Below are 137,709 nucleotides of genomic sequence, written 5' to 3' on the forward strand. Positions count from 1 at the left end.
GGCTGACAGACATATGATAAAGCTGGGTAGGAGATAGCTGGCTGACAGACATATAATAAAGCTGGGTAGGAGATAGCTGGTTGACAGAAGTGGCTGATAGACATATGATAAAGCTGGGTAGGAGATAGCTGGCTGACAGACGTGGCTGACAGACATCTGATAAAGGTGGGTAGGAGATAGCTGGCTGACAGACATATAATAAAGCTGGGTAGGAGATAGCTGGCTGACAGACATATGATAAAGCTGGGTAGGAGATAGCTGGCTGACAGACATATGATAAAGCTTGGTAGGAGAAAGCTGGCTGCCAGACATATAATAAAGCTTGGTAGGAGATAGCTGGCTGCCAGACATATAATAAAGCTGGGTAGGAGATAGCTGGCTGCCAGACATATAATAAAGCTTGGTAGGAGGTAACTGGTTGACAGACATATGATAAAGCTGGGTAGGAGATAGCTTGCTGATAGACATATGATAAAGCTGGGTAGGAGATAGCTGGCTAATAAACATATGTTAAAGGTGGGTAGGAGATAACTGGCTGACAGACATATAATAAAGCTGGGTAGAAGATAGCTGACTGACAGACATATGATAAAGCTGGGTAGGAGATAGCTGGCTGACAGACATGTGATAAAGGTGGGTAGGAGATAGCTGGCTGACAGACATATGATAAAGCTGGGTAGGAGATAGCTGGTTGACAAACAAGTGATAAAGCTGGGTAGGAGCTAGCTGGCTGACAGACATATGTTAAAGGTGGGTAGGAGATAGCTGGCTGACAGACATATGATAAAGCTGGGTAGGAGATAGCTGGTTGACAAACAAGTGATAAAGCTGGGTAGGAGATAGCTGGCTGACAGACATGTGAAAAAGCTGGGTAGGAGATAGCTGGCTGATAAACATATGATAAAGCTGGGTAGGAGATAGCTGGTTGACAGACATATGATAAACCTTGGAAGGAGATAGCTGGCTGACAGACATATGATAAACCTTGGAAGGAGATAGCTGGCTGACAGACATATGATAAAGGTGGGTAGGAGATAGCTGGCTGACAGACATATGATAAAGGTGGGTAGGAGATAGCTGGCTGACAGACATATGATAAAGCTGGGTAGGAGATAGCTGGCTGACAGACATATGATAAACCTTGAAGGAGATAGCTGGCTGACAGACATATGGTGAGGTGTTAGTAGTTTATACTCCGGGTACCGGCGTGAGCACATTGAAGGGTCCCAGAGTGACAGTTCAACCACCGCACACCTATCCTGGGCGGTGAACCAGTACTAGGTGCCTTCACTTCTGCAAGGAACTGACAACTTCTGTACATGCCAGGGACAGTGGTACAGTGCGAATGGTCGTAGAAAGGATTTCATAACCAATCACAACAGAACTGACCTGGTCCGCCCGGGAAATCGAACCCGGGTTGTCCGATTAACAGTCCGACGCTCTACCGACTGAGCTAACCGGGCGGACTGACAGACATATGATAAAGGTGGGTAGGAGATAGCTGGCTGACAGACATATGATAAAGCTGGGTAGGAGATAGATGGCTGACAGACAAGTGATCAAGCTGGGTAGGAGATAGCTTGCTTGACAGACAAGTGATCAAGCTGGGTAGGCGATAGCTGGTTGACAGACATATGATAAAGCTGGGTGGGAGGTAGCTGGCTGACAGACATATGATAAAGGTGGGTAGGAGATAGCTGGCTGACAGACATATGATAAAGCTAGGTAGGCGAAAGCTGGCTGCCAAACAAGTGATCAAGTTAAGTAGGAGGCAGCTGGCTGATAGACAAGTGAATTTAAACAAGCAGAAATAATTATTTCCAACCAAGTCATTTTTGGTTTAAGATCTTTTTTGGCTGGTTCTAGTTCAAATGATGAATCTTTATATAATACCTGTCTTCCAAGAATATTGCATTACAATAATGAAAAAGGTCTTGAAGCAAAGCTTTATTTTTCATGGATTTAAAGTAATACAAGTTGGTCATAATTGCAAATTACTATAAACATGATACAACAACATGATTAGTAAGATAATAGATAACAAGAGATGTTTGTCAAACATTATGCCCCCACCCTGATAGCCATGTTGTCAGGATTAATTGGACAATTGAATGAAATATGCATGGACCGAAATGACAGCTGATTTGTCATTGACATTAGATGCCTTTGAGGCAGTTTTAAGATTATAACTATTCAAAGTGTGAGGATATTAGGTACAGTTTTTAATCATGTTCAGATGATGACTGATATTTGCAGATAACTATGTATCCTCTTCGCAGCAGGGAATAAGTAAATATGACGAAATTTTAATGATGAATATGAGTTATGACCATGACCTTTGACCTCAAAATCCATAGGAGTCATCAATTGGTCACCCAAAACTTAAATATCAAGTTTCAGGGTAATGGGTGCAGGGCTTGTCAAGTTATCACACAGACAAGCTTTTTGTGTTCAAGGTCACTGTGACCTTTGACCCAATGACCCCTAAAATCAAAAGGGGTCATCTCCATGTCAGGCCCAACCCCCAGGTCAAGTTTGAGGGCTATGGGTGCAGGCATTGTCGAATTATCAGTCAAGGAATAATTTCGCATTCAAGGTCACTGTGACCTTGACCTTTGACCCAATAACCTTTGATCAATCATCTACTGGTCAGGCCCAGCCTCCATGTCAAGTTTGATGACCATTGGTCTAGGCATTGTTGAGTTATCACTCGGACAAGCTTTAAAATCCTTTTACCATTAAACGTCATTGTGACCTTGACCTTTGACCCGATTACATCTATAATCAATAGGGTTCATCTACTGGTCATGCCCAACCTTCATGTTAAGTTTGGTGACCATACGTCCAGGGATTGTTAAGTTATCACTTGGACAAGCTTTGGTCTACCGACCGACCGACAAACATGTGCAAAGCAATATACCCCTCTTCTTTGAAGGTGGGCATAATAACCTTCTTTTCATGACTGAACAGTTATTCATTACAACTGGAGGATTAATGTCTTGGAATAATAACAGCACTGGTATCTGTGGAGGTCAGAATCATTTAAACAAGAGCATCACCAAGTAGATGACAACATTTAGTGTATAACAATTTTAAAAGCAGAAGTTATGTGAATGAAAATCCCTTTCTATAAATGTTCAGACTTAGAGAATAGACTTAAAAAACAAACATTTATGCTTTTTTCTCAACTCTGTAAATGTGTAGCTTATTTGCTAGTAGCACTTTTTCCTGCTATTTTATACTTACAAATATTGACTATCATGATAACTGTGTGATTATCTGTCCACTTGCTATTATATGTGTTCTGAGAAATGATTATTTTTTCAAAATAAATACTGGTTAAACCAAATGTTCAGTTTGCCATGGTAAAATGAAAGTTTGTGTTTTAAATGTCTTAACAGATTTTAATGTTATGGCCATGGTAAAAGTTTTTGCACCGTGACATTTTTTCTTAAAAAGTACATGAGCTTAACACAAACACAGAAAAACTTTCAATTCAACAATGTTCAGGGAACTGGCAGAAGTCCAAAATGTAACCAACAAATCATCGAACATTTATGCCACTATTTGTGTCTCATATCACAATTAAAGTTGCTCAACAAAACAACACAAAATGTTATCACAGTTCACACTCGTATCTCAGGAACTTCTTGATTTTGTTTGGTAAAGGCAGACTGTTTATGTGATTCTTTCTTATACGCTGGAGAATCAGGTCTCTGCACGCGTTCTGTAATGAGGACACTGAAAAAACAAGCCACCTGATCAGTCATTGTGATGTTTTGCAAATAAATAACCTACTTTAAAACATTTATTCTTAACCTTCATGTACAGATTGAAAAGGTCAAATAAAAATAACGCTGAGGTTACTGTTACATGATGATAAAAACAGGCTAGGTATGGAAAACACCATACTTATGAATATTATTTTTAGGTGTTTAGTAAGTATATCGTTGTATTGTTTACATACATACGGATACTGATATAAATGATGGGAAGAATGTAACACAAGATCACCTTGAATAAAAGATAGTGCCATATGGTTTATTTTTCCAATATTATTTAATAATTATTCATCAAAAAAATATCATAAGGTTTGGGACTAAAAAATAAAATTGGCAAGGTAACTGTTAACTGGAACTTTACTTGGCCTAGAAATGAATAACAAAATATTTATGGTAGCAGCCTAGGCAGTCATCAAAATATATTTTTCCAACACAGGGTAACAGATAAATGCAATAAAAACTTTTTGAAGGCCAACAAGCATTAAAATAAAGAATATTTTATTTTTGATTATAAAATAAAGATCTATTTCCAATTTCTGCATGTACCTCCATAAAGCTGGATGATTCTAACTTGTTTGGTGGTGCCATATACATCAACAACAGCATGGAGGGGTCCGGCCTGGTAAGGAATATTCTTCACATTTGGGCCCTGATCCTCCCCATTGATTATAAAGTGCATCTCAGCAAAATTGTCTACAATTTGATACATGATTCCTATACGACTGCCAATGTCCGTTGGAAGAATGGGCTCCTGGTCTCGTTTAAAATGATGTGAACAAATACCACTACAGTTATTCAGTCTATTCAAGGGCAACAGAAGGCTTCGGTTGAAAGATCCCTGTGGTGTATGAATTATTTCGGAATCGCCTAACACAGAGTGATATGGTTCTGATGTGCCCTGTTCATCATTTTCTGTGTAAGTTCTATTGTATGATTTTGTTATTGCTGAAATCCAAGATCTACCCATGTTTGCTAAATCAGGTAATGCATATTGTGGTAAGTCAAATTTGTTGCTCGGATTAAACTGAGTCAATCCTATTCTTAAATGACCACTCCAACCTCTCTCATTTTTCTCAATCTCGACCAAGAACACTTCCCCAGGTTTCAGGGGTTTTTCACTGAATGTCAAGGCATGAGCAAAGCTGGTTGTTCTACAGGCAACTTGGTCTTCACTTTCCAGAGTGATGTTTAAGCCATGATACGGATGGAATCGTGTCACTGGCATTGGACCTACTCTACTAGGTCTCAAGTCTGTTTCATCTGTCATTTATGTTGCTGGCATGTGTCATGGTAATCCTGAAAACAAAAAACTTTCCATTTAGATACAGCATAAACATAATAAGCAAATGGATGTCAATGTTTGCTAAAGGCAATAAAACTAGATGAAACAAGAGCACCACAAGCACATACCAATGCTTGTCCATTTTCTTTTGTCTAGAAGATAGCAACATGTGTATTATGTTTCATGTAAATATCTTGTGCAATTAAATGTCAACAGATTTTTTTTGTTACAGACAAGCTAACAAAGCCCTGTCATTTCATGTATATAGAATTGTGATAGTATTGGGAGTTATTTGCAATGGTAATAGTATTCACTATTGAGATGACGGATAGCCAGATTACTATATATATATATATATATATATACTCAGAAAAGTACTTTTAGAAATAAGATCATGTATTTGTTTATTTGAAATTTCATCTCCCTGTTCAGTATTAGCACAAGCCCACAAAACCATCACTGGTAGAAAGCATCCCTGTGTTCTGACTTTTAAACAGCACGTCTTGTTAAAAATGTTGGTTCTCAAGCACTATTGTATCTATAAGGGCTTGTTCACCCAAAAGTCCACTTTCTAGTACTTTGACATCATTTTATAATGCTCAAGATAAGAGGCTTAGGAGCTCCTCCCTCTTAGCTTGGGAAAAAAACATGATCAGTGATCGCTATATAAAATTCAAATTTAGAGCAAGCTTGGGAAGCATTTTTATTTTTACCAGCGAAGGTCTTGTTCTAGTTATGACAATGTGTGAGTCAATATAGCTGCAATCAAAATGCCTAATTGTAATAACAAACCAACAAAAATCTTTGAACAAATATTGCATGTTTTAACGAAAAGTTTGTTAAGGTCAATTTAAGGAAATATAATAACCACAGGACATTTACAGGTGATTTTTGTATGTTGTTGATTTTAATATCATTCTACTTGTAGAATACCTGTAGAATCTCTTCTAGGTTTCTATAGTAAAGACACCCAAGTCCTTTTAAAACCTCTCTTTCTGTAAAAAAAGGTACAGCAGAAATTTCTCTTGCAGTTGTGTTTTGTTTAAGAAATATGATAAAGTGATACATGCTGTTTGGTCATGTTACATCGTCTCTTAACAGCACATATTTTAGTCTACCAAGTCATATTGTCTTCTGTGCATGGAGATTGAACGAGATCTTGAAGGTTTTTTTTATATCTTTGTCCTGAACAAAATAAGTGATTCTACACCTTAGGAGTCTCAAGCTGGAGGTTGTACCGGTAATATACTTAAGGAAACTTTTTGTCAAACTAAAATAATCACGAGATATGAACAGTATAGTGACTGCATTGTTTTGTATGTAAAAAAAGGATTTACTTTGCTTGCAAAAAGACCTTGTAATGTTAATTATATATGTACAGGGCTCTCACTAGGGTGAAAATTTTGGGAGAAGTGACTTCTCCCTCAAGTCAAATTAAAGACTATTGGGAGTAGTGATACTTATCGTAACACCTGATACAAATACTATGCCATACCACACACCTCAGATAAAATTAACATTCAAATTGATTGCTTTTACTATATGAAATGTTCTTAAAAGAATGCATCATTATTGGCTCAGCAAAAGTGTCTTTGTCTATGTCACATAGTTTATCTCTAAATAGCATTTAAAATGAAACAAAAACCAACACAGCTATGCATTTGAAACAATAAGAATGACCTCGTAAATGAACTGTCAAAATACATGAAGTGCAGGGGGCGAATCTTATTTTGATACGCAGGGTTCCCACATTTTTCTGCAAGTAAAATTCCAGACTTTTTCAAGTTTTTTTTTTTACAAATTCCAGACTTTCTCTCAACCTTTTTTCACAGTTATTACAACATAACATTACAGTGAAATATTGTTAACATTTTAACATGCAAAAAATAAATTTATTGGCCATTTTTAACATTTAATAAACAACTTGTTAAACTAGAGATTGCTTTTTTGAAAAAGCGCTTGTCTCCCCTATTGTGTGGTCGTAGCTGAGAAAAAATAAATGATGGACATGAAATTTGTAACTTTGGACTGGAGACAAACCAACAGTGAAGTTTGGTTTATTCGATTATATTAAATAGTGAAGAGAAGAAAGTGTTGTTGATTAATCATGGAAAATGTAAACGAAGTTTGCATTGTATGAAGTTCCTGGGCGCAAGCGTTATTCAATTTTTGATCGGAAACCATTTTTCAGCTCACAGTCATCGTGACCATGACCTTTTACCTACTGATCACAACATCAATAGGGATCATCTACATAACCAACTTGCATACCAAGTATTAAGTTCTTGGGTGCAAGTGTTCTTTAGTTACTGAGCGGTAACCATTTCTTCAACTCAAGGTCATGGCAACCTTGACCTTTGACCTACTGATCTCAAAATCAATAGGGGTCATCTACTAGTCATGACCGACTAGCGTACCAAGAATGAAGTTCCTGGGTACAAGCGTTCTTAAGTTATTGAGCAGAAACCATTTTTAAGCTTAAGGTCACTGCCAACATAACATTTTTTACCTGAAGGTAACCTTGACCTTTGACCTTTTGATCTCAAAATCAATAGGAGTCATCTAATAGTCATGAACAACTAGCATACCAAGTATGAAGTTCCTGGACCCAAAGGATCTTTAGTTATTGAGTGGAAACCGTTTCTTCACCTCAAGGTCACGTTGACCCTGATCTTTGACCTAGTGACCCCAAATTCAATAGGGGTCATCTACTAGTCATGACCAACTAGCATACCAAGTATGAAGTTCCTGGGTCTAAGAGTTCTATAGTTATTGGGCGGAAACGAAGTGTGACGTACTGACTGACTGACTGACAGACTGATGGACTGACTGACGGACAGGGCAAAAACAATATGTCTCCCCATGAATGGGGGAGACATAAAGATATTACACGCAAATGATTTTTACATGGAAGGTCACCACGACCTTGACTATTGACCTTGTTACCCCCAAAACAATTGGGATCATCTAGACATCATGACCAACCTCACTTCAAAGTTTGGTGAACCTAGATCAAAGCATTCTCCTGATATTGCACGGAAATATTTTTTTACATTAGAGGTCACAGCGACGTTGACCTTTGACCTTGTGACCCCCCAAAATATAGGAGTTTTCTAAACCTCATGATCAACCTCCCTACCAAGTTTGGTGAACCTAGGTCAAACCATTCTCAAGATATTAAGCGGAAATGTTTTTTACATTGGGGGTCGCCGCGACCTTGACCTTTGACCTAGTGACCCCAAAACAATAGGGATCTTCTACACCTCATGACCAACCTCCCTACCAAGTTTGGTGAACCTAGGTCAAACCGTTCTCAAGATTTTGAGCAGAAATGTTTGTTATATTGGGGGTCGCCGCGACCTTGACCTTTGACCTAGTGACCCCAAAAACAATAGGGATCCTCTACACCTCACGACCAACCTCCCTACCAAGTTTGGTGAACCTAGGTCAAACCGTTCTCAAGATTTTGAGCAGAAATGTTTTTTATATTGGGGGTCGCCGCAACCTTGACCTTTGACCTAGTGACCCCAAAAACAATAGGGATCCTCTACACCTCACGACCAACCTCCCTACCAAGTTTGGTGATCCTAGGTCATGCGGTTTTCCAGTTATCGATCGGAAACGAAGTGTGACGTACGGACGGACTGACGGACTGACGGACTACCGGACTGACGGACAGGGCAAAAACAATATGTCTCCCCCAGAGAGGGGGAGACATAATAACATCAAATGTCATTTTCAAAGGGTTTTTTATTCTCAAAAACAAAACCTTTCACTTTCTGAACTTCTTAGACATGTATTGAACAACATGATTAACCTTTAGCATGCTGAATACTATTGGCCTCTGTGAACAGTGTAGACACTGATCAGCTGGCATGATCAGGGTCTAGGCTATTTGCTACTTGGAAACTTAAAGGCTTACCTACTATCTGTGCATAGAACAGTGTGGACCCTGATCAGCCAGCATGGTTTGGTGCCGGCTGATCTCCGTATACAGAATACCAATTTTCATAATTAGTAGATAAATGCATGCCTAAGGTAAATATAATCAAATATCACATTAAAAAAGTTTTACTCTCTGAACAAAAACTTACTTTCTCAACATTTTTTAAAGCTGCACTCTCATAGATATACTTTTTAACAACTTATTTTATTTTTTGTCTAAGATAGAGAAACTTTTGACGTAAATATCTGCAAACCAACGATTAAAGATTGCCGACAAAAGATCAGATCCCTGATTTTCATATTTCCGTTCGAAAATTTATGTTTATATGGTTGACTAACGGTTAAAGAAATTTTTTAACTTAAATATAAATATCTGCGATCCATTTTTTTGTCAGCAGTCTTATATAATTGGTTTTCATGGATTTTCGCCAAAATTGACTCGTTCCGTTCTAAGTCAAAAGTAAAAAAGTTGTCAAATTGTTCAATCCGTGAGAGGGAAGCTTTAAACATTTATTGAACTTGAACTCATAACATCCAGTGTCATTTTAAAAGGGTTAAACTCTCTTTAAAAAAATCTACTTGCATCAGTGAGCATGCAATACAGCTATATCTGAACATCAATCTTCATTAATCCATGTTCTTTGCTTCAACTATGGGTGAAAATGCAAAATAAGTGACTTTTTTGCACAAGTTTAAAACTATTATGATGTCTACTGGCCAAAGAACTGTGGTCTTCTCAATGTCTATAAATTTGAGCAAGATCAGTCTAATAGATTCACACTTGAATAGCAAATATTTGTCAGGCTGTGTAGCACTTCGCAGACTAGTGAGATCATTGCAATTAGCATTCATGTATGTTATTGACAGCGTATGTAAAGTTTATTTTAATGAACTTTGGCCAATTTCACGTTTAAAATATCTTTCGATGAATGCAAAGATCGCTAATATACATGATCAATAGCATACTGTGGACTTAAAAGATCGTTGTAGATAGCACCCACGATACTTTCTGACAGCTTATAATAAAGAGAATCCCGACGAACTGCGGCCAATTTTTCGTTTAAAATAACTTTTAAATGCAGACGGCAGTGCAGACACAGCTACTAATCATGATCAATAAATGCTTACATGTGGTAACGATACCTTCTTAGTCTCGATCATTCAGCCGCTCTGATCAGTCTATTCAATACAGAATAGTGTCAGATGCAAGCGTCTAGATGATAGAGACTACTTACTTTTACTAGTTTTGTACCCAAAACGGTTCGAACTTTAGTACTTTTCCCGGCTTTTTCCCGATTTTAACCTATTATCGGAAATTTCAAGGCATTTTCACGACCGGGAACAGACTTTATGATATTCCTGACTTTATCCCGTTTTCCCGGTAGCGTGGGAACCCTGGATACGATCAGAATTGGGTACGAATGTCACATTCAGCTCTGCTGTGATTTACTTGTCTTTGGTTGAATAATTTTCAATATGCTGACATTTTAGAAGCAAACGACATTTAAAATCACTGTCCATGATGTAAAAATTACAAATACATGATAGAAGGTTGAGAAATAAACTCGGAAAATTGTTCTGACAAAATTGTGATCTCGCCATATTTCTGACATTGTAAACATGAGGAAAATACCGTAAGTAATAATAATAAGTAAACTCTACATAAAGCAACAAAAATAATTTGTAATTGCAAAACAGTTTTTATCATGAACATTTCACTAAAACCATCAAATATTTGTTAAAATGTCATGTTATTGATTTTCTTGGCGCAACCTTGCCAATATGGCGTTGACCGTCTGCATCAAAAGCAACAATGTTTAAAATGTCTTGCCTTGTTTGTGCAATACATATATCAATTATATATTAACTTGATTAATGCCTGACAAGATTTTAGATAATTATGTTGCTTTTTCTACTTATATAATTTCATAAGGGTCTTCTCAATGCACATTCCGATTGGCAATAGCTCGCCTACAGGCGATATTTCGGTAATTGGATGACACACAGCCAAATTATCGGATTAGGAGATTATCAATTATGAATTACTAATTGTGATGTTTTGACTGATGGGACAATGGCCAAATACTCGCTGATCGACAGATTTACAAGGTGCTAAAATTGTTGTTCATGAAGATAACTGGATTTCTTTACTGAATGATAAAACTAACGCTAAACATATATAAATCAGGTTATTTTAATCTCGCTATTGGAACCAGTGAAATATTGACCCATCAATTGAATCATGAGGTGAAAATTGTGGTCTTAGCTTGAAATGACTGATATCTTTGTCTTTTGAACACAGTGCATGACGAAAAGTGTATTATAGCTGTTTGAGCAAAGTTTCATTACCTAAGTGTTTAATGTAGTAGGGTGTTCGGTTTTTTAGTATGGATACTGAAAATCTGCTCCAACTACAAAATACTCCAAAGTACTTCCGCTTCCGGAAATTCATTTTTGAGTAAAATGTTTCGATTGGACGATTGAGTTTGTAACGGCCAATGGTCATGTGTCTTAGGCAGCATACAGCGGTAAACTCGAAAATGGGTCGACGTTATATTCCATACACGCTCACAGTCTGACCATTGGAATCTATACACCCTTAAATTTTTCCGTAAAGTAAACCATGAAACTGTTGACTGCGACCATTTCAACTAGTTTTATTTCCGGATAGCCCTTTAAGCTCCCGTTTTTGTATAATAGCTATTTTAAGGATTATAACTTGGACTTCCAATAAGTCGACATGGATAAACAGCCTCAAGTCAACTTTGTAATTTCTCCGTCACCATGATGTGTCGCTGTGGTACGAAAGGATTGGGATCAAGTATGCTAACAGTAAAAGATATATGATTTTATTTTGACGTTTGAAATATCAAAGACGAATATTTGAATGTTATTTTATGTATGTTTGGTTCATAATGGTACTTTGTCAAGTGTTTGTGGTTATAATTGACTGATTCATAACATTCTTAATGCATTGTCAGATTCTAGTTGAGAGAATTGCTCCCATTTGTTTAAATTTTATTTTCATCAATTGTGGCAATGAAAGCAGATCTATCAGATATCATGCACAGTAAAGATTTTCCTTTTCTTTTTGTAATATATCTTGAAGAATATCAAAGACTGTGGGAACTGAAGGTTTTATACCAAGACTTACAGTCATAGTTGATAATGACAAAGTTATCAAGTATTGCATTATTCAAATATAATTTCAGGTTATGCAGATTGTTGAGAGCAATATGATGAGGGAAGGCAGGAAAGAGTCTTATTGTACGGTAATGTTAACAAGAAATGTTTAAAACACCTTCTTTTTTAATCATGATTTCCAATATGATATCATGTGTATTGTGATCCTAGAATTGGACTTTTTTCTTTATTGGATTTTTAGGAATATTTAACTGCTTCAGACTTTGAAATAATATCATGACAGTAAAGCAAACCACAAAGTATGTTTTAATATATTTTGCCTAATACTACCGTACAGGCAATCCATATAGCATACTTTTGTTGTAAAAAAACTTCTTAATATTTGCACAATAGGTTTTAAGACTTTGATTTTTGAAGGTGATCAACAAAAGAAAGATTTTTCATAGAATTTTCTTTTATATTATGATTTAATTGCAGTATGTACTCATGGAAAAATGGTGTTCGAGAGGTGGCGAATAAGGATTTGCATGCAGCATTGAAGAACGATAATATGTATGTTGTATTTGTTTTCTTCTAAATATGTGAATACTGTGTTAAACTTTAAATCTTGCCATGAAATAAGTATCATGTATTCCAATTTCAATTTGCCAGTATTACTATATCATAATCCTAAAAGATCCTCTACAACTAAACTTTATGCGAAAATGTTTTTTATACATTTGAAATTCTTGTAATTTCCTCCTAACAGCATTTATTTCTGTATTGCATATGAACTGACCAATGCCCAAGATTGCCAAAAAAATTGCTAACTGCTGATCTTTGATAAATGGGGATGCTTTTAATCTATATCTTTATTATTTATTTTTTCAGGCAAAGAATAGAAAGAAAGGTTCTCTTAACATAGAAAGTAAAGAAATAATGAAGTTCACACTACAGTTGACAATCTGGATGTGTTTCCTTTGTTATTTGAACATGATTTATTTTAACTTACATAACAAGTATGCACTACAATAATGAATATCCATATTAATAGTAATGATATTCCATTAAACATGGATATGGAAAAAATATTCTTTGACAGTGCAAGATAAGATAAATCCAGACATAGTCAGAGTCTTCAGTTAACTTGGATGTGTTCCATTTGTTTCATCCACATACTTGAATTTTTTCTTGTAACTACCTGTATTTTTATGAGGTTAAGTGGCGAGTAATCAACCTTTATCATAACATTTTCTTATTTGGGGATAGTATGTATTTATGTTGACACTGTGTGTACCTTCATTCTCTTCATTTTTCTGTATGAAACAAGACCGAATGTGTCATTTTAGTTTTACCATTTTAAACTGTATTTATTATACTCTTCATTGAATACCTATTCGTATATTATCAAACATTTTAACAAATTTAAATGTGTTGTTATTTTGATTATATTGTGTTGGTGTCATAGGGTACATGTACATGTCCATTCCTAGCCTTCAAGATAAAACAGATATATTTTTTGTTGTAAAATGTGTTCTTTATGCATATACATATAGAGTGGCTACAGAGAACTCAACATTTTTCTTACAAAATATCTAAGGGTTTCCCTGCATGTGATTGCTACATTCAGTGTACCTCATGTTATATAACACATTGTATATGATCAATAAAACAGATTAAGAACCAAAGCTGTTGCTAAATACTTTTTAAAAGCTGTATATGTACAAGACAATACTGAGACTGTATAGACACCAATGTTTGTCCTAACTTGAAGATGTATAGATTCCAATGATTGCCTTGAGTTGAGGCTGTATAGATTCCAATGTTTGTCTTAAGCAGAGGCTGTATAGATTATAATGTTTGTCTTCAGTTGAGGCTGTATAGATTCCAATGTATGTCTTCAGTTGAGGCTGTATAGATTCTAATGTTTGTCTAAAGTTGAGGCTGTATAGATTCCAATGTTTATCTTAAGGTGAGGCTGTATAGATTCCAATGTTTGTCTTAAGTTGAGGCTGTATAGATTCTAATGTTTGTCTTCAGTTGAGGCTGTATAGATTCCAATGTATGTCTTCAGTTGAGGCTGTATAGATTCTAATGTTTGTCTTCAGTTGAGGCTGTATAGATTCCAATGTTTATCTAAAGGTGAGACTGTATAGATTCCAATGTTTGTCTTAAGCTGAGGCTGTATAGATTCTAATGTTTGTCTAAAGTTGAGGCGGTATAGATTCCAATGTTTATCTTAAGATGAGGCTGTATAGATTCCAATGTTTGTCTTAAGCTGAGGCTGTATAGATTCCAATGTATGTCTTCAGTTGAGGCTGTATAGATTCGAATGTTTGTCTTCAGTTGAGGCTGTATAGATTCCAATGTTTATCTTAAGGTGAGGCTGTATAGATTCCAATATTTGTCTTCAGTTGAGGCTGTATAGATTCTAATGTTTGTCTTCAGTTGAGGCTGTATAGATTCTAATGTTTGTCTTCAGTTGAGGCTGTATAGATTCCAATGTATGTCTTCAGTTGAGGCTGTATAGATTCCAATGTTTGTCTTAAGCTGAGGCTGTATAGATTATAATGTTTGTCTTCAGTTGAGGCTGTATAGATTCCAATGTTTGCTTTCAGTTAAGTCAAGTCAAGTCAAGTCAATATTTATTTATTGTCGGGTACTATCATCAACAGTTTAACATAAGCTATGAATAGCTTTTGACCGACATAATAAAAAAAGCATAAATACGTTTAATATATCACACACATCATAAATAATTCTTATAATAAATTAATTACTAATATATCACACACATCAGGGATAATAATAATATATAATATTCAGTACAGCATGTACACTTGAAACAAATAAATAATTCTTATAATAAAATCACAAAAACATATTTGGCAGTTGATAGACGTTAGGCTGTATATAAAACGTAGGTAAATTAGCATAATTTAAAGCATAAGTTAATCGAAAATACTAATCACAAGGTAATACGACAATGCATTTAGCATGGGAAATAAAACAAAAGAAGTCACAATTAATTAACATTATTTAAATCAAAGACACATTGAAAGAGACCAGCTGCCTAGGCAGTCTAAGCTCGCTAGGTCCCATCCAACATATCTTTGATTAAGACATTTTACAGCATGATATATGACAGCATTCTTATATGCAAAATGAGCATTTGCAGTTATCTCCGCTCCATGCCCGGACTAAACTCTTGAAATGATTAAAATTAGTTTCTTCCCTGAAATGTTGCGGAAGGGAGTTCCAGAGTTTAGGGGCACCGGAGCTGAAAGAATTGCACCCATATGTTGTAGTTCTTACAATTGGGATATCAGCCATCATCTTAAATCTAAAGTTAAAGGAATGTTCTTTTATAACCACTAAGTCATGTAGATACATTGGACCCTGCTTGTGGATAATTTTATGGGTTTTTATAGCAATGGACCTTAACCTTCTAAGCTTATGAGTTGGCAACATTGATTTAGATAAAAGTTTTGGGTAATCAGATGTGTAATCATTGTATATAAATCTGAGGGCTCGTTCTTGTACTTTTTCAAGCTTCTTAGTATACAAAAATGCCAAGTAATTGGACAGAAATTGAAACTTGATAGGATAAATGAGTAATATATGTTTAACTTTCCTAGTTTACAAAGGTTATGACCTATTCGCTTTAAAACATTAAGCTGTCTTGAGGCTTTCTTGCAAATGCTTGAAATATGGACATCAAATTTAAGTTTGAAGTCTATTGTGACACCCAAGAGTTTGACACTGTCTTCACATTTTATAGTTGTCTCATTCAAGTTAAAGGTTATATTTTGGTCCTTAGTTTTTTGTCCTATTGCAATGGCTTGAAATTTTTCGGGGTTGGCTTTCATATGATTATCTGAGAACCATTGTATTAATATATTACTATCAGACTCCAAAGTTTTGACAACGTTGTCTATTTTTTTGTCGCTATATGATAGAGTATTATCATCAGCATAATTATACAGATTGCTTCTATGTATAAAGTTGAAAATATCGTTGATAAATATATTAAAAAGCACAGGACCTAAAATAGATCCTTGCGGTACTCATTTAAAGATATGTTTCAGTGGGCTTATTTCTGTACCAAGTTTCAAACATTGTTTGCGATTGCTTAAGTAATCAGAAATGAGTTCTAGTGCACTATCAGTGACACCATAAATACCAAGTTTCATCAGTAATAAGTTATGAGGCAGACAATCGAAAGCCTTAGAAAGGTCCATCAGAATCGCTGCCACATACTTGTTATCATCAAGAGCCTTCTTCCAGTCTTCAGTAATTTTTAGGAGGGCACTCTGACAGCCATATCCCGGTCTAAAGGCAGAAAGTGAACTATTAAAATGTAGGTCAAAGAACTCCGTTAGCTGAGTGTTTATGGCTCTTTCAAATAGTTTTGACATTATCGGGAGTATACTCACTGGCCTGTAATTGTCTTTGTCTAATGTGCTGTTCTTTTTGTGGATAGGAGTCACCTGGGCCAATTTTAGAGTCTCTGGGAAGACTGAAGACGAAAAACTCATGTTAACCATATCTGTAATTGATTGAGTAATTGTATCTCTGGAGTATTTAAGTAGTTTGGCAGGAATGCCATCATGGCCGGTTGCCTTTTTGGCAGATAGTTTGTCTATTTGTTTGCTAATAAAAGAAGTATCTACGGGTTTAAAGCTGAGTTTCTCGTTACATTTCAGATTTGATGATATTGAAGTTAAGCTTGGGTGTATAGATTCCAATGTTTATCTTAAGTTGAGGCTGTATAGATTCTAATGTTTGCTTTCAGTTAAGGCTGTATAGATTCTAATGTTTGCTTTCAGTTAAGGCTGTATAGATTCTAATGTTTATCTTAAGTTGAGGCTGTATAGATTCTTATGTTTGTCTTAAGCTGAGGCTGTATAGATTCTAATGTTTGTCTTCAGTTGAGGCTGTATAACGTTCAATGTTTGTCCAAATTTTAGGCTTATTGAATCCAAGATCTCTCAAATTTGAAGCTGTTTAGATTCCAATATCTGTCTTAATATAAAGCTGTATACAGTCCAATGTTAGTGCTACATTGGAGTTGAAAAGACTCCGGTGTCCTACGGTGTAGCTGTATAGATTCCAATGTCGATCGAACTTGGGAACAGTGAGCTATAATTTCCTTGCAAAGTATTTATTTTATTTAAAATTGTCATCTTTTGTCTTAATTATTATCTGAAATCTCAAAAAATGTGGATAAAGAAATTTTCATATATTTTACGACATTTCAATGGGGGTGTATAGATTCCAGTGGTCAGACCGTGAGCGTGTATAGAATATAACGTCAACCTCGAAAATGGCCGACAAACGTCAGGAAATTTGACTTGTATTGTTTTCTTGTTATTTGTGTACAAAGCAAAACTATGTTTGTTTCCAAGAGTATTCAGTCCACCCATAAAGACCTCATTCATGACTTATCATACGATTTTCATGGGACTAGAATGGCCACATGCTCCAGTGATCAAACAGTGAAGGTATTTTTTCACCAGTAGGATGGACAAGGGTACATATAGCTAAAGAACTTCAGCGAACACGTTATATATTACCTTTTTGGACGTGTTCGCTGAAGAGAATGCCGTATCCAAACCCTACCAGAATTCGTGACATTTTTATGTCACGCTGATATTTCACTTGTATGCATTGTACAGACAAAATAACTGTATCCTCAGGTAAATGAAGTAAAATGTAGTTCACAAACACATTTTCAAAACCAAAAAACGCTTTAAAGATAGTTGATTTAGCATTTTAATAAATCCTATTACAAGCATTCCTTAAATCTAGGTCATAGTTGTGTTCAAATTTAATCACGTGACACCAAGATTTTCAGAAAATACGATTACGATACGATTATTAGATTGTACAACTTTTTAGTAGAGAATTTGCTCTGAACTCCAGGTTCCAAATTTTCACAGTTTGAGATATCCAATATATTTTCAAGGTATCGGTCATATGACTGCTTAATTTGAATCTTTATAGTACATTTCAATTTCTTAAACTGTTTCCATATTTGGTGGTTTGTTTTATTTTGTTTGACTTTTTGATATAGTTTGTCCCGTTTACGCAATAGCTTTCTAATGGATTTATTAATCCAAGGAAGTGATCTTTTAGGTCGTATATGCTTGATAGGGATATAGGTTGCTATCCCTGTAGATATTGCACTTTTGAACCTCTGCCAAAGCTCCTCAACAGATATTTGTTCATGATTATGAAGGATGTCAACTTTAACTGTAGAGAAATATTTCCTGAATTCAGGCCAGTTAGCTTTGCTGTAAACGCTACATACTCTAGGTTTTTGTTTAAGAGAAGTCGGACGTGCACTAATGCTAGCAGAAACAATATCATGATCTGAGATTCCAGATATAATGTTTACTGATTGTACTAAGGTCGGATTGGAGAGTAGTAAGAGATCTAGGATATTTCCTTCTCGTGTGTACTCATTAACCATTTGTGTTAGATTAAAATCACTTAAAATGTCAAGGAACTTGTCATATACAGCATGGTTGAAGCCTTGCAGGTGCCCTTCATGTATATATCTTTATGTTTTGACAGAATGAAATGAAAAAAAGCAGTCAAACTCATAATTATAAGTTGGATATTTATTTTTTTGTGTACGGAACTAATACAAAATAACATTATCTGGTAATATTTCTTGTTTTTATGATATTTTATAGACTCTATATGCTTTAACCCGGAATCCTGATCGGAACAACTACCCACTTTTGATACTAAACAATTTGTACGTGAAGGATTTGCCATATCAAAAATCTAAAAAAAATCCGCCAACGTACAATTATTTGGACTAGAGCGTATGTACGTACATACTGGTTGAGAAGCAGTTTCCGACGGCAAGCAGTTTCCGACAAATCGCTTTTTCGCGTACTTTCTTTAGATCTTCATAAAGAAGGTACTGTAATTCAACAATGTGGTAACTAGGTAATCAAAAGTTGAAATTCTTACCGAGACACGTAAGTAACTTTTATTATTATTTAATGTTTAATGTTTATTTATCATTTTGTACACAAACTTGCACGTGGGGGATCGGCACGCGCCGCGTAATGCGCATGCGTGTGAACCTAATTTGCATATCTATGAATAGCTACAAGGTTTTCCTTAATTGACTTACACAAACGATGATCATTGTGTATATATTTGTGAACACTGGTGTCATGCTTGTTTTGAACACATACATTCACTTAAATGTATACAAACAAAAGTTTATATCAGAAATGAATCAAAATATCATTGATATTCAGTGTCTGCCTGATTTAGAGTATGAATTGACTGTCGTATATTTTAAGGTTTAAATTTTTCGTAAATCCTGAAAAATTAAATAATATTTCTCTTATTAAAGTCTTATATTTAGTACATCAAATAAACGGATAATAAAAACACACAATAGGCACATAAATCCGCCCCGCATTCGATTTGTCGGAAACTGCTTCTCATCACAAGCTAATCAGAACAGTGTAAGTACCCTCTTTGCGCCCCTATTAGATACACTATGTGTGACGTCACACATGAGAAAAATATATCGACAATAGCAGCTTGAGCTGTAGTTATCTAAAATGTGAACAATTTTAGTAGGTATTTAAACACGTATAAATAATTCAATAAAAACGTATAAAAACTGTCGGAAACTGCTTCTCAACCAGTACTATCTGAAAGGGTACGGGGATTCCGGTAGTTTTCATGTCAGTATAAAACGACTATAATGAGTATAAGTCTGTATTTAAGGAATATGGATAAGGATTCCGGTAGTTTACCGCTGATTATTTTATGACCAAACTACCCGAATCCCCCGTGAATTACTAAAATAACTAAATTTCAATACTGTTTCAAGTATGTTAATGCTTGGGCCTAAAAAAAAAAATGTTTGGTTAGGGTTACATCCTTTTCAAAAATAGGTAGGGTAGGTAGGCTTTTTTTTATTTTTTTTATAAGGCTTTATATAAGAATATCATTTTCATCATTGGAGAATGGTGTTAAAGTTATCTTCTGTATAAGCATTTAAGGTTTAAACTACATATTGAAAAGCAATTTAAAAAAAACAAAAACAAAAACATTTTTTTTTTTTTTTTTTTTTAAGTTTTTCATTTTTTTTTTTCAAACTGACTATAAAAATGGTAGGGTCGGCGCCTATTCCGTAGGTAGGGTCGGGTAACCCGAACCAAATGTTTTTTTTTTTAGGCCTTGAATATAGAATGAAGTAAGAGTTTTAATCTGAAAGTGACAAGGATTCTGGTAGTTTACCGCTGATTATGTTATGACCAAACTACCGGAATCCCCTGTGAATTACTAAAATAACTAAATTTCAATACTCTTTCAAGTATTTTAATGCTTGAATATAGAATGAAGTAAGAGTTTTAATCTAAAAGTGACAAGGATTCCGGTAGAATTCTGGACGCGGGCGTACAAGAAGTGTACCTCTGTGGTATCACAGAACGCGGCACCTTCCCGAGGAGCGTGGACTTAACCCACCGGAGTTTCAACGCCCAGAGGAAAAAGATCAACGAAATCTTTAGTGAAAGCGGCAGCTATTTGTGTATGAAAAATATAAGATTTCTTAAACATTATTTAAAAGATTTAGTTCATCTTGATGAGACAGGGTTGCAAAAAACTATTTTTCCTCATTCGTGTTGTTATGTTTTGAAATAAATGTTACTTGTTCTTATTGTTTACGAGAAATAAATTTTCATTTATAACGGTGAATTTGTTTTCCCCATTCAACATGAATAACAGCATAAAGGATCAAGAAACAGATTGTGTCTGACATCCATCTATGTATTATTGGTACTCTATTGTCACATGTTAGCGGTCTTCCCTTCCAGCTACAGTAACATCATTCAGATTGAAAAAAGAAATATATAGATAGAACACGACACAAATATACAACAAAATATCACTTTCAAAAACGTAATTGAAATACTCCTATATTATTCTACGTTAAATCTGAAAAAGAAAACAGTATTGAAATTTAGTCATTCTGTCTCACAGGGGATTCCGGTAGCTTGGTCAAATCGTTAAAATCGGCATTCCGACCAGCAAAGTACCGGAATCCTTGTCACTTTCTGTATATGGAAATATGATTATAAAGGTATACCTCTTAGTACATAACATATATTAAAGCCTAAAAACACCCCAAACAACATTTAAGTATAGTTTAATTATTATTTCTCAGGGGATTCCGGTAGCTTGGTCAAATCATTAAAATCGGCATTCCGACCTGCAAACTATCGGAATCCTTGTCACTTTCTGTATATGGAAATATGATTATAAAGGTATACCTCTTAGTACATTACATATATTAAAGCTTAAAAACATCCCAAACAACATTTACGTATAGTTTAATTAGATTTTGGAACCAAAAACATTTAAGTAAAGTTTAATTATTATTTCTCAGGGGATTCCGGTAGCTTGGTCAAATCGTTAAAATCGGCAATCCGACCAGCAAAGTACCGGAATCCTTGTCACTTTCTGTATATGGAAATATGATTATAAAGGTATACCTCTTAGTACATAACATATATTAAAGCTTAAGAACACCCCAAACAACATTTAAGTATAGTTTAATCATTATTTCTCAGGGGATTCCGGTAGCTTGGTCAAATCATTAAAATCGGCATTCCGACCTGCAAACTATCGGAATCCTTGTCACTTTCTGTATATGGAAATATGATTATAAAGGTATACCTCTTAGTACATTACATATATTAAAGCTTAAAAACATCCCGAAACAACATTTAAGTATAATTCAATTAGATTATGGTAGATTCCGGTGGATTCCGGTAATAAGGGGATTCCGGTAATTCTATGGACCGGATGGACAACTGATTAGGTTTACAGTCATTTCGTACCCTCCGATTTTGGTCATTTCGTAACCGACCTAGTCATTTATATTTTAGTTTTTTTTTCATATAAAATACAATAATGAATACTAACAGAAATAATTGTTCAATTAATTAACTTGTAAATAAAATTATCAAAGAACTTAATTATATGTACTTATTAGCCATACTTTCAGTGCCGTTAATTCCTATTACTTAAAGCTGGTTTGAGAAAAATGCATAAAACATCAATTTTTGAACTTAAACATAAAAATCTGTGATCTAATTTTTAGTCAGCATTCTTATATAACTGGTTTCAATGCATTTTTGCAAACATTGGTTTGTTCCAAGAAAAAAATAAAAAAGTTGTCAAAATGTTCAATCTGTGAGAGTGCAGCTTTAAGACATATGACATTCTATTAATACTTGTAACACCTTCCTTGAATTGCAATTAATTGCTTCAATTAAGATGGTTTGTTTCAAACTGTAAAAAATAACCACATCCTCATTTTTTCCTTAAAATTCATTCATTCATTAAATATTTCGACAGTGCACAGCTATGCTTCTTTAATTACATGCAAGTTTAATTATTGTTTTAAACCGTCTCCGTGGCCTGTGGTTAAGCATCCGCCTACGGAGCGGGAGCTCGTGGTTTCGATTCCTGGCCGTGTCATACCAAAAGACGTTAAAAATTGGTACAAGTAGCTCCCTTGCCTGGCGCTCGGCATTTAAAGGGTAGTGCTTGGAAAAGTGGTGTACTCAGTACTGGTTTAACCCAGGAAAGTTGTACCCCGTGTATCGGTGCTTTACACCGAGCACGTAAAAGAACCAAGGGGTCTCTTCGAAAAAGAGCTAGGGTATCGCACCCGGACTTCCTTGTATCCCACCACTGTCTCTTCTACGTGCTGTCCTTTCAGCAAAAACAAAGGACCCCGTTGGAAATAAGTGCTTGCACTTTCACGGGTTTTCCTTGACTGCAAGGTCTAAAGAAATACATACATACATACAACCAGTATCAGTTAAACATGTAAAACAACATTAATTCAGAAACACTGTCACTTACCGTCGAATTGGTACTGTAAATGACTGGTTATTAGACGATAGGGGTTATAAGACACAGGCCAAAAAATTCATGAAAAACTTGAGAAAAAACTATTTCTCAATGTTATGAGTTAAAGGACACATTGAAACAATATTAAAATTGATAACCTGTCGAGAATGAAGTTTTGTAAAGCAAAAACCTAATATAGTACGTGTTTGTTCTCAAAATGTCAACACCTACTGGAAAGTATAAAGCACGTGAAAAAGTGTGAAAAAGCAAGACTATTATGGCAACAGTTAGTACTATTGGTAGGTTAAACTGCTTAAAGGCAGTGCAATTTTTTCACACCATATCATACCACCGACAAAAAATATTTCGATGGTGCACAGCTATGCTTCTTTAATTACATGCATGTTTAATTATTGTTTTATATATAGAATAATACTGAATAATTTTATTGTACAATGAAAATTTTAGATGAGAATAAACGTTGCATGTGCAAAAAGGGTACCGTTTCAGTTGATCTCGCAAAGAGGGTACCGAAATGGATACGCACCGTGATATAGGTTGATGTCCAGTTTTGATCCAGTTTTAATGCATTATTTTTATTTAACTCATTGGACCAGTATCTTAAAGGAATGTAAACTAACTGTTTTCTATTTATATTCAATCAACTTCTGTTTACCTTTTTGACCTTTTTTAACCTCTAATTGGTTAAAAAAAAATGCATTTTTCGAAATAACAAACATGCCACAAAACCAAAAGTAGTCTAAATTTAGCACGCAATACATCACTACATGATTTGCATATCATGTGACTTTCACACTGCCAAAAATACTTTATTGCTTTATATTCTAATAATTTCTATTCATCAAATAAGAAGTAATGGTTTAAATCTTTTTTGAAACAAAATGTTCATACTTACTGAGCTACAGTGTCACTTGCATAAAATATTTAAATTGGAAGCAACATTATATTATTTTTAGCTCTACTGGCCGAGCTTATGCGATGGTAATGTGTACGTCGTATGTGCGTCTGCACGTGTGTCTGTAAACAATTGCTTGTGAACACGATACAGTCTTCAGTTTTGATTGTATCTCGATGAAACTTGTACAGTATTTAGATATTCATTAGAGCTTGGTTCCTTTCGAAAACCATGCATGCCTAGATTATGGGCCTTGAAAGTTTAAAAAAAAAGTTATTTTGAGCTAAGTCTACTTGAGCGAAGTTTATTTTTAGCCATGTTTACATGTACAGTCAAGTCTAGGATTAAAGGGAGACAACTTGGTTTTTGGTTCAGCAGTTTATTTTGAAAATTACTCTACCGTTCTTGTTGAAAGGCCAAAGGCCATTTTTAGCACTATTGGCCAAAAACCAGAAGTGTCTTTCGTTCGCGAAACCATCTTAACACAATTGCTTGTGAATGTTTGTTCAAATTATGCCCCTGGGGTCATACAAACCCTCTGCAAAACAAGCAACTTTTTAGCGAGGAAAGCGGGTTATGTACACGGCTGAAGTCCGCGATGAATTTGTAACACTCTTGGAGTTACTGAGGAAAGTGGTAGTTCCGCGAAGAGTGTACTGTAAGTATGAATGAATAGATCTCTATAATTCTTTTAGCTTAAAGTTACTTTCATTCGTATATAATAGAGTTGTTTTTTTACATAAAAGTCATATAAAATTCATATAAATGCTACTTAAATAAGTCTATATCCACTTATGCATTGTATTTCATAACTTAAAAAATATATATTGGTTACGAGGGTTAGGTTGGTCACGAAATGATAATCTAAAGGTTAGGAAATGACCAAAAATAAGAGGGTACAAAATAACTAGGGTACGAAATGACTAGTTCCCTCTGATTTTTATCCATCTTGGAAAGGCAATGGTGATATAGTGTTAAGGTAGGAGGGTGGGTGTGTGTGTGTGCGTGAGTGCATGCATCTGTTGGCATTATTTGTCAGGATTGATGGAGGGATCAAAACAAGGCACAAACCCATGTGAGTCCACTAAAAGGACATCAAGAGTCTTTTCCTACATTGATGTTTTTTCTAGGGCTCATCCGACTAGGTGACTCAAGCGGATATGTCGCCTTGTCTGCGGCGACTTCACTATTTTCAATGATCAATGTGAAGTCAGTTAGCCGAAATTATGATGTTTAAATAGCGATAAGCTCTGCAATTCAGAGCCGCAAGCTGTGTGCTGAATGTTTGTTTATTCATTTAAAGAATATAAACACATGTCAAAGTTAATTAATGTCAGAAGTGACAAGTGATTATCTATCAGGTTTTCACCAGTAAACGGTGTCAATTAGCAGCAGTCAAACTCAACGACGTGAAAAATACAGCACTTTATGTAAATTACTTTATGTAAACCTTCGGCAGTTTTCGCTTACTTAACGTTGTCAGTGAACAGTACAGTCCGGTCCTATTATATATCTTTCTATTGCTTTGCCATTTTTTTAAAAGAACAATTATAGGAATATTGGAGATAGAAACATAAATGTTTTTGTTTACCTCGAGACCTTGAAAGTGAATCTGGAAATAGAAAAGAGAAAAATGTCATTGCACATTCATTGGTGCAAATTGGATTGTGACAAGGATGCATTGGATAACAGAATAGTACATGCAGAATTCTTGTTTAACTTAACATTCATTAAATAAATATGTTAGGATGATTTTTTGTGATATTTTCAGTCAGAGTAAAATTTAAGCCTAGGATGAAACTTGTTTTTTATAAAGATGCAAGTGTGAAGGATCTTTGGACATCTCATTTTTAATTGCAAAAGGTAATAGAAATAAATTTATTGTCCTGTTTAGTGTTTAGGAAACACTTTTTTCCCTAAAGAATGTATGCGTCTTATCCATGTTATTAGGCTTATGCCATTTATCTTATAAGTTGATTTGCGGCCAAATTTGGCTCTTCAGAGAAATAAATGGGGGGAAAGAGTTTGTTTACTAAACTTCAATGGGAGTTAATCCCCATAGCTTTGAATTGGTTATATCGGCAGTGGAAATTCGGGATATAGTGAGTAAAAAGAATATGTTGATTTATTAATTTTCACGTTTTTTGGGCTGCATCCGATCTACGGGTGTGTCCTATACACGGACATTTACGATTTGTAATTTTATGTGACGGAAGTCATGTTCCACTTACATCTGAAATTTGTTTCAACCTTTCAACCTATTGAAAATTGAGGATGTTGTAGACTTACAGTTACAAATCACCATTTGTTTCAAGGCCATAGGTACACTTCCAACCAAGCATTTTTTGCAAAAAAACGTTGCCTTAAGCGGGAGAGATTGTGTCACTGCGGTAAATTGGGGGATATATTCAGTGAGAGCCAATGTAATGAGGTCATTACAATGTAGTTGAGTTGTAACTTTTTACGTCTGGTGAAATGAATGATAAGCAGCGAAACATTGTAACCAATCTACACACAGGAATTCCGTCTGCATTCAAAATGTTGATGCAATGAAAGCTGACAGCATTTGGTTTTATAGAAAACAAATCCAAATCATCAAGTTATCCGCAAAATGAACTTGTGCAAACTTCAGGCGATGAAACAACAAATGTGCAAAGATTAAGAAAAAGTATCCCAAAATATTTCAGAATAAGTGGTTTGCCGAATTTTCGTGGCTTATATTTGAAAAAAAGTCTAATGCATTGTATGACATGCTTAAAACAGAATACTAAAAGTACAGCAAATGTTTAAATTATAAAATATTTTTTTATTTCCCCCAAAATTGCATTTTACCCCCAATTTTTGGGTAAGTTGACCATTGAAAAAAATAGTAAGTGGGAACTCTGAATGTGCTGGAACGCTTATCACTGCATACAACTTCTGCGACATCAAGGTATTTTAACAGATGCCGAGGTACATAAAAGAAGATTGTAAATTGTACTGTGCTCACTGAATGGCTTTCAACCGATTGTGAGGGTATACAATCTCATCCCCCACACTTGAAAACAGGTTATTGTACGTTTTTGTAAGTGTCAAAATTAATAAAACAAAATTGAATTTAGTTTTCATTTAAAAAGTTATTGTTGCCCAAAGTGTTTAAGATGATTTGTTATGTATGTTTCTATTCAAAGATTTTTGGAAAATCATGATTGAAAGTGACTGGGGTCAAACCAGCATTCAAAGTTCACAGCGCATGGTTGAAGACCTTCTAGCCTCTTTTTTTGTGGGAAAACTCCCCAACACGTCCCTAGCTTTTTCCACCAATAATAAATATCATGGAATTATATGCTACATTGTATTCAATATATTAATCATTCACATTCACACAAGTTTAAGGAAAACTTTCACATTTGCAAAGCGTTATTTTCAGGGATCAAAGTATGTTTTAAGTAAAAGCCAAGTTATTTGTAGATAACGGGTCAAGTTTGTACACAATTAATAAAACTGACTAGAATTATAATTATAAGACAGGAACAAAGAAATAGCTACCATATTTACCGTTAATTAACACTACACAACGCCGGGTAAAGCGTTGATTTGATGAGGGCAAATTATAAAAATGAATGCAGCGTGTGATATGCTTATATCGCGGGGTATAGTATAAAATAGATTAAAAAGATAATGTCTGCGGTTAGGAAAAATTGTGGCGATTAGTAAAACCGGCAAAAATGTCCGGTTGGTAGTGTACACTTCTGAGCATTTGGATGTGTATTGCTCCATGAGGGGTGGTAGGGGGAAGGTCTGGATGCATGCTACCAAAGATTGCTACTGATAAAAAATGTAAATGTGACCTAAAGACTACTAATTTAGCTTTAAACAGCTGGTTGAAGGCCCTGATAATGTGTTAAATATAAAGTATTATTTTGGGTGTGCTTTTTTAAACATTTTATACAAAGCTTTCAAGGAGAATTGGAATGAGGAGAAAAAATGCACAAGACTGCCTAGTTTCATGAAAATAACTTGATCTGAAATTTAAAAAAAAATAAAATGAAAAACATGTTTGGCAACTCACAAATAATTGGAAAGGTTTTGTAAGGGCAAAAGCTCATAAAAACTATCAAAAGTTGTCAAAAATGCCAACTCTTTTTATGCCATTTTTTTCCAACGAAAATCACTGACTATAAAGTGGCGAAAACTAGGCGGGGGGCTTACATTTCTATTTTTTTTAATTGTGATTAATTCTTTCATGTTCATCCACTTATATATGACAATGTATTCTGTAGAAACTAAAACAATACTTTTTAGCTCGACTATTCAAAGAATAGGTGGGCTATACTACTCGCCCCATCGTCGGCGTTGGTGTCCGGTTAAAGTTTTAGGGCAAGTTGGGATTTTCACTTATAAGTCCAATACCCTACATTCAATTGACTTAATACTTCACACAGTTGTTCAGGGCCATCACATGATGAGGTTAGATAACTCCATATTATTCTTTACACAGATTATGGCCCCTGATTGACTATGGAACTAATGGGTTAAAGTTTTAGGGCAAGTTGGAATATTTATTAATAACTTCTATATCCTTTGTTCAATTAACTTAATACTTCAAACAGTTGTTCAGGACCATCCCACAATGAGGTTACATAACTCCATACCCATAATACAAGTTATGGCCCCTGTTTGACTTAGGTTAAAGTTTTAGGGCAAGTAAATGTTAAGGGCAAGTTGGGATTTTACTTTTATACTGTTCATTAAATGCACTTAATAAATTCAAAATTATTTACGACCATCTTACAACAAGAAACATAACTCCGTTTTAAGCCTAAATACAAGTTATCGCCCTTGATTTTTTTTTTTTTTTTCCTTTGAAAGGCATATTTGTATATTCTTAACCATATTTTCATAATGGGAAATCAAGTTATTTGAATGACTTGCGTCATTGTTTGGGGGGGTTGGTGGGAGGGCAGCATCAAAGTCACCTTATGTATCAAATAATTTTAGTTAGGTTTGACATAAAGAGACCAAACTTGGTATTATTACATCGTTATTGTATTCTAAGTCAAAGCGGTGTAGTCGAGCGCGCTGTCTTACGACGGCTCTTGTTTTTATAAATTATCAAAAATTATTTTTAAATAACGTCTTAGCACTAATGATTTGAACTACAAATGGTCTCAATATGTTTGATAAACACAGTTTTAACTAATTTTAAATTTGCCAACTATCATAGGCATTTTGTGTCTACATGTATGGATTGACATTAGGACATTTAAAGATGAGATAAAAACCTGAGATTCGAACTCACAACTCTTATAACCAATGATTAGAAATCCAGAGCGCTACTGCCACAGCCATGATACCTTGTGGATAATAGGTTTAACTTTACCATTTATTCACAGCTCCATGTGTGAAATCGGATTGCCCCTTGATTATTTAGATATTTTAAACAAATCCAAGCTGTTTTGAAAGGTCTTGCACTGTCCTGTTTAATGAATAAAGCTATTTCAAATGACATTCATAAATAAGCTATGTTTTACTTTAAAAAATGGTCCGGGGTTGCTACTAGTTGTATGGTCCTTGCTAAAACCCTGCCCAAACTCTATGTTTATACTACAATGTACTATAGCTAATGGTAAAATTAAAATGGTTATAATCACGGTGATGATGCAAAGCGAATTCTTTCCATCCACATTCTTTATTTGCGGGTTCTCTCCGGCACGATACGGATTCTATCCGTAGTGTTTAACTTAAAAACTTGAATGCCAAAATATAAATTGGTGAATATAACAGCAAGATCTGTAATTATGTTTGTGATTTGATACCTAAAGAATAACTTCATCAACTATAGACAAACACAAAAATGAAAGCACGATATCTTTTTATTCATTTAAACGAATGAAAATAAAACATTGATCATGATTCTGACAGCAAATGGCATGCAAAAGAAACCTTAATATATTTACTTACTATCAGCCATTTACATCCTGATAATTACGTTTATCTTTTCAAAGAAGGTATCAAAGAAGGTATTTAATTTCCTGCTTTTGTATATAGTCTTTGGGGAAAAACAGTGGAAATAAAGTCCCCACTTGTCGGTTCAGCGAAGCTCTGGATTCTATCTTTTATGAGTAGTTACCGGTATATAGAAATTTGAGCACCGGCTATATTTTGTCACTCGCACCAGATTCTATATAAGATTTGATATGCTGTTTTTTGTTTGTTTGTTTTCATTATATCTTGTATCATTTTAACTTCTTCTTCGAAGTCTAGAAAGAAAAATAACAAAATTGACATCATGAAGTCAATTTTTTATATACATTATTTTTTATTATGATTCTCATAAATCCCTTTAACTGCTTAACTGACCAAATGCATGATGCTGACACAATTTTAGGGTCAGTGCAAACTTTTAACGGTACTAAGGTCTGCAAACCGAAAAACATTTTTTTCATGCCTTAAGCAAAATAATAAATTCTTATATGTTTAAACATCGGCGGCGAAAATGACCCATTGTATGAGCAAACGCAGGTATCATTATTGCTTAAGGCACTCCCAATCATTCTAATTACATAAACAACAACATATACTATGACTTGTTACTCTTGAGATACGGGATTAGATCGTCTTTTATGAATAAATATGAAGCAAAAACCAAATTCCCTAATTCACATATGAGAGTTATAAAGTCATGTGAATTATTTGCATATACAATTTAAAGTAAACTACAAGAAAGACCATTGATGCAAAGCATCATAGGGCGCTGTTTAATAGTTTATGCATTTGTTATATGTTGAAAAACAAGGAATAGTCAAGGTCAACAAGCATATTATGGTGCATCGAACCGCATCCATGAAATTTTATTTCAATACCATAAGTAGTTTTAAAGTAATGCTCTGGTCAAGAAAAGCGGCAAAGGGCAATAATTATGTAATTAGCTGAAATACAGCTATTTTTATTGTGCACTGCACTTCCTCTCATTGTGCTTTACCATTGAATGATGTTTAATGAAATTCCAAGAAGTTCACTTACTGTCAAGTTTTGTCTTAACAGAACTGAGTAAGAGTGCATCTTTAAAAATAGTGTGTGTGTTTTTTTCACTTATATGAAATATGTTATAATTCAATTTGACAAATGAGACAAATTTTTTAAGTAAGGAAACAGAAGTAGTAATTGTACATCATACAAAACAACAACAAAATTGACAAAGCTCAATATAACAGGAAATCTTTATAAAAACAAAAATCCTTAAAGGCCATAATTATTTAAACTTAATTAATGAAAGTGTAAGATTTATGAAGTTCCTGTGAAAACATCTTATCACATGACTTACTTGACCAATCGTTTTGTGCGCACTGTGTAGTGTTCTAAAAATAAAACAACTCGGGGGCAATCGTAATGAAATTTTACTTATGTCACCTTTAACACATTAACAAATAAAGTAAGGTGAACATTTTGTACCGATATCTAGTAAATTAAAGAAAACAGCTTACCTCATGGTATATCAATTCAGTAAACATAACAAAACAAAATAAAACATAATTATTCCCATTCACATAATTACCGGTCCACACATTTTACATTTCCGGCAATTGATTACAGGTAACCAATCGGAAAACGCAAACGAATCGGGAACAGTTATTAAACTTATTTGTCGTTCTTCCGAAATCGTGTTTTGAAGATAAATTGAAGACAATCTATTCAACCATAAATTTTAACACCCATGCAATCGCCATCCATTTGCATTTTTTAATCATGATAAAATAACAATAAAACCAACCTGTCAATCAAATTAAAAACCGCTCCTACCACTAACTAAAATAAATTCCCATTCCATAATAGGCACGCACTTCAGTGCGGCGCCAATGATAACTTAATGCTTTTTTGCTGTTGCCTGAAAACAAATGAATAGTTTTTGTTTGGTTTTGATTGTTGCAACAAGGCCGTTATTTTTGGAGCATAGATGCTAAATAAGTCCTGAATAAAAACAAATTGTTTAAATTTTAAGTTTTAATTACTATCCATTTAGTCATTAATTGGTTTTATTACGTGAATCTAGAAGCTCACGTATGCGGATGTGCACTGGCAAATATAAAGGCATTCATGAGGCATGGACAAATTCTATATTGCAATACTCTTGACCAAAGAATTGTTTCTGTGTAAAAGGTGACCTGATATACCTAGCATCCCTAATCCGAAACAAGGAGTGTCTTTTAGTATATGATAAATGCATTGCAAACCTTATATTTGACCTTAGTGTCACGACCCTTCTTTTATTTTTGAGACAATAGATTACAGATTTTTTCTTTTTTGGCCTACTCTAGGCCCAACCGTTTATTCAGTCGAGCATACCAGAGTGATATCCCTTACTATTACTAAATACACACAATATCCTCTAGCATTGAATAGATAGACTCCAAAATAATAACATGTAACATGCCAGTAGAATCTGGTGACCACAAAAGCTAGATTCCGTTGCAGTGTTAAAACAAAAGAAAGTTCTGAAAACATGATTAAACAATGAATTTAGTTTGAAGCATGGTTTTTAAGATAAAACTGCTATGAATTTATATAATATGTTAAAATAAGTGATATTTCAAAAATAAAAACAAAAAACACCGTTTAAACAAAAAACACCGTTTCTGCTCGTCGCCTACGTTTTTCATGTGAAATTTCTTCATTTTTTGGTTAATTCGACACAATCGTCATACGAAATCCCGTAAATACAAATAGATATACATTTACTAATAATATGGTAATTCTTTAAAATAAAGATATTTTTCTTATCCCCAAAAGATAACAGTAAAGAATAGCCGGATAGAACAAGTAAATGAAAAATGTGGACGGAAAGAATCCGCTATGCATCATCACCGTGATAATTATTTTTTAATCCTATTCACAGTTTAGGAAAGTTGAGCAATCAGCCATTTATATCTTTTGAAGTACATAGACAATAACCCTCAGTTCTGATTTATACAAATGTATGTGTGTAGAATTTCTTTTCTGTTTAGATAATTCCTGATTTTATTTCACAGATCTGGGATCAAGGCAGCGACGGAGAGTGGACTAACTCTGCTAGCTGGAAGGTATATAATTTTAACTATTGTACCGTAAATGACTGGGTATAAGACGATAGGGGGTATTAGACGCAGGGAAAAAAAAACTGTGAAAAATCAGAGAAAAAAACTTTTAATCTATGTTTTTGGTTAAAAGACGCATAGAAAAAATGTCAAAATCGTCCGGCATTTTCAGCCACCATGTTTGTTGACAGTGACAAAAAAAATTTTTTTTCGTGAAAATGGCGATGGTTATCTTTATAAAACCATATAACCATACTGTCGAGAATGAAAAGTTATGTTATGCAAAAAATATTTTGACAGTGCCCAACTTTGCTTTTTTGTATGTAAGTTTGATTATTAAACTTATTGTTTAATTCAATTTATTATTCAAAATAATATTGAATACCGTAATTCACAAGAGTTCGGACACCATAAATTAATTATTTTTTTCACTCTCCGAATACATAGAAAATTATCATTTTTACATTTTATTTACATGTTTGTTTAACCTGCCTTTTTTCTTCATGTTTGCTTTTTACCACTTATTAATTTATCCGTAGTAATCAATGGTCATAAACTTATTTATTACGCCTTTAAGTGTAAATCCTTCATGAAGTTCATTAAAACACCATTTTATACACGCACTGAACTGAATAAACACATTCTATCGGCTTCAGGAATGACGTCACCATTATGTCATATGTACTTCCGTTGTGTGGAAAATTCTCAATAAAAAAAAATGTTCTTATGATTGATAGACATGTTTTCACATGCTCAATACACTGTAAATCAAAACTATCATTATTCCTGAAACTTTTATACCTTAAGTATCTATTCTTGCTTGATTTATCATTTAGAGTAGAGATTGAAGCATATAAACCGCTGCCCTATAGTTGAAAGGTCATTTTGGAAGAACTGTCATGGCGGACGGTGCAATTTTTAGAGTTTGTTTTTCAAGTGGAGTGATTTTTCTTAGGAATAACTTGACCCCCCTTTTTTATTGGCTTAAAATGTAATTTAAAGCTTGTACTTTAAGAATATATGTGGTTATCATAGCCTGCATTTGCTTGAAATGCCTTTAAATGTTGTCTAAAACTTATAATTTTACATTGAATTATATAGGGAAAAACAATGGTGGTGTGTAACCTAAAAGGGACCGAACTGCTTTGTTTAGAAAGTGTTATTTTTGGTCAAAATTGTATTGTATTTCACTATTTCTGGCAAATTTTCACAATTAAATGCATTTATCTTGTCCGGTTGATCAAAATATGCTATTTCCTGGTTTTCACAACTTTCGCCTATTTTTTTTTTGAAAAAATGAGTCGTCTGCAATCTTATGAGCACTGGAAATGTCCAAATTTGGTGAAAATTTGACTGCGAGAACTTGAAATGTGTGCAAAGATGTGAAGAACTGCCCCATTTGATGCTTAGAATGCCATTTGAGTCAAGGTTCAGTTGAAAAACCTCAAAGAATGGCATTTTGGGCCAAAACGCCTTAGAAAATACAGACGCACAGGCACTTGGGTGACAGGCAGTGAAACTGGAAAACCTGACACAGACTATCAGATTGAGCTAGCTTTGGGTGTATTTATGTATGAAGGACTAATCAAAAGTGTTTTTCATAAAAAATGCAGGGACAGGTTTAGTTATAGGAATGACGTCACCATTACGTCATATGTACTTACGTTGTGTGGAAAATTCTCAATAAAAAAAAAATGTTCTTATGCTTGATAGACATGTTTTCACATGCTAAATACACTGTAAATCAAAACTATCATTATTCCTGAACCTTTTTACCTTAAGTATCTATTCTTGCTTGATTTATCATTTAGAGTAGAGATTGAAGCATAAACCGCTGCCCTATAGTTGAAAGGTCATTTTGGAAGAACTGTCATGGCGGACAGTGCAATTTTTAGAGTTTGTTTTTCAAGTGGAGTGATTTTTCTTAGGAATAACTTGACCCCCCTTTTTTATTGGCTTAAAATGTAATTTAAAGCTTGTACTTTAAGAATATATGTGGTTATCATAGCCTGCATTCGCTCGAAATGCCTTTAAATGTTGTCTAAAAATTATAATTTTACATTGAATTATACAGGGAAAAACAATGGTGGTGTGTAACCTTCAGATCAAAGAGTCACACTGTGTGACGTCACATAACTTACAGTTATACCCACGAGGATCTCGTGGAGAGCATGGACATTGCTATGCAGGATTAATGTATAACTGTACGATTATTGCTTCATATAGTCTATAAGTGTTGTACAAGTTTGAAACCTTATTGGCAGATCGTTTTACAAACATGCCATGTCGATGTTTTCTTAATCCCTTGAATGCCCTTGTTTGTTTAATCCTCAAATAAATATATCACACTTCCTTTTCAACAGGCAATAAATCGTTTAGGATGGGTAGTAACTAATTAAATTGTCACAGTGGTGTATACGGTTGGGTGATCTAGCCAGGCATTGTAAAGATAAAAATCAATAATCTTCGTCTGTGAAACTTGGTAACTATGAAAGTTATGATTGATGTCCTTTGGGTGTCCGAAAATTAGGTACGCAAAATAAATTATTTTGGGAAATAATTATGGGTGTCCAAATATTTAGAGTGTCCGAACTCTTAGGTGAATTACGGTAACTTTAATCGAAAAATATTTTTGTTGAAATTATAAACGTCTTACGATATACCGTATCCTGATCTTCAACTGCCGTTTTAACCCGTATATACTCGATCAATATGACGCGAGTAACATCCCTTTCTACATAAATCTAAACAAACTCTCGGCTTGAAATTGACCTCAGAAAAAAAGTTCAAAAAATTGTTACTGAGTATTATACGCAGGCATTTTTTTGCATCAAAATCTGAGGGAAAAAAGTGCGTCTAATACCCAGTCATTTACGGTAGATTGTTTTACTTCTCTATTGTTTACTATTGCTGATACTTGCAAATCATCCAGGTCACAATTTGAAACCTTGTGAAATATTAAAGGGACTGTACACCAGATTTGCATCAAAAATAGTTTTTATCAGTAACGAATCTCAGGACAATTTTTATTAAAAATTTTTACTCTTTGATATCATAATTGTAAAAAAAAAAATGTAAAAAAGATTGAGTTGTAGACCGGGTTTGAACCGGTGTCACCAAAATTACAGTCCAGTGTTGTATCCACTGTGCTACGAAGACTCACTCTTGACAGTTGGAATATTTAAGGTATATACCTAACTTGTAAATATCACATGATGACATCGACCAGCCAATCACGCATAAGGAATGAATTCTACTAGGTAGACATACCTAGTAATCTTTTGAATGGAAAAATACGAAAAAACTGCGAAAAATAAATTAATTGTAAACTACCGGTATGTGGTGCTTCAGTTAGTATCAATGCATTGTACACATCGATACCAAGTTTATGTCAGTTTTCGACAATTTTCTCTTTTTTTTGCTTTTTCATCACATGGAGTACAGCCCCTTTAATATTGACTCATTTATGGTGCTCAGTTCATAAAAAAATAGCCTGTCAAATTACAATATAATAATCATATACTACAAAATGAAATCATCAGTTAGTGATGAATTGATCTGGTTGGTAGCTATGTATGACCAACAACTTAAAAGAAATCAAAGATTAGTGATTTTGTGACAATAATGCCACCTGATGGGGCTCAACATTGTGGTTTTGAGGCTGACAATTATACTACTCTAACTCTGTGGTGAGTTGAGCAAACATTAACCCCCATCTTTAGGTTACACCCATTCCATGAGGGCACTCTTGCTCTTTCATTGTTTTTTTCATAGTACTTTTTAAGATGTTCACCCTTCATTTTTCAGACACACAGTGGTTCTGTGTGGCGGGTGACCTGGGCCCACCCGGAGTACGGGCAAGTGGTTGCAACATGTTCATTCGACCGTACAGCCGCTGTGTGGGAGGAGATGGTGGGAGAAAACGTTGTGGAGGGCGAACACAGATCCTGGATCAAGAGGGCAAGTCTGGTTGACAGCAGAACTGCAGTTACTGATGTGAAGTTTGCGCCAAAACATTTAGGCTTGCAATTGGTATGGTTTTAATATCATTGTGGTGGTACGTAGATTTTAACCATGCTTTAAGTAAGCACAATCTTAACAGTGAAATAATTCTATTTTTTGCAGGGTTTAATTTTCCAGATTATTAATTTTGATCTTTTTTGTGCAGTTTTTAAAATATTATTTTTAGCTCACCAGGCCTCAAGGTGAGCTATTGTGATCTGTCTTTGACCGTCGTCCCTTGATCAGTCAGTCCGTCCGTCCGTCAACAATTGCTTAAAAAAACATCTCCTGAAACTACCTGGCAAAATTCAATGAAACTTCACAGGAAGCTTCCTTTGTTGTCCCTCTACAAAAATACAACAACGGGTCACGATTGATAAACAACAACAACAAAATGGTCGACTTCCTGTTTGCTTTCAAAAGCATCTCCTCTGAAACTACCGGTCCAAATTCAATGAAACTTTGCAGGAAGCTTCCTTTGGTGTCCCTCTACAAAAATACAACAACGGGTCATGATTGATAAACAACAACAACAACAAAATGGCCCACTTCCTGTTTTGCTTTCAAAAGCATCTCCTCTGAAACTACTTGTCCAAATTCAATGAAAATTTGCAGGATGCTTCCTTGGGTGACCCTCTACAAAAATACAACAAGGGGTCACTATTGATCAACAACAAAAGCAACAACAACAAAAAGGCTTACTTCCTGTTTTGCTTTAAAAAGAAACATCTCCTCTGAAACTACCGCTCCAATTTCAATGAAACTTTACAGGAAGCTTCCTTGGGTGACCCTCTACAAAAATACAACAAGGGGTCACGATTGATCAACAACAACAACAACAAAATGGCCAACTGTTTGCTTTAAAAAACCCTCTCTTCTAAAACTACCAGTCCAAATTCAATGAAACATGGGTGCGTCCTTATGTAACCTTCTACAAAAATACAACAAGGGGTCGCGATTGATCAACAACAACAACAATCTAGCCAACTTCCTGTTTTGCTTAAAAAACATCCCCTCTGAAACTACCCGGCGAAATTCACTGAAACTTTACAGGGAGCTTCATTGCATGACCCTCTACAAATATAAAACAAGGCATCATCATCAGTAAAGATATGTTTAAATTGCAACATTTTTATTAATGCTTTATCACAGAGTTGTGGCCCTTCGCTTTGGTGCCATCATGGCCCTCTTGTTTAAACATGTCATACTTTTCTCTAAATGTTGAATTTCAAACCACACTTTTCCATCACATGCTTATCAGTGTAATTAGCAAAGCGATCATGGCTGGTTTTGTGTATGTTGTTTCAAATGAACTCATGTAGACTGATCAGACGATGCAATCGTTCAATAAACAAACAAGAAACTCAATTCATTGTCAGTACAATTGCAAAACCCCTGTTAGTTGTTAAGATAATACATGCTCTGTTATCTATTTTGAGGCAAACTGGCAAATCTACATCGAAATCCTTAGATTTTTATGACAATTGTTCACTAAAAAGAATCTATTACAAATGTATACATGAAAGATGTGCTTGTGGTAAGTTTACTTTTTAGTGCTGATTCTGAAACTTAAAATTGCCCTCTTTTCCATAGGCCACCTGTTCAGCAGATGGTATAGTGCGTGTTTACGAGGCACCGGACGTGATGAACCTCAGTCAGTGGTCACTCCAACATGAGATCCCGTGTAAACTAAGATGTAGCTGCCTCTCTTGGAACACATCAAGGTAAGCCATGCTCATTTGTATATAGTTATTGCTATTTGCAATTTATCATGAAATAGTGTCCAAGTTCCAGTTTTCTTTTGCTATGCTGATAATGTGCATAATTTTGTCCTTTTTTTGGAAATTAGGGAACCAACATGTACGTTTTTACTTTTAAATTAGGTGGTGATTTTTTCTGTGAATGGTGGATAAACTTTGGGTAAAAAAATAACTATTATGAATGCACTAGTTAGGGGTTATAATTGAATGCACAGGTTAGGGGTTATTACTGTATGACAGTAATGTGTCTAACATGTCAAATGTTGCTCTTTAGTTGTTTCATTGTAAATCTTGACCAGTGTAATGATACTGGTATTACCTTATATCTTAACAGACGCCACCCTCAAATGTTAGCAGTGGGAAGCGATGATCCCAACCCATCAGCTGGAGGAAAAGTACAGATTTATGAGTACAATGATGCCACTAGGTATAATTCTTGAGCCCTAGAAAATTGTATGTGTATTTCGTGTACAAACTCTGCAAAATTATCGTTTTATATACAAAGTGTTACTGGCATCCATCAGTTGTGATTAAAAAGTGAAATTTTTATGTTGGATAACATGAAAATATTTTTATTATTACCTAACCCATGGCTGCTTGAAAAAAAAACTAGCATTTTGAAGAAATAAAAAGAATATTTAAACAAGACCCCAATGCGGCAATGCCGCATTAAAGCCGGATTTTTAGCTCACCTGTCACATAGTGACAAGGTGAGCTTTTGTGATCACATTTTGTCCGGCGTCCGTCCGTCCGTAAACTTTTACTTTAAACGACATCTCCTCATAAACCAATTTCATCCAAACTTCACAGGAATGTTCCTTGGGTGGTCCCATTTGAAAATTGTTCAAAGAATTGAATTGCATGCAGAACTCTGATTGCCATGGCAATGGAAAGGAAAAACTTTAAAAATTTTCTTCTCCCAAACCACAAGGCTTAGGCCGTTGATATGTGGTAGGTAGGATCACCAAATGGTCCTCTACCAAGATTGTTCAAATTATGGCCCTTGGGTCAAAATTGGCCCCGCCCCGGGGGGTCATGGGTTTTCTCTATATGTTTATAGTGAAAACTTAAAAAATCTTCTCCTCTGAACTTACTTGGCCTAGAGCTTAGATATTTGTCATGATTCATTGTCTAGTGGACCTCTACAAAGATTGTTCAAATTATGGCCCTGGGGTCAAAATTGGCCCCGCCCCGGGGGGTCATGGGTATGCTCTATATGTTTATAGTTAAAACTTCAAAAATCTTCTCCTCTGAACTTACTTGGACTAGAGCTTAGATATTTGGCATGATTCATCGTCAAGTGGACCTCTACAAAGATTGTTCAAATTATGGCCTTGGGGTCAAAATTGGTCCCGCCCCGGGGGGTCATGGGTTTTCTCTATATGTTTGTAGTGAAAACTTCAAAAATCTTCTCCTTTGAACTTACTTGGACTAGAGCTTAGATATTTGGCATGATTCATCGTCTAGTGGACCTCTACAAAGATTGTTCAAATTATGGCCTTGGGGTCAAAATTGGCCCCGCCCCGGGGGGTCATGGGTATACTTGATATGTTTATAGTTAAAACTTCAAAAATCTTCTCCTCTGAATTTACTTGGACTAGAGCATAGATATTTGGCATGATTCATCGTCTAGTGGACCTCTACAAAGATTGTTCAAATTATGGCCTTGGGGTCAAAATTGGCCCCGCCCCGGGGGGTCATGGGTATGCTCTATATGTTTATATTAAAAAAAATCAAAAATCTCCTCTGAACTTACGTTGCTTAGAGCTTAGATATTTGGCATGATTCATCGTCTAGTGGACCTCTACAAAGTTTGTTCAAATTATGGCCCTGGGGTCAAAATTGGCCCCGCCCCGGGGGTCATGGGTATGCTCTATATGTTTATAGTTAAAACTTCAAAAATCTTCTCCTCTGAACTTACTTGGACTAGAGCTTAGATATTTGGCATGATTCATCGTCTAGTGGACCTCTACAAAGATTGTTCAAATTATGGCCTTGGGGTCAAAATTGGCCCCGCCCCGGGGGGTCATGGGTTTTCTCTATATGTTTGTAGTGAAAACTTCAAAAATCTTCTCCTTTGAACTTACTTGGACTAGAGCTTAGATATTTGGCATGATTCATCGTCTAGTGGACCTCTACAAAGATTGTTCAAATTATGGCCTTGGGGTCAAAATTGGCCCCGCCCCGGGGGGTCATGGGTATACTTGATATGTTTATAGTTAAAACTTCAAAAATCTTCTCCTCTTAACTTACTTGGACTAGAGCTTAGATATTTGGCATGATTCATCGTCTAGTGGACCTCTACAAAGATTGTTCAAATTATGGCCTTGGGGTCAAAATTGGCCCCGCCCCGGGGGGTTAGGGTATTCTCTATATGTTTATAGTGAAAACTTCAAAAATCTTCTCCTTTGAACTTACTTGGACTAGAGCTTAGATATTTGGCATGATTCATCGTCAAGTGGACCTCTACAAAGATTGTTCAAATTATGGCCTTGGGGTCAAAATTGGCCCCGCCCCGGGGGGTCATGGGTATACTTGATATGTTTATAGTTAAAACTTCAAAAATCTTCTCCTCTTAACTTACTTGGACTAGAGCTTAGATATTTGGCATGATTCATCGTCTAGTGGACCTCTGCAAAGATTGTTCAAATTATGGCCCTGTGGTCAAAATTGGCCCCGCCCCTGGGTGGTCATGGGTTTTCTCTATATGTTTATATTAAAAAAAATCAAAAATCTCCTCTGAACTTACGTTGCTTAGAGCTTAGATATTTGGCTTGATTCATCGTCTAGTGGACCTCTACAAAGATTGTTCAAATTATGGCCTTGGGGTCAAAATTGGCCCCGCCCAGGGAGGTTAGGGTATTCTCTATATGTTTATAGTTAAAACTTCAAAAATCATCTCCTCGGAACTTACGTGGCTTAGAGCTTAGGTATTTGGCATGATTCATCGTCTAGTGGACCTCTACAAAGTTTGTTCAAATTATGGCCCTGGGGTCAAAATTGGCCACACCCTGGGGCTGATGGGTTTTCTCTATATGTGTTATAGTGAAAACTTAAAAAATCTTCTCCGAACTCACAAAGACAAGTAACATCTTAATTTAAACTGGATAACATATTTAGTACACATACCAATTTTCAATATGGGCCACATACAACAATTAATAACAAATATACACATAAAGATACACACGTAAAATCAAGTAGTGACAAGAGCTTAGATATTTGGCATGATATATCATCTAGTTGACTTGTACCAATCTTTGGCCCTGGGGTCAAAAAATGGCCCCACCAGGGCGGTCATGGGTTTCCTTATATATGTATATGATGAAAACTTATAAAATCTTCTTCTCCGAAACCAAAAGGCGAAGGCCTTAGATATTTGGTATGAAGCATTGTTTATCGGACCACTATTAAGATTGTTCAAACTTTAGCCCTGGGGTCAAAATTGGCCACGCCCCGTGTTCATAGGCTTAGGTTTTCAATATTTTTATATAGTCTTATATAATAAAACTTTAAAAATCCTCTCCAAAATATAAGACCTAGAGCTTTCATATTTGGTATATGGTGTTACCTAGTGGACCTACACCAAAGGTATTCAAATTATTGTCCCGGGGTCAAATTGGCCTTGCTCAGGGGTCATTTGTTTTTACATTGTCTTGTCACTTAAACATCTTTTCCTCTGAAAGTAAAGGTCAGAATGACTCCATACTTGATATGTAGCATCCTTACATGGTCCTCTCTCAACTTTGTTCAAATGGTTTTGTTTGGCCCCTTTTAGGGGTCACCAGAGCAACAAATAGAAAAACCTTTAAACAACTTGATCTTATTAACTGCTTGATGGATCTTCAAGTCTGAAGCATCCTAGCATGGACCTCTGTCAGGTCTTTACAAATAATTTTGTTTGGCCCCTTTTAAGGGCCACCAGAGCTAAAATTAGTTAAAAAAAAAAACTTAACATTTTCTTCGCATGAACCCCTTGATAGATCTTCAGCAAATTTGGTTTGAAGTGTCCTTGCATGGACTTCTCTTAAATTTGTTCACATAATTTTGTTTGGCCCGGTTGCCATGGCAACCTAAAGGAAAATGTCAACAATTGGTTATAATCATCTTCTTCTCCTAAACCGCTTTGACAATTTTGATGAAACTTCATAGGAATGATCCTTGGTTGGTGCTTTTTCAAAATTGTTCAAAGAAATTAATTCCATGTAGAACTCTGGTTGACATGGCAACCTAAAGGAAAAGTGTCAACAATTGGTTACAATCATCTTCTTCTCCTAAACCGCTTGGACAATTTTGATGAAACTTCATAGGAATGATCCTTGGTTGGTGCTTTTTCAAAATTGTTCAAAAAAATTAATTCCGGTTGCCATGGCAACCTGAAGGAAAATATAGGCTGTCGTGTCCGCGCTGTGACTTACTCTTATATGGACAGATTTTAAAATGACTTGCCATATGTTTTCGACATACCAAGACAACGTGTCGTGTGCAAGACCCATGTCCCTACCTCTAAGGTGAAAGATACACTAAGTGTTTATTCACAATGGAATGCTGAATATGAGGACATAAAGAGTGTTGGCTGTCATTTAGTATGATTGTTTTTTTTTCTATGCTCAGAGGCAATTTAATATAACTTGCTATATGTATTTGAGACATAAAGGCAAGATCAACTTTTTATGTACTTGTTCATAGATCAATGTCACATTGGGGGGCATTTGTCACATACTTTGACAGCTCTTGTTCAATATTCTTTGAGAAACAAGCTATATTAATAACAAAGGTTAAACTCTTTTACTCAGGTGAGCGATTTAGGGCCATCATGGCCCTCTTGTTTAATTGACCATGCAATTTTGCAAACCTAGGATTTGAGCTAGTGACCATGTATTTTTAACTAAAAAGACCTATATTTATACTTATCAGAGAAATCTTTCATACATATAACCGGATCAACAGAAACTATTCCATTTTGTGTGAGGAAAAATGAACATTTTATCAAAACATCAGCTTTTCCAATAAGATCTGTCCCAGAGACCTAGTTTTTGACCCTAGTTGACACATTTTATCATCTAAGATTTCATTTTTTTATGACATCGGGAAAATATTTCCTAAGATTTGACCTAGTGACCTAGTTTTTTTATCTGGGTGACCCATATTCACAAATGTTTAAGACAACATGTAGACAAATATTCTGACCAAGTTTCATAAAGATTTGACAAAAATTAATGAATTATTATAACTGTGAAATTCTTTCTCCTAAGATTTGACCTTGTGACCTAGATTTTGACCAGGGATGACCCATATTAAAGAACTTAAGATATTATGCAGACAAATATTCTGACCAAGTTTCATTAAGATTTGACAAAAATTGTTGAATTTTTGACGTGGAAAGATTTTCCTAAGATTTGACCTAGTGACCTAGAATTTGACCCGGGATGACCGATAAAAAAAATAAGCAAGATATTATGCAGACAAATATTCTGATCAAGTTTCATCAAGATATGAAAAAAAATGTTGAATTTATGATGTGGAAATATTTTTGATTTGACCTAGTGACCTAGATTATGACCCGGGTTGACCCATATTGAAAAATATGCAAGATATAATGCAGACAAGCATTCTGACCATGTTTCATCAAGATTTGATAAAAATTGTTGAATTTATTACCGTGAAATATTTCTTCTAAAGATTTGACCTAGTGACCTAGTTTTTGACCCAAGATGACCCATATTCATATATATTCAAGATAACATGCGGACAAATAGTCTGACCAAGTTTGATAACCATTGGATAAAAACTCTTGATTTTATTACATAAAGAATAATTTTTAACGGCCGTCTTCAAAACGTTTTTGCCATTCTATAACCTGTAATTTTTCGCTGAAAAATCTGGCTAATAAAACAGTTAAAGTAAATTGAAAGATAAAAACATGGTTAGACATACTGAAAGAAATCCATGACATTGAATGACTTCTTTTATGTAAACAGGAAATGGAATAAAGTGGAAACAATCGCCATGGTAACTGATCCCGTCCATGATGTAGCATTCTCTCCAAACCTCGGTAGATCTTACCACCTTCTTGCCATAGCCACAAAAACACTGAAAATTATCTCGATAGAACCCCTCAGGTAAGTTGGTTTTAATATACAGTAATGTTGACTTGTAAATGATAATATATTTTAGATTTTGTGTACATGCTATTCTAAAGAGAACAAAATCAGTAGCCATAGATTGTTCAAGAATTGTGCCATATTAACAAAGCAACTAAATACACTGTTTCTTGAAATATATACGAGGGCAGTTCATAAAGATCATTGACATGAGCAAATTCATTCCATCAATTGTTTATTTAAACAATATAACATATACATGTCATTCAATATATTGTAAAGATGTATTGAAAATTTCAATCCAAAATGTTGATTGGAAGCCTTTCTAATGTGTAGTTTTTAACAACCACCCCTTTTGGCTCAGAGCACATTGACACATCATGGAGTCATGAAGTTAAAAAATGCATTCTATTTCAAAGACTGTAATCTTCCCATAATTTTGCTATTCTTTATCTTATTGTGAGTTTTCTTAATCATCTCATATTTTGAAACTATTAAGAGCAGTTAATAATAATTTATTCTCAGTTTTCCAGCTAGTCTGTCTTTAAATGGCGCTCCGACCCAGCCCAATTTCATATTGCCTGCCCCCTTAAAACTGGGAAGTGCCTTTTTCATAATTGATCAATTAATGCCTTTTATCCAGAGGTGCCCTTTTTATTATCAAAATCATCACCAATTATGCTTAGCTGTCTTTGCTTTTTCTTCATTTTAGATACTTTTTAGGAAATGTGACATTGCACAAAAGGAGACTCCATATATGTACACTTTTGTTCAGTGGTTAACACGAGTTTCTGAATTCCATAAAATTATTACAATGTTAATTATTACATTCAAATTTTGCACAATGTTTCAAGAGGTATTCAGGTTATTTATTATCAATTTTATCATAATTTGCATTTCATATGAATTTTGTATCATGCATACTTTTTATTTTATGTATTGTATTCAAGTACCCCGGTACTTTATGACCCAAATCATTTTCAAAGTGCTATATGTTCCATACCCTTGGTTTCATGAGCAACGTTTTTAGAATATGTATGGTCACATCTGCACAACTTGCTTCTTAAATGAACCGAAATAGGTAACTCTTTGAAATTTCCGCAAAACACCCTGAGCGAGGGTTGAGATGAACCTATCTTACATGAGCGGCTGTGGTAGATGCTTTTTCTCCCACCTCAGTTAAACAAAATTTAGTAACAATGTATTTTTTGCTGGAACTCTTGTGCGCCGTGAAAATAAATGCGTATGGATATGTGATAGTTTGTGGTTGTCATGGATATGCGTGCAGTGATTTAGGTTATGTTAATAGTCAAATTGGTCTTTGAATAGTCTATATTTCCTGCTGGATTATAATTTTGCTAACTTGAAAAATTAAATTCAAAGTGAGTGAGTCTTTTAAAGAGAAACATGATTTTTTTGGCTTAAATCAATTAGATTTGAACTGAATTTTAAGGAAATGTATGGTTGTCTTATTCTTGAAACTTGAGAAATGGCATTTCTTCCAATCTGAAGTTTGCCTATTTACATTTAAATATGTGTAAGGAAGTTAAAGTGACACTCTTATTTTAAATTAATACATGTATAACAAACATCAATTTCGACTGACAAAGCTTTAACTTCTTTATGAAAAATATTAATTATTGATAACAAGAATGTAACTGTGTATTTAATAGCAGAAAGTGCAAAAATATTAAATGATTGGTGGATGTTAAAAGATCAACTGTGGTCTACGATAGTCTCATAAGGTAGAAATACAGTGTTTATTTCAAATTAAACTCAAAATCCTTCATTGTTTTCGATATTTATTCATCCTTTTTTATGCCCCCGAAGGTGGGCATATTAAAATCGCACCGTCCGTCCGTCCGTCCGACTCAATAACTCAGAATATTATGGACAGATTTTAAAATAACTTGCCACATGTGTTCGGCATACCAAGACGACGTGTTGCGTGCAAGAACCGTGTCCCTACCTCTATGGTCAAGGTCACACTTAGGTGTTTATTGACAATGGAATGCTGCGTATAAGGACATAGAGTATAGGTTGTCGTGTCCGGGCTGTAACTTTCCCTTGTATGGACAGATTTTAAAATAACTTGCCACATGTGTTCGGCATACCAAGACGACACGTCGCGTGCAAGACCTGTGTCCCTACCTCTTAGGTCAAGGTCACACTTAGTGTTTATTCACAATGGCATGCTGCATATAAGGACATAGAGAATAGGTTGTCGTGTCCGGGCTGTAACTTTCCCTTGTATGGACAGATTTTAAAATAACTTGCCACATGTGTTTGACATACCAAGACAACGTGTCGCGTGCAAGAACCGTGTCCCTACCTATAAGGTCAAGGTCACACTTAGGTGTTTATTCACAATGGAGTGCTGCATATAAGGATACAGAGTATTGGTTGTTATGTCCGGGCTGTAACTTTTTCTTGTATGGACAGATTTTAAAATTACTTGCCACATGTGTTCGACATACCAAGACGACATGTCACGTGCAAGACCCATGTCCCTACCTCTAAGGTGAAAGATACACTTTGTGTTTATTCACAATGGAATGCTGAATATAAGGACATAAGAATGTAGGTTGTCAAGTATGGGTGGTATTTTTCAGAGGCATTGAAAATAACTTGCCATATGTATTTATTTGATCTTTTCATGTACTGACCTTGTTCATAGGTCAATGTCACATTCGGGGGCATTCATCACATACTGTGACAGCTCTTGTTGGAATATTAAAACAAAATTATTTATTGTGGTAAATCTAATCTGGGATAAAGAGTGCATCTTCAATTAGTAGTCTGTAACCAGAACACTTTCATGAACAAAAACTAGAACTGAGTATATTGATACCTGTTTTTAAATTGTAAACATTTTAGGCATGCACTTGAGAGCTATTTGCAAGCATTGAGCTGATTGTTCAGAACTTCGTTAAAGTTAACATCATAGTTGTTAAATTTAAAACTTTTACTGCTCGGGAAGTGTAATGGAAACACTTGTGATCTTCTGTATTTCTAACAAGATTTGAGACAACTGTTTCCTCTGTACTTGTTTATATTTAAATGCAGTTGCACATTATCAAATATTTCACATTTGAAAGATAACGATGATGTGGTTTATAATGTTGCGAACTTTATCAAAGTTCTGACCAATCAGCCCAAAATATCTTAAAGGGTTTTAATGATAATGAGATTATCAGTATCATTTTCAGGAGAGATGCCACTCTTAGTGGGCAGACCGGTTTAACAAAGTTTGAACTACGACAAATTGGCGACTTCAACCAGCACGATTCACAGGTGGCCTATCATATACTCTCAAACTCTCAAACAGGGCTTCTAAAAGTTTGAAACCTCAATCGGCCTGCGGGAGCGCATCGAACCAGCAACCCGCCGCCGCCCCCTCCCCCGAAAAGCCAACTACAAAAAAATCACTCACACTAAAATACTAACAATTCGGATACACATAATTATTTTCAAAATTTTATTTTTGTGTATCTTATTTTCGTACACCGAGGTTCATTCACAAATGTAGTGAAATCAAACATTTTGGCCATGATTTAAAGGTTCTCACACGACTACTATTGATTATAATTAATAGATGCAAACATGGTAAGCACGGTAGTTGGTTAACCAGGCTAGATTGAAATGGGATCATACGGTATTCGACTGACCAGTTTAAATACAATACATTGCCACATGCCTTTAATCTCTACAAAGCTGGTGCTCTGATGTCACAAAGTGTACCTTTTGATCTGCAGCCAACACATTTCAATACATGTGCGAGTAAGTTAAACTTCTGCAGGTGTTTGTTTGGATTGTAGTTGATGGGACTTACATTAGGCGAAATAAATTACCATTGATAATTGTGGATAAATTAATGTAACGATTAATGAAATGTGCATTGAAACCTGCCATTTAGCCAGTATATATGCAAAGCTTTATCGTAAGAAAAAAAGTAAGTTTTATTTTGGACATGGAAAAAATAACACGGCAAACAATATACCAAAAATTTGCATTATGTAGTCAGCAGAATTTGTCTCCTGTGATCTACACTGTGTTTGGACAGATTACAAGCGTCTGCCAATTAGAAGATATCTGCCAAAAGGTATTGAGTGTTCATTGTAACGGAACAAAGCAGGTTGCGTCAATTTGATGGTTGTGATCTTATCACTTTTATTGGGGTGTATATGACATAACCAGGTTTGTGTTTTACAATTTTTACTGACTTAGCCATTTTTGATCGAAAATGAACAAATTTCAGACCAATTATTTAACCATTTTTGGTTCCTGAAATCTGTCTGGCGTTGTCAAAATCAGTCCAGACCAGCAAATTGTCAGTTTTTAGAAGCCCTGCTTTTAAGATATTATGCATTCATTTAATAAATAAGTAGACAAAATCTTAAAAAACTTGTTAAAAATGGTCAAAGATAATGAATCATCAATATTTGACATACTGCAAATGTACATGAAGCATATACATTGCATGTTGCAATTTGAATAGTGGTATCTTCATGAATCACTATGTGCATTTTTTACATTGAAATTTGCTATAAAAGTCCATATGTGAAAGTTGGGTTCACACTTCACATTATATTGAATAACAGGAGTACCATATTTGTTAAGCATCTTCTTTGCTGATATTATCATGTTTCTTGTCTTGACTATCATCTACATGTACTACAATGATCTTTCCTTGCTTCAGGTGTGGAGAGTATGTTGGAATGTTCTTGGCACAGTGCTCGTCTCATCTGGTGATGACAGCTGTGTTCGCATGTGGAAAGGTATGATTGTTATACACAATCTAGGACAATCATGGGCATTTTTTTATATTTTTTTTCGTATGAGGGGTTTTAGTCTTTATATAGACTTTGCTGAAATACTGTAAAACACGTTGTTAATGCATTAATTACCTAATCAATGTAAACTCAAAACAGTACTTGGATTAGATACTTGATACTTGATAGGGTCAACTATATTTTTACAATGAGCTTTACACTGTGGCTTTGTGTGTTAGAATTAGAGTTTAAATCTGGAATTTTGAAAAGCCTTTTTAAAGTGGTGTCTGCTTTGTATTCAAAATGAATATTCCATATAGATATTTCACATCTATAGGAATGACTCAAAAATTATGAAGAAATTTCATTATTCTTAGGAAATTATCTTGGCAACTGGAAGTGCATAGCAACAATGAAGGGTGATGGTACGAGATTAGACAGTCAGGTCCCCATGGCAACCAGAGAACAGCCAAACATACAGCCTGTCAGGTGAGGTGGTTTCATGGTCATGTTAGTATTCACCATGAACAACAACAAATAACTACACAATAGATGTTATTGTCCTGAATTCAAAAGTTAAGGGTTTTCCAACTGTTAAGTCTGTTTTACAATAAATGGAAAATGCAAAGTTGAAACCCTTAAATACTTACACTTACTGCAAAAATATCAAAATTTGATAGTTGCTGTTCAAAAGTGTTTCATATGATAATAAATTGTCATAGCGACTATAAACTATAACCAATATGTAATTTTATCAATTCAGAAAAAAATGAAAATAATTGATCGTACTGTATGTTTTGATATGAGTCAAGAAAAAAAGGAAATTCTATATGTATACAGATATCTGTTTATATCTTCTAAGCGTTTTATGCTATTTTGTGAACAATAAATATATTTCATTTTAGTAATTCTTTAATGATATAAATGAATAGAATCTATTTTAGTGTGATTATAGTGGTTGTGAATTAATTCTTGTGACTAGTTTATCTGCCTGCATAATTAGGATCAAAATATTTTTTTGACATCTAAACACAATTATAGTGCATTGAGATAATTGCATTCATAACATGTCTTTGATACATATTTTCTATAGGCGAGATATGTATTTTTAAACATGGTATGTGTTGCTTTTAATGTGTATGTAGTGTTTATTTCGTAAACTTAAGCAAACATCTACATCTTCTGCTTTCAAATGGTACCTTTTTCTGTTATCTTAAATACGTGTAAACGTCACAAATGGCAATAAATAAATAAAAAATTTCCCTCAACTTCTCATTTTCAATGTTGGCTCAAGATCAATTCAAACCAATTTGTAGCAAAATAATAAAAATGATGGCACTACGATAATTTCAGTTTTCGACTAAAATCAACTAAGATCTTTCTACCTTGAGGGGGTTGATTGCTCAAGAGAGGTCTTTGAATTATTTCCTGGTGCAATTTTATTTTGAGACAAAGTATCTTATACATATTCGAGGGGTGATCCAGAATTACGTGGACTTCTTACATATCTTTTAAATTTTTCGTCTAAATCATTTAAAAATTCAAGAATATCTTATTTAAAGTGTTTTGCATAGATGAAAAAATACCGCTTTAAAAATAACAGAAACGCATGGTCGGCGCACGGTCTAAAATTTACGTTTACAAACTTATTATGTATCTATCTCAACATGATTTTCTTCCACGTTTGTCTACGAAATTCCGCCAAATTACGTCACATATTACGCTGACGTCATACTGTTCAAATTTCTGACGTCATTTCCATTCAAAAGTCGTTATTTTCTGATTCAATTACAAGCACAGTCTGGGATACAATATGGTGTCATCGGACTTTGTAGAAGCACGAGAGGTGATAAAGTTTTGTGTTGGATTGGGAAAAACACCAACACAGACTATGAAAATGATGGCCGAGGCGAAAATGAAACAACCTGTGTGCTGTTCATCAGTCTTTAACTGGCATCAATGCTATGGGGAAGGGCGAGATTCCTTAGACGACAATAAGGGAAGAGGACGGAAGAAGACGAGGGGTACGACGTTAGTGATGTCGGTGCAGAACGTCATCGAAGGAGATCGCCGCTTGACCGTTCACGAAGTAGCAAGTGCTGTTGGGGCGGGGTACGGAAGTGTGCAAAGGATTTTACCGGACGATTTAGGCATGAGAAAAGTTTGTGCAAGATGGGTCCCTTGATCGTTACGTGAGGACGAGAGAGAAAAATGTGTGCGTGACTCAAAAACATTTCTGAGAAGATATGCACGAAAAGGTGAACCGGATCATTACTACCGATGAAACCTGGCTATGGTTTTACGATCCGGACACTAAGCAACAATCCTCTGTTTGGAAGAGAGCCTCTTCACCACCTCCAGAAAAGGCCAGAGTAAACATGCCTGGAGAATGCCACAGCACACACTGCTGCATCAACCCGGCTTGTGCTCAGTCTGTAAGACTGGGAGACCATCGCGCATCCGCCATACTCTCCAGATCTTGTGCCAATGGATTTTGCAGTATTTCCAGAAATCAAGAGGCAGCTTAGAGGAAATCGTTTTCATTCACTCCACGAGCTGCAAGTTAATGTGCATAATGCAATATCCACGTTTTCTAAAGAGTGGTATTCAAATGTTTATACGCAGTGGATAACGCGCCATGGAAAGTCACAGTGTTGGTGGGAATTACTTTGAAAAAATGTGACGCTTTATGAGCGCAATGTCATTGACGTTATTGGACTGCGCCGGTTGGGTTCAACAATATGTCGTTAATGTATTGTTATTCTGACAGTGAAAACTATATGTATTGCTCTTAAATTTTCAGGAAGCATACCGGATATGTTATATGTATTGTGTGTGAAGTTTCTATATTCTATGTGCAATTGAACTATTTAAAAAAGTCCACGTAATTCTGGATCAACCCTTGTATGTAGCTACATTTTAGCTCATCTGGTTTTCGAAGAAAAATGTTGAGGTATTGGCATAGCTTTAGTGATGAAGACAGCAGCTGTGGCTGCGGCATAGTGCGAAAATGTTTTGGCCAAAAACCTTTCAGCGATATTTGCTGCAACATTGTTTGATTTTCTTGGCTGATATAGTATTATACAAACAGCCCTTTTCTAAAACATGACTCTTTGACATTTATTTCATTTATCGAATAGTACTTTTTATAAAAAAAGGAGAAGGTATTGAACTGGATTTAATTTGAAGTTTATTTAAAAAAAATATTCTTTTTGCTTAAATACTTAGCTGCTTAAATAATTACATGATTGAGGCAGTTGTTCTGAAACTCTAACTTTACATTTTTGACAATCAGTATAACTGTGATCGTACGAACAGACGGTCATTTAAGAACTGGCAATCAGTCGAGGTCAAGGCTTAGTCACGACCATTATTCCTTCTAATTTCATACTAAAATATACTGACATTGGATCGAAACCTAAATAAGTCTAGAAGTCGAGCACCATTGCCGGTCCCCAATTTCCTCGAGGTCATAATTTCACACATTTTCCCGAAAGTGTATTCGAAAAACAGTTGCAAACTCATATATTGATATTATGATTCAACAGTTCAGTGAGACACAGACAAGATGCTCCAATTATCCATCCTCGATTTTATGAAACTTAAAGTTAACTAATGCCATAAATTTGCACTCCTATTCCAACTTTGCTTGTTTAGAAAATGTGCTTTTTGTAAAAATTCACTATTTATTGGTTTTTAGCTCTACTGGCCAAAGGCCAGAAGAGCTTATGCGATGGTAATGTGTACGTAGTATGTGCATCCGTACGTCCGTGCGGTCGTGGGTCTGTAAACAATTGCTTGTGAACACGATACAGTCTTCAGTTTTGATTGTATCTCGATGAAACTTGTACAGTATCTAGATATCCATTAGAGCTCGGTTCCTTTCGAAAACCAGCAAGATCCGCCCATGAATGCCTAGATTATGGGCCATGAAAGTTTTAAAGAAATGCTTTCTATTTTTAGCCAGGTCTGCATGAGCGAATTCTATTTTTAGCCAAGTTTACATGTACATGTAAATTCAAGTTAAGGGAGACAATTTGCAAGACTAGGATTTTGAGAGACAATTTGCTTTAAATTGCTTCTGCAGTTGATTTTGTGAATTACTCTGCCTTGTTCTTGTTGAAAGCCCAAAGGCCATTTTTTAGCTTTAAGTTCTGTAGTTTGCGCATTCATCTTAACAAAATTGGTTGTGAATGTTTAAGTTATGCACCTGGTGTCATTACTGGCCACACCCAGGGTTCACAGGTTTGGTAAACATAAATCTGGAAAGGTTTGAAAATCTTTTTGTGTGTTCGTGCATCCATCTCAGCACAACTGATTGTGAATGTTTGTTCAAATTGATCAATGTTGTCCTAGGATGCCCTTGACTTTGACCTTTTGACCAACTTTTTTTAACTTTTAAAACCACAGAAATTTGTACTATGAGTACAGTTTTGAAAGCATTTTTTTTTTTGTCGGATGACTTACTTTGCACATATTAAAATAGTTCATGCAGCTAATCTGCTTACAATACTTTCTGGGCTCAGATGTTGAACGTGCTACGTTTTCAGGTAACCCAAACACAAAACATAAACTATATGTCGGTTGCCTTTTACCCATACATACATGCTCTGGATTGATATGACCACAAAAGCCATGCCAGTAGAGCATAGGCCCTTTTGGGCCTCTTGTGTTGTTTACACTTTCACATTTAGTATACGAGAGCCTTTGAACATATGAACGATTTCAACTACGAAATACATAACCGGTGCTGAAGTAAGCAATTGGTATAAAGATTTCAGAGTGAAAATACATTGTAAGACTTTTCATCTCGGACTAAAATGGAAACTTGGGTTGTTTGAAACATCAGATCATTCGAGGTTTTAGCTTGGGCCCTAGCGTCAGGAGAGATTGTAGTTTCACTGTAATCTACATAAAAAATGAAATTATTGCGGAAACTTATGACAGTTCATATCATTACACACATATGATTATGCCTTTGCAAAGTCCATCTTTTAAATGGAAAAAGTGCTTTATCATACAGTTTTTAGACTAACATTAATAACATAATTATATATGTATGACTATATGCCACAGTGTTTGTTATCTTGTATTGAATACATGTATGTAATTGTATGACTATATTCAGGAGACGGAGTGACTTGGCATTGTACACAGAAATGTAAGATAGAAGATTAGACAGCATGAATGCAGTGACTAATAGTATACATGTTCCTAATGAATGTCAAATTTGCTTACCAGCATTATGCTTCCTGTACAAAACAATCATGTTGGTTAACTTTTACTTTAATAGTGGGCTGATTTCCTGCATGTTGCACATCAGAGTTAAATGAATTATTTTGATTAGATAAAAGAAAAAATCATCATCAAAAACTGCAATTACCATACACACATTGTAGTATGATTTGAAATAAAGTTACGATTTAACAATGTTCTGTAGGTGCTTGTTTAGTGACCTGTAATTTAACATCTGCACACATAAGTTTCTATGTTTAACTTGTTTTAAATCCACAGAAAACCATCATTTAAACAAGAACCTCAAAAATGTGACTATGTGCCTATTGTTCAGAAAGTGGCTGGAAGATAGAATTGGAACAAAAATTAATGCAACATAATGTCATTATGAACGTATTATTGATAATATAATTTTGGTTACATTACTATAATAATATGCTAAAATGTAACAGACTGTATAGCTCTGTCTGGACACAACTGAACCCCGTCGCTATAAAAGGTAGCTTTATTTAGAGACAGTGTAAGCGCCGCTATATTATATACATATCAAATACCTGGTTACATAAACATGCATAACATATAAATACTTCAATGATTTTTTACAATAATAGCTTCTGAGAGGAAATCTTTTTTTTTCTTCTTAATAATATACTTCTGGATAATCTCGCACCAATCACATTTGGAATCGCAATTTCAACAGTTGAAGGTAAATTTTGCATTGTCATTCTTCTTGGATAGTAATTAGTATCACGGACCTATAAACTGTTTAAAGGTCCATGTTAGTATTAATGATTGAAAGGTAAATCTATACCCATGCGTCAGATTCTTTTCATGTTATAGTTCTTTTGATAAATGAAAACGTTGCTATAAATCTGACCTGATCTGCAGGCTCAACTTTCACCGGTGGGTCTACGGAGCCTTTCTTCCACCTGGTCAGTTATGACTTCTAACCACTCATTACCAAATCTGTATTTGGCACACAGTTCTTTGTTTGTGAAAGTTTTATATACAAAATTTGGCAGGTAAACATGTTTTCTCTGATGTTAACATTCAGAGCACCAATAATTGGGGCCATTTTGTTTGTTTACCATGCTAAATTTGATATTAGGGCAAGAGGTAATTTAAATTTGTCGTTAGTTTAACGGAAATGTTGATAATCACTATTGCTAAAAACTGCTGAACAACAGAAAAAAAATGTAGCGAAGATGTTAACGATTTCTATCAGTATATGGCTAAATTTTCATCGTTTAGCAACTTTCTGAACAATTGGCCCCATTTCCTCAAAATATGACTTTTTAGAGCAGACACACAACATGTCAAGTATGGAAATGCAAACTTTATATTTCTATCAATCAATGCTCAGATGTGTGCTAATATGTGTAGTACTGCACCATTTGATGCCTTAATTGCTATTTATGTCCAAGGTTGAGCAGAAAAACTGGCAAAATGCCACTATATATTTATTTATTGCAAACTTTTTTATTTACGATATATATATATTATACTATTACACTATAGGTTGAAGCATTTTTTTTTAAGGCATTATCATGTTTAACTCATTTGACTTTTATGATTAAAACAAAAAAAAGGATATGATTCTTGTACATCTCAAAAGATATTAATCTTTATAAATACTAAGCCACTAATTTTTCATTTGAAAATGCGCCAAAATTCGCTATTATTTTTTTTCTGCCTTTAACAAAAAATGACAGTCAACGAGTGTGCCATTATTATGATATATCTTGTATATTCATCATGTAAATTATCAAAATGTAAATTATCATAATTTCATCAGGCATCGGAATAAATAAATGAATAAAGCATACATGTATTTTTATTTGATAATTGTGCCCTAAGTAATGAAGTAAATTCATAACAAGACGCAAAAAGGTAAGAGTGGTGTAGTGGCTTGATGTCTGTATGTCACGCAAAAGATCATAGGTCTGAGTAAGGCCTGTAAAAAGGACACCAGTACTTGTTTGTAACCAGAAAACAGCATTTAGATCGATTTAAATCAGGTTTTATTTGTTTTCACAATCAAGCATAAGTAAGTATAAACTTGAGCGAACATATTTTCTTTAATGAGGCATCATCTCTATGTATCTCATATGGTGCTTGATTTTAGTGGTCACAAGATGTGCTTTTGTTTTTGCATCAAGTTGTTTTCATTTGCTTTGTGTCACATAGCAATTAGACTTTACTTTTTATGTATAAAAGCAACATATTTGCTGTGACACATTACATGCATACATTCCCTTGTACTTATGTAAAATTCTTGTTTAGAAAACAATGTTTTGACATATAATTCAAACTATATGTATTGCTCGAGTTTGATCCATGCATTCCAGTTTATTGAAAAGCATTCCAGTTTATTGAAAACGGACATATATGTGCATGATAAACTGTCTCATAATTTTCCCTCCTGTATCGTAATGTTTGCTTAACCGTTACTGCTCTGTATCTTATTGATTAGCTATTTGCACTTTTAAAGGGGCACAATATAGGTTGATGCAAAACTTTTTATTTTTTTAAATAGATTATTATATGTATGTTTATCTCATTTGATTGTTATGATCAAAACAAAAATATTTTAACGCTTTTTTAACTGGGGAATTTGTGGCCACGCATATATTACTTCATTAAAGCTTATATTTTCTGTACACAAATCAATGAGTTAAACATTAAAATGCATTAATTAAAAAAAATAAAAATGCATCAACCTATATTGTGATTAAAAGATCAGGTCGTTGATTGGGTAAGGAGGGCTTTTAAGTGGTACTCTCACGCTGGGCTCTGCCTACCCAACACACCCCTGTATGCAATGGTTTGTTAACATGTTGCACATTTCTATTTTTCAGGCCCCCACAAACAGGCAACATGAATATCCGGCGCAGTGATGGCTGGCCAACTTTCAACACAAAGAAAGACCAAAGCAAAGTCATTTTATGATAGAAATACATTTGAAACAGTCTTGCAACTGAAATGATCCATGTTCATTGGACTTGAATATTGGTCATTTTTAATAAGTCTTATTACCTGCTTTAGTAAAAATATGAGCATTTGTAGGATTTGTTTGTAGTTGCACAACTCTGGACTTGTACTTGCTATTTACCACAGCACTAATGTACGCCATATAAGAAGTTACAAAGTTTTGAGTACTATGAACTGAATTTAGCCAAAAAAATGCCAATAAATTACTTTTCTACTGACCTATAATATATTGACGTGTCAACTACAATGTTTAAGGTATTGCTTTGTTGATAGGAACTATTGTCTCTGTTAGGAGCGGACGTGTTTTACTGGAAGTGACATTATACACCAATGATTCATTTTACGGCACATACAAGAACCATAACTCTATTCCAGGTAATGTCAGAGCTATTGCCCTTTGTCACTTTTCTCATCTGGAGCATAACTTGAAACCTGCTGGATGAAATTCAATTAAAATTCATACAGTGGTAAAGCACATTGAGGGGAAGTGCAGCATACACAAACTTAAATTTATTCCATCTTATTACAGAGTTAGTACCCATTGTTATGTTTTCTAGCTGGAGTATAACTTGAAAACTTCTGAATGGAAACTAATACAATTTCATACAATGCTTTTAATTAAACTAGTCGTTTTCTCTACAACAAATGCCCTTGATAACAGATTTCACCAATAAAAATCATTGTCCTATAGATTCGCAGGACCATACATCTAGAGCCCAGAAAATTAATTTCTTTTGCTTAATTAAGATTTAGGTAAATGTTTTTTCTCCATTCAAAGCACTAAAATCCTATGACTCTTACCATAGAAACTATTTAGAAGACCTAACAACAATCCAAAAGATTTATATGAAAAGTATATCTGATAATGATAACATGTGCTACATACCTGAAGGTATTGTGAATAGTTGTTCATATTCATTGTTTTGAATATTTCTTAAGCTGTAAATCATGTCCTCAATGGAAATTCATTTTGTTTCATATTTGATGTATTGCATTCTTTCCATTGTATAGGTGTATTATAAATAATATGACTTAGTATAAAACATGCATTTATTTTGTGTCCAAAATTACTTTGACAAATAAAAAGGGCATATGAATGATGTTGCAATGCCCCTCACTGAAAATTGAAGTTCTTCATTTAATCTCGTCACCCTTGCAAATTGAAGACCATATCTCTTTTGTTCTGGGATTTCAGCTCTCATGCCTCAAGATATTACCATTACTAATAACAGTAAGGACACATTGAGGTGAACTGTCATATACAATAAAAGAACCATCACTTGAAGGTCAATGTCAACATTCTTATCTAAACTTTATTTTTGCTATTCTCGGAATTGCAATAATTTGACACAAACGGTAACCACATGCTAATAAGTGGACAAGACGCATAAGACCCTGTCTTTTATGCAAGATAAGTTCCTTGTCTGAAAACTAAAATCACTCGACACTAATTTTGAATTATTAAATTTATTAACTATGTGGATGTTAACAATATTCACAACCTTCAGAGGAAGTTTCATGTAAGCACCCATGTATGGTGTTGGCTTCATAAAACAAGAGGCCCACTATGCTCTACTGGCTGGGTTTGTGTGGTCAACATCACTGTTTTCGAAAAGAACCAACCTCTTATGGATATCTAAATACTGTACAATTTCATCGAGATACAATTAAAACTGAAGCCTGTATCATGTTCGCAAGCATTTTTTACACAATAGCATTTTTGTATACTATCAAGGCCCATAATGAAAACATTTTAAGGCCCATAATCTAGGCATGCATGGGCAGATCTAGCTGGTTTTCGAAAGGAACCAAGCTCTAATGGATATCCAAATACTGTACAAGTTTCATCGAGATACAATCAAAACTGAAGACTGTATTGTGTTAACAAGCAATTGTTTACACAATAGCATTTTTTTATACTATCAAGGCCCATAATCTAGGCATTCATAGGCAGATCTGGCTGGTTTTTGAAAGGAACCGAGCTCTAATGGATATGTAGATCCTGTACAAGTTTCATCGAGATGCAATCAAAACTGAAGGCTGTATCGTGTTTACAAGAAATTGTTTACAGACGCTTGGACGCACATACTACGTACACATTACCATCGCATTAGCCAGTAGAGCTAAAAACTAAAACACCAGACATGTACCAGTACAATTAATTATACACCCCAGCACTTCCTCTGCTCAGAATAATATTTGTCTCTTGTCTAACACTGACATTTCTAACAAAAAATGATTTGAAAATGGTTTCTACTTTTGTCTTTTTGAAATGGTTTCTTCTTTTGTTTGGCATAAAAGAAAACAATCAAGAAAGGTATCAGCATTTATTGCAATTAGAGAATGTGACCAAAGTTTGGTCCAGCCTTTTTAGAGTGTTGAGTCCATACATCAGGCTGATCTCTGGCTTAGCCATATACAGATTGTTTACATTTTTCAGAAAATTATCGTACAGTAGATTATCACAATGATATAATTTTCATTATTTAACACAAAGTTCTGAACATTACTTTCATTTAAAAACTCTATATAAGCAAAACAATTTTAAACAGATTTGCATCTTCATGTACATTGTGTTTGTCCAAATGTTTAAGATTGAAATAAAGAATAACAATACACTGTAGTCTAAAAGGACTATTTAAGGATGCCTATGATTTTGATCCATCTCTGGTCCTTCACAGACCGATGGTGTAGGACCTGCCCTTGGGGTTGTGTATTGGCATGGGGTAAGGTTTACGCACGCTCCACTCATACCAGACATTTTTTTCACTTACTCGCCGCCAAAAATCCACCTCCACCTTGTCTCCAACTTTCAAGTACATCGGGGTCTGTTAAGTAAATGCAGGGCTAGAATGTTATGTGGAACATATAAAAATGTGTCAACATTCTTATCTAAATTCACTTTTATATCATAAATAACTGCTATCATGAAATAATATCATTATTTATTTTCTATATACAACTAGCATAATAACATTTGATGTAATGTTATAAATGAACATGATGTAAACTTTGCGCATAAGGTAACGACCCTACGGTTTTGTGCTCAGTAAATCATCGAACTCATCGCCAATGCTGGTTTTTATCAATTTAAGAAAACTGTTTACTGTAATGAATGGCCACTCACAGTCTTCCCGAAATTAACATTTTGCCTGTCCACCGGACAGGCACGTTGGAAGTTTTAGCCGGTCCGAGAAAATATTTGCAAGTCAAACAAACATGTCATTAAAAAGTATACAAAATGAATAAAAAATGAATATCAACTGGTTTTTATGCTTTCCTGATTTAATTGTCAAAAAAACATATACACACTACATGGACATGTCGTTTAGTAAAAATAAAAAGTCTTGCAAAAAAAAAATTCAACATTGTCAGCATTTAGGTGTTTTCCAGTAACTCCACCAACTGCACATTTCGGGAAGACTGCACTCGTGTAAATCCTGTATCTCTATGTAATGACATCTTAATTTAAATCTTGTGAATTTTATGTACCGGTAGTACAAATTGCAATAGCTTTGCTGTTGAGGATCTGAATGTGCTAATGGAGAAACACAAAAGCCCTCTTAAAATGATCTATCATTGCACAACCATCCATACCTTAATAGGGAACAGGATGGGGAACCAGCTAAACATGCCAGGCGAGTGGGTCTCTGGAACTATACCTGAAACCAAATTACATATCACTGTAACATGCATGTAGTGATGTACTGAGAGCTTCATAGTTGTCATAGTAAATAGGATGGTATGAGGAGTTTCATAACAGTAAAATACATGAACTGAGGAGTTTCATAACATAGTAAAATACATAAACTGAGGAGTTTCATAACAGTAAAATACATGAACTGAGGAGTTTCATATCATAGTAAAATACATGAACTGAAGAGTTTCATATCATAGTAAAATACATGAACTGAGGAGTTTCATATCATAGTAAAATACATGAACTGAGGAGTTTCATAACATAGTAAAATACATGAACTGAGGAGTTATGGATAGTAAAATACATGAACTGAGGAGTTTCATAACAGTAAAATACATGAACTGAGGAGTTTCATAACATAGTAAAATACATGAACTGAGGAGTTTCATAACAGTAAAATACATGAACTGAGGAGTTTCATAACATAGTAAAATACATGAACTGAGGAGTTTCATAACAGTAAAATACATGAACTGAGGAGTTTCATAACAGTAAAATACATGAACTGAGGAGTTTCTTATCATAGTAAATACGTGGACTGAGGAGTTTCATTTCAGAGTAAAATACATGAACTGAGGAGTTTCATATCAGAGTAAAATACATGAACTGAGGAGTTTCATAACATAGTAAAATACATGAACTGAGGAGTTTCATCTCAAGAATAAAATACATGAACTGAGGAGTTTCATTTCAGAGTAAAATACATGAGCTGAGGAGTTTCATATCATAGTAAAATACATAATATGAGGAGTTTCATATCATAGTAAAATACATGATATGAGGAGTTTCATATCAGAGTAAAATACATGAACTGAGGAGTTTCATATCATAGTAAAATACATGAACTGAGGATTTTCATAACATGGTAAAACACATGGACTGAGGAGTTTCATATCATAGTAAAATACATGAACTGAGGAGTTTCATAACATGGTAAAATACATGAACTGAGGAGTTTCATAACATGGTAAAATACATGAACTGAGGAGTTTCATAACATGGTAAAATACATGAACTGAGGAGTTTCATATCATAGTAAAATACATGAACTGAGGAGTTTCATAACATGGTAAAATACATGAACTGAGGAGTTTCATATCATAGTAAAATACATGGACTGAGGAGTTTCATATCATAGTAAAATACATGAACTGAGGAGTTTCATAACATGGTAAAATACATGGACTGAGGAGTTTCATATCATAGTAAAATACATAATATGAGGAGTTTCATATCATAGTAAAATACATGATATGAGGAGTTTCATATCATAGTAAAATATATAGACTGAATGTTTTAAATCCCATATCAGAGTAAAATACATGAACTGAGAGGTTTCACTTCAGAATAAAATACATGATCTGAGGAGTTCTATATCATAGTAAAATACAAGAACTGCAGACATCGCGAAAACTGTCGGTCCGACGGTCCTGACCGGTAAATTTTGACTCGGTCCGACTAAATTTGTGATGGGGTCTGACTGACAGTTTTCACGGCCAGATGTAAAAATAATGATGATTTAATCTTTATCAATTATCAAACACTGCTCAAAGTAAGAATAATTCATTTTGTTTAACAGAAAATCGTGTTTTTATCAATAATATTGACAAATAAACATTTGTTTACAAATCTGATGTCGTTTTTGGTAGTGTAAATGTCGGAATGCTTACTGCACTTAGTCAAACACCATGCAGCATTTGCCTCCCTTTGCAATACATTACCAAATAATGTTTACTACTGTTTATAAATTGTGGATATTTTAAAACGTTAAAATGATTTTCTTTTGTCATGAACATTGGAATATTTTAAATGATAGTTTCAGATGTTCCAAACAATATTCTTATCCTTTGGAACATGTTATTCTATTACAAAACCGGTACCAGTACGGTCCGAAAAATACACATTGCCAACAATCAACCATTCAGAATTTGCATTACAATTAAGTGCGAGTGTCAAAAAATGGCTACCTTAAAACTTTTTATTCCGAGGCAAAACCTGGCAAATGAAGCTCTGTGAACTGTTATTTGTGTTCAAGTTGAACTGGTTAATATCTTAGTACGTTTTTATTTATTGTAAATGTAAATTAAGCAACTAAGGCTTTGAAAAAGCAAGTTTTCAAACAAAAATTGTCGGACCGGCAATTTTTCTTTCGGACCAACAAAATATCAGGTCCAAATGATCGAGACTTTTTCTGAACTTTTCTGTCTGGAACTGAGGAATTTCATATCATGGAAAAATACATGAACTGAGAAGTTTCACATCTGTACTATTTATACCATGACAACCTGTTTAAATTAATAAAAACATTCAGGCATTAAGAAAAGATTAAACAAAAGTATAAACAAAAGTATAACTCACTGAGGTAAACATCGCCGAAAAGTCTAGCATCGAAGTATCCAGCAAACCCGTGTAGTATGGCTGTATTCTCAATGTTAAACTCAAGACTCAGGAAACGACTGTTGTCTATCACCTCATCTGAAACAGTGAAAATAAAGGTTATATTTATATTGCCTCACTGATGAAAAAGAAGCATTAGCTATGAAAAGCTTTTATAGCCCTCATGTATATGGTTTAAAAAATGCCTTATACATTACAAGATACTAATTACTTTGCTAATTTTAACAAAATATTGTGCTGTCAATGTTAAGATGGCTCAGTAAGCTGATGGTACTAGACAGGTTATAACTGATCCTGCCACTCTAGTGTCACCAGTCTAACATGATGCTGAAATCAGATTTTAAGTATATTTCATGTGTTTCTGTTGCAGATGGGATTTCTTTTTTCAGCATTAGTCACAAGACCGTAAACACATCTGAGGCCATGATTACGAACAGTCTCAAGTCCAAGTCAAGAGCTCAGAAAAGCTTTTTTATGAAAGAACAAAAAGTCATATTTATTCCATTTCTTTTACAAATGTGTAACTGATAAAACATCAAAATAGTAATATATTTCAGTAAATTTCACATCAATGCTTTGCTAGAAGGGAAGTTACAATTAAATGAAGTTTTGCCATATTAAGTCTAGGGTCTGGACTCAGACTTCAGACGGTTCGTAAACACTGCCCCAGGCTTCAGTAAATAAGTAAGATGATATTACATAAGAACCTATATTGAATCCAATTCTATCTATGCTCTTCTGTTTACCCAGAGCTTCCGTATAGCTTTTTTTAGTAATTTTTATCACAACAATGAATACCCAAATCGCGGCTGCTCAGCATCAGGTCAACTGCTAGTGGTTGTTAACATCAGAAGTGGATATTTGTTATGGGAAGAATACCTCTATTTGGATGATGAAATTGAAACACAGGTTTTGGGTTGTCCAGGATCTGACAATTGTGAAGGCGGACAACATACGGCATCTCAAAGTTGGACTGCAATTATAGGAATGATGATATAAATAAATATATGAAAATCTTTAGATATTCTATAAAGATTCTTTTTAAGTATGCTAAATCATCATAATTTGTTCGTGCTAGTAAATATTTAGGAAAAGTAATGCCGCAATGCGACGAAACCCAGTTTTCAACGATTGACAGAAGAACTTCAGCCTGTGTCTGTTTTTCTATTTTTAGTAACAGTGACCTTGACCATATGGACCCCAAACGCAATCGCATGAAAGGTATCCATAAACTCTTCCTTTATACCAAGTTGGGTCAAGATATGTCAACCCTAACTAAAGTCATTCAGTTTCAACCGTTTTTCTATTTTTAGTAAAGTGACCTTGGCCTTGACTCTAGAGACCCCAAATGCAATCCCATGAAAGGTATCCATAAACTCTTCCTATAGACCAAGTTTAGTCAAGATATGTGGACCCTGACTAAAGTTATTCAGTTTCAACTGTTTTTCTATTTTTAGTAACAGTGACCTTGACCTTGACCCTAGGGCCCCAAAATGCAAACCCATGAAAGGTATCCATATGCTCTTCCTATAGACCAAGTTTGGTCAAGATATGACAACCCTAACTTAAGTTATTTAGTTTCAACTGTTTTTCTATTTTTAGTAACCGTGACCTTGACCCTAAGGACCCCAAACACAATCCCATGAAAGGTATCCATAAATACTTCCTATAGACCAAGTTTGGTCAAGATGTGTCAACCCTTACTGAAGTTATTCAGTTTCATAGGAGTTTGGTGAGTTTGACACCACCCAGCCACCCGGAAGCGCGCCCACCCGAACAACTACGTTTGTCAATCTAATAAAGGTTTCACTTTGTGAAAATCTGGTAAATAACAAAAGTAACACATTGTAATTATTCCTCATGGAATGGATCTATATATATCTTTTATTTAACTGTTTATTAATGAAATAAATAAAGAAGAAACTCTGCAATGCTACCAAATCAGGTTTATAAAGATTGACTGAGGAACATTGTTTTGAAATTCATTTTCAACTGTTTTTCTATTTTTATTAACAGTGAGCTTGACCCTAGGGATCTAAACTGCAACCCCATGAAAGTCCTCAATAAACTCTTCCTACATACCATGTTTGGTTACAATATGTCAACCCTAACCCTTATTTAATTTCAACCATTTTTCTGTTTTTGATAACAATGGCCTTGACCCTACGGGCTCCAAACAGAACCCCCAAAAAGGTCTCCACAACTCGTCCAAAATACCAAATTCGGTCACAATATGTCATTCCTAAGTTTTTCAATACCAACCATTTTTCTATTTTTTAGTAACATTAACCTTGATATTGACCCTAGGGGTCCCAAACGCAATCCCATGACATTTTAATAAACTCTTCCTATTTTCCAAGTTTGGTCCCAATATGTCAACCCTAACTAAAGTCATTCAGTACCAACTGTTTAATATTTTTAGTAACAGTGACCTTTACCCTAGGGGCCCCAAGTGCAATCCCATGAAAGTTGTTGTTGTTAGGTTCATAAAGGTCTGCCCGCGCCCTATGGCTGCATTATGGCTTGACCCCGTTACATCCCCAAGTGTGACTGAAACATATTTTTGTGGCCAAAGGAGGAGTTTTATTCCCACCGTTTTGTGGGATATTCATTGGAAAGAAAGTGTTCTGAGAACAGGACGTTTCGTCCAGTCTGCATACATATATAATTATGTGAACTGACCTTTTTGTTGTTGAATTCCGAGTTGCCTCACTATTTAAATTCTAAAACTTCTTCAAGACCAAAGAGTGCATTGACATTTTTTTTTTTTTTTTACTTTAACTCGATTTATTTTTTCTGATTGTTTTCTTAAATGTTCATGTACATTTACATGCTGTTTTTTTGTTTATATATATATATAAAGGGGGTTGCTATTTTGAGGAAAGCCTATGACTCCGGCCTCAGCCAGATGGAGAGTAGGGTCTTTGCTTCCATCCATGAAGACCTGCCATGAGTTGTTATATTTGCTATTTATATGATAATTTACTATTTGATGGTTAATGTTAGGGTTCTCTTTCTTGTCTTTTGTTAAGGATAGGTCTATATTGAGTTCTCGTTTATTGATTAGGTTTAAGAAATGAGGTTGGGCTATTTTATCTTTTGTGAGATAACATGCTTCCACTAGTCGTTGTACTTTCTGGCTGTATGGAATTTTAAAGTGTTTTAGTTTGTTGGCTTTGTGTTCAAAGATAGGGTCAATGTTATATTTGTTATTGATTGGTAGGTCATCTCCTTGACATGATGATCTAACCCAATATTTTAACATATTTATTTCTCTTTGGTAGTTCAGAGGGAGTTCACCACATTCTGCTTGCAGTGCTATTGTACGTGTACTTCAATAAGCGCCTGTTACTATCCTTAAAGCTTTATTTTGTATGATTTGTAGTTTTTTTAATTTGTCATCTGTAGCAGAGTTATAAACTATACTTCCATAGTCTAGTTTTGATTGGATAAGTGATTGATAGATTGTATAAAGACACTTTTTGTCTGTCCCCCATTCCTTTCTTTTGATAGTTCTAAGGAGGTTAAGATCCTTTTCACATCGGGCAATGAGTGAGTTTATGTGGATGTCCCATTTTAGGTATTTATCGAAAGTTAGTCCTGAATGTAGCTTTTTCGTTGTACGTTAATGTTTGATTACATAGCTTTAGCTGTGGGAAGCTTGTAGCGCATTCTGGATGTTTTACTCTCTGTTTGTGTACCTGCATTTTACTGGGTTTTATTTTAAATCTGAGGTTTTCACTCCAGGTCTCAATGTTATTAAGAGTATGTTGGATGTTTTTAACTGCTATTTCAGTTTTTTTAGAAACTGTCCATATCGCCCCATCATCTTCAAACTGAGATAGGTCACTTTGGTAGGCAGGGTTTTAGATTTCTGAGTTGCTTTTTTCAATTGTGTCTCTCAATGTATTCATGAAAAGTGAGAATATGAATGGTGATAAGACACTGCCCTGTGGACAGCCATTAACTGTTTCTATGGTTTCTGAGTACTCCCCTTTTAGTAATACTTTTATTTTCCTGGATTTAATAAATGCATTTATCCAAGTGAGCATTTTACCTCTTATTCCTATTTTATGTACATGTAGGTATGTTAGAGCTCCTTGACCCCATAGTTTGTCAAATGCTGAGCTTAGGTCCAAAAATACTGCTACTAGGTATTTGTTGTCAAGTTGTGCTCTTTTACAATCATGCTCTAGTCTGACTAGATTGTCTTCACACGAATGATTGGCTCTGCAACTTGATTAAAATTTTGATATCAGTTTGTTTGTTTCAAGAAAGTAAAATTACCTAGGTTTAATCATTTTTTGCATTAATTTAGTGAAAGTTGATGTAAGTGAGATTGGCCGGTATGATGCGGGATCATATTTAGGTTTATTTGGTTTCAGGATAGGGATGATTACGGCCTCACTCCATGACTCTGGTGTTGAACCTGATTTCCAGGATTGGTTAAAGAGGCATAGAAGGGTTTGTTTTGCCGGTGTTGGTAATTTTTTAAGAATTTCATAATGTATCCCATCTTTACCAGGTGCGCCACTTTTACAATTAGCTAGTGCCCTGTTGAGTTCAATCATACTGAAATCTGCATTATACTCAATATCTTCCCTGAGGGGTTCTGCGTTGATTACCTCATTTATAATATTGTTGGTCCTATTTCTTATATCAAAGAAGTGTTGAGTACATTCTTTATCGGTACTGATTTTTTCATAATGTTTCACTAAGATGTCTGCCTTATCTTTTGGATCATATTTTACCTTGTCGCCTATTTTAAATGGTGGTTCATCGGGCAATGGAGTTCCTTTTACTTTTCTTACAAAGTCCCAAAGTTCTTTAGAGTTTGTTTTGTGAGTTATTTTTGAGCAGAAATTTTGCCATCCTTGCTTTTTTGCATGTTGTATTGTTTCTTTTGCTTTTAGCCTGGCCAATTGCCAGTTTTCATGTTTAATAGAAGTTGGGTCTTTTTTTATAAATTTTCCTACATTTTTCTCTTAATCTTATATTATTGTCACATGTTCTGTTCCACCATGGCACTATTTTTTTACTTTTTCATTTTTTAGTTTGGATTTCAGTATTTTGTTTCTCATAAAAATGATTAAAGTTATGTTGTATATCATATTCAGTTATATCATAGTTTAGTTCGGTATGACAATGTTGTTGAAATTTGTTCCATGATTCAGTTGAGGCTTTTTCTGTTTTCCATTTTTTTGTAATATTTACTGTTGTTTTATTTGTTGAATATTTAATTGACGTTAGTAATGGTAAGATGGTCACTACCAAAAGTGTTATTTAATACATAGAATTTACTAGAGGAGTGGAGATGTGATCAGATGAGTGACAAGTCAATAGCACTGTCTGCTTCGTTTTGTTTTTCGAATACTCTCGTTAATTGTCCATCATTTAAGAAATTTTTATTATTGTCATTTATAAATGTGAGCAAGTCATCAGCCTCGCCGTCATACCTGAAGTCTCCTGCGGGGTTCCAGCAAATGTGCTTTAAGTTAAAGTCTCTTACAATTAAGGTGATGTGTCCTAAGTTTTTGAATATGTGTTTATATGTATTTATGTTATTAAATTTCGTTTCAGGAACATATACATAATTTTGTTAATAGGTTGTTGATAACCCCTCAGTTTAAACGTTTTGTCCTTTTCTGTATAATGTGTTTCCTGTAAACAAATAACATCTACTACTACTTTGAAGTTTAATTCATACAGAGATGACACATGCTTCAATGATATACCCAATATCAACAGCTCAGAATTTCTAATTACACAAAGGGCCATAAATTTGACAAAATTTAAGCATAAGTTACATAACCTGTTAGAAAAAGCTTTAATATTAATACTTTGAGCAGGAATGGAAAGTTAATATTTCCATACATGCCATATTTTTGGAAGGCTCCCCAGGGGATTTTGTCCAGAATTCCAGGGGATTTGGGTTACAAACCGAGGATTTTCATCATCGCCATAGCGCTATGGCTTGTGTGCCAATTCAACTTGTTTACCCCTTTTTCCAAAGCTTCAACTATATTTTTATGAGATGCTGTCACTGTCATATTGCATAATAAAAGCACTCACTTGCATAACAAAATACTTTCCTAGAAATATATGTTTCAGAGACAATTTAATGGGCTTACATTCCATTACAAATTGGATACAAAATCTGCTGCCTATCAGCAATGATGACTTTCAGACTAATCGAGAGAATGGAATGAATATATGAATGTGACATTGACCTACGAACAAGGTCAGTACATGAAAAGTTTATCTTGCCTTTACGTGTCAAATACATATGGCAAGTTATTTTAAATTGCCTCTGAACATAAAAAAATACCACCCATACTTGACAACCTACACTGTTATGTCCTTATATTCAGAATTCCCTTGTGAATAAACACTTAGTGTATCTTTCACCTTAGAGGTAGGGACATGGGTCTTGCACACGACACGTCGTCTTGGTATGTGGAACACATGTAGCAAGTGATTTTAAAATCTGTCCATACAAGGGAAAGTAACAGCCCTGACACGACAACCTAAACTCTATGTCCTTATATGCAGCACTCCATTGTGAATAAACACTAAGTGTGACCTTGACCTTTGAGGTAGGGACACGGGTCTTGCACGCGACACGTCGTCTTGGTATGTGGAACACATTTGGCAAGTTATTTTAAAATCTGTCCATACAAGGGAAAGTTACAGCCCGGACACGACAACCTATACTCTATGTCCTTATATGCAGCAATTCATTGTGAATAAACACTATGTGTGACCTTGACCTTTGAGGCAGGGACACGGGTCTTGCACGCGACACGTTGTCTTGGTATGTGGAACACATGTGGCAAGTTATTTTAAAATCTGTCCATACAAGAGAAAGTAACAGCCCGGACACGACAACCTATACTCTATGTCCTTATATGCAGCACTCCATTGTGAATAAACACTAAGTGTGACCTTGACCTTTGAGGTAGGGACACGGGTCTTGCACGCGACACGTCGTCTTGGTATGTGGAACACATGTGGCAAGTTATTTTAAAATCTGTCCATACAATAGAAAGTTACAGCCCGGACACGACAACCTATACTCTATGTCCTTATATGCAGCACTCCATTGTAAATAAACACTAAGGGTGACCTTGACCGTTGAGGTAGGGACACGGGTCTTGCACGCGTCACGTCGTCTTGGTATGTGAAACACATGTGGCAAGTTATTTTAAAATCTGTCCATACAAGAGAAAGTTACAGCCCGGACACGACAACCTATACTCTATGTCCTTATATGCAGCACTCCATTGTAAATAAACACTAAGTGTGACCGTAACCTTTGAGGTAGGGACACGAGTCTTGCACGCAACACGTCGTCTTGGTATGTGGAACACATGTGACAAGTTATTGTAAAATCTGTCCATACAAGAGAAAGTTACAGCCCAGACACGACAACCTATACTCTATGTCCTTATATGCAGCACTCCATTGTGAATAAACACTAAGTGTGACCTTGACCTTTGAGGTAGGGACACAGGTCTTGCACGCGTCACGTCGTCTTGGTATGTGGAACACATTTGGCAAGTTATTTTAAAATCTGTCCATACAAGGGAAAGTTACAGCCCGGACACAACAACCTATACTCTATGTCCTTATATGCAGCACTCCATTGTGAATAAACACTAAGTGTGACCTTGACCTTTGAGGTAGGGACACGAGTCTTGCACGCCACACGTCGTCTTGGTATGTGGAACACATGTGGCAAGTTATTTGAAAATCTGTCCATACAAGGGAAAGTTATAGAGCCGGACGGACGGACGGACGGACAGACGGACGGTGTGATTTTAATATGCCCACCTTCGGGGGCATAAAAATTAACGTATTATAACTGTGAGCAAGTAAAGAAAGTTTGAGCTTAATATCTTGACAATATCTAAGTGGTTAAAATTTGCAATGACAGACACAAGGAAAATTAATGATGGGTGTGAAAACCAATAATCAACGCTAACGCATCACTGATATTAAATGATAAGGACATTTGTATTCTCACTTTTCGGCCTCTGGTCAAAAGACACCAACACTCCAACTCACACCCTTTACTGGAAAGCGACCAAGAGGTGGAAATTTGACACGAAGACCATCAAGGTCAGGTTCAAACCAATCGTGGAAGTAGAATAAGGCATTTCTTAACCCTTAAGCGCATGTATACAAGATAGGCCGACATTGCCCATTGGCAGATGTATACGCATCTGGCCGACTCTATTGACTACTGGATGTAAACGCATTGCCCGCATATTTCAATAGGGTCATATAAATATTTCAATTTTGCATCTTTCTTTTTGTAAACAATATCCCGGATGTTTACAAAAGTAAAGCTTAGCCTTTTGGGTATTGAATTATCTGTAAAAAATATATTCACATAAAAAAGATTTGGCCACAATTATTGGGAGTCATACTGCTGTATAAATTTGCTCTTTTTCAATACCCCTAAAATGCCTTTACAGATAAGTACTGCTTATCAGTAAGTTGGATATTGACTGGGAGCTGTAATCTGGCCACTTGCCTATGTGCTATAGGGTTAAAGGACTAAAATAGAAACTTGGGATAAAGCGAAACCTCAGATAGCTTGAGGTTTTAGGGCGTCCTTGAGCTATCGCAGCATTACAGTAGCTAATTACTTCTAGTGGTTTGTCTTTGTCCTTTGTTGTGCGGACCTCATTGTACAGTTTGGATGATTGTAGGGGCGCCAGGTATGATGTGTACTCACACGGGATGCTGATACCATCCTCTGTAATAACAGAAACGTGGAACATAATTTACATTACCAAAACATAAAAAGTACTAAGGCCACAACAAACTGATAATTCATTCTTCGGATTTGCCGCACCTAAAATTCGAAAAAAAAAAATTAAAAAAATTGCGCCTGCACAAATTATATGGCTGCGAGGATTATTTTTTGTTTACTTCTGAATTTTCACTATTTTCTATGTTTCTTTTACTTAGAATTTAAACCTGCACATCAACTTTGCCTTTTTTTGAAGGTCTTTCCATGCTTTACACTTTCTTCTCGAGCAAACTTTCCTCATGTCAGGACAAAATCAGGTCCGGGTAACCGCAAAACAGCTGATATTTGTTGACAGTCTTTTTTGTTGGGAATATTTTGCAGGATGCGCTGTTGTTATTCCTTTCTGGTATTATTTTTCAGACTACTTTCAGTTTTCGTAATGTAAAATACACATTTTAAGTGAAAACCAGTGTCATTGTCAATGGATTATAGTCTTCAGTAAACAACAGCAGTTTCACAGCGTCAAAGGAAATAATTATTTATGTGTGTTTTAAGATATTCATTGTTTTGTACTCAAAATTTAGTGCTAAATAATAACTAAATCAGATTTTGAGTGCAAAGCTTATATTCAAATACACAGACACACGACTCACAACCATTAAACATGTTTTCAGGAGTTGTTTTTTTAAATTCTAAAATGCATTCCTTAGTATTTATAATCTTTTATACTCATAAGTTTTAAAAACAGATATAAAAGTAGGATGTGTAAATGTTTTAGAAACAGTCTGTTTTTACACATACAGTTTTATAATAACATCAGTAAAATCAGAAAATAAAATCTTTTATAAGTAAAATGACTGTTTTAATTTTCTCAATTCTTTGTTCTTATACCACTTATTTTCTGTGATCGATTAGTAATAAAGTGGCCGGTTATTAAAGTGGCCGTTTTTTACGGGCATTAAAGCTATGGAGGCTGCCATGTTATTTTTAAGTTAGATTAGAACGGAATGAATACAATGGTTGTTCTCTTTGGTCTTCGAATAATTGCATGTTACTTTGAGGAATGCTGTCTTTACAATATATCCACGTTTAAATTGCTGATGCAATGAAAGTTAAAAGTAAAGCATTGGATCTTACTGCCATTTATTAAATATTGAGACGGATCTTCATGTGATACAATCAAAACCTTTTCATTTATAACTGAGAACCTTTTTTTGCAATTAAAAAGCATTTTTTGACATAATTGTATGATATATTTGGTAAGAAATGTACATTTATTTTATCTCTTTGCGCTCGCCTCAGATTTGCCTTAGATTTAGAAAAATAGTGTTTGTTTGTGTGTTTTTTTCTGCTCGCTCGCTCCTACTTTTTTTGGACAAAATCCGTAGAACAAATAATTTTAACAAGAGCTGTCACAGTATGTGACGAATGCCCCCGAATGTGACATTGACCTACGAACAAGGTCAGTACATGAAAAGTTTATCTTGCCTTTACGTGTCAAATACATATGGCAAGTTATTTTAAATTGCCTCTGAACATAAAAAAATACCACCCATACTTGACAACCTACATTGTTATGTCCTTATATTCAGAATTCCCTTGTGAATTAACACTTAGTGTATCTTTCACCTTAGAGGTAGGGACATGGGTCTTGCACACGACACGTTGTCTTCGTATGTGGAACACATGTAGCAAGTGATTTTAAAATCTGTCCATACAAGAGAAAGTAACAGCCCTGACACGACAACCTAAACTCTATGTCCTTATATGCAGCACTCCATTGTGAATAAACACTAAGTGTGACCTTGACCTTTGAGGTAGGGACACGGGTCTTGCACGCGACACGTCGTCTTGGTATGTGGAACACATGTGTCAAGTTTTTTTTAAATCTGTCCATACAAGGGAAAGTTACAGCCCGGACACGACAACCTATACTCTATGTCCTTATATGCAGCACTCCATTGTGAATAAACACTATGTGTGACCTTGACCTTTGAGGCAGGGACACGGGTCTTGCACACGACACGTCGTCTTGGTATGTGGAACACATGTGGCAAGTTAATTTAAAATCTGTCCATACAAGAGAAAGTTACAGCCCGGACACGACAACCTATACTCTATGTCCTTATATGCAGCACTCCATTGTGAATAAACACTAAGTGTGACCTTGACCTTTGAGGTAGGGACACGGGTCTTGCAGGCGACACGTCGTCTTGGTATGTGGAACACATGTGGCAAGTTATTTTAAAATCTGTCCATACAAGGGAAAGTTACAGCCCGGACACGACAACCTATACTCTATGTCCTTATATGCAGCACTCCATTGTAAATAAACTCTAAGTGTGACCTTGACCTTTGAGGTAGGGACACGGGTTTTGCACGCGACACGTCGTCTTGGTATGTGGAACACATTTGGCAAGTTATTTTAAAATCTGTCCATACAAGAGAAAGTTACAGCCCGGACACGACAACCTATACTCTATGTCCTTATATGCAGCACTCCATTGTAAATAAACACTAAGTGTGACCTTGACCTTTGAGGTAGGGACACGGGTCTTGCACGCGACACGTCGTCTTGGTATGTGGAACACATGTGGCAAGTTATTTTAAAATCTGTCCATACAAGAGAAAGTTACAGCCCGGACACGACAACCTATACTCTATGTCCTTATATGCAGCACTCCATTGTGAATAAACACTAAGTGTGACCTTGACCTTTGAGGTAGGGACACGGGTCTTGCACGTGACACGTCCTCTTGGTATGTGGTACACATGTGGCAAGTTATTTTAAAATCTGTCCATACAAGAGAAAGTTACAGCCCGGACACGACAACCTATACTCTATGTCCTTATATGCAGCACTCCATTGTGAATAAACACTAAGTGTGACCTTGACCTTTGAGGTAGGGACACGAGTCTTGCACGCCACACATCGTCTTGGTATGTGGAACACATGTGGCAAGTTATTTTAAAATCTGTCCATACAAGGGAAAGTTACAGAGCGGACGGACGGACGGACGGACGGACGGTGCTTTTAATATGCCCACCTTCGGGGGCATAATTACCAATCTTTAAATCTAAAATTTGGGTAGTTTATTTCTCTATCATAGCAATATGACATTATTTGGTAAAAATTGTCATATTATGATAAAAGTAATCCAATATAACTGTAAAATACCTCAATCATAAACAAAGATCAGATTTTACTATCATTTCAATACTGCTTGCGGATCCCAAAGATTGTCTGTTGTTTTTCTCAGTCCATTTAAGTGCACAACTTGAACATTGCCATCAACAAGGACTAAGCTATGACAATATCTTGCCTTGTCCTTGAAAAACAGACAAGCACCGCATGACACTAACGGTAACCCAAGACTCACTGCTTTTTGAGATGATCACCAAAATCAAACAGCTTGAGTATCCGCCAGGTCACCATAAAAAATGTATTTCTTTAAACTGAAATTCCAAACAATCAATAAAAACAGTGTTCCTGTGTTTACTGTACAGGGGATTTCTGCTTACAGACTTGCATTGAGACTAAAATGACGTCATCCCTTTGTAATTGTGTTAACTAAAACCCCAGTCTCCAGGCTCCATTACCACAGGGAAGCTACATTTATTGAATTTGATACATCTGTGGTGAATAATATAGTAACCGTGCAGTTAAAGCAAACTGTAACCGTTTAATTTTGTGAGTGATCTAAAAGAAATTACATTTTGATTTAAAAGTACCATGAAAACAAAAAGTAAAAACAATAAAATAAACACAAGGTCATATGACCGGATTTTAACGCAACTGATAATAATTTTGAACATGTTTTTGCGATGTGGAATTGAGTTCTGTGGTTCTGGGAATGTCAGATTTTTGGTGGAAACCCTCATTCATTTACGGGTCACCCAGTACTCTAGGTGGGTGCTCGAGCGAGTCACTTAATAAACAAGAGGGCCATTATGGCCCTACAATGCTCACCTAAGCAAAGGGCCACTACTCGGTGATAAAGTATTAATAAAAATGTTGCAATTTAAACATATCTTTACTGCTGACGATGCCTTGTTTTATATTTGTAAAGGGTCATGCAATGAAGCTACCTGTAAAGTTTCATTGAATTTGGCCTAGTAGTTTCAGAGATTTTTTTAAAGCAAAACATGAAGACGGCCATTTTGTCGTTGTTGTTGTTAATCAATCAGGACCCCTTGTTGTATTTTTGTAGCGGGACACCCAAGCAAGCTTCCTGTGAAGTTTTATTGAGTTTGGCCAGTTAGTTTCAGAGGAGATGTTTTTTAAGCAATTGTTGACGGACGGACGGACGGATGACAGACAAAGACCGATCACAATAGCTCACCTTGAGCACTTTGTGTATGGTGAGCTAAAAAGTAAGTGTTGCACCCTGACAAGCTTAAAACCATACCCTTGAGGAACCTCTGTGCTCCATCCAAACACTCTGGTGACAATTCGTTATCCCCAAACGAGCCCAAGAGCTCACTAACAAGTATGTCTGCCTTGACAGGAGCCTGCCAGAGGCGCATGTCGCATGAAATCACTTCCACCTGATCACCCCACATCTCGTCCCGGAGATTCTCCAAGCTGCACAGGAAATAAGTACAATGCAACCTTCATATAGAACTAAAACATTGAGCCCAAAAGATCATGAGAAACATATCAAAATGACATGAACAAATCAAACATTGCCTTAATGACTAGTTACTACCTCAATTATAAAGAGGACTTACTTATGTCATGAAATGCTACGTCAATAACATTTTGATTGCTTTACCTTACAAGCTTGAATTATTTGTTTTTTTAAGAGTCAAAATGTGGGATTTATTTGATTTAATGTGACAAAAGCTATTCTATTTAAGAAATCTCTATCATTCACCAATATGAATATGGAATATATTTTTTATGCTATTTCAACTTAAACTATCCGCAAAATCTTACAAACTTCAGATGAATTTCTTGTTGTAAAATGATAACTTACGTGACAACAGCATTTGGGTTCTTCTCAACAGCGTACAGTTTGCTGATTTTTCGATCTGCCTGTCTGCTAGCGGCAAGGGAAGCTCGAACAAGTGGCCCTCGACCCGCCCCAACTACCATCAACACACTGAAAGCAGAGAAGTGAGTAATTCATGCTATTACAAATGTAACATACCAAAGAATATTATAACAAGAGATGTTTGTCAAACATTATGCCCCCCCCTCCCTGGGGGCCTTTGAGGCAGTTTTAAGATTATGACCATTCAAAGTGTGAGGATAGTAGGTACAGTTTTTAATCACGTTCAGATGAAAATGTATCCTCTGAGCAGCAGGGAATAAGTCAATATGACAAAATTTTAATGATAATTTTAATGATAAATATGAGTTATGACCATGACCTTAGACTCTATGACCTCAAAATCCATCAACTGGTCACCCAAAACCTAAATTTCAAGTTTGATGGAATTGTTGAGTTATTACTCGGACTAGCTTTGGTCTACTGACGGACCCACCGACCGACATGTGCAAAGCAATATACCCCTCTTTTTTAAAGGGGGGCATAACTAGAGAATGCTTTTTGAAAAAGCGCTTGTCTACCCAATTGTCATAGGTGAGAAATAATCAATGATGGACATGAAATTTGTACTTTTGGACTAACAAACATAGGGGTCATCTACTGGTCATGACCAACCTGCTTACCAAGTACATGGGGGAAAGTATATAATTTGAAAAATACTGAAAATTTTGCTAGTGGTCCAGGGGTTAAGTTTACTTGTTTTCTCAGGTTTTTCAAGCTCTTTTGTATTGTACCCTATGGGTAGAAACTTAATTGTTTATCTTTTTAAGTTTTAAGTTTTATTATTCTCAAGGCCCATAATTGAGCATTGTTTTCCATGTTTACAATTTTGCCACCAATTTGCAGTATGTCGTAAAATGTTGACGAAGTTATTCCAGTAGTTCTGCAATGAACAATTCCAGTAGTTCTGCAATGAACAATGTCAGTTCATGTAATATACAGAGGTGGTTCAAGAGCATCAATGAAATAAAGGTCATTTTCATGGAAACGAACGATTATTTCTGACCACATTCGAATTGTTATCGGTGTGCTATAGGTGCTTAATGGCGGAGACAGACAAGTATTCTATCATCTGTGAAGCTTCATTTCTATTTTTAGAATTAAAATAGGAACCCAAAATGAAATATTACTCTTTTTGAAAATATGATGGTCTCTAGTGATGGGATATCGGTTGGAAAACTGCAACTGATTATCGGTTGGAATCGGTTAGCAAACCGATGCGATATATCGGAAAAATAATCGGTTAAATGTTATTTATTTTAATAATTTTCTATTCAGATATTTATGTCTTAAAAGTGACTGTTTTACTTAAATTCTAATGATCTTTTGAAAAAGTAAAGAACTTAAATTACAATCTGGTGTATACATAGCTGGCATTTGTGAGAACTGACTGGTATTATAGTGTACCTCTGTAACAATGTACATATCTAGCATACAGCAAGGAAGTACAAATATTTAGTTTCTCTGGATGATAAAACTGTGATTGTCTGGAAGAAAATAGTCATTTTTTGGTAATATTATTGTAATGGTTACGTTAGTGATAAGTTGCACCATGTTCCTACTGCTTGCTGCTAGGCAGACATTATAATATTACTACCAAAAAATTACTATTTGATTTTAAGAGAAGCTAGAAATAATCAACTGACATCTTTTAGAAATGGCACATTTCTTTTAATTTATTAGAAATTCAGAAACATAACATCTACAGCTTAAACTACTATAACTAGAACTTTGCAACAGACTAGAAGTAAATATCTCTGTACAAACGCAACAAACTGAATTGTTTGGCAAAATACAAAACATTTCAAGCTTGGCAAACTTCTTCAAAGTAATTAACACATTTTCACTTAACTTGCAAAACTTAGAAACATTACAATACTTAAGTGGTACAAAGTAACACTTTGTTTATTGTTTATGTTTACATTCTTTATTGTTTATGCCGTAACTTTACAAGGCATTTACGTACTTGATTCTGCTTTATATACATGCTCTTTTTACACCCTTACATCTCAAGTTTGATACTTTTTATTCATGAAAAAACATTTAAAACAAACAACAAATTTAAACACAAAGACAGTTAACAACTTATTTATAATAATTTTTTTCTAGATATTTAGTACAAACATCAGCATTATTCACATAAAAAACTGTTTTACACTTTAACATGTACATTGAAAGTCACTGAAAAAATCAAGTTGCATAAAAAACTAAGTTCTTTCCACCGATATAACATAATAATGGATATAGAAATGTCACAGCATTTTTGTCTCTTGTCGACAGATAGATTCAATCGGACATATCGTTATAAAATACGAAGTCTATCAAAGTTTTGCTAATTCTTTCTAACTTATTTTTTGACGCTATGGGCGCCGCCATATTGACAGTTGTGCCTAACTGTACGATGTTAAATCAATTTTCATTTGATCCGAAAATCAATAGGGGTCATCTACTAGTCATGACCAACTGGCAAATCAAGTATGAAGTCCCTGGGTGCAAGCATTCTTTAGTTATAAAGCGAAAACAATTTTTCAGCTTTAGGTCACCGCCGACATATCTTTTTTCATCTGAATGTCACAACTACCTTGACCTTTGACCTGATCTCAAAATCATTACAGGTTATGAACTGGTCATGACCAACTTGCATACCAAGTATGAAGTTCCTTCAGGATAACTTATTACTAAGGATTTTCAGTTATTGAGCAGATTCACTCAGCAGAAACTGTTTTTTCGGCGTTCTCAAGTGTGACCAATGGACTGACTGGCCAGGGCAAAAACAAAAATAAGTTAACCCTTTAGCGCATGTATACGAGATAGGCCGACATAGCTCATTACCAGATGTATACGCATTTGGCCGACCGTATCCATTACTGGATGTAAACGCATGGCCCGCATATTTCAATAGGGTCATTTCAATTTTGCATCTTTCTTTTTGTAAACAATATCCCGAATGTTTATAAAATTAAAGTTTAACCTTTTGTGTATTGATTTTCCCTTGAAAATATTGTCTGCTAAATTGAGAAGGTGTTTATACTCCCAATCGCAGGTGTGATATCCCATTGTGACGTAATAAGACCACGAGCTAAGTACTGTATGGAATTTCCCCCAAATTCATTGATGCGTAAATCATTAAATATATATCGTCAGTTCAGTTTACCATTAAAATCAATTGAGATTATATTTACTTAAAGGTAATATTTTGTTTACAAACAAAAGAAACAATTAGTAAATGAGAAAATGATGGGTAAATTTTCTGTGAAGCTTATATAATGTCCATCATAGTTTTGGCTGTAAAATAGGTCATGTGCAAGCGTTTTGTTTGATCTAGATCTTTTTATTCATACCGGAAAATCATTTATCGGCTTTCTTTTTTTGTTAACAATTTTATGAGGGGGTAATAAAGTTAAACAGACACCTTGGACTGGATCTCTCAGCTAAATGACACCGGATATTCCTGACATATTTCTGTGTATTAATACACAAGAACATAAATTGTCGGCTTTTTAATCCAGATGGGTCTTTTTTATGATAGGGGTAATAAAAATTAGATCGATCCCAGCATTTTATTACCCTTTGATTTAATGCAATTATGACATTTCAAAGAAATGTTACAAATCCATCTTGAAAATACATTCACAGCTGAAATAAAATAATTTAATAGTTCATCATTGACACCATTTATTAGATAATTTAATTATCTATAAAAAATGAATTCACATTAAAAAGATTTGGACACAATTATTTGGAGTAACATTGATTTTAAGGTCATACTGCTGTATTCATTTTCTCATTTTCAAATATCCAGAAAAGTACCTATGCAGATAAGGACTGCTTATCAGTAAGATGGCTATTGACTGGGAGGTGTAATCTGGCCACTTGTCTATGTGCTAAAGGGTTAAACACATTACAAGTCATACCCAACAATGAAGCCGAGATTGTGAAAATACCGGAATATTTTTCATCAAAAAGCAGATGAGTTAAAAATCTCATTAAATCAAAGACCTTAAGTATATCTATCACAAATTTTATACTTTTTGTTTACTTACACAGATTTAGTTTCTTTATCCTCTGGCTTTATTTTATCAAGCAATGCATAATATACTGCCTGTAATGAAAAGTAAAATGATATGCAGTACATGAATTGATAGATAAATTCATATAATGACACATTTTCTGAATTCAATTAACTAGTTGAGAATGAATATGCAATTGCTTTTACCACCAATGAATTGGTTACTTACTTTCCATAAGAACCAAAAATCTTCATTATGAAATAAAATTCTAGGATAAAATGTACCATCTGTTGGGAGTGCCCATCATTTTTCTAGTAAAGGTCACTGTGACCTTGACCTTTGACCTACTGACCAAAAAAATCAATAGCAATCAACTACCGTATTTCCCCACTTATAAGACAGTAAAATTGGGTCCCCGATTTTAACCTTAAAGAAGGGGGCCTATTTTATAAGCGAGGCTATAAGAAATTCAGATAGAATCAATTTATTGTCTGTTGATGACACCCCAATAAAAGTGGCAATATCACAACCATCAGATTAAGGCAACCATCTGCTTTGTTTCACTATGATGAACACTTGATAACGCTCATTATTGGCAAACGCTTGTTATTGGTCCAAACATGTGGTTGATCATAGGAGACACTTTTTGCTGCCTTTATGTTGAAAATATTTTGGATCTTGTTCGCCTTGTTATTTAACCATGTCCGAAATAAAACTTACGATCCATCAGCTGCAATCTAAACAAACATATTAACACATGTACTGGAATGTGTCATGTGTGTCGGCTGCAGATGAAACTGTAATTTGTGATGTCAGAGCACGTGCAGTGTAGAGATGAAATGCGCGTGGCAATGTGTTTTTTATTTAAATCGGTCAAACCATTTTACTTCCACGATTGCGTCTAGGCTGGTTAGAAATTACTATACGATCAGAAAAATAATAATCAATAATCGTCGGCTGAGAACCTTCAAATCATGGCAGAAATAATTGAATTCACTACAAATATGAATGAACATTTGGGTGTTCAAAAATAAGATACATAAAATAAATCCTCAACCGCGTAACTGTGTTCAATTATTAACCTACCTCCACATTAAGAGCTCATAGTTGACAATAAAATCGGCGATTTTCTTTAAGTAAATCAACAAATTTTGTTGATAATTGACTGTTTAGCTTGAACAATATCACAGACTTGGAAAAATTGAAATGCTGAATTTGATTTGCTTTAAAAATTGACCCTGTCTTATAAATGAGTCTATACAAAAAACACCAGATTTCATGGGCAAAGTTAGCGGGTCGTCTTATATAGCAGGTCGCCTTATAGGCGGGGGAATACGGTACTGACCATGACTAATGTGCAAGTTATTAATTGAAAACAAAAGTGTGATGCGGATTACTCTTCAATACAAAGTAGTCCCTATATGTCTGCTTTGCTTAAAAGGCAATGCAATATGAATGTCATGAAACCATATAAGTAATTCAATCATAAAAAGTATGTCTCTATCTAACCTTCTGATACTGGGAGTACTTAATGGGGTCTTTCTCAAAGATTTCATATGTCTGAGACTCAAGGTTGTCCATTAGGGGCTGCAGAGGGCACTGGAGGTAATCCTCATATCCCTTCGCAAACTGTGTCACTGTGTCAGGAGTTGGCTGTGTCTAAAACAAATTACATGACACCAAACCACCCTGATTAAATATTCATAACTTTTAAAACTACATCTACAAGTCACTTGATAACCATGGACAAACAAATGCACTTGGACTTGAATTCAATATAAATTATATTATCAAACAAAGGTTGTCTTCATATGATTCACTTTCATGTCAATTTTGAGCATATGTGTGTATACATCAAATGCTTTTAATCAACTCAACATTTAAGGCTGTGCTCCCGCAAAATTACAACCGAGAAACAATTTGTTTAAAAGTATATCAGTTTGTTTTTATCTAAACGCATTTGGATGTTACCGGTATATCAATTAAATAATTTTCATTGAAATTTTATATTTCAATAAAATTAATTTAGCATATCAAAGTGAGTGAAATGGCCCCATTTAGTCTGTAAAACTTATGAATTGTATGCTTCTAACCAGACACCAATGAGAGTAGTTTGCATTTCCTAATCTACAATATTTCCTACCTGCCAGAGGTGGTCTATGTACATTTCATGTTTGGTCTCCAAAGCTACTGCTTTATTTCCTACCTGCCAGAGGTGGTCTAGGTACTGCTGGTATGAGTGGATCCCCTTCTCTGGGTGGCGGTCAACACCGGTCAATATCAGTTGAACATCAAGCTAAATAGGCAGATGTCAAACAACAGTCAGCATTCAATGTTTGCATACTTACAGAAAATTGACTTTTGAAGACATGAATACTTAATAAAACCTTAACACTGTACTTGCAACTTCAAACTTTAAGCCATATTACAAACTAGAACTGGATCCCAATAAATTACTTTAATTTCAAACAGAATACCTAACATCAAACTAGAAGCTTAGTATCAAACTAGAAGCCTAATATCAAACTAGAACCCTAATATCAAACTAGAAGCCAAGTATCAAACTAGAAGCCTTGTATCAAACTAGAACCCTAATATCAAACTAGAAGCCTAGTATCAAACCAGAAGCCTTGTATCAAACTAGAAGTCTAGTATCAAACCAGAAGCCTAATATAATACTAGAAGCCTATTATCAAACAAGAAGCCTAATATCAAACTAGAAGCCTAGTATCAAACTAGAAGCCTAATATCAAACTAGAAGCCTGGTATAAAACAAGAAGCCTAAATTAAACTAGAAGCCTAATATCAAACTAGAAGCCTTATATAAAACTAGAAGCCTTGTATCAAACTAGAAGCCAAAAATCAAACTAGAAGCCTAGTATCAACTATAAGCCTAGTATCAAACTAGAAGCCTAATATCAACTAGAAGCCTAGTATCAAACTAGAAGCCTTGTATCAAACTAGAAGCCTAGTATCAAACTAGAAGCCTTGTATCAAACTAGAAGCCTAGTATCAAACTAGAAGCCTAATATAAAACTAGAAGCCTTGTATCAAACTAGAAGCCATATATCAAACTAGAAGCCTAATATAAAACTAAAGCCTTGTATCAAACTAGAAGCCTAATATCAACTTTAAGCCTAATATCAAACAAGAAGCCTAGTATTGAGCTAGAAGCATAGTATCAAAGTAGAACCCTAACATCAAACTAGAAGCCTAGTATCAAACTAGAAGCTCACTATCAAACTAGAAGCCTAACTTCCACAGCTTTCATTTTATTCCTCTTAAAGAAATTCAGTTGCAGAGCTTAGTCCCCTCAAGCCTTAAACATTTTTTTTTTAAATGTTAAGTACACAAAACTGTGTAGAGTGTAACCTTAAAGAGACTGCGAAGGTATCCCTGGTGTGTTTTAGAGAGGACAGGGTAGCCCTTCTTGTTAGTGAGGAAGAGGCTTGTAGAGATGATGACTGCCTTGACTGGCTCCGCAAGCCACCGTTGGAGGCTTGAGTATGGGGGTAGGTCTTCTGTTAGCTCCAAGGCAACGCTGATACGTTTATTGGAGTCGCACATGGTCCGGAATGTGTTCCACCTGTTACAGTGAAGAAGTCAGTAACCAGAAATATGACAAGTTTTAGATCAAACAAGACTAAACCGGAGCATCGCTTATAGATGCAAACGCCCATACTTTTCTCCCAGTCAATCAAGGAACATAACTAAACTGATATAAAAGTCAGTCATTGGCTGCCCTGCATTAACCCATATATCGTTATTGCCACTGGTAACATGTGAACTTAGTTTCATCTGAATATCTTTTTGATAAGTTTTTGAGTTCTGGTCAAACTTTTATCAAACCATAACAACAACATTGATGACATAAGATTATGTCAATGCCTCAAATAGTTTTAGCTCATCTGCATTTTGAAGAAAAGATGTCAAGGTATTTTGATGAACAACAGACTAACGTTTGTGTTTTCTGCTTGGTGCTTTTGTTTTCTTTGAAGGATTGAAGAGCAAAATTGAATTTCATGAGCTCGGCAATACCTTCCCATACTTACGTTTACTTGCATGATTAGCCTTAAAAGATTTGCAATCCAAGATTTTTTTTATGAGTCAGTAATGCATCTGCAAGCACTAAATTCTATACTAGAACTGTAAGCCATAGGCTAACGAATACCCCCCACCCCTCCATGTCTAGGTTGTTTGCCCTGGAGTTAGGCCGGACAAAGCTAATTTTGCCTACAAGGGGAGATAACTCCAGTCAGGGTCATGTGACCTATACCAAATTCCCAGAGGCTAAAGTTTACAACATGGCCATTAATTTCTGAAAGTTTGATAAAGATTTGTTGAATAATAACAAAGATGAATCCCGGACAGGGCTTATTTTGCCTACTTTAACACATCAAGGGGAGATAACTCTGGTCAGGGTCATGTGACCCGTACCAATTTCACAGAGGCGCAAGTTTACATCATGGCCATTAATATCTGAAAGTTTGAAAAAGATTTGTTCAATAACGACAAAGATGAATCCCGGACAAAAAAAAAACGGACGGACAGACGGACAGACGGACAGACAGACAGACAGACAGACGGACAGACGGACAACCCGATTCCAGTATACCCCCCCCAAACTTTGTTTTGGGGGGTATAAAAAGTCAGCCTAGCTTTACATTACCATTCCCACGTGTCATCACTGGGCTGTCGGCCCCCATCTCTCTCCTCCCCCTCAACAATGTCCTCCACACAGTCTGCACTGTTCATTGTCGGCACGTGCATCCAGAATTGCTAAAATGTCCAACAAACAAGATCTAGATCACCAAGACCTCTAATGTAACAACAAAAGAAAAATAATAGTATTTTTGTTTTACACTGAAATGTTTTTGCTTATACTTTATTAACATCGCTGTCAGTAGTCATTGTGATGGACAGCGGGATAGCTAGATACAACATCTCTTCCCTTCTCACATAAAAACATATCAAGGTAATTTTGAACACTCAGAATGTAAATTCCTTCCCCTTTATTGCAAAAATCCCCAATCAAAATGTTTGTTGTCATGGGTATCTGGCCCCAATTTCTCGTACAATAATCTAATTACAGGATAAAGCTCTGCACACTGTTTTAACTCTGGTAAAAATTATGAAATATTCTCCTATACAAAGGGTTCAGAGACTTTCAAATGAAATAATTTTAAGACAATCATGATGAACTATTTTTTTATTATAAAATCAAGTCATTTCACTAAATGAAATGATAAACTTAAACATGTCACACTTAAAATATTTTGAGAAATTGGGGCCCGGAATCTTAATGTAGCATTCGAAATTCAACAACAATTGTCCTTTATGTAAAAAAAAAAAATACACTCTTACTCCCAAATAAGATTTCAACATTTAATACAATTGTTTCAATATACCCAAGGGATGAACAAATGTCAAAAACAATGGTTCTCATGAAAGATAACAAGTTTAATTTAAACGAAATGTGCAGAAAACACGGTATTGTGCAGAAAACACGGTATTTCTACCTTATGAGACCATAGTAAATTGCAGTAAATCTTTTAGCATTTACCAATCATTTAATGTTTTTTTGAGTTTTTAGCTATTAAATACGCAGTTATAATATTGTTAATAGTAATTAATATTTTCCATAAATGCATTATAAAGTAATTATTTGAGGAGTATTACTCAAAATTTAAGTTTGTTTTACATGTGTATGTGTTGATTATGAATAGGAGTGTCACGTTAAACTTCCATGAAAATCTTTCATTGTTCAATATACCTGCTGAAAGAAGCCTCCCTGGATGTGCTCATTGAGAGAGCGGGCCATGTTCATCATGTTGCCGTTTTTCATTGGAATGAGAACAGCCGGTAAACCCAGGTGGGAGGCGTAGTTCAGCTCCTCTTTAAATGCCTGAAAGATGGATGGATTCATTGTAACAGCATAAACCATACTGCTAGGATTAATTCCTCAAGATAGATAAGCATCTGATTCCAAGTGGAAAATCCTGAGTTTAATTGCCCTTCTGACGTGGCATATCTGCATTTTCAGCTATTAAATACATGGTTACAATCTTGTTATCAGTAATTAATATTTTCCATAAATGCATTATTTAGTGAGTAGTTAAAGGTTTATCACTCAAAAATTAAGTTTGTTATACATGTGTTTGTATTGATTTTGATTAAGAGTGTCACTTTAAGTAATTTAACAAGGAACGCCGCAATGCTTTCAGGTTTTCAATGATTGACAGAAGAACTTCAGCCTGTGTCTGTTTTTCTATTTTTAGTAACAGTGATCTTGACCATAGGGACCCCAAACGCAATCACATGAAAGGTATCCATAAACTCTTCCTTTATACGAAGTTTGGTCAAGATATGTGGACCCTGACTCAAGTTATTCAGTTTCAACCATTCTTCTATTTTTAGTAACAGTGACCTTGATCCTAGGGACCCCAAACACAATCCCATGACAGGTCTCCATAAACTCTCGCTTTATACCAAGTTTGGTCAAGATATATGGACCCTGACTCAAGGTATTCAGTTTCAACTGTTTTTTTTCTATTTTTAGTAACAGTGACCTTGACCCTATGAACCCCAAACACAATCCCATGAAAGGTCTCAATAAACTCTTCCTTTATACCAAGTTGGGTCAAGATATGTCAACCCTAACTAAAGTTATTCAGTTTCAACAGTTTTTCTATTTTTAGTACAGTGACCTTGACCTTGACCCTATGGACCCCAAATGCAATCCCATGAAAGGTCTCCAAAACTCTTTCTTTATACCAAGTTTGGTCAAGATATGTGGACCCTAACTAATGTTATTCAGTTTCAACCATTTTTCTATTTTTAGTAACTATCTATAAACACTTCCTATAGACCAAGTTTGGTCAAGATATGTCAACCCAAACTAAAGTTATTCAGCTTCAACCGGTTTTCTTTTTTTAGTAGTAGTGACCTTGACCTTGACCCTAGGGACCCCAAATGCAATCCCATGAAAGGTATCCATAAACTCTTCCTATAGACCAAGTTTGGTCAAGATATGTCAACCCTAACTCAAGTTATTCAGTTTCAAGTGTTTTTCTAGTTTTAGTAACAATGTCCTTGAGCTTGACCCTAGGGACCCCAAACGCAATCCCATGAAAGGTATCTATAAACTCTATCTATAGACCAACCCTTACTGAAATTATTCAGTTTCATAGGTGAGTTTGACGCTGCCTGGCTGCCCGCCGGAACAATGACGTTAGTCACTTTGTGAAAACCTGGTTAAAAATGACAATATTTGGTGTCTACACATTTTGAAATAGCCTGCTGCGAACAGTGGTCCAAATCGGCCACAAGCAGGACTTGTTGATTTTTTTATGGCAAGCACTAGAATAAAGATTAGACCTTGTTAGTCCATGCTTTATTTCGATGCCTGCGAATGTCATATCGGACCCCAACATTCCTCCATTGTTCTATGAAATAAACGCTGAAGCAAATAAACCTGTTAAGGCATATGCAATAGAAAGTTGTAATAATAACAAGCAAATTTGTTGAATTGATATCACCCGCCTGATTAGGCAAAGTTAATGGATTGGAAATGAAAAGTTGGTGGAATATTCCTATATTCAGGGCTTCTAAAAACCGGCAATTTGGCGGTCTGGACCGATTTTGACCAAGCCAGACCGATTTCAGTTTCAAAAAGTGTAAATTATGTGCTTGCAGCTATCCTGATTAAGTGTTAAAATCGGTCCATATTTTCACATGGTAATATGCTATGTCGTCGTCAATCATTACATGATATATCTGTTTATTGATTACCAAACAGCTAAATTTAAATTGTAACAAAGAAGCATTGCTGGTTAAAAACGGTTTTAAAGATAAATGCAATTGTCATTGTTAATCCGTGAAAGCATTAAAATTCAGAATTAATTAACCTAATCATATATAGGATACTAACAGCGACACGCTTGATTAACTACAGAGTCTGATAGCTGAGTGCGCCACTTAAGTCATTTTAATTCACAGTAATGAAAATTTTGTTGTCGATATCAAACTTATAGCTTGAAGCCCCAATTATAAAACTAGATATTTATTATTATTCAAGATTATCAGTTGAATTTTGACCTGCTGTAGAAGCATTAAGCAAATAAATCATAATACTGTTTCATTTTTTGTCCGCTGATCGCTTCCCGCCAGCCGCAGTTTATTATGATAACAAAGGTTCTTGTTAGAAACGCCGCAGAACTCGATGAGAATCTCATTCTAATTAAGCTTGTATCAATGGCTATCTAAATCTGCTATGATGGTTCTAGAGCCCTCTTACCAATTGCCACATCGCAAAAATATATTGACAGAATAAACGTCACGAAAATGTGTGACATTTCTATATAATCGGACTTTTGAACAGGTCTTTTTTTTTGAGGGGGTGGGGCGGGGGAGGGGGGTGGCGGGGTTGTCGCCTGGTCCGGACCAAACTTTTAGAAGCCCTGCCTATATTAACATGTAATATGTGGCTGCAGAGAAATGGACCATTATGAACTTGGATATAAGTTTTAGTTTGTTTGGAATTACTAGTTTAGTATTTGAAATAAAAGTTTTGTATATAGATTAACATTTGTAATAGTTTCTATGAATTTGAATGATTTCAAAGTGAAATTTCAGATATGTCTGAATTGATAACAGTACATAGTGGAAAATGACATTTTAAGGTACCTGTTGATCATGTTCACTGTGTGTTATTTTCAAGCTCATAGGAGCTTCTTGTTGGTGATTATTGATTATAACCTATCATAATCGATTATAATGGAAGTTGATGGAAGTAAATCATCATAAAATACATATATTTAGTATCATGTGTTCAGTCATACATGTATGAACATAATCCGACCAATCACTACCATGAAATGGTTTCGGACAAGATTTTTGTAAGATTTGACCTAGTGACCTAATTTTTTATCACATGTGACCCAGTTTTCTATTTTTTTATCACATGTGACCCAGTTTTAAACATGTCAAAAAGTTCATCAAGGAAAACATTCTGATCAAGTTTCATGAATATTAGACCATAGATATTGCCTTAAATGTGTTTCAAAGATTTTTCTAAGATTTGACCTAGTTTTTGACCCCATGTGCCCCACTTTTACAAGCGTTCCATATTTAATCAAGGGGTAAATAATGACTAAGTTTGAACATAATCCGACCAATCATTTCCATTCCTGACAAAAAAAATCTAAGATTTGACCTAGTGACCTAATTTTCAATCATATGTGACCCAGTTTTAAATAAGTCCAAGATTTCAGCAAGGAAAACATTCTGATTAAGTTTTATGTATATTTGACCATGTATAATGCCTATAGTATGTTCCAAAGATTTGACCTAATGACCTAGTTTTTGACCCCATGTGACCAATTTTTTGAAGTGGTCCATATTTCATCAAGGGGTACATCATGACCAATTTTGAACATAACTTGACCAATCATTACTATAATATGGTTCCGGACAAGATTTTTCTAAGATTTGACCTAGTGACCTATGTTTTGATCATATGTGACCCAGTTTTATTTACGACCAAGAGTTCATCAAGGAAAACATTCTGATTAAGTTTCATAAATATTTGACCATGCATAATGCCTCTAGTATGGTCTAAAGATTTTTCTAAACTTTGACCTAGTGACCTAGTTTTTGACCCCATGTGACCCACAAATGGTCCAGATTTGATCAAGGGGAACATTCTGACCAAGTTTGAACATTTTCCGATCAATACTTACCAAGATATGGTACCCTACAGACGGACGGAATGACAGACGGACAACGCCAAAACAATATCCCCCCCTCGAAACCTTTGGTTCGGGGGGAAAATAACAAGAGTTGTTTGTCAAACATTAGGTCCAGGCTTTGTTGAGTTACCACTGGGAGAAGCTTTGTTAACTTTTTCGTGTTAAAGGTCACTGTGACCTTGACCTTTGACCCGATGAAATCCAAAATCGACATGGTCCATCTTCTGGTTAGGCCCTTTCTTCATGTCAAGTTTGATGACCATACGTCCAGGACTTGTTGAGTTATCACTCGGAAAAGCTTTGGTCTACCGATGGACCAACCCACCGATGGATCGGCATGTGCAAAGCAATATACCCCTCTTCTTTGAAGGGGGGCATAATAATAATAAAAGCTTTATTTACTGAAGGTTACAAATTTAGACATATGAGAACATATATTCTAATTTTCAATATGCCTTCAAAGTAAAGAAACAAAAGAAAAAGCATTATTCTTATTCTATCAAGCACATTTCCAACGCATCTACGAAAAATGTATATATATTTTTATTACACTTTAAAACTATTAAAAATAATATCTGTTGTTTGTCGAAGCTATGATAGCAGAAATGTTGAATGTATGCATTTATTTGCATTTTGGGAGAGTAATTGACAACATAAACGCTGAAAGCGGACACAGTTGGTACGATCAATATCAATTGTCAGTGCAGGCTTGTCATTGCACTTGACATGCGTTTACTTTTGACAAACAGGTGTTCATCAAACATTAAATGATTTTTTGTCTAAAGAAAGGACAGAATATCTGATTACTTTGAAATATTCCCACCTTTTGTATTTTTACGAGTCAGGTCCGACAAGTTTGGTGAAGTCTGCATATGGTTGTAGGTCTGGAAAACTTAGTAATTAATCCCAATTAATCCCAGCCAAGAATAATTTTCTTAAAAAAAACCCCTCAAGCTTCAATGCACCATCCCATTTATAAACAATATTATAGGATACAATGTAATTATGCTCACTATTTCAGAGTTTTTCCTGATATGGTCCACTGCTGAATCTAGCTGTAGCCATGGTGATGTTTTACCCACAATTAAACTGCCCCAGTCTGTAAAAAAATAAAGGGAAAAAAAGACATCTATAATACGTTTAAATAAAAGTTTTACTAGTCTAGAAAATTATTATCAAATCATTTCTACAAGGTTATAACTTTTAGCATTTGATTCAAACAGTCTACAAATTCATTAATGAAACCTTATGTTACATGGGGTGTTAAAATTGCAAGCACAAGTGCTGTAACATTCTTATTTTTTAATATTTGTACACAATTCTTTAAACAAACATAGCTCTATATACTTTTTATTAATTTTCAGAAGCAAAATTACAAAATTAAATTTAAATGTATAAATAATTGCAGAAGGTCTATGTCAAAATATACACATGTCAAATTTTGTCCAAATATTCCCCAGAGTGCTTTACACACAATTCTCTTGTCTGTGAACCCAAGTTTTAAAGCAGTTGTTGAAGTATTCTGTCGGTATTCTTCTGATAAACTCCCGAAAAACCACTGGCAGGTCTTTGACGTCGTCGAAACATGAGCCTCTTAACTCGTTCTTGATGGTGAGAAAAAGCCAAAAGTCACATGATGCTAGGTCCCGAGAGTACAGGGGATGTTGTATAGTTGTAATATCTAATCCAGATAGTGTTGTCTTAGTAACAACAGACGTATGAGGTTGTGTGTTGTCATGGTGAAGACACAATCTGGCCTCTTCTTTCTAACTGCTCTCATCAAGTCACGAAGCAGCTACTAAAAGCGGTAATTTTGCATTTGTTTTTAATGCTAGTTATACATGTAGTCAGGGGTGGGTGTAGTAATTAATTTAAGTAGCAGAGCAAATCCCTACAGTAGATGGGGGGGTCTGGGTGTCCTCTCCCAGTAAGGGTCAAGGGGGCAATGCCCCTTGTGTGTGGGGGGGGGGGGGTCGAAAATGAATTAAAGTCTTTTTCAAACACAAAAATCTAGTCTTCTGGTTTCATGCTTTCATGTTTATTTTCATTCAGAAACACAGAAATCATGTACAATATAATGATTCAAGTTTGTGGCAGTGAACCTTGAACATACTTGAAAATTTATGAAACTGAATCTGAGTGTACCCCTTATGAACCTAACAACTGTCACATTCAGATTCAGTATCATATTCCAGACCACATGCCATGTCATATGCTAGCAACTCCCTCCTAAAAGATTTCACCCAATATACATAAATTATTCAAAATAAAGGATTATTTTTAGCAGTGACGTCACCGCAATCTTGTTTCATTTTGTGTACACACAGGTAACGCCTGTCGCCTAAGAAAACAGGACATTATTCGAAAATAATGTAGCATAAATGTTAATAGAACTAACAGAAGGCCAGACACGTCCATGTTGCATACTTACTAAGCTTTTCAAGCTCATCATTTTTTTTTTCTGTTTCTTTTTTTCACTCTCCATTGCTTCGCAAATCATGAACTTCAAAACACAAGGGGATGCGGTTTTAAATGAATGTAAACATAAACAAGAGCTGTCACAGTATGTGACGAATGCCCCCGAATGTGACATTGACCTACGAACAAGGTCAGTACATGAAAAGTTGATCTTGCCTTTACGTGTCAAATACATATGGCAAGTTATTTTAAATTGCCTCTGAACATAAAAAATACCACCCATACTTGACAACCTACACTGTTATGTCCTTATATTCAGAATTCCCTTGTGAATACACATAGTGTATCTTTCACCTTAGAGGTAGGGACATGGGTCTTGCACACGACATGTCGTCTTCATAATTATGTGGAACACATGTAGCAAGTGATTTTAAAATCTGTCCATACAAGGGAAAGTAACAGCCCTGACACGACAACCTAAACTCTATGTCCTTATATGCAGCACTCCATTGTGAATAAACACTAAGTGTGACCTTGACCTTTGAGGTAGGGACACAGGTCTTGCACGCGACACGTCGTCTTGGTATGTGGAACACATTTGGCAAGTTATTTTAAAATCTGTCCATACAAGGGAAAGTTACAGCCCGGACACGACAACCTATACTCTATGTCCTTATATGCAGCACTCCATTGTGAATAAACACTAAGTGTGACCTTGACCTTTGAAGTAGGGACACGGGTCTTGCAGGCAACACGTCGTCTTGGTATGTGGACCACATGTGGCAAGTTATTTTAAAATCTGTCCATACAAGAGAAAGTTACAGCCCGGACACGACAACCTATACTCTATGTCCTTATATGCAGCACTCCATTGTGAATAAACACTAAGTGTGACCTTGACCATTGAGGTAGGGACACGGGTCTTGCACACACCACGTCGTCTTGGTATGTGGAACACATGTGGCAAGTTATTTTAAAATCTGTCAATCAAAGGGAAAGTTACAGCCAGGACACGACAACCTATACTCTATGTCCTTATATGCAGCACTCCATTGTAAATAAACACTAAGTGTGACCTTGACCTTTGAGGTAGGGACACGGGTCTTGCACGCGACACGTCGTCTTGGTATGTGGAACACATGTGGCAAGTTATTTCAAAATCTGTCCATACAAGAGAAAGTTACAGCCCGGACACGACAACCTATACTCTATGTCCTTATATGCAGCACTCCATTGTGAATAAACACTAAGTGTGACCTTGACCTTTGAGGTAGGGACACGAGTCTTGCACGCCACACGTCGTCTTGGTATGTGGAACACATGTGGCAAGTTATTTTAAAATCTGTCCATACAAGGGAAAGTTATAGAGCCGGACGGACGGACGGACGGTGCGATTTTAATATGCCCACCTTCGGGGGCATAAAAACAGATTTTATTTTTAGTTGATGCAGGGAAAATAGCCAGGTAAAGATGCTTAAGTTATCGGGTGATTTTAATGGCTCCCAGCCAATTTCTACACCCCCGCTTATATTACGTAAAAACATTAAGTATACAGTCTGCGAAATAAGCCACGCGCCCGAAGCCCATGGCGTATAAAAAATCCGTCGGGCCTGACGATATCGGCGGACCCAGCAGGTCTATGATTTTATTATGGATGAATACTTGCTTTATTTCACAAATAATAGATTTTCTTTTTCATATCCGCAAAAATGATAATCCGAATCCTGAAGTGTGTGATAGCATAACAATGCTTCAACATATACACCGTTTCAAGCACATTTATACCGTACTTTAAATTATCTGCCATTTGATGACATCACGAGGGTAAAGTCCATAACAGAGCCAGTTGATCAATTTTCAGCAATGGAATGTAATATAAGGTACAGAACAGATTTCATGTCTTTAAAAAACATGAATTTATTCATGTAGAAAATGTTTCTCATATCAATTAACCAAAATAGCCGCGCCTTGAATTAAGAAATCCGTTTGTCACATATTTCCCTGACTTTCTTGATTGTTTAAAATTTAACATTGATCAAGCCCAGTCGTGAATATATGTTTGCTAACCCTATTTTAATGTATGAATTAAATATGAAATTTTACAGATCTATATCTTAATAAAAGAGCTGTTATTTTTTCATGTTTGTATTCGTCTGTTTGCGGTAAAACAGAATTTATTGTGTTCCTGAAAGCAACTGGCTATGATTAACTGTGACCTGCATGCAAATGACTGAAATTGAAATGAAAGGACAGAGTTGATCTATTGCAGCTGAAATAATTCATGTGGAACAATCAATAATTTTAAGAACTTTCACATATTTCACCGGGTGATTCCATTGTCACCCTTCAGTAGCAGCAATCAGATATCATGGCATGTTTGTACTATATTAAATAAACATTATTCCAGGTGCATTGACCTTCACGATCACTACAACTTGGCCATCTCCGTTAACCGCGATATATCTATTTGGATAATGGTCGAGATGTTCCGGTTTCACTACATGGTGCACTGATTAACGGGTTTTCTGTAATAATTTGATAGATGCTCATTTGTCTCATCTTATCTTTGGAATTTGCTAAGATACTTAGCCCTGAGTTGCACCAAAGCAAAAGGCGATAGGCTTTATATTTTACAATCTGTTTAGGGCCTATTAAATTGATTTCGGCCTATGGATTTGTTAAGGTTATAGACCGGAATGGCCTGTGCTTTTTTTATTTCGCAGACAAAGTATAGAATATAACAAGAGCCGTCACAGAGTCAGCGCGCTCGACTATTCCGCCGCTTTTCAGAGTAAGGATTGAAAAGTTTTGGCGAAACATGCATGGATCACTGTTAGATTTGACTTCAATGCAATACATGATGTGCGGAGATATTAAAATAAATGTGGTTACATGCAAAATCTTAACCAGATCTTTTAAGTGTAATAATAAAGGGCCATTATTTGCAAAAAAAACAGTTATCTAACTTTGTTATTCAATTAGGTTGGGTGGTTGAATACCATTGCATAAAGTCTCAATGCAATACATCAAGTTGTTGCTGAGATATTATCCTATGTGTGCTTACATGCAAGACCTTAACCAGAATTTCTAAGTCGCATAATAAAGGGGCAAAAATTATATAATATGAAAGATAGAGTTATCTTACTTGATTAAATAAGAAGGTTAAATGGTTGGGAGCCTGTGTGTAAAGTTTCAATGCAATACATGATGTATTCGCTGAGGTATTGACTTAAAAGTGGTTACATGCAAAACCTTAACCAGAATTTCTATGTCGAATAAAAAAGGGGCCATTTTTTTAATTTAATGCAAACTAGAGTTATCTTACTTGGTTATTTAAGTAGATTGGATAGTTGAGTACCATTTTATAAAGTCTCAATGCAATACATCCAGTAGTTGGTGAGATATTAACCTATGTGTGCTTACATGCAAAACCTTAACCAGAATTTCTAAGTCAAATAATAAAGGCCAATAATTTGCATTATATTCAAAAAAGAGTTACCTTACTTCATAAATTTAGTAGGTTATATAGTTGGGAATACATATCTAAAGTTTCAACGCAATACATGATATATTTGCTGAGATATTGACTTAAATGTGGTTACATGCAAAACCTTAACCAGAATTTCTAAGTTGAATAATAAAGGGAAATTATTTTGCATTAAATGCAAACTAGAGTTATCTAACTTGATTAATTTAGTAGGTTGGATGGTTGAGTACCATTGTATAAAGTCTCAATGCAATACCTCAAGTAGTTGCTGAGATATTAACCAATGTGTGCTTGCACACAAAACTTTAACCAGAATTTCTAAGTCAAATAATAAAGGGCTATTATTTGCATTAAATGCAACCTAGAGTTATCTAACTTGGTTAATTAAGTAGGTTGGATGGTTGAGTACCATTGTATAAAGTCTAAATGCAATACCTCAAGTAGTTGCTGAGATATTAACTTGTACGCAAAACCTTAACCAAGGGGTGACGCCGGCGCAAGATGCCGACGCTTGGGTGAGTAGTATAGCTCTCCTTATTCTTCAAATAATCGAGCTAAAAACTAATTAATATGTTTGAAGTAGATGGATATCATCGTCTTTCCAGAGGGTACTGCATGGCTTAGGATGACACCCTTCATGTCGAAGAATACGATGAACATCAATTTTTTCGCAGATCCTCACCAAAGCTTTAGTAGGTTATGGAGAATTCGAAGTCTTCCTCAAAGAACTGTCTTCTTTAGTTTCGGGGTCATAAAGACTAACCCACGTTTCATCAGCAGTGATGATGGATTCTAGGAATCTGTTACCATGGCTTCTGTATTTTTTCAGAAAAGTGTTACTGTCAGCAACTCATTGCTTCTACTTGACAGTGAGAACACGTGGAATCCAGCGAGCACAACCCTTTCTCACACCTAGCTGCGTTGTGATTATATCATGAACAGATGCAGTCCCAAGTCCAACTTTCAATGCGATATCCCGAACAGTTAATCTCCAGTCAGCTCTCAGTTACTTCACAAACTCATCTGCTTTTCCTAATGCTGAGTTGGGACGTCCAGTTCTTGGATCATCTACTGCATCACGCGTAGGGTCTTTCTTAAATCATTCCTCATGAAGTCACTAAATGCCTCTACTTGTTTACCGTGCAGACCTTAAATGATGTCGTGGATGTCAAGTAGATTTCCAGAATACGTTACCTTCAATTTGAAGAGCTAATTAAGACCATAAATGAAAAACAAACTCGCAGTTCTACAGTCAGTTTCCATGTTGATGTAACAGTGCCCCGCTCACGCTTATCCGACGTTATTTCATAACAAAATTAATCGTATAAATCAAAGAATGTGTATGCATAATTTTAATGAATAGATAAAACATCAGGTAAAAATACTGAAAAATTCATACGAAAATGTCAAGAAATAAAAATATGACAGTATCTGTCCCTGAACTTTCTGAACACCCCTCATAAACCATACACCAGACAATTTGTTCAGGTACATAGCTTGTTTGCTATTATCTGCTCAAATCCTATAGAAAGTGGATACCATATTGTACTATGCATAGGACGCACTTTTTTACCCCAGATTATCGTCTAAAAAATTGCCTGCGTCCTTTCTATGCTATAAGGATTTCATCATTTTTCACAAGTCCATTTCAGGCCGAAAATGTCAGACCGGAGACGAACGCGGTAATGGTAAGTACCGATATTGTGTCCACCGAAGAGAACAACTGACTGAGGTAAAATCACGCAAGTTAAAACACGCAGAAATATGTTGAATGTTTTATTTAAAATGATTTATTGAGAAATAAATTGAAAACAAACATGAGTGTTTACTTTTTTACAAAAGGGACGCTACTCACAAAAACTCAATGTGAGTCAGCGCTTTAACTGGATTGAGTTAAAACGGCAGCGGAAAATCAGGATATGAGGTAAATATCAATTAAACGTTGTTAACGATTATAATGTTTCGATATTTTACAAAACATTTTGTTGTATGCTACTGTTTTAAAATAATAATAAAGGAATGTGCATACCGCAAAGAAGCACTATTGTCACTATCAAATCTTTTCAAATGTGCGAAGGTGTGAAAAACACCTGCTGTCTGTCATTAGAAAGACATCAATAGAACAAACTATTGCGATGGTAATACCGTATGGTTGTTTGTTCGCACTTTACCACGTGTTTTAATACTTATCTAAGGGTGTTGACATTTTGAGAACATTCAAGCATACTATAAGACTTATATCATTGTTGTTTACGATACACCATCAGAAGACGACGAAGGCGAATTGAAGAAAAGCGTCATCAGTTTGACACAATAAAATTGTATTATTGCCTGTGCTACTGTTACTTTTCTTGCGTATCTAATGTATCAATTTACTTGAAATAAACAACGAAGTAGATATCAGTTTGCTATAAAATTTAATACCGCATGGTTTATATTGACCTTTGCCATTTTCACGATCCCAAAAAATAAATCGTCAAAACAAATAATATTATGGATACTGCACTTACCGAAATTCGCTAAATTACCGAAATATGACGATATTTACAGAAATACACAAGACAGTCATCGAAATATGCCTTATATACAATTTTATTTTTTTTTTTACTTTAATATATGTTGTAAGTACTTAACCAACCTAAATTTTTCGGTTCCGATTTTAACATTTTTCTGTTGCGTCCTATCTTATATATTTAGGGTTTTTACCCAGTTTTTTTTTTTTTTTTTGCCTGCGTCCTATCTATGCTAGCGTCCTATACATAGTATAATATGGTAACCCTAATATTGACCTAATACTCTTAACGCTTACCACTACTGGTCATGCACAGGTCAGATCTGGTGAGGGCTCCTGGTCTGTTCTTGGCTGGACCTTGAACCTTCTCCCTCTTGTAGCGAGGATTAACAATCGGCAAACACACATAGTCAAACCTGAATTGCAGATGGAATGACATGTGATGGAAAAGTATAACAATCAGTATATAAAGACAAGGGGTCTCGCAAACCTTGGATTAAAGTGAGAATATATTTAAGTATATGACATGTCAGTAAAGTATGCCAGTATGACAGCCTTACTGATCTAAGTAACTTATTGTTTAGACTTAAGTGAAAAGCAAACTTGGATGAGGGATTTCTTTTTCAAAATTACAATACACATGTTTCTTGTAATGCTAAGCATGTGTAGGTGCAACCTACAGGCTGTCTCTGGCTGGTCCATATATAGACATAGATCTGATTCCTCCCAAAATCATCATTGCTGACAAAGATACTAAGTTCCCATCCGAAACATGGCCAATGAAATCATAAGCCAAGGATCATTTCCAAATAGTCTTAAGCTAGCACAAGTTACCCCTATTTTTAAGAAAGATGACACCATTAAAGAAAAGAACTATAGACCAGTCAGCAGGGCTTCTAAAAGTTTGGAACCTCAAACGGTCCGGACCCAACGACAACCACCACCCCCTCCAAAAAAAAGACCTGTTCAAAAGTCAGATTATATAGAAATGTCACACATTTTCGCAAGGTGTATTCTGTCAATATTTTTTTCGTGTTGTGGCAATTCGTAAGAGGGCTCTAGAACCATCATAGCCGAATTAGATAGTAATTGATACTTAATTTCAAATGAGATTCTCATCAATTTCTAAGGCGTTTCTAACAAGAAACGCTGCGAACGCGCGGTCAGACGACAGAAAGTTAAACAGCATTATGATTTATTTGCTTAATGCTACAACAGTGGGTCAACTGATAATCTTGAATAATCATATATATATATCAAGATTTATAATCGGGCCTTCTAGCTTCTAGGATTGATATCGACAACAAATTTTTCATAACAGTGTTTTAAAATGATGTAAGCGACGCACTCAGCTTTCAGTCTCTGTAGTTAATCAAGCTTGTCGCTGTCGATATCCTAGAACAAGGTTAATTGATTCGGAATTTTAATGGTTTCCCGGATTAACAAAGACAATTGTATTTGATCAACGACATACCAGATTGTTAAGTGAAAATATGGACCGATTTTAACACCTAAGCAGGATAGCTGCAAGCGCATTATTTACACATGATTTGTGTCTTCTGCGACCTAATGCTACACGTGATTGGACCGATTGCAAGCGTCTGCTAATTAACAGATATTGAGTGTTCAGCCTAGCGGAAAAAGCAGCTGGTCTGATGGTAACTAGGACACTTTTATTGGGGGTAATTCTGAATGTGTGAATTATCCAAGAATGTTTGTGTATTACAATTTCTATAATTTTTACTGACTTAGACGTTTTGGACTGAAATTATAAACAAGAGGCCCAAAAGGGCCTATGCTCTACTGGCATGGCTCCTGTGGTCATTTTCAATCCAGAGCATGTACGTTTGAGTAATAGGCAACAAATATATAGTTCACTTTAGTGTTTGGGTTAGCTAAAAACGCTGCACGTTCAACATTTGAGGACAGGAAGTGTTGTAAGCAGATTAGTTGCATGAACTATTTTAATATGTGCCAAGTAAAGGTAATCTGAGAGTAAAAAATATTTGCTTTCAAAACTTTACTAATCGTCAAAATTTCATTTCTGTAGCTTTAAAAATAAAGTCGGTCAAAGGTCAAAGTCAAGGACATCCGAGGACAACATTAATGCTTGTTTGCAAAACTGTTCACATGGTCAAAATTTCATTACTGTAGCTTTAAAAATTAATAAGTATGTAAAAAGGGGTGGGGCCAACTTTTGCCCAAGGTGGATTATTTCAAATGTTTTCAATTGCATCATATGATGCTCCACAACAAATATCAAAGGTATGAGCCTTGTGGTTTGAAACAAGAAGATTTTGAAAATATTTCTTAAATAAGTCTCTATGAAAATTGTGACACCCAGGGCAGTGCAGTTTTGACCCAAGGGGCATAATTTGAACAACCATGGTAGTGGACCACTAAATAAAGCCTTGTTCAAAATATCAAGGATTTGCATAGTGGTTTCAGACAAAAAGGTTTTTAACATTTCCCAATATAAGGGGGGGGGGGGGGAGGTCCGTCCCTTACAAAGAAAAGAGAACTCTTCCCTGGGCCTCCTCCAACGTCGCCGAGGTGGTTTCATTTGCCACACTGGTCCCTTGCGGGACAATCTCCGTGGGGGGGGAGGGGGGCAGTAATGACCCCAGGGGCATAATTCGAACAAACCTTCTCAAGCAATTGTGACTTTTCATGTAAACTTGGCTAAAAATAGACTTCGCTCATGAAGACTTGGCTAAAAATAGACATAGCTTAAAATAGCATTTTTTATACTTTCAAGACCCATAATCCAGGCATGCATGGGCAGATCTGGCTGGTTTTCAAAAGGAACCAAGTTCTAATGGATATCTAAATACTGTACAAGTTTCATCGAGATACAATCAAAACTGAAGACTGTATCATGTCCATAAGCAATTGTTTACAGACGAACTGATTTTTTAATACTTTCAAGGCCCATAATCTAGGCATGCATGGTCAGATTTGGCTGGTTTTAGAAAGGAACCGAGCTCTAATGGATATCTAAATACTGTACAAGTTTCATCGAGATACAATCAAAACTGAAGACTGTATCGTGTTCACAAGCTCGTGTTTACACAATAGCTTTTTTTTATACTATCAAGGGCCTTAATCTAGGCATGCATGGGCGGATCTGGCTGGTTTTCGAAAGGAACCCAGCTCTATTAAATGGATATCTAGATACTGTACAAGTTTCATCGAGATACAATCAACACTGAAGACTGTATCGTGTTCACAAGCAAATGTTTACAGACGCACGGACGGACAAACGCACGGACGCACAGACACACGGATGCACATACTACGTACACATTACCATCGCAAAAGCTCTTCTGGCCTTTGGCCAGTAGAGCTAAAAATGAAAAACTAAAAACTAAAAAAAAAAAAAAAAATCGCTTTTTTTTTTAATTGCTTTTCAATATGTTATTTAAACCTTAAATGCTTATACAGAAGATGGCTTTAACACCATTCTCCAATGATAAAAATGATATTCTTATATAAAGCCTAATAAAAAAAATAAAAAAAATAAAAAAAGCCTACCTACCCTACCTATTTTTGAAAAGGATGTAAACCTAACCAAACAATTTATTTTTTTGGCCTTAGTAACTGTATAAGTTATAATCGATGTCCTTTGGGTGTCCGAAAATTAGATACGCAAAATAAATTATTTTTGAAAATAATAATGGGTGTCCGAATTTTTAGAGTGTCCAAACTCTAAAGTGAATTACGGTAGTTTGTGCTTGTGTAGCAGGTATATTTCAATTCTTGAACTATATTTTCTTGTCAGATACAAATGTGTCAGATACTGACTTTGGATTGATATGTCAACGACTTGGCAATAAAACCTGCATGTTACTTGTTCTTCAAACCTGAACCCTCAGGTTCTCTTGACTGCATTGAGGTTTCCTTGGCTGATGGCTTATATGGTAAATTTGCTGTCCCACTCTCCATGTTATTATGTAACAGGAAGGTTGGCATACTACAGAAGGTGATTGAAAGCAAAAGGGTGCATAAAGAAAAGTAAAACCGTTCCTGGAAAGTCTTTAATAATAGCAGAGTGGTGTACCATAACTTAGTTAAAATCCAACCATCATTGTCAAAGTATTTAACCAGACAAATAAAAAATGTTTCTTTTGAAGCATGGAACATGTTTAAAAACTGCTGATAAACCTGAAAATTAATGACTTTTATTTTTGTTACAGTCCGAGTCAACAGTTACTGAAATCAATATATCAACAAAAAATAAAAAATAAATTAAAAAACATTCCGACCTACCTACCCTATTTGTATTGGCAGCGTTACCTGAAACGCACCTATTTTTTTATTTGGCCTTATGCAGATGACAATAATCTTTCTGCGTTTGATAAAAATCTGAATGTTGTTTAAACCACTATTGAAGAAGAAAGTAACATTTAGATAAACTGGTTTACTTTCAATCAAATGCAAGCTGACTCTGACAAATATCAATATACTTGATCACAGTAATGTTTGTGAAGAGCTAGTTAAACTTTTAGGCATTGATGTTCCAGCCAGGTTTTGAAAAGTGCAGGGTGCTATGTCAGAAAATGCACTGTTGATGCCCATTGAATGAGCCTTAATGGGGCACATGCAAGGCCCAATGTTCAATTTATATATTTTTGTTTCGATTTCTTTCAACCTTAAACTGATTCATTTATTTCTATAAGTGAATCCCATGTATCATTTATTCTATAAATATGATTTCTTTAAAAATTCCCCATTTAAGATCTCCTTAAATAAAGATAGCCATACATTAACGGAAATGCACAAACCTCTCTTGTAATGAAGGCAATGTTTTTGTACTGGCTAAGGTCACAAATCCGAACACTTTTTGAGGTTTTTCACAATTATCTTGGAGAGTTTTTGTTATAGTTAGTTAAAATTGTGTATGAAACATCTTTGGTTAATGTTAAAACATCTGTCATAGTACAGATTCACGATCTCATCAATTTTATGTCGAAAATAGTTCATTTTATGGACAATAAATCACCCTTAAATTTATGCTATGGAGGGCACAAATACCGAACACTTGCAAAGTGAAAATACATGGTCATTCAATTATAATTAATAACTTTGCTATATTAAATAAACACTTAGCTGTAAAGTTATTTATTGTTTCCTATGTTTTTCAAAACATCCAATTCAAATGTAAAGCATGATTTCTATTTATAAATATCTTGAATGTAGGTCAACATAACTGCAACCCTAAAGATGCGGGTGCGCCCTCTGCAACATTCACCATGTGCTACATTTTAATCTTTAAGCGTTTAAACATTGAATGGCATTTTTTTAGAAATACACTTAACAAAACAAGAGGGAACTTCACAAGTGAGACCAAGGCAAGCCTCTGAATTGATCAAGATCATCGAATAATCGATCACAGTAAACAAATGTGTGTTTTAGCAGGTGTTCGGGATTTGTGTCCTGTTCGGAAATGTACCGTCAACCAGTACAGTTGTATGTTTTGTATTGTCTCTTGGAATTATTATAAGGAATGACTGTGCAATTGGTGTTTAAGTTTTATGTGCACAATTATACTTATAATGTTGTACACAAACGTATATACAGAGTCTTTGACGATTTTTGTTTTGGCGACTCTACGCGTCCATATCCCACTTGTTGTTTTACTAGCCAAGAATGACAGATCCCAGTAGTGTTGTTTTCCTAGCCAAGAATGACAGATCCCAGCACTACTGGTTGAGAAGCAGTTTCCGACAAATCGCTTTTTCGCGTACTTTCTTTAGATCTTCATAAAAAAGGTACTGTAATTCAACTATATGGTAACTAGGCAATTAAAAGTTGAAATTCTTACCGTGACACGTATGTAACTTTTATTATTATTTATGCTTAATGTTTATTTTTCATTTTGTACACCAACTTGCACGTGGGGTATCGGCACGCGAAGCATATTGCGCATGCGTGTGAAACTAATTTGCATATCTATGAATAGCTACGAGGTTTTACTAAATTGACTTATACAAACCCTGTACATTGTGTACATATTTGTTAACACTGGTGTCCAACTAGTTTCACTCCCACATTCACTAAAATGTATATACAAACTTAAGTTTCTATCAGAAAGGATTCAAAATATCATTGATATTCAGTGTCTGCCTGATTTCTAGTATGAATTGACTGTCGTAAATTTTAAGGGTTAAATTTTTCGTAAATGTTGATAAATTAAATAATATTTCTCTTTTTAGTCTTATATTTAGTATATTTAATAAACGGATAATAAAAACACACAATAGCAGGGTAGGCACCTTAAATCTTCCTCGCATTTGATTTGTCGGAAACTGCTTCTCATCACAAGCTAATCAGAACAGTGTAAGTACCCTCTTTGTGCCCCTATTAGATACACTATATGTCACGTAACATATGTGAAAAATATATTGACAATAACAGCTTAAGCTGTAGTCATCTAAAATGTGAAAAATTTTAGTAGGTATTTAAACACGTATAAATAATTCAATAAAACCGTAAAAAAAACTGTCGGAAACTGCTTCTCAACCAGTAAGAATATTGAGCGGAAAGTTAACGGGCACCTGCTAAATAGTTCCAAAATGCCGATGCTTTTTTGACAGAAGTCGATCTAAATTAGTGTTTCATGAAACACTTAAGTGTAATAACAGAAAGTATTGGCTAAAAATAAGTTAATTGTGACTTTTTTGTTTTTATTTAACAATGCATTGTTAAATATTCTGGAGTTACAGTTGAAGAATATATTTTACATTGGGTTGAAACAGTCGACTTGTGGCATTTAGGGAATAAAATGAATATCCAAATATTAAAAAAAATAAAAAGTAATTATTGTGGTTACTGGTTGGAGAGCAGTAGACGGGGGAAAGCAGTAGCCAGCAATCGCTTTTTATTCGTCTTTTTTTTAAATCTTCTTATAAAAGGTGAGAATGGTAAAAAAGAACCATATCCAAGCAACACCATTTACATCGAATCCAACACAAAGCGTACGTTTAAACCTTTTATTTACAAAAAGTATTGGTAATGTTATAAAGTTCGCCAACTTTCGCGTGGGGGATGCTCACGTGAATGTTACTGCGCATGCGCAATTGAATAAATTTGCATATCTAATTATAGGACTAGCATTTACCGACAGTCAAGTGTTGGTTATGAAAGATTATTTGTCGATGAATCACAGCAAAATGTATTTTTAAAAAAAGCCTGTTGAAATAATATTTTCATATTGCCAGTCAATCGCTTTCAAACAATATTGAGACATATTCAAAATTTTATGTACGATCCATGGTGTGGTTTTAGACTACACCAGCGCTTGGTTACCAGTATTACTTCCCTGTTCAATAGCGGCACCCCATGGGGAAATTATACTTGATAAGCCTATAAATATCGGTTTTATAGTCAAGGAGCAGTACTGAAATAAAACTGCCGGGTACCGCTTTTCATAATCCGTAAATTGGCACTAATTGATTACCCCCTTTGTGGCCCCAATTAGGCACGCGCTTCCCGACGACACAAATTTTAATATTGTAACGTTAGTAGACCTTGACCAATAGTTTAATAAAATGTAAGTATTTTTTCCGTTACATTTCGTTCTACCAAGAAAATCTTCAAAAACATGCAAAAACTGACGGCTACTGCTCTCCAACCAGTAGACTAGTTCATACACCACACACACTACCAGTACACTCTTCCATCCATTGACTTTTCAGGCCGATCGAATAACTCCTGCCGTTTACCGCTGCCACCATTATTAAAAGTTAACCTGGAAAAGTGCTCCGTTGTGGGGCTCGAACACACGACCGCCGGAACACTAGTCATTCTAAAATGCCGTCCAGGCTTTTTTTTTAATGATGGTTAGTCCAGGCTAACCATCATTAAAAAAAAGCCTGGACGGCATTTTAGAATGACTAGCCGGAACACTAGCAGTAACACAGCGCTCTGACGTGCGGCGGGTTCTCACACACTTTACACTTCAATTCCATGACTTTCCGTAATTCAGTTGAAAAGTGTAGGCTTACCCTGCTTTACAAGCTGTGTCTAGAACCCTGTTACTGTCAGGGACGCAGTGGAAATCTCTTCCACAAGAAACACGCGTAGCCATCCTTGCCGGCGACATTTTTAAGAAGACACCGGTAAAAGTGCCGGAAAGAAAAAGGGGTTGTGCTAAAGTGCTGACCAATTAGCTGACGATATAGAAAGAGAGGAGATTTGCTGGGCAATTGCTGACCATAAAGATAAAGAAGAAAACATTTATTATTGAAATGGTAACTTTTTTCTGATGTGTTTATATATATATATATATATGTATATATATATATATATATTCTGAGTAGGTCCCATTTATGTTTTACTGTAAATGTATTATTTCTAATAAATATTTAATTAGAATTGATTGTTGTTGTTTTTTTTTGTTTTATTTCAAGAGTGTTTCGTTTGCACAGATGGTTGTCTTTAAATTATCATTAAGAGATATAAAGATAACCATCTACATCCAGGACGCACCACGTAGAGGCGCTCCGGGAAGTTCGTATTTACGTATACTGGTTGAGAAGCAGTTTCCGACGGAAAGTAGTTTACGACAAATCGCTTTTTCGCGTACCTTCCTTAGATCTTCATAAAGAAGGTACTGCAATTCAACTATATGGTAACTAGGCAATCAAAAGTTGAAATTCTTACTGAGACACGTAAGAAACTTTTATTATTATTTAATGTTTAATGTTTATTTTTCATTTTGTACACAAACTTGCACGTGGGGGATCTGCACGCGCAGCGTATTGCGCATGCGTGTGAACCTAATTTGCATATCTATGAATAGCTACAAGGTTTTACTTAATTGATTTATACAAACGATGGTCATTGTGTACATATTTGTGAACACTGGTGTCATGTTTGTTTCGCATCCACATTCACTTAAATGTATACAAACACAAGTTTCCATCAGTGATGAATAAAAACAATCATTGATATTCAGTCTCTGCCTGATTTCGAGTATGATTTGAATGTCGTAAATTTTAAGGTTTAAATTTTTCGTAAATGCTGAAAAATTAAATAACATTTCTCTAATTACAGTCTTATATTTAGTTTATTAAATAAACGGATAATAAAAACACACAACAGGCACCTTACATATGCCCCGCATTCAAATTGTCGGAAACTGCTTCTCATCACTAGCTAATCAGAACAATGTACATTTTGTAACAACCCTATTAGATACACTATATGTGACGTCACACATGTAAGAAATATATCGACAATAGCAGCTTGAGCTGTTGTGATATAAAATGTGAACAATTTTAGTAGATATTTATACACGTATAAATAATTCAATAAAAACGTTTAAAAACTGTCGGAAACTGCTTCTCAACCAGTACTGTGTGTGTATTTCTTCAGACCTTGCGGTCAAGGATAACCCATGAAAGTGCAAGCACTTATTTCCAATGGGGTCCTTTGTTTTTGCTGAAGGGACAGCACGCTGAAGAGACAGTGGTGGGATACAAGGAAGTCCGTGTGGGATACCCTAGCTCTTTTTCGAAGAGACCCCTTGGTTCTTTTACGTGCTCGGTGTAAAGCACCGATACACGGGGTACAACTTTCCTGGGTTAAACCAGTACTGAGTACACCACTTTTCCAAGGACTACCCTTTAAATGCCAAGCGCCAGGCAAGGGAGCTACTTGTACCAATTGTTAACGTCTTTTGGTATGACGCGGCCAGGGATCGAACCCACGACCTCCCGCTCCGTAGGCGGACGCTTAACCACTAGGCCACGGAGACGGTTAACAACGGAGACTGTAACAACGACAAACAGTTCAAAATACATTTGAACAATATAATAACATTCTATTTATGTTCGAACAGTTGTTTTCATCTGTAATTTGTTTGGTATGAAAGCAAATGTTCGAACATTCAACTTCAAGATCAAGAAAACGTTTGAAAAATGGGATTTCTAATAAAAAGTAAGTTGTTAATTTCCAAATATATCTTTCTTTAAAATTATGTAACATATATATGTGATAAAAATGTTATATTAGCCAACATTTCTGGTTCAAATTGAAGTGTTCTGTTTTGATCAAGGAGAAGTAACTTCAAATGATTTTAAAAGTAGTTCTGAAAGTTGATATTTGCACTCCTTATTTTTCAGTGGAAATATTAAATAGATATTTCACTGTTTTTATTTTACTCTTATTAAGTAAGGAACAAAAACACACACAAAACAAACAACAACAAGAAAATAAATAAAAATGAAGAATACAACAACATTGAAGTATATGTGTTGGAGAAAATAAATGCATTTACTTACAGATATGTCAATACAAGTGTAACGTGCGACGTCAAACAAAGCCAGCAGATTCCTTCAGAGAAAAGCATGCTCGACCCAGAAGCGCTGGTCTTTATATACAGTAAATTCTCAATCCACACAAAGCCCGGGCTATGCTAATTTGCGTATTATCAACCAAGTAATCATACGTACAAGCCAGCAGATTCCTTCAGATAAAAGCATGCTCGACCCAGAAGCGCTGGTCTTTATATACAGTAAATTCTCAATCCACACAGAGCCCGGGCTATGCTAATTTGCGTATTATCAACCAAGTAATCATACGTACTATGAACGTACTTCCGTCTATTACGGAATGTTATACTATGAACGCACATCCGCCGCCTACAGCGGACCGTTACACTAGATATAACTGGAAATGTAAACATCATCAATGATAACATTATTAAACAATTGTTCGATTTTATAAATGTTTGGATGTCTGTAAAAATATGGTCTAATAAATTGTTTACGTTCATTATCAAAATTAAGGCATTCAAATAAGAAATGAAATTCGTCACCAAGTTTGTTACATGTTTGACATAGTCTTTTTATTCCAATTACTTAGTACCTGTTTCTATTGGTAGCTTATAGTTTCTTGTTCTTATATTTATGAGTGGGTACATTAAACACTTTGGTGTAGAGTAAAGGTAGTTCTCATAGCCGAAAGACGTTTTGAAACATTTATAAAATTGACTCTTGCTTTAATTGTCGATTTAAGAATACCATGTTGTTAGGAACAGATCCTTTAATTTACGTTTAACTGTTAATTTAAGCCAATTGGGATTCACGAACTGTTGATTTTCCCAGGTTGATAAGCCCACACTTTATTTAAATGGTCTTTATAGCAAATTACCGGTTATAAGGAGTTTTTAAAATATTTACAGGTAAAGTTTGCGTTGTGTTTAACATGCATTTACATAATGCCGGAAGAAAGTTTGTTTATATTGTTGTTGTTGTCGTCATTGTTGTTGTTGTTGCTACACAAACGTGTACAATAAACAATCATTCTTTCTTCGATATCTAAAGCTATTGGTACATTTCCAGTTTCCCCGTAAACCATATAATTTGGTGAAGAACTCTTCATTTTCAAAATATACTTTAAAAATTTAAGGTCGACTCTTTCTATAATATCTAGGTTGCCACATCCCCGTATTTCTGATACATAAAGTAAAACTGGCTTAACTGTTTTACTAAATAATTCTATTTGGAGGTCTATAGGTAAACTAAAGTCTGATAGAGTTTCTTAATGGACTAAATGTGGCTCGTGTTGCCTGCGCTTCGACAAGGTTTGTGTTGTTTTTGTTAATGATATTCCGTTAACTGTGGGTATTAACTGTAGGTAACTGTGTAGATCATTAAAGAAAAGAGAAAATAAAAGAGGCGAAATAGTTTCCCCTTGCCTCACTCCTATGTTAGAAGGAAAGGAATCTGAGTACTTTGATGTTGTTGAGGAGAAAACACATGACTTAATATTTTTGTACATATTCACTATAATCGTTTAACATTTGCCATCAATATTGCAATTTTGCAATTTTTTTCCACAGTCTTTCTCTCCATACTTTGTCAAAAGCTTGTTTAATGTCTATGAATGCACAGAACAATTTCTTTTTGTGATAGTTTAGGTTTGCTATTAATTGCTCTAGAACAAACATATTATCTGTTGTCGAAAATCCCTTTCTAAAACCAGTTTGGCAGTTGTTAATTAGTTGATTGTTCTCTACATATTTTGTAATTCTGTTATTTAAAATACAAGTAAATAGTTTACTTTAACAGCTCAAAAGTGTGATTGGGCGATAATTTTCAGGTTTAATTTTATCTCCTTCATTTTTATAAATTGGATTTATTATTCCAGTTGACCAAACCTCTGGTACAAAGCCGCTATCAGATATAATGTTAAACAATTTTACATAGATACGCTTCATTATTTGGTAAGTATATTTAATATGCTCATTTACAAATTTATCGATGCCACTGGCTTTTTTTATTCTGTAAAGGCCTAGTTTAATCCTTACATTAGTGACCCCCCCCCCCCCTCAAAAAACGAAACAAAAACAACAACAACAACAACGTGTACTGTACACAACCTCTATGTATTGATCTGAATCTAATTGCCTAATTGTCCTATGATATCTCTGATCAGAATATCCAGCTGTGCAGTTTTGGAGGTTTTATTATAGAAATGGACCCTAAATGGCCCTGCGCCAATAAACAAATAAACAGGAAATTGGCCCCTACTGTGTCATCAGTGCAATTAGCAGGAGATGAAAAGTAGGGGGATGTCATGCTAAACACTCCTTAAACTAGACCTTTAAACTTCTTCCTCTTATTATTATTATTATTATTGTTACTATTATAATTATTATTATTATTATTATTATTATTATTATTATTATTATTATTATTATTATTATTAATTCTTTCGCGATTATGATATTTCAGCATCACAATTAACCCTTTGAAAAAGTTATACAGGTCTGTTTTACTTGTTTCTTTATTGTTCATAATTTTCCAAAAATCATTAGGATTACTTCCCTTAAGTTTTATTAAATTCATTATCGTATTATTTTTGTACAGTGATTTGTATTTGTTTATTGTCATTTTATACTTTTTACTTTCACCTCGAAGTATGTTTTTGTAAATCATATTTCTATTGAACTTGAAAGCGTATTTTGCTTTATGAAAACTGTTTCTGGCTTCACGGCATTCGCGACCAGAACGTACGGGAATTTCATATTTAGAGTTATCGTTTTACTGTATTCAAAGGTAGAAACAGACGTTTCGACAAAAAGATAAGAAATATCGGAAACAATTTCATCAATTTTTATATGGGATCAGGCGCGTAGCCAGGCATACTCCCATACTCCCGGGAGTACTTCGATTTTGAAAAATGAAAATTCTAAATGGCCTAAATCCGGTGTAAAACATAAACCCTAAGGGGGTACAGGCGAATTTGAAACCAATCCAGCTCGGCATTATAAAAGTTAAATGTAAAATGTCATATATATCGGTAGTAACTGTACATAGTATCCTTTACTACGATGTTCCAAGCACACTTTAAACATGAAATCTTAAACACGGTAAACAACTAAGCTTTACTTTTACGTATTATAACTATGATCAATCATAGTTACCTCCCGTCTTTATTACGTCAAGTCAAGTTTTAAACAGCGCGAATTTTAAACAAACAAAAATGTCGTCTCCGACAACCTTTTGCTCACCTTATCTCGATATTTTTCGAGAATATGGAACTTGTGTAACATCAGTCCCGGGTGATAGTGAATTCAAATTCAAATTCTGCCGACGAAAGTAGGTTTTCATTCATCCTTTTTTGATGAAATAAAATATGTGATATCAATGAAAATACTTGGAATTGCGTAATTTTATACATGTATAGTTAAATTAAGCATCAATTATATTATTGTTCCGTAAAAAAATGCGTGTACCAAAACGTTGAGTTCTGTGCATATCTATATTTTTCTCTAAAGCAATTGCTTATTTTATTGTTTAATTATAAAAAAAGTGGGTCATGTTTGTTTTGTTATAGGCTACTGAACTGACACCTGCCAGGGCCGCAGAGATTTTTGCAGAGTACGGTCCAGACTTAGAGTGTGACGAGGAGACGTTTGTCCGGGAGTGTAAAAGATGGATTGCTAAATGGACCACAACATCCCCAGCTGAGTATCCAGACCTGGAAACATCTTTGCGAGTGGCCACTGAGGCATCATATCCAAACATAATACTTTGCATGATGGTATTGATGTGCATGCCCGTTTCCACAGCTACGACAGAGCGGTCCTTCTCCACAATGAGGAGAGTCAAGACGTACCTCCGCAACACGATGACCACCGAGAGGCTTTCAGGGCTTGGGCTTCTTAACATTTATTAAGAGTGAGATATCAACGCTGAGCACGTAGTGGATGTTTTTGCACGTAGAAAAGACCGTCGGCTGGCGTTAGTTTTCAAAGTTTAAACGTGTGTTGTTGTGTAAAACTGTTTCAGAATGGGAAAAAATCCATAAGATAAATTATGTATACATTTGTGTATTATTTGCTTGTGATGTTTTCCATGTTTAAATCAAACAATATCTGATGTTTGTCCTCAATGCAACTTGTTCATCTGTATATCCTATATATTCGGAGGGAGGAATCTCCACCAAGTATAAATATGTTTTGAATATTTATTGCTCGATCTTGCAGTTTTCCTTTTTTGCTTCAGTTATTATTAACTTAAAACTTGCATTTCAAGTTACCAGATATGCGTCAAATGCCACCAGATCGCACAAGTAAACAAAAAAAATCAGGGGGAGGACCCCCGGACCCCCGCTAAAAATGGAAGTACTTCAAATTGGGTTCCAGCTATGCCCCTGGGGATGGATCTTGATTTATTGACATGGTTGCAATTGTTCGTATTTTTTTTAAATATTTTCTAAATTTCTGTTTCTTATGAAATCTTCGGTTAATTACTATCCATAATTTTATGATTGGTAAATCATTGGTTTGTGTATATTTCTCCACAGACGAAATTGTGATGTAGGTTACACAGCACCATTGTTATTCCCTATATAATTCAATGTAAAATTATAATTTTTAGACAACATTTAAAGGCATTTCGAATGCAGGCTATGATAACCACATATATTCTTAAAGTACAAGCTTTAAATTACATTTTAAGCCAATAAAAAAGGGGGGTCAAGTTATTCCTAAGAAAAATCACTCCACTTGAAAAACAAACTCTAAAAATTGCACCGTCCGCCATGACAGTTCTTCCAAAATGACCTTTCAACTATAGGGCAGCGGTTTATGCTTTAATCTCTACTCTCAATGATAAATCAAGCAAGAATAGATACTTAAGGTTTAAAAGTTTGAGGAATAATGATATTTTTGATTTACAGTGTATTGAGCATGTGAAAACATGTCTATCAATCATAAGAACATTTTTTTATTATTGAGAATTTTCCACACAACGGAAGTACATATGACGTAATGGTGACGTCATTCCTGTATAACGTTATTGGGTTATGTGCATCTGAAAATAAGGGACAAAACTCTAGTATGCGTTATGCGCATGCGTGCCCTGTAGCTTCCGTTGCGCTGAGGTTATTTTATACTGATATATGTATCGTAAACAGAACCCAATACTGGTTTGCCTCTCAGCCTGTCGAAGACAGGTATCAAAATATACAATTGCACAATATGAATCAATTTATATCTCCTTTGTCATATAAATTATGTTTGTATCACTCAAGTCATTGAATTAGACCTGTATATTTAAAAAAGGGCCATCGCGTGCGTAATCCGAATTTTCAGGTGGTATATATGTTACACCACAAAGTATGTCCGAGTCAGTCTTAGTTAATCTTTTTGCAAAAGTAAACTAAAATACTAGGTTACATTCTGTTTCAATAACTGATACATATTTAGAAAAATTGACTTATGGACTGCTATAGCTACACCCCCACCCCCTCCAGATTTTCTCCTCGCCTTTTCTTACGATATTTTTGTAAATAAATCAAAGTTGTCAATATTAACATAATCTACGTCATCAAGCTTTGTTTGTTGAAACCCTATTATTGAAAACTTCTTTACTAGTTCCACAAATTCAGGACTGTTAAGCTTACTTTTTAAACCGCATACATTTAGACTAGATTGATTGCTGGTATTGTTGTTGTTGTTGCTGTTGTCTAGGGGGTGGTCATTATTATCGTTGTTGTTTTCGTTGTCGCTGTTATTGTTGTTGTTTGTAGCGTATTCGATGTTATTTTGAGTATTATTTTCACCGTTTTTATATTTTATATTTTTGGTATTATAACTACATGGCTTTCTAAAGATTTCAAGCTCGCGTTTATAAATATTTTCATACAAAGACTATATTATAACAATATTTAAAAACAATATTTAGTTGCACAAAAAGTAAACATACACAAGTACAGCTTGATGAAATCTGACTGGTTTTCTCACAAACTTGAAAAAGGTATGCTAAATAACTATAAATACTATTAAATACATCTTTGGAATATTCACTACAGAAAGTCATTTTAGGTGCTACTAATGAACAATACGTGGTATCTAAATAAAAGCGCATATTATTAGTGCAATTGTATAAAGCTTCAAAATTCAATAATACTTCAATTTGCGGTTGCCTAGATATATTAAAACTGGATCCTTTGAGATAACTGTCAGATGTAAGATGACTTTACATTTGTTGAGTTATCAAAACTGGACCCCATTTAGCGAGGAAAATGTTGTTTTTTTACCCAAACTGGCTCCCTTAAAGTCAACTATTTGTTTCAATATAGTGTTCACAGCTTAGAGATACCAAATCTGGATCCCATATTGTAACGCTATACACATATAGTGCAATTAACCAAAACTGAAACCCTTTTAAGTCAGTTAAGTTGACTATATGTTTGTTGAGTTTATATCAAAACTAGATCACATATATAAAGTATGTAAAATGTTTGTTCACCAAAGCTTGATCACTTTTAAGTCAACTGTCCAAGTTCAAGTTTTTCAAGTTCAAGTTTTATTAAGTAATTTACGGCCACCGGCCCATAATACAGAACATATTTACATCAATGTCATTCGAAAATACCATTGTCATTTCCATGACTATATAACAATATTAACAATATAATGTGTGCGTGTGTATGTTCTTTCAGAAGGCCACATTGTAAATAAGTCGTGTGTTATGTTTGTTTATAATATGTTATGTTTGTTTATAACTATGTCTTAATGTGTTACCTTCTTTAAATAAAGTTATTATTATTAATATTATTATAATAATATTATAGAAACCCATCAACAGTTAGTTATTTTTCATAATTGCATGAATGAATTGGCATGTCTTTAACAAAGTGTTATAATTTTTGCATGAAAGTTTGCTATAAAATACTTCCACTGTAGAGTTTGCAATTGTAATACTACCTAAGTAAAAACATCGTATTATATCATATTTCTTGCATTTAAAGAAAACATGGTACTCATCTTCAACTACATCTATGCCTTTGTCAAAACAAAAGGCACAAAGTCTATCCTCACGTACAATTCCTAGATGTCTACCAGTCTCTATACCAAATTTGTGACTAGAACATCTGAATTTTGCAAAACTTTTGCGTAAATAGAACGGAAAGTTTGCAATAAGATAGTATTCATCGTCGAGTAGAGTTTTAAATTATTTATAGTGCTGGCATCTAGCAGATTCGTTTATGTTACGATACCAATCTTGTTTTAAACTATCCGATACACGGCATTTAAACGCTTCAATGAATAACTGTATATCGCCAACTTCCTGACTAACCCATACGAAGCAAAAACCAAATTTAAACAAGGTTTCCCTAACCTCAGAAGCCCACGTTCGCTTACCTATGTCACCTAGCCGTTTTAACATACAATAACAGTTTTTGGGATAACGATAGTTCGGCATAATAAGTAATTTGCACCAATACTTTATAAATCTGCATGTATAGTCCAAAAAAGAGGTAAACGACCACATTCCCCAAGAGCAACATCATTATTGACAGACTTATTCACTCCTAAAAACCTTTTACAATATTGAATCTGAACACATTCTACTATAGGTGAATATTTTGTACCCCATATTTCGGATCCATAAAGTAATACAGGTTTTACCATTGAATCAAGTATTTTAAAGCTTTCAGCATAGTTAAGATATCCAAATTTACGTTGATAACCTTGGATGCAGTTAACCGATTTGGTAGCTTGCATAGCTAGCTTACTTAAGGCTTTGGACCATGACAGCTTTGGAGTAAATATCAAGCCCATGTATTTATAAAATGAAACAACCTTAATTGGCGTAACACCGAATGACCACTTTTTCGTGCCTCGCAGAGGTCCACCGTTACGGAATACTATAATCTCAGTTTTATTTACATTGACTGTCATCCCGGTGTCTTCACAAAATGTTTTAATTGCATTAACTTGCCGCTGAAGTTGTACTACTGTTTCAGCTGGGTTTGCAACGTCGTCAGCGAACATTAGCGTTAGTATATCAGGTATTTCGTTTGATACAAAGATTCCAGAGTTTCAGTGATCTCTTAAATATGTACAGAGGTCATTTATATACAAAACAAAAATCAGAGGACTACAAATATCACCCTGGCGCGTTCCCTTTTAACATCTGAATCTTGACTTGTTCTGATTTGCGCGACAAGGTTTACATACATCGCTTTTAATGTTAACAAAAATTGCCAGTAATGCCTTTGCGAGATAAACATGAAAATAGATCAGGATGATGGATATTATCAAAAGCTTTGGCGAAGTCAACGTATAGGACATATACCATACCCCTTTTTTTAGAAAGATATTTTTGTATTATTGCATTAAGAGTAAATATATGATCAATCGTTGAATAACCAGATCGAAAGCCTGCCTGGGACTCATCGATTTTACCATTGTGTTTTGCCCAACTGTATAACCTTCTGTTAAGTAAGGAAGAATATATTTTACAAATTGAGTTTATATACCTCGGTAGTTATTAGGCTCATACATTGAGCCAGACTTGTGAATAGGACAAATAATACTCTCAGATCATTTACCAGGAAATTGACCCGACTCAAAATACACGGTTGAATAATCGAGTTATAAACGGCAAAGTCAAATCCTTAGTAGTTTTGATAAACTGGGCAAGTATACCATCTGGCCCTGGAGCTTTGCCTACAGCGAGGGCATTAATAGCTCGAAGAACTTTTTCTTCAGTAAACAGTGTATTTAATGTATCATCTACAAATTCCCCCCGATTTTCCAACTCATCTTCTACTCCAGGAAAGTGAGCATTTAAATTAACATCACCCAAGAGATTAGAGAAATGCTCAAACCAAGCGCAAGGTGACACCTTATGGTTTATACTACATTGAGTAGATCCTTTACGAATTTTCCAAAACTCTGTAGGCTTAGAACGATTTTTAATAAGCTCCGATCTTTTTCCCCCCTGGTATTGTAATTTATGGCTTAGAACGCAAGATTTAAACTCACGTTTAGCTTGCTTATACTCAATCAAATCAAAATTCTCGTTAGATAGGCGATATTTTCTAAGATTTCTGGTCTTAATATTTTTTTTTTAAATTCACATTGCCTATCCCACCAAGGCGGCTGTGTTAGAGGAACATGCCTTCTATTTCGTTTTAAAAGCCCACTATCCATTGCGCTTGATCGAAATATGTCTGTAAACAAATTTACAGCAATATCAATGTTAGAATGTAGTGACGCTATCAATGTGTCATACATGGTATTAAATTTAAATGTAAAATTTGCAACATATCTTTCCGCTTTGGTACTATCCCACGTAAACTTATTGGGCACCGATATATTGTTTGATGACCCATTTGCATTCAAATCAACACTATTATGTATGTTTTGAACACATGGGAAAGAAAAAGTACAATGAACCGGGAAGTGATCAGATTCGTCCCTTTCAACAATAGTAAAATATAATACATATTTGAAAAGCTCTGTTGATGCAATATTATAATCAACCACAGATGCCCCTTCCCCGGCTGTACATGTTATATTCCCCCAACACATCGTCAAAAAGTCTGCCATTAAAGATGTGTACCCCAAACATACAACATAGTTCGGCTAAAAATTTGCCATAATTATTATGCCTAATATCCTTATTATTTCTTGGCAAATCAAATGTGTCCGATGTATATTGCGTATCACCAAAGATATAATTTATATTATCATCAGGAATAAAATCTAAAAAGTCCTTAGTATCCTTAGTACGGGCATTAAAATCCCCTGCAATGTACAAAAGACTATTCGGATAATCAAAAATTATGTTATGTAAATGTTGCTCTATTAATTGGATGCCATTATACTCGCAGTCCATGTACATAGTACTTAGAGCATTCAGGAGAAATATAAACAAATAGCATGATAATATCTTGCAGCTCATGGAACTTAGACCCATTAAATTATACAATTAGCAACATGATCATACAATCTTGTGATAATACCATTATCTAAAAAATATTGCTTAACAAATATACATAAACCTCCACTGTTTCTAAATGCACTATTTCTTTTTCTTACAGTATCGTAGCAAATATAACCATTCAAAAAATCTTTGAATTCCCCTAAATAATCACTCCATGTTTCGCACAGATTGATATTATCGAAATTATTTAAATAGTTCTTAATATCATATGCTTCACTATATTTTTTAAGACCACATATGTTCCAGCTTAAAATGTTAACATTCGTTGACACATGTACATTGTTTATCGGGTGAATCATCACATGGCTTCGGCCGCAATCCTATGCAGTGTCAGGTGACCCGCCCTCATCACGCGCTCCACTGTTATTGGCAGAGTCTTGATGACGCGAAGGCTGATCCCGCACCGCTGAGCTATATGATTGGCTGCTATTCCCTGCCGCAGAAGGGCGCTGCTGTTGGTAAACACGACCATGTGCTTCACCACAAGGTGTGAAACGGTTCTTCCTTATAAATTTAATATCATTTTGGGCTTCATCAAACCGGTAGACGCTGTCATCAATTATGAGCTAATCATATCTAACCGATGTCCGATGTAAGATGCCAATACATTTGTTGAGTTATCAAAACTGGATCCCATATAGCGAGGAAATGGGTTTTTTTTACCAAAACTGGATCCCTAATAGTCAACTGTTCAGATCAAGATAGTGTTCATGGTTTAGAGATATCAAAACTGTATCCCATATAGCGGGGAAAATGTGGTTCTTGTTACCAAAACTGGATCCCTGTATAGTCAACTGTTCGTTTAAATATAGTGTCCACAGATTGGAGATATCAAAACTGGATCCCATATAGTAACGATCCCATATAGTAACGATCCCATATAGTAACGATATACATATATAATGCAATTAACCGAAACTGAGTCCCTTTTAGTCAGTTAAGTCATCTGAACATTTCAATATGCGATTGCCTAGATATATCAAAACTGGATCCCTTATAGTCAATTGTTGTTTATATTCGTCAATATGGTGCTCACGGCTTAGAGGGTGTTAGAGATCCGTTTATATTCGTCAATATGGTGCTCACGGCTAAGCGGGTGTTAGAGATATCAAAACAGGATCTCGTATAAGTAATGATATATCCATGTATCTACAAAATGGAATGAACCGAAACTGAATCCCTTTTAGTCAGTCGGAAGTCAACTGTTAATTTCAATATGCGTTCAATGCCTAGAGATTTCAAAACTGGATCCCATATAGCAATGCTTTACTCATGAAATGGAATTGCATTTAACCAAATCTGGATCCCTTTAAGTATACTGTCCAATTTGAAATGTACGTGCATTTGTTGTGTCATCAAAAGTGGATCCCATATAGCGAGGAAAATGTAGTTGTTTTTACCAAAATTGGATCCCTTTTAGCCTTATCTTCGTTTCAATATGATGTTCACCGCTTAGGTGCATCAAAATTGGATACCATAATTATAGTTATACTATACCCATTAAATGCAATTAACAACAACTGAATTCCTTTTAGTCAGTAAAGTCAACTGTACCTTTTTCGATATGCATTCACTGTCTAAAAATATAAAACCTGGATCCATATATAGTAATTTAATACCCATACATGTTTGTTGCAAACTATTAAATGCATTTAACCAAAACTAAATCCCTTTAATCGATTGTCTGATGTAATATGACAATACATTTGTTGAGTTATCAAAACTGGATCCCATATAGTACGGATTGTTTTCCATAACTGGATCCCTTTTAGTGAACTCTTCGTTTCAATATAGTAATTACGGCTAAGATATATCAAAACTAGGTCCCATATAGTTATCTTATATCAACAGAATGCTTTAAATCATAATGTAACAAATTAGTCATTTTACGACACTATCTGAATTTTAATCCCCTCCATCATTCAATATTAAATGAGAAAACGTTTCCCATATAACCTCCACCTAGAAGCGAGTGCGCTGTACTAACAGATGAACATTTTTGAAAGACAAAACAGACGAGGAATGACGTGTACTCGGTTTTCAACACGATATTAACGGCCGAGCTACAAAATGCAGTAAGCAAGCGAAAGAACACCAAAAACCAATGTCTTTATTCAAGCTCCAATTTTTTAAATGGAAAGATTTCCCGCTAGACCAAACCACCGCATTCACCCGGCACTGCGGGGCCACTTGGAAGGTAAAAACACGGCCAATTTCCCCGGCTATCCCCGGGATACACCCGGCCCGGGGGGTGGGTTCATGGTACAATTGACTGGTGCATAAACAACTTCATTTTATGTTAAATAATGTGAATGTATCCCGACAAGTCAAAATCCTTGAACTCTCCAAACATCATAGATATATCTTATCCAGCCTGATCCGATTAGACTAACACTAAAAAAAGTATCTAGCCGTAACATTTTTCACTTTTACGTGTACTTTTAATTTATCATCTTCCTTTTGGATAACGGACAGCATGCTCTCCTACCTCAGATAAGTAGATCCAAAAAATTGACCATGCTAGAGATTCTTTTCTCCCACCTCAGATAAGTAGATCCAAAAATTTGACCATGCTAGAAATTCTTTTCTCCCACCTCAGATAAGTAGATCCCAAAATTTGACCATGCTAGAAATTCTGTTTTCCCACTTCAGATAAGTAGATCCAAAAATTTGACTGTTCTAGATATTCTTATCTTGCCCACGGGCAAAGATAAAACAAGTACCCGTATGGAACTTATTTCTCGTTCAAAGGGTACCATATTTTTTTTAACGCTCTGTACAAGAAACAATGCTGCACTATCCTCAGAACTATTTAAAGAACGATTTGACTATTAACATAATCTGAATCAATGCGCGCATATCCATGACAACAACGAATTATCACAAATATATACGCATTTATTTTCACTACGCACAAAAAAAGTTCCAACAAAAAAATATAATTTTTCTTTATTTTATTGAACTGGGGTTGGAGAAAAAGCATCTTCCATAGCCGCTCGTGTAAGATTGGAAGATACTTATATTCTCAGACATTAAGATTTATTTTCAAATTTGATGCAATAAGTCTACCATTTCTACAATAACATACACATGTTTACCAATTCCTTTAGTGTCAGACGATATTCTGAACATACTTAACAGGTCTCTGGCACCAGGTAGCTCTAACAGTGTCTCAAACGTGACTTTCAAGTGTGCATATTCGCTCTCCAAGACACCATGGAATTTAAGATTGACATACTTAATCAAATATTAACTGAACGGTGTTTTAAACGTGCTAATTATTACCTGAACTGATATCATTAACTTAAACACAGACTTATTGGTGTTCTTAATACTCTGATTTAAATAAGTATATTGTCAGTTCATCAATAGATTGTTTAAGATATGCATGGGGTAAGTCGACATTGTGCTATTCTTTGCCAAAGACAGTTAGTTTTAAAACTAACATACTTTATGAATATAAATACAGATAGACTATATTCAAGTGTTATTTGCATTGACCAATATCTGACGGAACAATCAGAGTAATGAATGCTTGTCTGCTAGTATAACCTATAGCAAAATATTATGAATATGAGCTAAAAGAGTCATACAATGTGACATTTGAAAGAGTAAACAACTGCCAGTACGTCGCTATATACAAAAGGTAAGGCGCCGTTTTGTTTCTATTTTAGTATATTGTCTGCATTATTCATATTTTTTCTTTGTGTTTATTTGTGTATATTTATTATTCTACATTATAGAGAAACTTCGTCCAATTTCTGTAATAGAATATCAAAATGATTTTGGTAATATATCATTGTTATATATTGTGTTAATATCGTGGATTCTATCTGGTGCCAATTCCAGTTGTTCCCCATATGCAAGAGAAAAGATGGGTCAACAGGTCAGCGTAGAAACATTATCGTCATCGCCTGACAGTGAGGGGCATAAATATTGGGCCAGTTTCGACCCCTATCCGTTCAAAATAGGCGCCAGGAAGTTGGCCTATATGGGCATTCTGAACGGGGACGGACCATTGCGGGGAGAAAAGTGTGTCGTAAAAACTGTGCGCGCCGGAAGTATAAATCGCAGATACTGGCTTTTAGAATCGAAGACAGCAAAAATCTCAAGAGCGCTTGCTGGGTATTATAATAAAATCATCCCACCAGGTGGACGCCAAATTACTTTCAATTATCCAATCATAGCAGAGATCGACACCGTCTCCGACTGTTTGTGCATTAACGACATTCTCAGTAAACCAAAGAAAAAGTTTGCAGAGTCGGAATTTGTTTCGATTGAACTTTATTTGAAAGGAAAATTTGAAGTGTTTGAATATGGATGGGTTCCCGAGTCGGAGCTGTTCGTATCTGAAGCCTTTAGTCATTTTTCTTGGTGCCGAAGTGAGGGGACTTTGCTGATTTCAAATCTCCAAGGTGTCAAAACACCTTTTGCATATCACTTTACGGGACCCACAATTCACTCTGAGGATAGCGAGTATGGACAATCAGACCAGGGTATTAATGGTATAAAAGAGTTTTTCAAACTTCATCAGTGCAACAATGTGTGTAAAAACTGGCCTAGGTTTGGAGACGGTGTTGATCTTAGAGGTTGGGGTGAGTATATAGGACTTCCGCTTGTTGAACGCCGCCCGAGCGCTCCTCCCCCGGATCTGGCGAATACTGTACCATTATCTCCTCCACCCTATGTAGAGGAAGCGGAAGCTTATCCCGTTTCACAAGCCAGGACAGGTTTTCGACAAAGGCCAACACTCACTGAGTACGGACCGTTATCACCACCGGTGCAGCCATGGCGCGAATCACAAGGACCAATGGTGGATTGGCGAGAGGAGTTTTTCAACCAGCAAATGACGTTGAGTGCCCGTTACGGTAGCGACAACACTGGCTATCAACAAGATGGCGCCGTGGCTACGCGACAGCTGCTCTTGTTTGTAAGGCAGATGAGCTACGCCGTGTACGCTGCACCTCCACCGGCATATTGCGGCTGCCAGGGCTTTCCATCACAGCTTGAAAAAACAAGCCCACATTACAGTTTTGGCAATGAAACGCCTTACAGTGTTTGCAATGGTCCGCCTTACGGTATTGACAATTGCCCACCTTACAGTAGTGGCAATAGTCAGTGCATTGCAGGTGTTAATGGGGTCGTTGGGAATGCGTTTAACTCCAGACAAGGCCAACATGGGAGGGCGAACAACAACAGATACATTAGCCCAGATTTAGAGGACCGGAAGTGTCTTCTGCCCCCACCATATACGGAAGAGAACGTGAATCCGAACTGTGAATTTGTGACTTATCTATAAATACTAAATAGTATTATGAACATGAAAACACAAATTGCATTTTGTAAAGTTGTGTTCGTTGTTTTCTTGTAAATATCATGTATATACTGTTCAATTTTGAATTTTAGAGGAGATATATTTTTCTGATAAATTGAAATCATAAAGTCCACAAAACAGTAACTGCTAGAACATGTCATGCACGTCAGGTGTATTAGACTAGCCATTCTCCGATGACCACTTGTTTCCATGCTTGTGTAAGAAAAAATGTTCTAAGATATATGACAGCTGTTGAATTGAAATATTTTTATCCATAGCCGATTTGAATAAGTGCGTCACCGAACTTGTAATAACGTTATATAACTGTCCGTTATTTCCATTTCTTCAAAATAACAATGTTGTTGTGGTGTTTCCATCTCCTTGTATTTCAAATTAAGAGACGAATGTGGAATTAACAAAAACAAACGTTTTGATTGAATTACAAGTACGTACCAATCAAGATATGCAATGGGGTTACCAGTAACAATAACCTACCGCTATCTAGATATGCAATGGGATTACACTTTACTAGTACTGATCGTTATCTAGATATGCGATCGTGCCACACGTTACTATTACGTATACCGTTATCTCGGTATGCAATGGTGCCACACGTTACTAGTACTGACCGCTATCTAGGCATGCGATCGTGCCACACGTTACTAGAACGTAATGTTATCTAGGTATGCAATGGTGCCACACGTTACTAGTACGTGCCGTTATCTAGGTATGCGATCGTGCCACACGTTACTAGTACGTAATGTTATCTAGGTATGCAATGGTGCCACACGTTACTAGTACGTTAACCGTTATCTAGGTATGCGATAGTGCCACACGTTCCTAGTACGTAATCTTATCTGGACACGCAATTGTGCCACACGTTACTAGTACGTGCCGTTATCTAGGTATGCGATAGTGCCACACGTTCCTAATACGTTATGTTATCTGGGCATGCAATGGTGCAATACGTTATAAGTACGTACCGTTATTTAGATTTGCAATGGGATCCCACGTTACTTGTACGTTTACCGTTATCTAGGTATGTAATGGTGCCACACGTTACTAGAACGTACTTTTATCTAGACACGCAATGGTGCCAAACGTCACTAGTACGTATACCGTTATCTAGGTATGTGATGGTGCCACACGTTACTTAGAGGTTAAACTACGGCGCGGGTGTGCCGTCTGTCCATAATGGCACATCCGGTCCGTAATGGCCCGAGGGCTTTGTTAAGGTACGTAATGTTATCTTGGCAGGCAAAGGTGCCACACGTTACTAGTACGTTAACCGTTATCTAGGTATGCAATGGTGCCACACGTTACTAGGACGTACTGTTTTCTGGTCATGCAATGGTGCCACACGTTACTAGTCCGTAATGTTATCTGGGCATGCAATGGTGCCACACGTTACTAGTACGTCAACCGTTATCTAGGTATGCTATGATGCCACACGTAACCAGTACGTAATGTTATCTGGACATGCAATGGTGCAACAGGTTACTAGTACGTACTGTTATTTAGGTATGCGATGGTGTCACACGTTACTAGTACGTACTGTTATCTAGGTATGCAATGGTGCCACACGTTACTAGTACGTACTGTTATCTAGGTATGCAATGGTGCCACACGTTACTAGTACGTAATGTTATCTGGGCATGCAATGGTGCCACGCGTTACTAGTACGTTAACCGTTATCTAGGTATGCTATGGTGTCACACGTTACTAGTACGTAATGTAATCTGGGCATGCAATGGTGCAACACGTTACTAGTACGTACTGTTATTTAGGTATGCGATGGTGCCACACGTTACTAGTACGTACTGTTATCTAGGTATGCAATTGTGCCACACGTTACAATTACATACTGTTATTTAGGTATGCAATGGTGCAACACGTTACTAGTACGTACCGCAATCTAAGTTTGCAATGGGGACACACGTTTCTAGTACGTGCTGTTATCTAGACATGCAATGTTGACAAACGTCACTAGTACGTTAACCGTTATCAGGGTATGTTATGGTGCCACACATTTCTAGTACGTACAATTATCTAGGTATGCGATGGGGTCAAGCGTTACAAGTACGTTAACCGTTATCTAGATATGCTAGGGGGCATACTTTATAAGTGCGCACCGTTATCTAGCTATGCGATTGTTACTGAAAGTTACAAATACGTATATATACCGTTATCTAGATATGCAATGAGGTCAAACGTTACTTAGAAGTATGTACCTATATCTAGATGTGCCAAGGGGCCACATGTTACAGTACGTACCGTTATCTAGATATGCACTGGGTGCCACACGTTATTAGTACGTACCGGTATCTAAGTATGCGATTCGGCAACACGAAGCAAGTCGTATACCGTTATCTAGATATGCAATGTGGTCAAACGTTACTAGTTCATACCGCGATTTAGGTATGCGATGGGGCCACACGTTACAAGTACATATTCCGTTATCTAGATATGAGGTGGGGTCGAATATTACTAGTTTTAACCGTTATATAGGTATGCGATACTTGCCAAACGTTACAAGTACGTCTACCGTAATCTAGGTATGCAATGAGGACACACGTTAAAAGTACGTACCACTATCTAGACATGTGACGGTGGCCACATTTTACAACTACGTACCGTTATCTAAATATGCAATGACGCCACACGTTACATATACGTACCGGTGTCTAGATAGGCGATGGGGTCACACCTTACAAGAGCATACGTATGGGACGCTTCAAAACCGTATAGGTTTGAAGGTATGCGCTTCGGTTCACACGCTACAAGTACGTACCGTTATCTAGATATGCGATGGGGTCACACGCTACAACTACGTACCTATGTCTAGATATGCAATGTGGTTACACGTTACAGGTATTACCGTTATCTAGATATGCGATGAGGACACACGTTAAAAGTACGTACCGTTATCTAGATATGCGATGGAGTCATAGGCTATAAGTACGTACCGTTATCTAGATATGCGATGGGGTTACACGTTACAAGTACGTACGGTTATCTAGTTATGCGATGGGGTTACACGTTACAAGTACGTACCGTTATCTAGATATGCGATGGGGTTACACGTTACAAGTACGTACGGTTATCTAGTTATGCGATGGGGTTACACGTTACAAGTACGTACCGTTATCTAGATATGCGATGGGGTTACACGTTACAAGTACGTACGGTTATCTAGTTATGCGATGGGGTTACACGTTACAAGTACGTACCGTTATCTAGATATGCGATGGGGTTACACGTTACAAGTACGTACCGTTATCTAGTTATGCGATGGGGTTACACGTTACAAGTACGTACCGTTATCTAGATATGCGATGGGGTTACACGTTACAAGTACGTACCGTTATCTAGATATGCGATGGGGTTACACGTTACAAGTACGTACGGTTATCTAGTTATGCGATGGAAGTACGCTACAAGTACGTACCGTTATCAAGTTATGCGATGGAAGTACGCTACAAGCACGTACCGTTATCTAGATATGCGATGGAGTCACACGTTACAAGTTCATACCGTTATTTAGGTAGACGATTGGGTAACACTTACAAGTTCGTACCGTTATCTACAAATGCCATGGGGTAACACATTACAACTATGCGATGGGGCCACACGTACACGTATCTATAAATGCGATGGGGTCACACTGTAAAATTACGTACCGGTTTCTATATATGAGATAGGGGTCACATGTTTCATGTACGCAGGGGGGAGGGGGTATATATGTGATTGGGGTCACAAGTACGTTACAAGTACGTACCATTATCTAGATATGCGATAGAGTCACACGTTATAAGTACGTACCGTGATCTAGATATGCAATTGGGTTACACGTGACAAGTAAGTACCGTTATCTAGATTTGCAACGGGGCAATACGTTACAAGTACGTATCGTTATCTGGATATGCAAAGGGGTCATATATTAAATTTACGTATCGTTATCTGATGGGGCCACATATTACAAGTACGTACCTGTATCTAGGTCTGCGATTGGGGTCACACGTTTCAAGTTCGTGCTAGTATTTATACATATGCGATGAAGCCACACGTTACTTGTACATTCCTTTATTTACGTATGCAACGGGGCCACACGTTACAAGAACGTACCGGTATCTAGATGGTTGCCACACGTTACAAGTGAGTATCTGATTGGGCCACACGTTACAAGTACGTTTCATTCTCTTGATATGCGAGGACAAGAATATACCGGTTTTAGGTATGCAATTTGGCCACACGTTAAAAATACGTACCATTGGGCTGCACGTAACAAGTACTTACTTATGGCCTTGATATGTGATGAGACCACGTTAAAATTAGGTACCGTTGTTTAGATATGCGATTGGGACTCACGTTACTATTACGTATTGCTATTTATATGTGCTATCAGGTCACGCATTACAAGAACGTACCGGTATTTAGACATACGATTGGGCCACACGTTACAAGTATGTATATACTGTCATCTAGATATGCGATGGGGCCACACGTTACACGTATGTATATACCGTTATCTAGATATGCGATGGGGCCACACGTTACAAGTATGTATATACCGTTATCTAGATATGCGATGGGGCCACACGTTACAAGTATGTATATACCGTTATCTAGATATGCGATGGGGCCACACGTTACAAGTATGTATATACCGTTATCTAGATATGCGATGGGGCCACACGTTACAAGTATGTATATACCGTTATCTAGATATGCGATGGGGCCACACGTTACAAGTATGTATATACCGTTATCTAGATATGCGATGGGGCCACACGTTACACGTATGTATATACCGTTATCTAAATAAGCGATGGGGCCACACGTTACAAGTATGTATATACCGTTATCTAGACATGCGATGGGGCGACACGTCACACGTATGTATATACCGTTATCTAGACATGCGATGGGGCGACACGTTACAAGTATGTATATACCGTTATCTAGATATGCGATGGGGCCACACGTTACAAGTATGTATATACCGTTATCTAGATATGCGATGGGGTCACACGTTACAAATATGCATATACCGTTTTCTAGATATGCGATGGGGCCACACGTTACAAATATGCATATACCGTTATCTAGATATGCGATGGGGGCACACGTTACAAGTATGTATATACCGTTATCTAGATATGCAATAGGGTAACATTTTACAAGTAAGTATCAGTGCGGGCTTTTTCGTTTGCCACTCCGTGTTCAGCATAATAGGCTCATCACCTTGCACCAAAATTCAACTGATTTTTCATCTATTAGGGGACACATTTGAAGTCAATTTGTTTTTACCGGAAACAGCCATTTCTATTACTTAATTCAAGAAAATTATAAAAACAATTAATCAAGTTACATGTATGTTATTTTAATGTTTTGATACTATTATTAGCATTATCTCGTATACCTAAGATTCGCACCTGTGTCGTCACCTGACTTCTTCTTCGAGAAACTCAAAAATGTAGGAATTCAAAGCTTCAGGTGAAAGAAGTTCTATTTTAACTCATTCTTTTTTGTAAAGAATAACTTCTCTGAACATGTTCAAGTCATTTTCTGTTCCCTTTTTTGTGTTAAAATTAATATTCTCAGCAGGGAAGTTTTCTACGTCCACAGGCTTGACAATATATATTTCACTGATGAACCTCTATAACCAACGGAGAGCATATGATAAATCCATGTATTATCGTGTCGTTGTTATCATCTATTGACAGTTTGGTTATTTCAAGAGCCAACTTTCGTCATGCATGACTATTTTTTATGAATGCAAGTTGAGCAAGCGATCACTTCGTACGAAGTTGAATGCGAAGATTTCTGCGACCGTTTTATTAACGCTTTCGTACGTAATTACTCTTCAAAATGGGGAAGGATCGGACGAAAATGTAAACAAACCGTAGATGTGAGTGTACTTAAAAAAATCTCAAATAGTGATTTGATCTGCTTCGCTTTTCGAATAATCAAAATAGACATTTACTATTTATTTTGATAAATACAGTGGGTGGTAACGTTTTGTCGACTACGGTTGCTACGGCATGGTTTGACCCGTTTAAACAGCTGTTTCCTGTGTCACATTGCAATGTTTTCAGGTTATGACACATTTCGATACCAACTATATTCATTTCTTATCGCCTGTATTGTGTATAATAATTGTTATGGCGTTAACATGTTAAATAATCACATCCCAAAAGGTAAATGTACTATTAAGTTCGTTAATTCTTTGTTCTATTCGATTGAAAACACCGGAAGTACAAATTTAAGAGTTTAGTTAGCGAATATTACTTGAACTGTTTCCTTAAGGTATGTAAGTTTACACACTCAAATATGTTTTAATATACAATTCTATATCCTAACCAGTATACAAATGATATTTGTCATTACAAATAGGTAGACCTATTGTCAATTACAGTATCCTCTTTGTTTGTTATTGATATGATTTATTAAGTTTTTCATTGCAGGCAATCTTTTGAAAGAAAAGCTCAGTCATCTGAGATGCAGTGTTGCATCACTGAAAAGCATTGGGTATGACTGTATATCTCAGCGTATGATTAAACCAACTATTGCAAAAACTATGCAAACAGTAATCGGGGAGTGGGATTATTATTATATTTTTTAGTGTTATTAGACCCAGTCTTTCCAAAACAGATGCAATTGCCATTATAACATAGTATGAAATAAGAAAATACTTGCTACTGCTTCTTGCAAACTACCGATATTTTAGCAATCTATGTAATCTTAATACAAAATATCACTGTCAAGGCAGGCATTTCATTTGAATATGAGAAATGGCTTTTAAAAAAACAAATTTGTACTGTAATGTTTTTTTATCTCTTAAGATAAATGTGTACTTTTACAAGAAATATTATCAAGAATTGTATTTGAAAAAAATGTTAGACCATTTCTTTTTTTTATTTTACTAACAACTTTCACGTTTTATGGATAATAGTAAAGATTATGTATCTTCTATTTCATAGAGTGTTTCTCTTTGCCTGCAATCAGGATACATCAACTGACCTTTAAACTGTGTTTTCCAACTTGGGATTCAAACACATGCCCTCTTGGGTAGGAGAAAGTCAGACAAACACCTGTGGCTATATCACTATACTTCTTCAAGTCTTGCTCTATGAGTGATCATGATGTGAAATAAAACAAAATGCAGTCATCTTTTTGTTATATTAAATAAGTTATGAACAAATTAAATATTTCAAACATTTTATTAATTCGTTATTTTGAAAAACAGTATGAATAAACATACATGTATACCAATAGACAAACATATAATTGGCAAAGAATGGGCACAAAAATATAAGAATATTGAAGTTGGAGATTTATTGTTAATATTGATTTTAATGTGACAGAAAATGCCCCAATTTGCCAAAAAGCATTGAATATCAATTGACAATGCTTGGATTTACAAAATTCTGCCCAAATGAGTATATATCTGTGAGTTGCTGTTTGGTATTTGTTCATAAAAGTCATGATATATAAATCAGTTTAAAAAAAAAATGTTGCAAACATAAAACAGTGGAGGATCTGTTGTTATGTTAAAATGATATACTTGTATAAGCTATTTAAACTGTATATGAGCAGATTCTTATGGAAATATGAGCTTTAAGTATTACTTTATTCCAAAATGGTGACCTAGAAGGTTTAGTTCCTTGTATTGGTCAATGTTATATTGTTCACTTAACAGCTTGAGGTAAATGCAAGATATAATACAGTCAAGTTCAGAAACTGCTCAACAGTTATAATAATAAACCCTTCCTCTCAATATGATGTACATTTGTGGGAAGTTATATCAAATCCTTCAAAAGGTTAAAGAAACATGGAGAAGACACAATTTGTTACAGACGGACAGACAACTAGAGCTAAAAGAATTAGTCTATTTCAGGAGGAGACATACTTAGCCAAATGGTTCTTGAGAAAAAGTCATTAAAAATAATTTATAAAAAGTACAATAAACAGGCAGTCATAAAAGTTAAAATGAACACTAACTTAGGCTTAGATGAGCTGGATGAAAAATGTCTTAAACAAAATAATTGAGAAGTTGCCGAAAATGTTACAGCTTCATGTAAGAAATGAGCCAAGTAACAACAAAAGATGTTTGTCAAACATTATGCCCCCACCTGAGCGCCATGTTGTCAGGATTATATCAACATTTGAATGAAATAAGCATGGACCGAAATGACAGCTGATTAGTCACTGACATTGGATGCCGTTGAGGCAGTTTTAAGATTATGACCATTCAAAGTGTGAGGATAGAGTGTGTTATGACCATGACCTTTGACCTCAAAATCCATATGAGTCATCAGCTGGTCTACAAAATTCTAAATGTCAAGTTTGAGGGACATGGGTTCAGGCATTGACATGTTATCACACAGACAAGCTTTTTTCAATCAATGTCACTGTGACCTCTACGTTTGACCCAATGACCCCTTAAATGAAAGGGACTCATCTACAGGCCAGACACAACTCCAAGTCAGGTTTGAGGGCCATGGGTACTGGGTGTCAAGTTATCACTCGAAACATTTTCGCATTCCAGGTCACTGTGAACTTGACCTTTGACCCAATGACTCCTAAAATCAATAAGCGTCATCTCCTTGTCAGGACCAACTTCCATGTCAAGTTTGATGATCATAGGTTCAGGCATTGTTGAGATATCCCTGAGAGAGGATTTGTTATCTTTTTTGCATTAAAGGTTATTGTGACCTTGACCTTGGCTTGATGACCCTCAAAGTCAAGAGGGGTCATCTACTGGTCAGGCCCAACCTCTATGTCAAGTTTGATGACCATTCAGACTGAATGGCATGATTGGTCCAGGAATTGTCGAGTTTGCTTTCAAGATCACTTTGACCTTGACCCCTAAATTCAATAGGGGTCATCTACTGGTAAGGCCCAACCTCCGAGTCAAGTTTGAGGGCCATGGCAGGCATTGTTGATTTATCACTTGGACAACCTTTTACCATTCAAGGTCACTGTGACCTTGATCTTTGGCTCGATGATCCCCAAAACCAATAGGGGTCATCTACTGGTGAGGCCCAACTTCCATATCAAGTTTGATGACGAGATGACGAAAGGTCTAGGCATTGTTATCACTCGCACAAGCTTTAAAATTAATTTACCATTCAAGGTCACTTTGACCTTGACCTTTGACCCGATGAGCCCTAAAATCATCTACTGGTCAGGCCCAACCTTCATGTCAAGTTTGATGACCATACGTCCAGGAATTGTTGAGTTATCACTTGGACAAGCTTTGGTTTACAGACGGTAGACGGTACCGACTGACCGACCGACATGTGCAAAGCAATATACCCCTCTTCTTCGAAGGGGCGCATTATAAAAAAATGTCTTATTATGCACAGCAGTAATTACATTGACAGAGACATTTTTTCTTTGAAGTATTTATAAATTGAGTCAGTAGCTGAGTCCTTGGATGACATAACAGTGTAGTATGTTGGTTATAATATTTGTTTCCTTTTTAAAGGTATGCCAGCATGTATAAAGATGGTCACTTCTTCCTGTATAGAGTCAACATCAAAGTCCACAGTAAATAGATTCATGTGAGTTGCACGAAGACAGAATTTTCAAGTTTAAACAATTTACAATGTTGAATTGATGTAAATAGTTGCTCAGATCACAGCAAGGGTAAACTGAATCAGAATGAATCCATTGAAGGTGTTGAAGCAGTTTCTGTTTGAAGGCTGTTCAACTCAAGCACAATCCTTTGATATGAGATGGTGATATAAACTGTTTTGTGAATTCTGTCCTTGAAAAGTCTTTAATAGTCTTAAGTATCACCTTGAAAAACAGTTAAGATGAATTTTGTAGAGATTGGAAAGTCTATTGCTCTTTCGGTAACTTTCATTCTAGGTTCTGAAGTATTTGTGACATGGCGCTGAGTCTCTGAAACGAAAAACAAAAATTATTTAATAAGAGCAAAAAAAACAATGATAAAAAAAATTGAGTACATATTATACAAAATATTTTAAATTTACACCTCTTAACAGTCACAGAATATTTCACAGAGCCACTTGTAAAATACGTATAATAAAACACAAGTTGTTTTTTCATTTAAATAAAGGGCACAACTCAAAATCACTTAAAACTGGATTTATAGACCTAATAATTAGGACCTATACATCATATACAAATATAATACAATAAAATTAGTGTATTGTCTCTGACATGACAGACGGCTATAATGATACCTTGAATTTGGTTCTTTGACAACAGACTTATCTGCTAGAAATCATTAAAAACCCTTTTTATTTCATTTGTTTTCTTTAAGGCTGCACTCTTACAGATTAACAGTTTTAATAATATTTTATCTTTTGTCCAGGAATGAGCAAATTTTGTGTAAACATCTGAAAACCAGCAATACAAGAATGCTGACAAAAGATTTTATCACAGTTTTTCATATTTCTGTCGCAAATTAATGTTTTTGAAAAATGCATAAAACATCAATTTTTGAAAATAAATATGAAAACTTGCAATGTGATTTTTTCAGCAGTCTTATATCACTTGTTGCTATGCATTTTCACATGCAATGTTACACATATATACAGTATCCAGTGATGTGGATCATTCCATATATATGCTGCACATCTTTAATATTATAATTCAGGGCTTTTTCTGCCCATTTTGGGAAAAAGACCCTAGACATTTTGGGAAATTTTGCGTCGAGAAAATGCCGAAATTGGGAAATTTTACAGTTAAAAGAAAAAGCTGTCTAGTCTCCTGCGGATTAGGAAATGATTTAATATTAGTTTATTTTCCCTTTAAAAGACCCACAATGGCTGAAATATCAATCCTTGGGGTGTAAATATCTATTGCAATAAATCATGACAGATAATATTTCATGTTTTAGATCTCTGAATTTGATAAAAAATCAATGATTTCTGAGTTCAATTACCAAAAAAACTTCATTATCGATTAAGATGTTGAAAATGAACCAGTACAGGTTAAAAAAATCTCAAAAAAAATAAAAAAAATATTTTTTTCTTTTTTTTGATTGGGATTTTTTTCTAAAGATTGGGAAAAATATCTTATATTTTGCTTTGGGAATGGGTCCGATAGTCGGCCCCGTGGGTACTATAGAAAAAGCCCTGTAATTATAGAATGTGCATCAAACTATATGCATGATAAGCTTAAAAGTTTGTATTAAATTGAAATTTGGTAAAAAAAATATGCTACAAACTGACTGTAAATACATACATAATGCACGATTTCCACTTGATTCGCTCTTTAGGTGTATTTACTTTTATCTTGCTTATAAATAACACGAGTAAACCGGAAATATGGAAATTTAGTTACCCATCCAGAAACCTGCAGTTCTGTGTAACAATCCGTCCCGCCTAGTTACCAGCATCTTGGATCCATGTCAGGATCTGAAATAAAAAATGAATAATCTATTTATTAATAAACAGGCTGTTTTCTTTCTGAAGCTTAAAATATGGTTGACATTTTTCTTTAAATGCAAGGTGGTTTCTGTTTTAATAAAGCCATTGCTTGAGCTCAAGTAGTCATCAGTCGTGGGGTTCAAGATCTGAACTTGTCCCACTTTTGCACCCAGGTTTACCGTACTAATATTATACCGTTCATGAGTGTGTCCCAGTACTAACCCACACAGGTCAGATTGTTTGCAAATTAAGTTATCAGGAACAGTTTGTCAAGCTGGTTGAACAATTCAACTGCAAGCTTTAAGTTATTTTAAGTTCTAAGGGCCTGTGAGCTTATGCTTACCTTCTGGGTGCTCTGGATATTTAAAAAAAAATACTTTTTGAACCATCCCACCCCCCGCATCCCCACCCCCAGGCAACTTTTAAATTTATAAGCTTCAATGTTGATTTAGAATTTCTGAACACTGTTAGAGACATGATAATCTTGTAAATATAAGTCAAAGCAAGTTATTTAAAAATTATAAAAACTTTGACAGATGAAATGACAGATCAGTGTAAACACTGTCATAAAATCAGTCTGTTTTTAGCTTGTTTGTTTTATTTAAAACACCGTAAAATTCAAATACCATGAGTCTAATGGTTGGATAGTATTTCAGTCTATATTCCAGTGTTCTTATCACAACAAAACTCTAGTCCAAATAATTGTACGTTTGCGGATTTTTTTTTAGATTTTTGATATGGCAAATCCTTTTGGTTATGGTTTTAAAGGTC

General features: G+C 35.4%; 4 protein-coding genes and 1 long non-coding RNA gene across 7 annotated transcripts; 3 read left to right on the forward strand and 2 right to left on the reverse strand.

Moving 5' to 3' along the window:
• Positions 1-1,934: 1,934 nt before the first annotated feature.
• LOC128243053 (neuralized-like protein 2) lies at positions 1,935-11,478 on the reverse strand. Its single transcript, XM_052960547.1, has 3 exons — positions 11,359-11,478; positions 4,329-5,078; positions 1,935-3,741 (listed from the first exon to the last, which is right to left on the reverse strand). The coding sequence occupies exons 2-3, from the start codon at positions 5,047-5,049 to the stop codon at positions 3,620-3,622; spliced, it is 843 nt and encodes a 280-aa protein (XP_052816507.1). The 5' UTR covers positions 5,050-5,078; positions 11,359-11,478; the 3' UTR covers positions 1,935-3,619.
• A 163-nt stretch (positions 11,479-11,641) lies between these two features.
• Positions 11,642-13,967, forward strand: LOC128243055 (uncharacterized). The gene is made up of 4 exons (XR_008262759.1): positions 11,642-11,830; positions 12,222-12,281; positions 12,631-12,705; positions 13,024-13,967. It is a non-coding gene; the product is annotated as an uncharacterized LOC128243055 (long non-coding RNA).
• Positions 13,968-17,422: 3,455 nt separating this feature from the next.
• Positions 17,423-58,994, forward strand: LOC128243051 (nucleoporin SEH1-like). 2 transcript variants are annotated; one of them, XM_052960541.1, is made up of 11 exons: positions 17,423-17,636; positions 32,962-33,012; positions 36,814-37,038; positions 38,602-38,732; positions 39,103-39,195; positions 44,750-44,890; positions 48,082-48,166; positions 49,572-49,650; positions 50,022-50,133; positions 54,773-54,805; positions 57,738-58,994. In XM_052960541.1, exons 1-11 carry the CDS (start codon positions 17,526-17,528, stop codon positions 57,826-57,828), a joined length of 1,152 nt encoding a protein of 383 aa, XP_052816501.1. In that variant the 5' UTR covers positions 17,423-17,525; the 3' UTR covers positions 57,829-58,994. The 2 variants fall into 2 exon arrangements, with proteins under 2 accessions (XP_052816501.1, XP_052816502.1); XM_052960542.1 differs by lacking the exon at positions 54,773-54,805.
• A 1,189-nt stretch (positions 58,995-60,183) lies between these two features.
• On the reverse strand, positions 60,184-108,101 carry LOC128243045 (protein arginine N-methyltransferase 5-like). Of its 2 annotated transcripts, none has more exons than XM_052960535.1 (16): positions 107,965-108,101; positions 100,256-100,374; positions 92,555-92,640; positions 87,566-87,697; positions 86,462-86,571; positions 85,165-85,378; positions 83,999-84,088; positions 83,302-83,451; positions 81,826-81,884; positions 77,708-77,833; positions 77,138-77,313; positions 72,622-72,731; positions 64,847-64,940; positions 63,929-64,045; positions 61,468-61,532; positions 60,184-60,698 (listed from the first exon to the last, which is right to left on the reverse strand). In XM_052960535.1, the coding sequence occupies exons 1-16, from the start codon at positions 108,060-108,062 to the stop codon at positions 60,546-60,548; spliced, it is 1,899 nt and encodes a 632-aa protein (XP_052816495.1). In that variant the 5' UTR covers positions 108,063-108,101; the 3' UTR covers positions 60,184-60,545. The 2 variants fall into 2 exon arrangements, with proteins under 2 accessions (XP_052816495.1, XP_052816494.1); XM_052960534.1 differs by having other exon boundaries at positions 83,936-84,088.
• Positions 108,102-123,618: 15,517 nt separating this feature from the next.
• On the forward strand, positions 123,619-125,889 carry LOC128243048 (alpha-protein kinase 1-like). The gene is made up of 2 exons (XM_052960539.1): positions 123,619-123,862; positions 124,066-125,889. The coding sequence occupies exon 2, from the start codon at positions 124,091-124,093 to the stop codon at positions 125,513-125,515; it is 1,425 nt and encodes a 474-aa protein (XP_052816499.1). The 5' UTR covers positions 123,619-123,862; positions 124,066-124,090; the 3' UTR covers positions 125,516-125,889.
• The last annotated feature ends 11,820 nt before the right edge of the window (positions 125,890-137,709 follow it).

The sequence above is a fragment of the Mya arenaria genome, chromosome 8 (assembly GCF_026914265.1).
Source record: "Mya arenaria isolate MELC-2E11 chromosome 8, ASM2691426v1".
NCBI lineage: Eukaryota > Metazoa > Mollusca > Bivalvia > Myida > Myidae > Mya > Mya arenaria.

Excerpts from the sequence above, each read along its gene's own strand:
- LOC128243045 (XM_052960534.1), bottom strand. The coding sequence starts at position 108,062 with ATGTCGCCGGCAAGGATGGCTACGCGTGTTTCTTGTGGAAGAGATTTC. Across the intron at positions 77,314-77,707 it reads AACCCAAATGCTGTTGTCAC|CTTGGAGAATCTCCGGGACG; the intron begins GTAAGTTATCAT and ends TTTCCTGTGCAG. Across the intron at positions 64,941-72,621 it reads ACAAAGACAAACCACTAGAA|TCCAACTTTGAGATGCCGTA; the intron begins GTAATTAGCTAC and ends CTATAATTGCAG.
- LOC128243053 (XM_052960547.1), bottom strand. The coding sequence starts at position 5,049 with ATGACAGATGAAACAGACTTGAGACCTAGTAGAGTAGGTCCAATGCCA. Across the intron at positions 3,742-4,328 it reads AATCATCCAGCTTTATGGAG|TGTCCTCATTACAGAACGCG; the intron begins GTACATGCAGAA and ends TTGTTTTTTCAG.
- LOC128243051 (XM_052960541.1), top strand. The coding sequence starts at position 17,526 with ATGTTTGTTTCCAAGAGTATTCAGTCCACCCATAAAGACCTCATTCAT. Across the intron at positions 17,637-32,961 it reads CCAGTGATCAAACAGTGAAG|ATCTGGGATCAAGGCAGCGA; the intron begins GTATTTTTTCAC and ends TTTATTTCACAG. Across the intron at positions 54,806-57,737 it reads TTGGCATTGTACACAGAAAT|GCCCCCACAAACAGGCAACA; the intron begins GTAAGATAGAAG and ends TCTATTTTTCAG.
- LOC128243048 (XM_052960539.1), top strand. The coding sequence starts at position 124,091 with ATGGGTCAACAGGTCAGCGTAGAAACATTATCGTCATCGCCTGACAGT.